Source organism: Phoenix dactylifera, chromosome 14, assembly GCF_051530095.1.
Source record: "Phoenix dactylifera cultivar Ajwa chromosome 14, Ajwa_hap1_PhDact_Kaust_v1.1, whole genome shotgun sequence".
In the NCBI taxonomy this organism is placed as follows: domain Eukaryota; kingdom Viridiplantae; phylum Streptophyta; class Magnoliopsida; order Arecales; family Arecaceae; genus Phoenix; species Phoenix dactylifera.
In genome coordinates, this window is record NC_143203.1 from 23,616,543 (window position 1) to 23,730,923 (window position 114,381).

Here is a 114,381-nt window from a genome sequence, read left to right on the forward strand (position 1 = left end):
ATTTTAGATATTATTATTTTATTGTTATCAGTGCAGCCAAAATTGGCTACTAAGTTCAACACAAAGGTTGAGCTAAGTCAAAGATATATTTTTAACTCAATCTACATTTCTATTTTCCTTTCTTCTTGTGTGGCAATTAGGTGTATGCCTATGGATAGGTTAGAAGCAACCTAGATGTTAGATGGTACATTAGATGATGCTATCTTTTGCATTTACTATCCATTAGATGCAATATGTTTGTCAAAATTTAGGAAAGCAATTAAAACAACTTAATAAACCTTCTGCCCCTGATAACAACTTAGGACCTCATCCAAAAGTTAGCTGGAAGGTATTATTTAGGTTCCTCGATCTTGTATAAATACCCAATATCTACTCAGCGAAGAACCAATATGGGACTAAACACACGTCTATACGGATCATCACATACTGCCCCGGTTTAAGCCTTAGCATCCTAGCAGCTCGTGGTCAGCTCAAATATATCCGTGTTGTAGTATCTCCTAATCCATATAGATCAAGGGCTAGGTCTGTTCTGATACCATTTGTAACAACATAGGACCTCACCAAAAAAATCTAGTCAGAAGGTATTATTTAGGTTCCTTGATCTTATATATAAGTAACCACAATGTACCCAGCGAATAACCAATATTAATCGATGTGGGACTAAACACACGCTCACACGGATTATCACACCTAGTCTCAACACATATCCCTGACCCTAATGTAGCATAGAAGGTAAAAGGCATAGGGAACGCTGCGGTCATGTAGCCAGTGTTACTATTGCCTATGTAACTTACAGAATAAGCTGTGGATAAAACAATATAACTTAGAGAATAAGCTGTGGAGGCTCTTGCATGTGCTGCATTTGCCCTGTTCTTTTGTTTTTCAGGGATCTGTACTTCTGTGTCAGACTATAAAATTTTCTTTATGTTGACGTTGTTCTAATCCTCCATCCATCATTCCAGTGTTTGATTTTGCTATTGGATTGTTTCAAATGATGCTGCTTATTGTATCTAACAATGGTGTTAGTAGCAATTAGGAAAATCATAGAATCAGAGAATGAAGCTAAGCTATGCAAATCTCGTAAGAGCTGCTGTTGAACTACAACTCTTCTTTCTTATTCTTATTTTTTATGCTTCTATATTATAAAAAGAGATTTTCTTTTGGCTACGCTATAGCCTCAGATTTGGATATGTTCATTCCCTCTTGCTGATATTTTGTTGCTGTGTTACGATTATCTTTTGCAGTTACAACATTAACTGGCCTGCATTTTGCTACCTCACTCATGACTGTTCTTCTTAGGTGCATGGCTGGGACTTGTTCAGGTCTCCTATTTACCTTTCCCTGAACTTTTGAAATTTGTCCTTTTTGCAAACTTGTCAGTTATTGGGATGAATGAGAGCTCGATGTAGAATTCTGTGGGATTCTATCAGGTCTGTGATGGTTGCATCAAGCATGCTAGGGGTCTAATAGCAGCCACTATTGCAGTTTGGAGCACCTCCTTGAAGCAACATGTAAGTGCCCTAGTGCATCAGATAATATTGGATCCGTGTAGGATGGCATGTTTCAGTTGATGCTTTTGCTGAAGCTCTAATTATTACTTGTGTAGCTTTGCAACCTTTAAAATGTTTTGAATCTATCTCCAGAAGTTGCAGGAAACAATAAATATTTTGTTTCTTTCCACTGGATTTTTATGATCGGTTTCTAAGATGAATTTATCAAACGACTACTGCTCACCACAAACTACTACCTGATTCTGTTCTCTGCCTTTGGTGTAGTCACAGTTCTTTTTTAAGCAGCCCTACATTCAGAAAGGATCATATGCAACTCATCAATGAAGGCATACCAGTGTTATATTTTGACTTGATGATGGAGAATGGAGAGAATAAAGTTTGTTTAAGACTGTGTTTGCTATACTGTAAGTATAATTCCTTCCTTTCGTGGTTGCTATAATGCTGATGCAATTTCTTACGTGTTTTTTTAGTTGAAGGACAATTCTGAAGGTAAATCCATCTTTTTACAGTCTGTTCATTTTCTTCGGCGGAAATATTCACTTGGATCGTTGAACCTCTTGGGTCACACTGCACCTGGTCAGGCAGCATCACTGCTGTTGTTAGGGCCTTCTCTGGATTTTTGATTAACTAATAAAAGAGTGGATGCATTTGATTACAGTGCAGCTGCTGTGGTAAGTACTGAAATGTGTTTATATCCTCTTAAGTTTTCATATGATCTAATGTCTCCATGTTCTAAATTTAAAGAGTGGATATTTTGATTCTGTACAAGTCCTTTTGTTAAGTAAAAGAACCATGTCTATGGTAACCTATGTTTTTGAGCTCTAGAAGCAGATAGACATTCAACAACCAACAGGCACCCTAACATGTTATAACACCATGGCTGTGTATATGGTGCATTAGACACTTAAATTCTGTTCATGCAAGCAAGGAGCTCGAAAGGCAAGATTGCTCTAGAGAGGCACGGAACTCTAAAATAGAAGATCAAAGAAGAAATTGCTTTTTTTTAGTTGTCTATGAGGAACCAGGCAGAAAAGGAGTGTTGGTAGTGCTGGCGAGCAGAAAAGAATTGTTGTTAGTGCTCGTGATGGGTGTGGCGACGGCAGTCATGAAGGTTTGCATGGTAGTGGTGGAAGTTGGGGCACTGGCAGAGGGGATTTACTTGGTGATTGGTGGTTGATGGCAGCATTAGCAGTGAGTATATGATCATGATGGCAGTGGGATTCTAGTGATCTTAAATGGCAGTAATGATGGCAGTGGTAGTTACAGTGAAGTAATCTTCTTCATTTTCCCAACATATTTAAGAATTCTGGGCTATATCGATCAGCAGTTTGTTTAACTTGTCGCAAGCCCTCTTGAGACATAATTTCGTTTAGTCAAGTACAATTTATTTGAGAACGCATTCTTCACCTGGTGGATCAGTACTCTTGTCCAAACTATACATGATTAACTTCAATAGTCATCAGAGTGACTTGTGATAAGCCAGGAATCACACATAAAAACCATGATTCTATCCATTCATCAATAAATAGAATAACCGTCTTTCACCAGATGATGATGAGAATTTTATTCGACAGTCTTGTAATTCAAGAGTGCATGCTGTCTGCAAGACTGCAAAGCATGCAAATGAAATTCCTCCAGTTTATGACAGTTATATGTTCTTCTGTTCAGAGCTGTTTTTTGTTTTTTAGAGTCAGAAGATTATTATCAGATCATCACAGTGATTTCTCTCTAGTACCCACATAGCCACTCTTAGAAGGTGGCAGAGTGCTGAAACCAACATCATTAGCTTTCTCCTGAAGATTTGCCCATGGGCTGCTGTGAACTCGGCATAACACAGTATTCAGCTGCAAAAGAAACGAAAACATTTAGGAAGGTGTTGAGAAAGAAAGCTTGGCATTACATATATATAATGGTCTGGGGCTCACCACCTTTGAATCACTTTGAGGGTTGACAGGTTGCTGCGACTCAAGCGAGCTGTACTCTGTCACCAGCCATTCGGTTTTCTTCCCCTCATGGAGATATTCAAATGGCCTCTTGTAGCCAATTAGTTGATCATCTTTGTCCCAGATCTCCTTCTCTCTATGGACGGATCTCCACGTACCATATCCCGTGTCACGTTTGGCTGCCTTTTCTCCTTTACGTTCTCTTTGGGTGAAGAAGTACCACTCATCTTTCACATTCTAGTGTTTTGTTGCTGTAAAACCCCTCCTAAGACCCCCAATTGTTAGCAGTAGAATTTTATCACGAGTGTAGCAACGGAGAGCGAAAGTTAGACTTGGACTGGGTATTAGAAACCATAATTAAGACAGTATCGAGCAAATAAACAAAGAGGGAAAAAAATACGAAGGTATCTTCTGATCTAAACTCAGAAAACCAACAACCACCTTCAGCAATATCACAAGAACAATGACAAGAACCAAGAGAAGAATCAGAAGCTATTTGCTCACAGAAGCCATGGAAACACAACCACGTCTATGTGCACATGGATAGATAATTGTGATCTCAAGAAAAAGAACATCAGCTTAACATGTATAAAGTGTTGGAGTTTTAATTTAAAAAAATATTTTTTTTTATTTTCTAAGCTTTAGTTGTTTTAAATGATTTAAAATATCTTCTTGTGAGACGCCTCTTTCTAAAGAGCCGAGACTTTTCGAAAGAGAACATTAGTTTCGAAAAAAATATAATGTTTACAAAATATTACATATCTTTGTAACCATCGTATCTCTTCGAGCTTCTAGATAGAGTTTATAAATAGACTCCTCCGAGAATTTTTTTTAGAGTTCTTCTACTCTTTAACTTTCTACTTTCTACTTTCATCCAGACAAACTCTTTTCAATCTTCCAAATTTTCCTAATATATTATTTTTTATAATACTTCCATCCACAGAGGAAGGTGATGCTAATAAAAAGACTCAAGAATGTCGAGAAATTCATAATCTCTAGCAAAACCCTACATAGCATTAACAAAGATAGATGATGATAACCTCCCATCCATGAGAGAGGGGATGATAAAAAGACTCAAGAATACCAAGAAATCAAAACAAAAAAAAAAACTCAAGATAAACCCTACATACCATTAACAGAAACAGGTGATGGTAAAGAGGCCAATTGAGACCAACCTTGGGCCGTACCCCGGGGGATGGGCCAGTTCTCGCTCGAATTTCCGGCCTGGTGGTTTAGTAGGATCTGGTTCTTCTGGTCTATCTCTCATATGGTGTATTCGACATAAAACCAATGTATCCAACTACAAAAAAAAAAGAAAATATAAAAAATCAAAATCAAAAGCAAACCTTTTGGCTCACAAATCTTCTCCTGAATGGGGGAAGGAATTTTTGTATCTTTTTCGGACTCACGATATCTTTGAACTAGTTTGATATCCCTTTATTGATAAATTTTGCCTTTCAAATCCATTTATTCAATTCCTATCATTTTCCCCTAAATTTATGACTTAAATACACATGCTCAAATACATGTGTATAAATTAAACTAAGTTGATCGAAAAAGATAGCACCAACTTGGATGTTAGATGATGAAATTCATTTAATTTAGGTCTCAAACTTATCTACCATGCAACTTATTCAAGTCTAGAGCAGTGGCTGTTATGTTGGCCCTAGGTTGGGGGATCAGAATGATGTGTGCATGCAATTCTAAGCACCCTAAAACCCTCATTAAGATCAGCAGACAATGACTAGGAAATGCAGCTCTAATGACAACTTTCTATCGCATATCAAATAATTAACCATGCTTCTCTATCAGTCTTCCTACAACGGAAATGACATTTACGTAAAGAGAAATTAATTTGGCAAATAGAAAATTAAGCAAATGTCATATAAATTATGTATTATAATTAATGTTGGAACATGCAACTACTAGTCCATTAAATAACCACAGTTAATAATAATAACAGAAATTATGACGCTATAGTTATATGTTCTTGATGCTGGGCTGGATTGTGGGAGAGTCTATATATTCTCTCCACCAAAATATTTTTGTTTCAAAAATAACAAAAAGAAAATAAAAGAGAAGCAAGGAAAGGAAACATAGGAAGAAGAAAGAGTAGTATATTAAGGACTTGTATAGTTCGTAGAAAGAGAAGAGGAGAAAGTGTGGTCAACAAGAAAAATGAAGAAAAACTCGTATATGTTTGATTGGAGTTTTTAAAGAAGAGAGATGGGAAAGTGGATTTTTCATAAAAATAAGATTTTTATATTTTATGAAAAAGAAAAACTCATGTAAAATATAGAAAAATTCAATTCTCACCGACTGAGAATTAGGATTCAAATCCCACTCTCAGCATTATTTTTTTTCCCCATCTGGATAAGTTTTCCCTTGAGTTTGAGGAAGTGTTTCCCTTGAGGCCAAGGAAGTTTTCCCTTAGATGATCATAATGTTCTTCTAGGTGATATCCTGACGCTTGCATTAGCTCAGCTGATAAAGCATCAAAGCAAATAACAAGCTAGATACCACCTTCATGAGATCTGCAAGCTAGCCTTACGTTTTGGCAATGTTAAATTCTACTTTTTCAAATGAGCGCAAGACTTTTGGCCATCCTTTAAAGTGGGTGATCCCAGCTAAATTCTGGCCCCTTTTTTGGTAGCAAGGTCGAAGTCCAAATCACCACGTTTATAACCCTGTGAAAATAATAGAGAGTAACCAAGACTGTAAGACTTTCAACTGCAGAAGGTAACCAGGGAACTAGAGTTTTATCCTAAGAAGCTTGATTTTTTTTATTTTTCTTTTTGGGTAAAACAGCTACTCAGATTCATATAACTCTAACATGAGTATATCCAGCCAGATCACGAAAAAATAAGGAATATAAAGGAAGAGGCATGCCTGATGCGGACGTCCAAAGAAAAGTCTCGGAATGCCGGATGATAAAAAAGGTGACCCAGTCTGTTGTCCCTGAAAGACTCCCATCATCTAAGCTAACCTGCGAGTCCCCCGAATAAGAGGATGACCATCCACCATATCTATCTGCTCCACGAATCTAATCAATCATCATAAAAAAAAGAGTCTCCCTCTAGGTACATCTGCTCGGCCCCAAGAACCCGTCTCGTATAGGATATTCCCTTCCAGGCTGCCCGCAGCTTTGCCCCACTTGATTTCTTCAATTATAGTCAAAATGAGAGGAAAAAAATGGTGTGTGTTTATTTCTTCACCATTTACTGCATTTGCATTTGATGCCAACCAATTTCCTTCAAAGAAATGAACCTTCTGGTCACCTCAACCATTTCCATTTGCATATGATGCCAACCTTTTGTGTGTGTAAGAAAGAGAGAGAGAAAGAGAGAGAGAGCATGATATGATGATGCTGGCATCATAGCTTCCAAGTTGAGGTGGTAGAGACAAACTTCCAGCCTAAAGGAGTGGGTGGTAGAAACGTATGGAAACGTTTAAGGGATGCTCCATCACGAGTAGTTTGCTCTAGAAAGGTTCATGCCTTACCAATTCTCTATATCTATCCAAATGAAACCCTGAGGACTTTTCACAATCTGCAAGCCATGAATTCATGAGAAAAAGGTCAAACAATCCTTACGTAAAGAGAACACTGCACCACCAAGATTCCTTGTTCCCACACCTACACATGATTGAAAGATTAAGGGCCAAAAAGGAGAGGATGATGATGGGCACCTAAAAACTGGTATTATTATATATTATTTTCTTAACTCTGGCTCTCTGTCACCCCAACCAAGCTTTACCTCTTCAACGCATGCATATTTGGGTTGAGTTCATGTGCAATTCCTATCCTACCAGGAATCATTTCTTATTCTAGTTTCAAGACCATATATTGCATCCGAGTATGACCAATTTTCTTCATCGAAATTAGCTAAACTTCATGCCTACTCATTTCCTTTGCCTATTCTAGAGGTCCATGTTCATATCATGCCAAAGGTAAGCATGGCAATGGATTTAGACTAACTCGCTTACATGTTCATTTTTTGCCAAGACCGAATTGCGTAAAACTTCGGGATCTAAACTTGGCCTTTAGGTCCATGTCCCTTACCTTGGTCGAGCCTAAAATATCGAAATGGACTATCTTCGCATCCCAAGTCACACAACCCATTTGCCCTTTTAGCATCGACGAAATTGATGTGCAACTATAGTTGCCATGGTATCGCCCTACCACCTCATGTGAATAGCGCCAAACAAACTTACCTGTCTGCTTCAATCATCAACATGTCTTTTTCTAAATTCAAAGCAAACATGAGACATGCATCGATCAACAATCAAAGCTAGTGCATGAACAGACTGCTATAATTCGTGGAGGAGACTCTCTTGTAGCCATGCCCTTTGGCCCTTTGATGCAACGGAAAACTTAAATAGGAGTTTAGGCGTGCTTGCCCCTTGGATGAGCTGATTTCCACTGCGTTATTTTTGAATAGGATGACTTCATGGAGAAGAAGAAGTGCATTGCGAGTGGCACCATCCGGTCCAAACTTGATAAGAAAATGTGGGACCCAGTGGGTTGGTCTGACGAAGAAAAGTGGGTGCAGGACGCAAAGGCACGTAACTTGGTGGGCCCAACGCTTTTTCGATGGGGCCCATGCGATAGGCATGAGAGTTCGGGTTCGGGTTGCATCTTTCGCGCGAACGAATGATTGCTCTCTTTTCTTTTTTTTTTCTTTTTTGCGTTAAAAAAGAGGAAAGTGGGGAGGGAGAAAATTTTTTACTCATATCCTCTTCTTCCGCTAGAGAGCCTCACCAGGTGGCAGTCTCTCTGTATATGAATACGTTACACCAGCATCACCTAAGCATAGCGACTCTACAGAATAAAGCAGGCGGAAAATATTCGATCTTCACATTTAATCGACGTCGGCGCATTTTGGACCTAGATCACATCGGTGGAATCAAAGCTCCGTTTCTACCGTACTACCACATCGAATGATTGCTCTTCGTCTGCGACATCGACTGTTGTTGGATCACGCTCCACACAGGTCCTGGGGCAATCCGGACTCTCTCATCCATCTCACTGCACAGATCTCAAAGGGACTTTCGCGCGAAAGATACAACCCCTGTCCTCGGTGGACCCCTGTTTCATGGTGGGCGCCGGGGAAAATCTGGAAAAAGTGAATGCCACGTGGCCGGGCTTTGGCGGGAAGGATGGGAAGGGGTGGGTCCTGCAAGGTGTTCGATGAGGCGTGGGTCCCACAATGTTGGGCCTGCGTGGCAACTACGACCGTCGCTTTTGTGGACCACCCACTTTATCTAACGTCATCTTGCGGCGTTTAGATTAGATCGAGGCACATTGAGCGATACAAGGCTTTTTTTTGTTTCTTTTTAATGGCAAGGCAGATAAGTGTCTCGGACGAAGCTCTTTGCAATTATTCTTTATATCTCCGAAGTGATAAATATGTTAAAAATATTATCTAAAAATTTTCTATATTTTTATTTTTATAAAAATATTATTAAAAAGTAATTTATTAGAATAAATTCAGAAGATTGAAAAGTGCTTATCTGAATCGAGACATGTGATATATTTTTTTTTACTGAAAATATTGCCTAAAAATTGTTATATCAATGTTTTATAAAAGTATTATAAAGTAATAATCTACTAAGATAAAATTAGAAGATTGAAAACAGTTTCCCTAAATCAAACGTGTGATATATACTGCCCTAAGAATGTGATTCGCCCTCCGCATGTAAGTTCTCGAGAAACGAAAGACAGAGTACTTATAAGAAAGAGAGATTGAATTTGATTAAGGTTAATTTCGAAGGAGTCTATTTATAGACTCTATCTAGAAAATAGAATTTCGAAGATATATAATGTTTCGAAAGCATAGTATCTTTTCGTAAACCAACGTTCTCTTTCAAAAGAGTCACAACTCTTCTAAAAGAGGCGTTACACAAAAGAATATTCCAAAGCATTAAAAACAATAAAAGATTAGGAGATAAGAAAAATTTAATTTTTTTTTAAAAGCTAAAACTCCAACGATCCCCTACAAAAGATTTAATTTTTTTAAAAAATCATCAAGAAAAATATCTGATCAACTTATACTGTGCAATGGGTGAGGTGTTCCGTGGACTTGAACCTTACTTAGTTTATACCTTGAACTACGGATTAATTGGGTCTTTGTGCGGTTAGCGCCGTTTAAAGCCCTTGCACTTAGTATCTTGATTTTTCATAAAAAAATATTAAGGTTAGCCCAAACCCTAGTCAAAGCCTATACAACAATTCTCACATAGGTAAATCCTCCTAGAGTATTCAGTTTCGTTTTCTACCACTTTGAACTTTCTTTATAGAATCTCCAATCACAAAGGTTAAGTATCCACTGTCGATGACCAAATAGTGGGCTTAAACCTCACCCCCCTCGATGAATCTAGGACTCTACTCTTAGACAAATTCTTGGTTAAATGATATGCCAAGTGTTTTTTAGACTTAGACAAATTTTAAGGGAATAGCATTACTCTTTTTGAGTTAACTTATGAATTTATGATGAATCCAGATATGCCGGCTCTTCTTTTTATTAGTACTATTTTGATTCATAAGGTTTTGAGTTAGATTTTAGGTTTTGAAATAAATATAATAAAGAGCAATAATATCAATGAAATTAAATAACCACATCAAGGAATATAACAAGTAACATAACTTTGCAATTTTTGCATGTTTTTCAAAGCAGTAGTATATATATTTTGAGCATAGCTGATATGTGCATAGTTTTTAAAGCAACAGTAATTTCTACACAACTTTTAAAAGTGAGGAAGTTTTTTACATGGTTTTTAAAGATGCAGAAAATTCTACACAGAAATTAAAGATTATAGAAAATAGATTGCACAAAATTTAAATATATAGAAAATGTATGGATTTTAAAGCTGGAGTAATTTTCTACATAGATTTTTAATATGCAGATAATTTCTGCATTATTTTTTAAGATGCAGAAAATTTTGCAAAGATTTTAAATATGCAGAAGATTTTTTGTACGATTTTTAAAGCTGCAAAAATCTATTTGCATAATTTTCATAGCAATAAGACTTTCCAAAAGGACTGATTTTTACAAAAAAAAAAAAAAATACAGCTTTCTCATTCTATGTAATTAAAACCAAATTTAGTCCAATGTAATTTAACTAAATTTGATAAACGATCAAATAGCAATTTCTTGTATAATCACATTCACGTTCTTAGATTGTTGAAAATATTGCATAGAAATTGCCATATCTTTATTTTATAAAGGTACTATTAAGAAATAATCTACTAGAATAAATTCAGAAGATTGAAAAGAACCTGTCTTGATCGAGGTGTGTGATATATCTTTTTTATTATTAAAAATATTACCTAGGAATTTCTATATCTTTATTTTATAAACATATTACAAAGAAATATTCTACTAGAATAAAATCAGAAGATTGAAAAGAGCTTGCTTAGATCGAGGCATATAATATACACTGCTCTAAAAATGTGATTCGGCCCTTACGTGCAGGTCTACGACGATCTCGTCCCCAAAGTACAACAATCCGGTTCAGCTCAATCCTTCTCTAATGAGTACGATCGCTGGGGAGGCTTGACCCGACCAACTTCTTTAGTTATCCAGAAAATAAAAGAGTTAGAAAGTATAAACTTTAAAAGTGAAAGAACTCTCTATCTGTGGAAGAAACTTTCGAAAGATGGGAGATAGACTACTAGTAAGAAAGAGAAATTGGATTTGATTATAATTAATCTTGGAGGAGTCTATTTATAAACTCTATCCGGAAGATGGAAAAGATCCGTTCCGAAGATACGTAATATTTCGAAAATACCTCATCTTTTCAGAAACCAACGATTTTCTTTTGAAAAGTTACAACTCTTCTGAAAAAGACATCTCACAAAAAGGTATATATATATATATAAAAAAAGAGAGCATGTGTTAGTCCAATTTTTCGTATGATAACCCTTAACCTGTTCTTTCAAGTACACTCACATTAACTGCGCCATTATCTTCTACAAACACAATTTACTCATATAGCATGCACCATAAACATACTAATTTTTATTGATTCGCAAGAGATTTGTTAATTATATCCTCTTAATATTATATGCCACTTTTTGTAAAGCTCTCTCTATGGATTATCCTTTTATGATTAAAAGCACAATAATTTCTCTGCGGCGAGAGCTATTTGATAACAACATACATCACAATCCATTTGCAGATTTTGCTCATTCCCATCAATGATCTCCTTATTTTTGTAATACTTTTATGTGATTCTTGTATATGGAAAAATGCCTCTATAAATTCATTATAACTACCCTTAGCCTTTTTTTTTTTTTTTTACACCAGCTCATCACACCAAACGTAGATGAATACAACCAAAAAAATAAAAAAAAAAAAATCTGGCCTAGTGGGTGAGGAACATCCGCCTTGTCCATTTAAATAAAATTTCGGGCATACTATGTCGCATAAGATGCCAAATAACTATATTCCTTACAGTACATTCATAGTAACTATTTTGTTATCCTCTAGAACCCCAATTTATCCGTATAGTAGGCACAACAACATAACCTTTTCACTGACTCACATGAGATTTAGCAACTATATCTTCTTAATCTTGTGCACTACTTTGTTCTAAACTATCGTTATGCATTATCATGTTCCAATTAAATGCACAATGATTTTTCTGCAATGACGGCTATTTCATTAAAAAACATGCATCATCATCCATTTTCAATTTTTATTTATTTATATTAACAGTTTTGTTACTTTTGCGACGTTTTTATATGATTCTTATATAAAAAAACAGGTAGCACTAGTCTATTTTTAAGTTATTTGCAGTACATTCATACTAAGTGCACTATTATCCTCCATAACTATAGCTTACTGCTATGCCATGTATCGTCACACATATTTAATTCTTATTGATTTGTAAAAAAAATCTTTACCTGTATCTTCTTAATTTTGTGCATTACTTTGTTACGTTATCATATTTTAATTAAGTCAATAACAATTTCTTAGGAATGACATATATTTTGTGAAATATGTAATATACTACAATCCATTTCTAAGTTTTATTCATCCACGTCAGAATTATCACGTTTTGCTATTTCCTCGCATCACTTTCATAGAGCTTATGTCAACCCTAATCTCCAATATAACTTATTTGAAATTTGTTGTCGATTTATTCTACCGCCCATTTATCGCTCACAGTTTTTTCTGTTATTTAGCTGGATCCTCATCATAGTTAGCTCATAATGACATGCAATGTGACAAGCGTCTCATTTTGATTGGTTCTTAAACACCAAAACAGATATCATATCCGTCCACTTTTTGAATTTCCCTTATGCACACTCCAGATCCGAACCGTACATACTCCGACAAAATCCCCTCGATCAACGGCTCCAATTAAACTCGAAAACATATTGCAACCTTGGTACATACAAAATCTCCTCCGTGTGCAAGACTCGCATGACGTGGATATCTCCGAACCTCCCGAGACTCGCTGCCCCAGATCTTCCGCGGATTTCGATCCAGGCCAAAAAGAAAGCACGACAATCCTCCCGGGCCCTGACTTACGTCACCCAAAGCCGCACTAATGCTCCTCCATCCTGTGGACCCCGTGCCTCCCACTCTTGGGCTTTCTTTCCGGGTGCACGCACGGAAGTCCTTCAAATGCCAATTCAAAATCGAAGCAGGTAGCCCGCCAGCCCTACTAGCTTAAGTAGAGACAACAAAATCTTACCGTCCAATCAATGGAAGTCTGACTGATATCAGGTGATCAGACGGTTGATATTTTTTAGCTATCCGGTGCCGGTGGGTATTGTTGTGGTGAAAGGGGGAGAGTTTGAAAATGGGAGGGCTTCGGAAAAGGAAACTATATAAAGAAGCGTGTTTGGGAGGGGGGGTTTCCGTGGGTAGCGTTTGATTGGGTCCGCCCGAAGCCACGGGCAGGGGCAGAAAGCGGAGAGGGAGAGTTTGGAGAGAGAGAGAGAGAGCGAGGCGATCGGCTCCGTTTCTCTTTCATATCTTGAGCTGGCTTCGGTAAATTTCTAATCCATTTCGCTTTCTCGTTTATTTTCGCGAATTTGTCGGATCGACAGCGAATTGGGGTTTCCAAGATTCGAATTTGCTCGCCATCCCACCGCGTTTTGGCACCGCCATTTGCTCTTTTATATAGAGGCTTTGAGCTGTTCTTGGGTTCTGGGTTAGAGGGACGGAGGGGCGAGATCGGTGAGGTCAGGAGTTTGATGGTGGCGTCGGGGTATTTCTTTTGGTTTGGATTTCAGGGGTTTGATCTGGGAAAGATTGGGGTTGAGAGTGGGAATTTGGGTTCTTTGTTTGAGTTCCTTGGCTGTTTTTTGGTGGATCGGATAGGGGGATTGGCTGCTTGTTTTGTTTGAGGTATTTCTCTGGGATTTTTACTTAAGCTCGTTTTTTGTTGTCTGTTTGTTTTTGATGAATTTGGAGGAGTGGGTTAGGGTTCGAGGGGGAGTTCGGGTTGAGTTTTCCTGGTGGTTTTCGGTAGCAAAGCTAAATTTTGGGAACGTAATTAATATTTTTTTGATTTTTCTTTTTTATTCCACCTCTTTTTTTACTCCTTATGTGGATTGTCTTAAATGCTGATTTTCTTTTGGTTTCTCTAATGTCGATTTTTTTCCCAAAAAAGAACGGGTCTGGATCGGTTTCTTTTCGTTAAAATGGGTTTCTGTAGATCCTTTAGAATCTCATCATGCTAGCGGAGTGTGGACATCCTTTTTTGGGTTCTTTGATGGCCAAAACTGGGTTTTTAATCATTTTAGTGATGTCGTAGTTGTTCTTCTCTTCCCTGTCTTGTTTTTCCATTCAGTATCTGGAGTTACTAGAAATTCAATGTCAATTGTTGTTTTCTGTTTGCGCTTCCTGATTCCTTTAATTCTGTTTTAATTTGATTTATGGGTCTGTTGCTTTTTGACTACTTATTTATCTTTGTTTTCTTCTCATTGGAATCCCATTCCTGTTGTGCTTGCAGATTGAAAAATTGAGATGCCCCTTTCTTTAACCATTCTTTGTCTCTGTTGAGGTTCATCAATTAATTATGCAAAATACTTCCTTCTCTGTCTCCCTGTTGTTGGTTTCCTTAGTTTCTTGAGCTCTCCCTGCCTTTACGATTTTCAATGACTAACAAGCTATATTTTGAGATCAGGTTCTGAAAATGAATCGCACGACAAATGGAAGCGACAACAGAATGGTTCCAAACGACCAGGCTGACTCGCCTTCGATTGATGAAGGTAGTAGTGGGGGATCGCTGACAGGAGGAGGCCAAGTTTTGAAGAAGGGACCATGGACATCTGCAGAGGATGCAATTTTGGTTGATTATGTCAAAAAACATGGTGAGGGAAATTGGAATGCTGTCCAGAAGCACTCAGGGCTGTTTCGATGTGGCAAAAGCTGTCGTCTGCGATGGGCTAACCATCTGAGACCAAATCTCAAAAAAGGTGCTTTCACACTGGAAGAGGAGAATACAATCATTGAACTCCATGCTAGGATGGGCAACAAATGGGCTCGAATGGCTGCACATGTAAGTTCAGTTTGCTTTTGATTCAATCAATGTTATGCTGTATGCTGTTTTATGTCTTAGTAAAGTTTGATTTTGATCCGATTGAATAAAGCATAATATAGTTTGTAGAATTGATGCAGTTCATGTATTATCTGAAATTTAGTCACTGGGGATGAATACTGGAGCAATATTTATTAAAGGTTGTATTTATCAATCATCCACGTTTACACAATATCTTCTGATCATTACTGATGGATAGGTTTTCCTCCTAATAGAAACACACAGTCCATCTTATTGTGTTAAATATTTTGAGATAGGCATGTTTTAGTTCAATCATGACTAGGTTAATCATTTTTTAGAGAGATTAAGATTTTGTGTCTGCTCTGATCCTCATGTAAGTATCTTGTCATGAGTAAGAGCTACATTGTGATCAGTGATCTCGTACCGTTCTTCCTCTCATCTACGTTCCTTATTTAACTATATGTTATTAAATGCTACATGCCTTTCAATTATCTCCACTCTAATATTGTAGTTATAGAGAAAATATTCACAACACTTGATGGCAAGCTATTAGGACCATAGATAATTTCTTATGGTGGCAAACAACAAACGACAAATCAGGTCTTTGTGAGCTTAAGGTTAGGCGAAATTTCTCTACTTTGTTTAACATAGAGGCTCAGTCCACCGGATTGCTATTTTTGCCTTTTGTTGGGTTCAGATCGGATCATTTTATTATCACATTAATTGTGCACATAAATTATTCTATTATTAGTATGATCTCTCTTTTTTTTAAACAAACTCTAATAGGGGCTTGTCTATCAATCTTTTTCCTAAAAATAATAAATTTAACTTATAATAGTTGAGGAAGATATACTAGCTCTTCATTTATTTCTTACAAAATGATTAAGGAAGGCAAGCCAATAATAATTATCATCCACTCATGATGGACATAAAAGGAAACATTTTTGTGGATGCCTCCTTTTTTATCATGCTCGAATATTTTAGTGGATCCAGGATTTTCTTTCTTTATTTATTTTTTTGTAGGGGACACCAATTACCGATATTTCTAAATTTGAGATATGTATTCTTAATGTACCACAACTGCTTTTCTTTGTACTTGTCATTGCTATTACTATATTTTATGGCATCTCCTCCCTCATGTTGCTGGTTATTTTTTGTGAAAGATTTTATTTTTTCTTCTGATAGTAATTCAACTATTTGCCTTTTTAGATATTCCGTGGCATGCTTTTGACTTTTTAGTAATATTCCTATATCTTGTTAAATTGAGATCTTTATGCCCGCCTACTAATTTTAGACGGGAAACTTATCAGCTGCTATAAGAATGAGATGTATATTTTTTGCATGATTTTATGATTGGATGTCTAGGAGAATAGCTTAGAAATCAGATACTTGTAATTCTGAGTTAGAAAATGGAGAAAAAGAAGATTGAACAAAAATACATGGTTAGTAGATTGATGCTCGTTCATCCTCCACTTCTTTAAATAAAGCAAGATAACAACAAAAGCATGAACATATGATTGTTAAAGAAGAAAAAAAAATGTGGTGCTCTTTGTCATCTCTATTTTCTCTACTTGCCCATGATAAATGGGAAAATCACTGCTGGTGAAGAGAAACAAAAACTCTCCATTTGGCCATAAAAAAGGGCAAAGGAAAAAATTTATTTATGTGCATTGAACTCATTATCTTATATAAGATAATGGATCCAAGAAAGAAAAATTCTCTTGAAAACAAATTACAATTGCTCTAGGTCATAAGTTGGATGTTAATACAGATTATTTACCTGCATATTTCTATCATATTTACAAGTCCCGTAATTGCAAATAAGTTCATCTTCTCTTGTCCTTTTCCTCTTCTATTTTCTTTGGTTTTTCTAATATTTATATGTATTTATTGTATCTTTGATTTCATTACATTTAGTAGTTGATTTGATTAAAGGAGCTATATTATATTCTTAACTAAGATCAGTGACAAATCAAAAAAAAAAGAAGAAAACTTTAGATCTAAAGGTTGATCAAAGTGCCAGACCTTAAATCTTCATGAAGGCCAACTAATGGCTAATAGTGATAAAGCTTTAGAATTTTAGCAGGGGAAATTTAACCCTCCAATTCTCCTAGCTCTGCCCGTGATTAGGTTGGCATTGGCTGAGGAAGTGTTAGAGATTTATTTTGTGTGAATCTATTAAAAATATGTATGCTTTATGGGGGAAATTTGTAACAAGTAGATGACAATACATCATACTCTTGTCATGGAAAACGTATGCTTTTAGGGTGCTATAATAAGCGACCACCTTGTCCTCCACCAATTTTGGGCTCGACTTTGTTGTGCCAAGGAAACAAGTTTTGAGGATGATGATTGGGGGACCAGTTTAGTCTCTATATTGACACTCTGATAGGGTTAGGACTTTCTTGTACACAACTTGCTAAATGCTAATTTCTAGTAAGGTTTTAAGTCTCGGCGGCATGGGGGGTGTCCTAGCTGTCTCGTCTCATTCCTATGAGAAAATGGGACTGGGATAGGGTTGAGACTCCAAAACCCATCCATGTAGGGAGAGAAAAAGAAAGTAAGGAAAGATGAAGAAAAGGGAAAAATGAAAGAAAAGAAGAAGGAAAGAAAGAAAGGAAGGGAGAAGGAAAAGAAATGAAGGAAAGAAGGAGGAAAGGAAAGAGAAAGAAGAAGAAAAAGTAGAAAAAGAAATAAAGAAAGGGATAAGAAAATGAAAGAAAAAGGAAAGGAAAGAAAGGTGGGTAGAAAAAGAAGAAAGGAAGGAAAGAAAGAATGAAAGAAAGAAGAAAAAGAAAGAAAGAAAGAAAGAAAGGAAAGAAGAAAGAGAGAGAGACGGAGGATATGTGCTGGGATGCATGACCAAGACTGTTGTCAGAATGGCCAGGACAACAGGATGCCTTGTGTCCCGGATGCCTTGTTCCTTGAAGAAATCGGGATACCACCATCCAATGGGATTTAAAATGTTGATTCCTAGTTTGCTATTCTTGGCCTCACTGAGTGATTGAGACTGCCTTGTGTTTAGAGTTATTAAGATTGTCCTACGAACTTTGGTTTTCTGGGCTTTGGAGTCAAGGTGTGACTTTTCCAACACTGCCATCACGATGGAGTATGTCTTATTGTGGTGGGAGAAAGGCAGATCACCTACTTGAAGGCCCACGGTAAGTAGGGTTGGCAATGAATCAAGCTTGAGATGTATGAGTTGATTTAATTATCAATGGAGATGGGTGGGATATATCTTGAATCGGCTTGACTGGCCTGCATTTGGTATTGCTTGCTCCATCACAATGATCTTGTTCCAGTTTCAAGTCCATATCCATAGTACGTAGGTTATAGTATTTTTTTGAAAAATCAGGAATGAAAGAAGATTCATTGGAAACTCTTCAACAATAAACTAGAAATATCTTTAAAAAATCACAAAAATGCAATGCAAATGTGTTTAGATAAAAATAAAAAGAAGCCATGTATCTGATTCTCTTTCTTGATTTTTACGCAAATTTTCACATGTACCACTGATCAACAAAACTAAACCTGAAAGAGATAATTTTGGGTGTTCCATGCATAAAAGGATTCCAAAACTTCCTCTATAGTTGTTATATGGTAAACTATTGCACTTATGCGCCAATTAGTACCTTGATTTAGGAGTGCTGGCTATTTGAGAACTGGGTACAAGGCATATGCCATTTGAGGACTATCTAGAGTAATGTTATATAATAAGTATCGCTATGGAGAAGCTTCTTGCTAATCCACAAGTAGATGCCTCTAGGTGGGAGTCGCCATACCTCCTTAGAACTATGGTGTCATAATCCTCATCGGTCAAACATCCTACCCAATTTCATTTCATTGTAAATTGAGGTTGAAATGTTGGTCCTGAACTAGACATAGCCTAAATTATGCCATTCACAAGCCTGATCCATAGGACATCAAGCCAGGCCATGTACAATATTGACATGGTAAGATCAGGTGATATAGGTATGGGCTATGCATGTAGTGGGATGCTATTCTAATTGAAAATTATCTTCTGGTAGCCATAATGAACTTGACCTTACAAAGAGGCCTTGACGAAAGCGTGGGCTTGGAATCAAACTTTAATTACTTCATTACTTGGACATCTTATGATGGTAATGTGGGTTTATGATGGTAATGGGGGTTTATGATGGTAAGATAGGCTTTGGAGTCAAGATCGAATCTGGATCAGATTTGGCTTCCCTGGGCTCCTGACCCTCCATCTGATACAACCTAAAATCAGGCTAGTGGTTGCTAACTCAGTTCAATGCAAAACTAATACATTCCTGGCCTAAGGTGCAGTCTTATGTGCAGCCAGGGTCCAGTCCACCCTTGCTCATCTGTCAGAGCTTATTTTTGTATGCATTACAAACTGAAAAAAAAATTGACTATGGCCTAGAGCATGTTTCTAAACGTATTTTTACCTTCATCTTATCAAAAAAAAAAAAAATTGTTGATGTTTGAAAACATGGTACTGCAAAAATTGAAAGAAAGAAAAATTGTGGATGCATAGTATACGTATGAAATTCTATAATATATTTGAGACATGGAAGAAAGGAACATAAGAGGATTCATCAGTTTCTGAAATAAATATGCTGGTTTGAGCACAACATGAGATTTTGAGATATATATGTGGTTTGCCGAAAAATGGAAATGATGTTTATTGAACCATGATTTGGGGAAGCCTCCTTAATTATGTCATAAAAGAAATATTTTTATTTCACAGTTTATTCTTGATTGCATATAAGTCTTTATTTTGTTGCATGCTTTTGGGCAGTTTCCTTGGGTATTTTTTATTTTGTTCATGATTATAGTTTACTGAGTTTTTTTGGATATTCTTTAGTTTGTTCTGCAACTCATCTCAATTTTTCCTCAGTTACCGGGACGGACAGATAATGAGATAAAAAACTATTGGAACACCCGGATCAAGAGACGCCAGCGAGCTGGTTTACCCCTTTATCCTTCTGATGTGTGTCACCAAGCTTCAAGTAAGAATCAACAAAGTCGGACTGCTACTGAGTATGGAACTGGTGAAAAACGGCCCAATGAGGTCTTGCAAGGAAACAGTTTCAATCTTCCTGATGTTATATTTGACAAATTCAATGCCGATCAAGGGGCTTTATCTTATGCAGCGCCATTTCCAGATATTTCAGTGAGCAGCATGCTGAGTCAGGGATTTGGATCCCAAAATTATAGCTTCATGAATCCAACGTGGAACAGTGTGAAGCGGCTTCCAGAATCTGAATCAGTACTTCCTGGCTTTCATGGTACTGTCTCTCACGGACTTCCTACATTTGAGCAGTATTCACATGAGCCTTCTGAAAAGATCCAGCGGAGCTTTGGTTTAGATTATCCCTATAATCCAGAACCCAGTAGCAAGATCGTGGTACCTTTTGGTGGTGCAGTCCCTGGTAGCCATGCCCTCTTAAATGGCAATTTCTCTGCTTCCAGGCCCCTTGGTGGGACTGTGAAGCTGGAGCTCCCTTCACTCCAATATCCAGAAACTGATCTTAGTAGCTGGCTTGCTTGCCCTTCTCCACCTCCTGAGGCAACAGATACCTACATCCAGGCTCCTCCAGCAACTGTGTCAGTGCAATCTGAATGTGTCTCACCAGGGAACAGTGGTTTATTGGAAGCGTTGCTTCACGAGGCGCAGGCACGCAAGAATCAACCATCTGAGAAGAGCTCAAGTTCTCCTGTTACACAAGGTGACATGGTAGAAAGTTCAGGGTTTAACCTTTGCGAGGCAGAATGGGAAGAGTACAATGATCCAATTTCGCCCTTGGGCCGACCTGCTGCTTCTGTCTTTAGTGAGTGCACCCCTCCCACTAGTGGTGGTTCACCGGATGAGATTCCGCCTTCCAAAGCGCCTTCCAGTAAGCATTATTTGTTTAAGCCATTTTTTTGATAATTAAATTTAAGCCATTCTTTAAAGAGACAAAGTTATTCAGATATAGTTCCTGCAGGTTTGGATATCATGGTAGCTGCTGATGAACTTGTTTCAACCCCAAATATGGGAGATAGAGACATTTCACCCTGTCCAGATTTCTTAAGGCCTGATGCTTTACTTGAAGGGACAGATTGGCTGGAGAACTCCGAGGCTGCCAACGAGCACTCTGCCTTGAATGATGCCACAGCAACACTTTCTGATGAAGATTTCTGCAGTGAGTACAAGCAAGTACCTACTGGAATGTTATCTGCATTTGCTCAAGGATTGGGCCTCGACTTGTATCCATGGAACAACATGCCTCGTGCATGTCATATGTCTGAATTTCCTTGAAGTCAGTTATGGGACTTGCTTCAGTATTTGTTTGCCGTTGGTTGTTCAAATAGGATGTTTTCTTAATGGACACATGGCCAGGCAGGAGAAGCTATGTGACCGCATGTTCAGTTGTTGCTGTCGTTTTCTAAGGTTTGATGATGGCAAGTCTTTCTTGTCGGCATTGATGCACCGCAGGTGGTGCAGTTAGCCTAGGTGAACTCTTGCTCTAGACTTTTGTTACGTTTGTAGTAACTTCTGAAACTTGGTTAGAAACAATTCCATTATTTGGGATGCTGATGTTTGATGGCCTCTAGTTTCCATGTGGTTTGCTGACAGCTTAAGATCCTTTGTGTGTGCTTCCTCCCTGAGAAGGATTAAGCATTGAAGTGTCGCTTGCTTTGCCATTAGATTGGCTTGTTTTGTTTTTTTATTGTTCCCCTAGTTTGAAGATTGTTTTTCAAGCATGAAATCATTCATCTTAAATAATGTGGTTATTTTGCTTCTCAAAACTAGAAAGAATGTTTCATTCCAGTGTGGCTGCTATTTTTGCTAGAATTTTTATCTTCTGCACCATCTTTCAGCTGTAAAGATACACACAGATAATCTCTTGTTTAATGACAGCTCTGCAGTTGTTTTGGCTTGCTAGTATTTTGAGGCCTCTGCTAAAATCACATAGCTGATCAATATGGGCTCTATGTATGAAGAACAGTAGTGCACTTGTGCTTCTTGCTTGTAGTTTTTACCATCATCTGTCTGCAATGAGGGTACTCCAATGTGGATCAATGACTTTGCTGTTAGGTTCGAACAGGCTCTATCATAAATATGCTAGGTGGGCGGTATTCTGAGTCATCTTGCATCACTTGGCAGCCAATTTCTACCAATTGGTGTTAGAAACAAGGTGCCCATGGGATGATACTTGTATTGTGCTGATCAGCTACCGTGGCAGGCCTTAAACAAGACGTTCTCACGGGTCCAAAGGGATAATAATGCAAGAACGAATCACAAAGAGAGAATTATGTTGGGAAAAAATTATGATTTGGGATGGATAAAATCATGTAAAATGAAAAGCCTCCTTCTTACTCCTACCAGCACAAAGCGCTTCGATGTTGCAAAATGATTCAGATAAGCAAACAAGATCTCTCTAGTTTTCTGTCTCGAAAATTAGCTCAATCGCTGTACTTGATCTCCAATAGGTCTGTAATTTTTATTTTATATCCCTTATCTGATAACATAACATGAAAATATCAGCATATTCATGTTTGACATGTTATCTGTAAGCATAATATCGTTAGAATTCAGACACAAAGTATCGATTTAAAGATAACTAGAATATATTATTTGTGCTAGCAGTATGATTGTTGAGTCTTATTAGGTTGAAGTACATAAGATCGATGAAAAATAATAAATTTTCAATCAATCCATTACAAACTTGAATGCAACAAAAAGAAAAGAAAAAATCAAATAGTGAAAAGCCAAATCTGAACTCTGTTGGTGTTACTAAGTTTTCGATTTGGATTTTGCTTGGATACAACCACAATTCTACCTCTCCCTTAATCAGTTTGCAGCATAAGCTAGCCATGATAAGTCCACATAGGAGCATGTATATGCTACTCATTTACAAGTAAACATGTAATTAGGTGAATGGAGATTATCACAAACCATTGATGAGTAGACCACACAACTCCAACATCAACTTAATAATGGCTCACTAAATTAGCCAGTAAGGTGAGAGTGAGCCCGAAATTTGAGCTCTAATATTGAGATTGTCTTGAAATTCACCTAACCAACTCATGTTTAACCCATTAAATATAAAAGATAAATCAATAAATAACATATTGCATCTTATATTAGTTATACTACAAACAACATATTTGTTTATTAAACAATCAAATAAATTTTGATATAATAAAACGTAAATTAATCATGACAGTTTTTGGTTGCTTCTCTCTTTAACCAAATAAAGATTATTAATAATCTATGGATGACAAGTGATTGAAGAATGGTTATCCAATATCCAAAATCTAAACACTACCTAGATCTTCTTAATAATCCCTTCAGCATCAAAGCTAATTTAAATGAAAGTGAGCATGAGTTGCCGAATTTAAATCTAAAGAAGATCTCTCTCGCTTGGCTTGCTTCCAACGCTACTGGGAATAATACGTCATAAGCCACAACGGAAATGGTCCCCTTCAAGTTACGAGACGAACCCCTGATTAACAGCCCCTCCTCCCGCCGCGATGCTCCGCTGCGCTGCGAGAATGGCGGCAATCCTTCGGAAATCTCCCCTCCCCTTTGAAACCCTCCCTCGCCCCCCCAAACCCGTATATCGCCTCCCCAACCTGACCCCAATCTCTTCGATTTTGGGTCGGAAGAGCCTTTTGGGCGCCCGATTTCCGCGCTATTCGCTCCAATCCTTGCACAATTCTACATCTGGTGGCGGTTTCCTGGATATGGTTCGTCTTGGATTTGGATTTGGGCCGAAAGATTTGAATTTTGTTCGGTTCCGAGCGGCTTCGGATGGTGGTTCTGGTTCCAGCGGTGAGGGTGGTGGCTATAGGGGTTGGGGAGATGGGAGCTCCGGTGGCGGAGGTGGCGATGAGAGGAGTGGGAATGATTGGTTTTTCTTCTCATGGTAATAAAAGTCTTATCTTTTTAGTTACTTTCTTTCCGCTGTTACTTTGTTAAGCTGTTTAGGATTTAATTTTGTTTGTACCGGTTAATCTGTAACGCATGTTTATAGATTGCTGGAGTGCTTTTTGCTTTTGTGGTTGCCAAAGACTGCTTCCCTCATCTTTCCCACAGTTTTGTGTTATGAGAAATTTAAAAGCGGAAAAATAAGTGCTTCGGTGGTCTGGCAGTAGGCATAATGCGTCTATGGTTTGGGAGGTCTATCTAACGGATATGAAAGTCTCTCCTTTAGCATTCTACTTCACAAAGAAACTGTTGATTTTAACTGTTAAAGAAAGATTATGAAAGCCTTCGCAAACGTTGGAATGTCCTCAAGGAGTTTTGTATCTGTCGCCATATTTGTGGATGTGATGTCATTTTACATCTTTATCTGGAATTTTATTAATTGGTAACTGAATAACTCTGTTACTCCTTTTTTATCTTTTCTGTGTCATTGATTCATCTCTATATATTTTTGTGGACTCAATTAATTCATACATGTATACATTATGAGAGAGAGAGAGAAGGATTTAGTTTAACCATGTTGTTCTATAGGTGAAAGGGCCATGTGGTTCTTATGGATTCTGATGATGGTTCCAGTTCATTAACATGAAGGTCTTTTAGCATATAAATTTATTAAGACCAAGTCTACACACTTTCTACTCTCAAATTATTTCTTTTTGGTGGAAATTACTAGTCATTCAGTTATAAATAGAGGGAAAAAGTGCAGATCAACAGCTTTACTTAAGATTATTCAGGTACATGATGGCACTTGACAAGTACCCAGTGACAACTAAAGCTATAACATCTGCATTTCTGACTCTCATTGGTGATTTAATTTGTCAGGTACTTTTCTCCTTTGCTGATGTCTTTAAATTGTTTAATAAGTTGTCCTTCCATCATTTGTTGGATATTCGCGACTCGTCCCCTCTTGCATTGCCCTCATATATTTTCCTTGCCTTTGCTACTTAACTGATGTATATTTTAAGAATAGGTTGTACACGATGTTAATACCATGTTGATGTATCCATAATGATTTCTGATCAAGGTTCGCTGTCTCGGTATCGGACTCCATACCCGTGCCACATTAGTACAATATCGGTACAGTACGGTACAAAATTTTTTTTGGGCATACCAAGAATTGGTACACCGCCTGTACCGGTACCGAACCGATATGGTACGGTACGCTTCATATCATCCGGTTTGGGCTGGTACGGCATACCTTGTTTTTGATTATGATAATTCATTTGAGACATGCATGATGACCATCATACTATTATTCATAGTTTCCAACAATTTCAAGAGCTAACATTTTGCATCTATTAACTGATATCATATTTTCAGGTGACTAAAATACTTTTCTGTTTTATGCATTTTGCTTTTCTCATATATCAGCATCTTGGATTTTCATTGAAAGATATCTTCTCAAATTTTTAACAGATTATCCTGTGAGAGTTTGTCATTTAATGTTATCTGATGAAACAACTGGAGGTTATTAGCTATATTTTCGTTTTTGTTGAGATAATGAATATATCCATTTTGAGAAAATTAAGTTGTTGTTAATGCACCATCCTATGTATCTTTTAGAATCCATCTTCAATGTTTTTAGACCTTGATGTCGTCAAAGCTGGGCCACTGTCCTCCCTATCTGGTATAAGATCTGAGCAAAAAGGATCCTGGCACAGCTGGCCCTGTGCTCCTGGTCTGTTTCCCAAAAGTGTCTTAACCAAGAATTCTACACCAAGTTATAGTGGATTGACCTTTGCTTGAGAACCAGTCCATGAAAGTTCTCAAACCTCAGATTATGCTTTGACTTGTGAAGCTACCTCAGCAAAATGGAAGAAAGCCTGCATAACTAAATGCACTTATTCATTATAATGCATGCAAAAAAATAAAGCAGACATTAAAAGGGGTAAAAAACTTTGATGGACTACAGGGGAAGAAACTAAACATGATGGAACATATAGTGATATTGGAGGATGCCAAAGGGCCTTGTTAAAGCCTTAAAAAAAGCTTGTTGTTCTCTCATATTGCAAAAACATAAATGAGAGTGCTACTTCTCGAGTTCTGTCTACATATTCATATGTCTTACTCTGTAACTTACATCCGTTGTTTCATGTTGCCAGCTTTGGATCGAGCAGCTGTCAAAATTGGATTTTAGACGAACTTTTGTGTTCACTCTTTTGGGACTTGTGTTGGTGGGTCCCACATTGCATTTTTGGTATTCATCTACAACTGATTCTTTATTCACTTTTGAAATATTCAGATTTATCTCATATCCATGCTGGTATTGGTCTTAAGACAAACTTAGTTATTATTGCTTTTTCCTGCCTTGCTTATATAACTGTTGTTTGAAGGTTTCAGATCTGTTGATCTTATTCTAAAGTTAGTATACTTAATTTGATCATTGATTTGCAGGTACTTGTATCTAAGTAGACTGGTGACGCTGCCTGGAGCATCAGGTGCATTCTTACGCCTTTTGCTTGATCAGGTAGGTGTTTGTCTTTCATCCCAATGAGGTGCGTTTAGATTTCTATATGACTTACCTGGAGCATCAGGTGCATTCTGGCAGCTTTTGCTTGTGTGAGACATTACGTATGTCATTTGCCTCATAATTTTACCTTTTTGCTTAGGCCTGGATCTTATGATACCAACCATCTCTGGTGCAGTTTGTATTCTCTCCCATCTTCATAGGAGTTGTCTTAACTTCACTTGTCACCTTAGAGGGAAGGCCTTCTCATATAAAGCCAAAGCTTCAGCAGGTGAAATATTAATTATTTTAGTCTTCAAAGCAATTTTAACATCAGAAACTGATTTCTCTCTGTTGTTTTCTACTTTGTTCTCTGTAGGAGTGGTTTTCATCAGTTGTAGCAAACTGGCAGTTGTGGATCCCATTCCAATTTCTCAACTTTCGATTTGTTCCCCAGAAGTTTCAGGTTTGACAGCTGACTCTGCCATAGAATTATAATTTCAGGTTTTCTCTTTACTTTTCTTTTTTAAGTACAAACCTTTCCAGACAGACATATAAATCCAACTTTAGTCCTAGACAGGCAATGTTCACCCGAAATTGTCGAAACTTTCAGCGTACACAAACATTAGTCTATATTGATTGGGAAACTATCTAAATAGTGAATGAAACTATACTAAATATAAGTTTTCTTTATTTTTATAATTTATGCAATTCCCCTTTTGGAGCTTCCTTTGTATTTTTTCTTTTCTTGCTGATATACTTATGATTTCAATGCCAGGTTCTTGCTGCGAACTTTGTGGCTCTTGCGTGGAATGTGATTCTGTCATTTAAAGCTCACAAAGAAGTTGTGTTGAAATAGGTATCTTTTTGCACCAATGCTAGTAACTGAGATATGGATTGCAAAAAAATCATTTTGAAGACAGTTTATGGAAACAGTAGAGTCCAGATGAACAATAAATAAGGAGCTGATTCCATTAGAACAGCCTATCCGTCCGTGATATAGGCTTATTAGCTGAATGATATCCTCAATTTTCTTAGAATTAGTGAAGTTGGCTTTTCAGAGTAGTAGACCAGTAGTACACTCTGTTTATGGAAAATTAGATCCTATTGTTAAGGAACAAGTGGGTTGGGGTTTGTGTTTAGAATGCCAATGGGTGAAGAAACAGAGCCTAAACCTGTGGTCAAAGCATACGAAATCTAATTAAGAACTTATCCATTTCAATAGAATTATCTGTATTAAAATAACATGGGCATTGATCTCTGGCATTCTCATCCTTTGGAATGATTATTTTAGAAATATTAGACATTTGATTCGATTTTGTTAATCCGATAACTAAATAATTACTAAAAAATCCCATAAGTGAATTTGTAAGTCTTGCTTTCTTGTAGAACAAATTTTGTTCGCCACTTGGACACAGAAATGTCTTTTATTAAAAGTTCACATGAGCTTAAGAAAAGTTTGCATCCACAACTACCTTTCTGTAGGGCCCTCTCTCCTGCGTCCAACTAAAGCTGTGTATCTTTTGAAGTTCTTTATAGGTTGAGCTGTGATAATGGTCCAGAAAATGTTTGGGGCAAGGTAATAAATGAGCATGACTGTCTTCATTCCAAAAGGCAACACTTTCTCAGAAATCATCCCAAAGAGAGTAATGTTGTCTGAAATAGATTGTTCGTGATATTTCACTTTCTGGGGAACATATAGGGATCAAAAGGACATAGCACTAAATTTTGACAAAGGAGTCAAATCTGTGCTTTGGTTTACCAACATAGAGATTTCTCACAAGGGGGAAAGATTAAAACATTACCACTTGAAAAAGATCTTCATTAATTCAGATAAACAGGTATTTGTTGAACGAATTATTATGACACCTCACACCTCGTATGGAAGTTTAGCTTGAATAAATTTTTAGGTTCTCTTTCATGATTTATTTGTCCAAACCTTTCTATTAGATATGGGGTTGGTTGTGGAGCAACAACATTAATGACGCAGCAGAATTTATGATTGGCTGTTGTTCTGACAGCATCCCTCTGAAAAATTGGTGCCCAATTTCTGCCGAAAGGGGCCTGCCATCGAAATCATAAGGCTAGTTGGCTGCCTTATTGGTCAATGTTTTAGCTCATGCAACCAAGGAGCAGCCTTCTAGGATTCCCTTAGTCTTAAAAAGGAGTCTAGATTATGGGTAGATGACGACTATTGACAGATGGAGTGTTTTCATCTTGAAGGCACATGCAAAATTCAAAATATTTCAGTCTCATTATTTTTTCACATATAAGCCACCCTTCTCAAAGCAAACTTGGGGAGCTTCCCTCCCCAGCCAGCATGTTTGTTGCTCTTTTTGGAGCCTATTTGATTGCCAGTAGGAGTTAGAATTGAGTTTGGCAGATGTGACTTAAAAGAAACGAAGTTCTGGTAGCAAGCGTTTGGCATGACAGATGTAGGGTTCTGTATGTGACAAATTATATAATCAAATGTTGTCAAAGATGGTCCGATTAAGATTCATAAGTGATTACCATTGCACACACGTTATGGCTCACAAATAGGGATAGTGAAATCTAAACATGGGTTCTTTCAGATTTTTTTTTTTTAAAAAAAGAGCAGTTTTTGCTCCCTAGCACTTGGAGGCACATGGGAGTCATGAGCTACTGTTTTTTTTTTCATTCATCGGGATTTGAAAGTATCTATGTCACACGACTTATCTTTTGCACATACATATCATTGATTTGACATCCATGAATTGGATTACTATAATTTTGTAAACTGTTAAAATTAAGAAAAGAGTAAGGAGTTATCACAGAGATTAGAAATAATGAACATGTATATTTTTTGTGTATTCATGGAATTTGAAGTTACTGCTGCTAAATCATTATCTCTGACTTTCTAAAACGTGAAACCGTGCCATTGTGAAGATTATTTACCAATATGCACAATGCACAGATACTGATGGAGCATCAGATAGTGTTCAATTGAACATCAAGTATGATGAATAATAGACTTGAATTTGATGTCAGTGAAACTAGCAATCAGCTAGAATGATCAGGTAGTTTCCTTATCAAAAAAGAGGAGGGGGAACCCAGTAACTGATGTATTGATTTCTTTTCCCTAGAAATAGCAACTGATGCCTTAGCAACAAAATTTCTATATTCAAACTGCTTTCATCTCTTCTGTACGCGCTGAGATATTCCTTCTTCCAGTGAAGGCAAATTGCTGCCTAATGTTGTTTCTTTTGCCTATACTTTGGCTTTTCTTTCCCTCTGTAGCATTTCACATTATGAGTTCATCGAAATAAAAGAAGTAATAAGAAGAGACTAATTCTTTTAGTGCACAATTTTTGCTTTTGGAAACAGGCAGCAGGCCAAACTATATGCACTAGTCATCTGGTCCAATTCCAAAGACCAGTTTAGTATGTTCTAAAATTGTGCAACCTATAGGACAAAATTTTTTATCTGATATCAAATAGCAATTTGTTGGGAAGCATATGTGCAAGCCAGTTGGCAAGTTTTAGAAAATTTCCTGTTTGCATATATAGTTTGGCAGGATGAAACTTGAGCTATGGGTTGGTATCATAAAACAGGATCTTTTGAACTGTTATTTTGCAGAAGCAGGAGGATCGTTCTCCAAATCTGTCGATCGAGTGGAAATTTAGGCAGACAGGTTCACTGTCGGCAATTGCCGGATTGGGAGAAAATAAAATTGGCTATCTGGCTTTGATTGAAGCCTAAGGTCAAGGTCCATGTCATGAGACTGCAGTTCTTTCGAGTTCTATTATTGGTCATGTTGATGGGTACTCTTAGTTCTTTCTCAGCCAAAATTACAGTTCTCTTTGTACTGTGATTTCTGTAACAGATATAACTTTAGATTGTCAACTCCAGTTACCTGCAACTGATGTACTGGCTATCTATTAACCAAAATCCTACTTTCTTGTTTCGGTAAGAAAAATTTCGTGCAACGAAAAATATATTCTGTATACAAACAAATACCATAGAAATATATCGTGATCCAGTTCGAGCACATAACGAGCAAGATAAAATCATCAGCAAAATAGAATTTAGGTATTCAATCTGCCATTTTGTTGCAGGATAGTATATTTAGCTTATCTTCCATAGTATATTTAGAATTAACCACTGGATGCGTCCAAATTGTTGTTTGGTAGAGCTAAAGGAGGTTGTATCAATATAAACATGGAGCCGTATCTAAGATGTGTGCATGATACTCGTTTTATCTTTTATAATCCATCACTCGAAAAAGGAACTGCTTTAAACTATAACCTATAGAGAACAAATAAATTATGGAACGTTGGTAATAATTAATCGACGACCATTTGCAAGTTTGCAACCATGTATGGTGACTACAGACGCATTGCAATTTAAAATATATCCTGCTGAAATTTTTTCAAACTAAGGGTTATAATTTTATGTCATAATGATGAAAGGATGACGTGGTGACGTCGGCCCCATGCACGACGACCGTTCCTCTGGCCTGCCCGTGGACGCAGTGCATGGAGCTGCTCAAACTGGAGTGCACGTCATCCCACGGCGGCTGCCGTCTGACCACGCAACACCGTCGCCGGTCAAAGCTTATAAAATAACAACCCCTCGTTTGTTCTCGATATCCCCACGGAATTGAGGCTTATCACGAGGCCATGGTTTCCGGTCAAGTGATGGTATCTTATTCTCTCTCTCTTATTTTTTTTCCCTGTCGTACGGTCTCTCAAGAGCAAGCGTACAGCCTCATTGTTTGACTCTTTCGCATCAATCTCTCCTCACGTCACGTCAAAATGCCATTAGTTACGGTTCCCAAGCCTCTTCTCATGCCTGAGGGTGGTGGGTGTTTTGTCAAATGGAAGGGTTGGTAAGTAAGTTCAAGTCTTTGATAATAGTCACCTTACAGGCATGATGAATAGACCTTTCAGCGCTTAAAAGGAGGAAAAAAAAAAAGGGAACGCCACTTTCGATGGCACATGCGTGCATGGCGAGTGTGCTTAATTTTTGCTGTGATTCTTTTTGTTACTTCTAGGATGCACAATTCATTTCACAAGGATAAAGCAGGAGCAAGCAAAGTCTTGTTTTCATGTCGGTTTTCTTTTTTAATGCCCTTTTAGAGTTCTCTGGACAGTGTATTGCAGGATGAGTGGCTTTAAACTCGAACAAATATATGATTTCGATAGACGGTCGCTGTAATTGCAAGAATTCAGGTTCTCATCCAAAAGAGTTTAGTCAAGAAGATGCTATATATAAGTATTCAAGATCTGTCAAATATATAATAGTGTAAGACAAAATATACATCCGTACGGATTTATATAATAACATAATTATATCTGATGGTAATATATTTGTTCCAATAAAATTATTGTCCTACCTTACGTAGGTCATCCTTTTCGACGAAGATGTTTATAAAAATTAAAACATGTTCATAACAAAGAAAACCTAAGCATGATGGTCTCTATTGTTATTTTTTTCTGCAACACGGAATGCTTCATAATCAGCAAAGAGAAGAAGGCATAAAGGGGTAGGAGGAAAAAAGACACATAGCTAGCGCATAAGATGCCATCAGAATATTGGACAACATAGAAAGCCCCAATTTGCAATTCTGCTCACCTCTCGATACATATGAATCATTTGGGATTCCATGCAGTCCTGCAATATTTTGTGAATATTGTACAAAAGGGGGTGCTCGGCACCCGTTCTGGCACGACTCTGGATCCACCCGATAACCGTTATCGAGTCCCCCTCCAATTAAATCCAATCCAGCCCCATGGCCTTTACTAAAAGGCACTAATTGTCTTTCTTGAACGGTCTAGGAGGGTTTTTGACTTTAAATAAAACAAATTTAATGCCTGAAATTAATAACAAATCAAAGATGTAACTTCAAAATTTAACCAAAAGTTTTGATATCTCTTTTTTTTTATATATATGTTGTGCAAGAGCAACCCATTTAGATGATCATCAAACTAAATCTTCACTCATAAAATGAACTTCTTCCAAAATATCTCTATTTTTAGAAACACAAGCTAGATGCATCATTCATAGAGGACTACTTCTTACTTTTAGAAACACAAGGTAGGTGCGTTTTTTACTTTTAGAAACACAAGGTAGGTGCATGATTCGTATGAGACTAGTCACCAAGGCAAAATCTCGACCATAAGTACACTTGCATCTCTCTCTATCAAACAAACAAACACAAGGTTGATACAATATTATTAAAAATTTTAAGAAAAATCATCTCACTAATATTTCTAGAAGATAGATTAGAAAGATACAATTTTTTTGAATATTTTAGTTTTTTCATAAGAGACTACGAGTTTCTAGGCTAAAACCATGACCCTTTGTTTCCTCTCTCTCGCACGCGCGCACACATAAGAAATTATTAAATGGACAAGATCCACAATGCACCTTAGATAAAATTATTCTAAAATATCTTGCTATTATATATTAAAAGAGAAAAAAAACCATATCACAACTTATAAATTTACATTACACATTTTCTAGATAACATAAACTTATTGAAAACGGTCGCAGGGAATAGAAAGTATTGAGAAGCACTTGGACAGAACATGCAGGAGATTGAGAAACCGCTACCTAATATATATAAAAGGTAACGCAGTACTCATAGCCGAAAGGGAAAGAGAGCCCACAAAAAGCAAAAAATATATGTACAAAAAGAGAGAAAAAAAACGTCCATCCGATCCCCATCAGACGATGCATGAAGAAAATCCAACAGTAAACCCCCCCCCAAAATTATTAAAAAAAAAAACTATTTATTGGCTCTTCGCTTCCGACTGCTACATGACGCCCCAAGAATCTAGGGTCGGGAAAGTCGGAAACGGCTCGAGCTCAAAGCCGACCGGGCCGTGAACCGCCGGTCCAGTAGAACCCGGCGGCTCCATCTCCGGCCCGACCACCCAGGACCGGTCCAGCAAAAAGGCCGAGGTGTCCAGCGTCGGGAGGCAGCTCTGCGGCATGAGCCCGCCCGGGCTCCCCCCGGCCCGCTGCGGCTCGGGCTCCAACACCGGCTCAGGCAGGAGGTTCGCGTTTCCGAGCCGGACACCGGTGACCTGCTGTACCATCTGGCGGAAGTTGGCCGGATCGGCGTCGATGTACGTCGTCGGGCACCGCTTCGACGACCGCGACTTCTTCTTCGAGATCCTCCCAGTTGCCGGCGGGGCCGGCCGCTTCAACCCCGAGCCAGGATTGGAGGTCGGCGCGGTGGGCTCGGGTTTGATAAGGTCGAGAAGGAGGGGGGAGGAGGAGAGGGAGTCGGTGGCGGAGAGGGAGATCTGGAGGGCCTTGGTGAGGGCTTCGGTTTCTTTTGCGAAGGCGTCGGAGATCCAGGGGTCGGCGAAGGGAGGGCGGTAGGAGGCAGAGTCGGCGGCCGCGTAGTTCTCCCACATCGTCTTGCTTTCCTCCAATCTGAGAAAAACTTTGAGTAGGGCTTCAAATTAGGGTTTCTACCACTGCATTTCGAGACCAGTGGGGCAGATTTCGATCGAAAATGAGGGAAAGAATTGGAACGGAGCAGAGGGGGTTCGTGGAAGGAGAGGAGGGGGGATACTTAATGAGCCGGTGCGCCGGGGGGGGGGAGAACCGGTGGGGACAGGCCGTGGAAACCGCCACGTGTCCCTCGCTCTCCGTACTGCGGTAACCCCGGTTTCTGTTGGAGGGGACGGTGATAACTGATAACTGGGGTTGCGGTGGTGGGCTCTAGGGTTAAGTTTGGGTTTGCCTAACGGTGCTGTTTAGCGGATTTGCATTTAAGTCCTCAAACTTATTCATAAATATTTAAAAACTTATTCATAAATAGAATTTATAAAAATAATATTCTCCTTACTTTGCCTTGTACAAGCTTATAGAAGTCTAGTAATCTGCACATTTTGAGATGATGATAATACTATATTAATATTATTAGATGCACTTATAATTAATTTTTAAGAAGAAAAGTAACTATCGTATTGATGTTAAGAACCAAGATAACTCCAAATTTGATGATTCTTATTTAGCTGAAATTTGGTATTATTACTCGTAGTATTAATGATACTTAAAATTTCAAAAATTTGGTCATTTAGCTCTAGCATTTTAATAATTTAATTCTGAGTTAAAGAATAGATAAGCCTTTAATGGCTTGTTTCGATGATCTAAATTATTCAGATGATGCTCAAAAAGTTTGTTAGTGAAGAAAAGTTTTTTCTAATTAAAAAAGTATAAATAATAAAATTAAAAAAATAATTAAAACCATCATAGATCATGAAATTTTTAAAATAATCAAGGCATCAATGATAATATTGTAGCTGGAACCCATTATCTACAATTAGGGCACCATATGCTTCGGAGGCTTTTCTATCAAAATATCTTAATCTTTATGTCCTTATTTAAGAGATTTATAAAGAAATATATATATATAACCTGACTGAAAACACTTGCTTCAAGCGTGATGCAAAAGTGGATTATTTTACAAAATAAAATCCTGTCGAGGGACTGCTTCGGAAAAGCAGGTTAACCAAGGTTTTACACGCAAACGTTGACGGTCAAGACGTGTCGCCTGCTCGGTCACCACTATTCCTCTATCTCGGGATAAAAATTCATCCTCATTTTCTCTCTCTATCTTTATTTTTTTCACCATGTATCTCGCATCTTCTTCTCTAGAGCGCCGCCTCTTTTTGTGTTTGACCCTTCTTCCAACTTAACCTCCCAAAGTAATTTATTTACCTCAATGCCACCGTTCTTCGCTGTACCCCGCCAGCCCCAAATCACGGCCCCCCTTCACCCGGACGGCTCGGTTAGGTAATATTGAGGCATAGCCCCGAGCGTGGAAAGCGACCAAACCCATTGTCCGCTGTACGATCTCCATCAGACGGTAGTGTCACGTGCTTCCCGTTGGGTTACAACCTGGCCCGCGCGAATCACGGACAAGAGCGAGCCTACGAACCCCTCAGAGGGGTACCCTTTGTAAATACCCGCAAAGCGCAGTGGTACAATTAAAGAAAGGAGTATGCTGACGTCACCCCCATCGTGGTAGAACTGCGTCATGATGACGTGTCGCTGACTCCCGACGAAGACGACGGCTCGTCATGCGTAAACACTTCACAAACGCGTTCATAGAAATATATATGCGGGCGCGCGATCTGCTCTCATGGACGGCGGATCGATGCTCGCATGAAAATTTATACGCGCGCAATCGTATGAATTGTTAAGGATTCGCTGTGACTTCGAGAAGGTTGCTGACTTCTCCGGCACGAGTATCGCGCACGGGAAAATAGCGATGGTAATGGAGGCAATAACCGTCCACAGGAGAATGAATCAGCACCGTCCATTAAATGGGCGCCGGACTTCTTAGAAAACCGGGGATGTCGAACGTGGGTGGACCCCAGCTGATGTGTAGACTTTAGATGGATAGGCTGAGTCGTGGGCCCCATTGGGGGTCTTTTTATAAATTATCATTATTTTTATAATCTCTCTGTCCCTCTTATAAAACAACAATAGAAAAAGATCTTACTTGCATGCAGAAGAAAAATTCTATATGATAGTTGAATTTATATATCATAACTCCATTACATTATAGATTAAAATAAAATCTTTTGGAATCATCTCTTTTATGATCATAGAGTATCAACAAAAATTAAATGGTCAAAGGCTTGAAAAATTCATGATTCATGCCCTCCATTGAAGCTGAACAATAATATACATACTTCTTGTTTTGCTTCTATTTACTTTAACTTGTTATAAAAATTTGCATAATTATTGGTGAGAAGTAAATAAATAAATATTGGTCGGTTATCAAGTTAATTTAATTTTGATTTTATTCATAGATATTGGACAAAATTTGAATTAGCACCAACTCCATCCCAATAGCGCTGCAAACATCTCTTATTTTATCTTTTTTTTTTCTCTCTCCTTTTTGGTCAAAAACATCTTCTATCTTCGATACTATGTACATTATAACCTCGCCAAATACTATTACCATATGGCAATAGATAAGGAATTAAAAAATTCCAAACTTTTAAAATTGCAAGCCTACTAAAATAGGTGGCATGTTAATCAGGTGCTTCCAAAGAAAAAACTATACATAATTCCAAGAATGATTTGAAAATGTAACTTGAATAGCAACGTTTATTAGCCTTTCTTTGTACTTGTAATCTAATTATGATGTATCAACTAAACATGTCATATGCGGCTAATAATATTATTCTTGAACCAGCTTATTGGAGCCTAGGCATAGGTCAAGTCGATTACAAACATAGGTTATCAATTTATAATAATAACAACAATCTTTATCTTCTGATTTCTTTAGACTTGCACGAGTAAACGCACATAATCATAACCACTTAGCATTAAAATAATAGATACACCTCAGATCTTTCCACCAAACCCATCTTATCTTTATGAGATCTTTGTGGGGTATACTCCCTAAGAAGCACTAGATCTCATTAAAAATGCCATGAGATCTCCTTCTTCACCTTTAATTAGCACTTTATATCTAGAAACCCACTACTTACTTTGTTTAAGCATTACATGTTGAAATTGGAGGAGTGGATATATCCACGAAGAAAAAAGAATTGCAGTGCAATTATTTTTAATTAGTTTAGACTTGGTAGCATAATCATAGCAAACAGATATTCAATAAGTCAACTTAAATCCATGGAGTTTGAGTCCTATAGTTATTAAATCATTATAGTTATTGATCATTACAGAGTACTGAGTCAACTCAAGTGACTCAAGCAACTCTTTCATCGGATGAGTTCAAAAAAAATGCAGCCTATTTGGTGTAATTCCCATAAACAAGATGGTGAATCAGTCTGAGACGAATGTTTTAAATTGACCACTAGCCTTATAATTACATATAAGCTTCGAATAATATCCTATCTTACTCTGGTTTTGAAATCTACCTTCCTAGTTTAAGTGTTTGACTACATACTAGCTAGTTTGCATGTTCCCTAATATCTATGAGCATTATAGGACGAAGAAGACATATATAATGTGGTTAGTTAATTAAAAAGCTTATTGACTTAATAAGTTCCTCACACAAATATTTAATTTTAAAATTTTTTAACTTCTATTGAGGTGGAGGTTATTCTCATACAATAGAAATCTCCATGAATGACCAAACAACCAACTATTATTCTTCTTGGTCTTATTCTTTATGTACTTATCATTTTTATCATGATATGGTTTTGTAACATTCATGATCTAAACCCTTATATGCTGTTGCAATAATAGTAAAATAGCCCTATATTTTAGCCTACTAAAATTCAAAAGCTAATTTTTAAACTTTATTAATGATGCATTATCTCTTGTAATTAGTGATGGTGCTAATTACCGCTATAATAGTCGTATGTATACAAGAACCATTCTATTTCCGCATCAACAAACATATCTTGCTTTAAAAAATAAAAGATTTTTTAAAAAATTATTGTCTCCAAGGGAAAGGGTCTAGGAGAACTATGGTTCATTGTTGGCGAAAAAATTGTAATCACAGATATGCCATAGAAGATAGCAGGAGAACAAACTAGCAATCAGTATAACCCTAATTAGCACTGTTTATTACAATCTAAATGTAGTTAACAAAATCATTCATGATTAGTCTCAACCATTCATGCACTTCATGCAATTATCATGGTACCTTTTTTTTCTTTCTAAAAAAAGCTTTTACTTAATGAAGTGGTGATTCCTGATCACTCTCCATCATCTGCTTCTAAAGCCAGATCATTTGTTTCTTCAACTGCTTGACATTAGCAAACTTCATATCAATTATGCCACCAACTCATTAACACCAATACAACTCAATAAACATTTTCAATATCATATTCCTTCACTCTCATACAAGAGATGAGCTGGTCTTGTCTGCATCAGGGCCAAAGTGCCACCTTTGAAACTTCTAATTTATGGATAACTTTGAAAGCTTCCCCCTAGATAGCAACATATGTGGCTAATCATATTTTATCTACTCTATGGATGACTTTGTCAAGTGTTCATGCTGAATTTTTTAATATTTTATTTGCTAAGTCCCACATATATATTCATTCTAGATTGGTTTAATAAAATCCGATTTACCAAAAAAAAAAAAAAATCTCCCCTTCCCTTGCTAGGAACAACCACATGTCACACATTGCATGATTTAAACAAAACCATGTAGTTGGATGATGTATTCACCTACCAGCCAACTTGTGATCCCTCCATAAGCCATGTGGCATTTTAAAGCCAAATTAGTTGTCTTTGATAGGGAAACGACGGATCCATTCTCTTTTCCTCTAGATGAATCAAGACTCACGCACTCATGAATAACAATTGGTCACCATATTCCAACCTTTCATGGCATGGACCACATTCATAGTGTAGTAATCTCTACCCTGATCAAAGTATTACTCGTCAAATGATCTATATTAGTGAATAGAAAAGGACCTCTATTCACAAAAAAGAATGGAAAAGGACCTCCTATCCTTGGCTTTGAACGGTTCTTGTTGACTTGGTTCTAAAACCAAATTAGGAGTTTGGCTTTTTCTTGTGCATGCTTGGCTTTTTTGCAGCTGAACAATGGCAGCGGCCGGCCATGGGATGGTGATGGAGGGCTAGCTTTTGCAATATTCTATGGACAGCTCCATGAGGGGGGGATGGTGTAGCCAACGAGGGGTGCAAATTAATAGGCTGAGTCAACCTGGCAGGTTCTTGGGTCATGATCTTGGATAAGGACGGGCTTCGAGACGTAGAGATCAGGATTTTTTTATTTGGTGTCAATGTCATGCAACGTCCTATGGGGCCAAGTTTTTTTATGCAATGCTTATTATGTATGTGTAGATTTGGGAAGTTCTCTCCTGTTGTAGGTTTTCTTTTATATGAGAGATGAAAGAAAGTTCCCTTGCCTTAATTATCTTCTACTTTTGGGTACTCTGAGGTAATCAAGGCGTAGAGAATGCATACAAAGGCAAAGTCATACACATCTTAGGCTCACCATATGTGCTTTTTAAGTCATCTGCCGACATTTATAAGCATCGCAAGATAACGCCCTGATGCTCGGAAACTTGCTAATGCTTTTTTCCTAGCGTCGGCAATCGGGGTCTCCTGTAGTAGTTTGAAATGGCATACATTTTAGCTCCAAGAGTGATGCAGGATAACTGCAGGAAGGAGAGAGAAGGAGGAAGAAAAAAAAGAAGAAGAGGGGTCTCAGAAAAAAGAAAGCTATTTTCATTTAATCATTCAATAATCCTAAACAAATGCATGGACTCATTATATAGGGTCACAAAATAACAAAAAGACCCATGCAAAGAAAACAATCTCGTAAAAGCCCTAAAATGACAATATGCAAATAAGCCCCATCAACATAAAATAAAATAAAATAAATCAATCCAGCCACAACGAAAGTGGTTGGACCATCCTCCTGCGACGCCCGTAGCCCCGCGTAACAGGCGGTCCGGTACTGGTGTCCGCACCAAAGAGCCATGTGCATTGGTACATTACAATATACTAATGCTTCCAACATCACACCTACAACAATTTGGAAATCTCATAGCATCTTAATGGGGGCTCTATTTGGGCTTGGACCTGAGGGGAGAGAGAGAGAGAGAGTAAATCTTCTCAAGGATTAGTAGGTTTTGGTTGATAAAAATGAACAAAAGGATCGTCCTATGGTGACAAATGGATGGTAGGCTTAGAGTTGGTATTCTTTATGCTACCCATCTCAGACTCCAGCCTAGAAGTTGGTTGGGCTCAGCCCGCCTTGCAAGCACCACCAACCCGGAATCCTTGGCAGATGTCAAAGGTTTTGCAGCATCAATGGAGCCCAGCCCAACTTTCGGTTCAGGCTGGCCAGGTCCATTGAGATGTGGGAGAAATGAGATGAATTTGGTGTGGAAAAACAAGAAAACAAGAGTTAAAAAAAATGAACTGGTGAATTCTTGATCAAAGCTTAGCTAAAAGATTTTTCTAGTTAGGCATGGACTATGTTACGTGGCAACTGCCCATGAACTGGCCTATTTTAACATGCATCCTTAAAATCATGTTAATCTGTAGAACCATGGTGATTTGTGTAGACCGGAGGCAAAATTTTTAGGATTAATTGTATTCCTACTACTGCCTACACCCTGTGAGAGTCTTTGCACCACATAAGCATCATTTGGATCTCGCAATATTTGTAGAGTAGAAGGAACCATCGTATCGGTCTGCATGATAATGGAGATATAGAGTCGTCTCGGCATGATATTATAAACTACTTCCAATAAAAGGATTTGAGACTTTGAAACCTTTCTAATTCTAATAATAATTAGAAAGAATAGGTACTTATTGGAATGCATGGTGTGTTGTACCAATCAAACATGTATATTGAACAAATCAAAAAAAATTATTGGAGGCTAGCACCATTTATCATGTGTGAGTAACTAAACAAGCATGCTTTATATAGGTAAGTCCTGTTATCTATTTTGTCACCCTCGTTTTTTAGTCGGACCCACCATTGTGAGCAATTGTGAGCATAAAACCAAACGAGCTAGCTACTAAGATCGGAGTAAATTATGCTCCGAAATAATAATAACCTAAGTTTCGAGATCGTTGCTATTTTTTTTTTTTTGGTCTTTTCGACTTCTAGCTATTCACTATTAGCTTCTGAACTTGTCGCTCCGTAGATATTGATCAAAGATTTTAGAAGGCTTTGTCTGCAAGCTATAAATTAAGTATCGGTGTAAAGCATTCTCTAAGCCAATCCAAAATATTTGGCCATCATATAACATTGCAACCTTAATCCATTCTTCATATTCTTCCTATTATATCTCCTTGCCTCCACAATGCCATAACTACTTCTCATTTTAAACTAAATTCGGTAATTAGCACTCTTGGAGAGATAAATCGTATTCCAAAATTAAGATTTTATTTATGATAAATTATATGAATAAATATCATGTGCATTTAACATGGCGAGTAGCTGAAATCTAACCAAATAACAAGCATCTTGTCGTTGCATCAATCTCAAAGAAACCGTATCCTTCAAGTGTTCGGATCCTCTTGAGGTCGGGAATCGAACGTCCAATCCTGCAATCACGATCGTTCATGTATTTTGCGGTGGTCCGTGATGGATGTATTCAATGGGTCGCCATGTATCTCATGTATCATGGCCATCTCTCATGCACCCTTTTCTTTGATTTATTTAATCCTTGCTCTAATGATTTCTTAATGTCGAAACGCAAATAATAATCCGTCGGCGTTTGTTTAGGAGCGGTTTTCGCCGGGAACCGCCGATGAGCCTTGACCCCCTCCCCATCTTGGTTCCTAGGAGGCGATGACGGGTTCCGCCCACCGTCTGCAATCGAGCCAGCAGCGAGCAAGATCTCTCGGCGGCCGGATCCATGGCGGCGGGAACGGAGTGGGAGCTCTCGCCCCTCGAGGGGATCGAGGGAGCCGAGACTTCCAAGATCGTCGAGTGGGAGGACCTCCAGGAGGAGCTCGCCCGCCTCTGGAGCCTCTCCGCGGCGTTCAAGAAGGCTGAGGAGCGGAAAGAGTCTCTCGCTCAGAAGCTGGAGTCGATCATAGAGGTAGGGTTTGTAACATAAAGATCGCATCTTTTTGTTCTTTGAGTAAGGACTCGATCGGGTAATTGCAAAAGCTTTTCCCTGGGGAATGTTGAATTTAGAAAGTTTAAATTCATCAGTTTTCATGAATTGGGTATATCTTATATGCTTTAATCGAGGGAGAATCTCGGTTTAAGAAGCAGGAAATGAAACTGGATATTCACGCTTTCATTTTTTTTTTCTTCGGTTCTTGATGGAAATGGTGGCAAGAAGAATTCGGCAATGTGATCCAATTTGACGAATTTTTCATATTTCGACGACGACTTAGGTTCGTATTTGTGTTTCGCGTGGACAATGACCCTTTCTTCTTTTCGAATTAGAAGGTTTCGCTTTGATTTTTGGAAATCCAGAATTTTAGTTTGACTACAGGGTGGGCGGTAAGATTGCTTCACTATGACCTGGGTGTCACGTGTTCTAAACATAGAAATAGCATCCATGTATGAGGGTAAGGTTGCGTACATCTGACCCTCCCAAAATTTTACTTAAATACAGAAACAGCAGCTACCGGAGACCCTTTTCGCTTTAAAATTTTACTTTAGGTATTTTGGCAATTATATTTGGAGAATCACACACTTTTAATTCAAGAAGTAGGAAATTGTATGGGATATGTACCTTCTTTCTTTTCTTCACTTGATGTTTTTTTCATATGGTGAAAACATATTAAACAATGTGATTTGATTTGATGAATCTTTTTTCTTTTTTCTTTTTTTGCTGAATAATTATCTCGTCTCTGATTCACATGATTTCATTTTTCTTTTCCTTTTTATTTTTCTTTTTTGTTCTTGTCGTTCTAGGGGAGGAATTATGGTATAGTTTATCTTTTATTTGTTTTTGTTATTTTCTTTTGGGTCTTTGATTGATTAGTTCGCTGGTTAGCGGCACGGCGGTATGGTGAGCAGGCTAGGAGAGAATCACTACGTCAGACTAATGAGTTGAAGGAGATGAGACAAAAGCTGGAGGTCCAGAAGGTTGCAATAGCAAATCTGTCAATCCACACGGTGAAGACATCAGAAGATGTCAAGAATCGAAGAGCACAGCTTTGTTTTGCCATCAGAATGTTGTTGGTATCTGGAAAGACTCTCTCCGGAGCCCACCAGCAACTGCAGGTACTTGAGAATTACTGAGACAAATGGTTCTTTTGCTTTTTTTTCCCCCAAAGCATCATGGTAATAGATAAATGCATCTTTCCTATTGTTTTGGTAGAGCAATTTGTACCTATTGGCTGCTCTATTATTTTTAGAATTGGGATTTAGGTTGTATGAGATAAGGATTCTTATTTTTGGAGAAGCCACTGGAAGTTATTTTGTTCCCCATTGTAGATCTGAATAATGCAATATTTTCTTGTTGAAGATTACCTGATAAATTTGAGACAGAAGTCCTTTCATCTGAGAATTTTACATCTTAATTAGGACTAATATAGACTTGGAGGTCTCCTGCACAACTGAAGGAATCAGAACGTTAAACTTTTTGTTCCTTGACAGCATATCTGCTTGGTTGTGTAGCTCCAACTTGCTAAATTGCCTTTTTTTTATTATTATTCTAGAGGCTAAAGTGGTGGTCTGACAAAGTAAGAGCTCAGATGATTGGCTAAGACATGTTGGCTGGTGTACAACATCATGCGGACATTACCATGTGCTTCAATACACTGAAAATAAAATAACTGTGACTTTCTGTAGTTTTGTTTCCTTTTTTTAATGATAATTTGATACTTTTTTAGCTATCAGTCATCTTTTTGTTTTTCATGACATTTGCTACTTAGAGGTTATTTACTCTCCTGCAATTCCAGTAACCTGCAATTAAAGTTGCAGTGAAACTGGAAATGTAGCTTTCAAATTGCTGTTGCTCTGTTTGGTTCGCCTGCACTTTTAATTTAAAGCTAAGGCCTCTGGGTGATGAAATCACCTCAAGTTTCAGAGATGATGGTACAAGAGTCTGAGCGGGTTGCAAGTCAATTCCAGCTCACCGTGCAAGTCATTTCCTGTAACTCAACTAGTAGACATTCTGGCTACAAGTTGATTTGCAACTAATGAGCCCAAGTTGCAAGTCTAGATGCTGCAAGTCAAGGGACTTGTATGAAGCCAAACAATGCAAAGGGCTCTGTTGCATGTTACCAACAGGAAGATGCACTTGATTAGGTGAAAATCCAGAAGTTACAAGTGAACCTTTGATTTATTATTGGTTTTCTGAATACATTAACAAACAAAAACTCTCCTGCAGAAACTTCACCTTGTCTCTTACCAAATAACAAGAGCCTCTCTCCTTCCTTGACCATGTACACTTCAAGATCTTTCAGAGCTGCATACCTGCTGTCAATCTCAATTGCATTCTGTAATCTTTCTGCTCGGTGACTGAAAGAGGGGACTGGTTCGCTGCTTTTCTTGGTACTCATGCATCTAAAGTGGCTTGGTGACCTGTTCACAAGCCGAGCGGCCTGCTCGGCCGGCTCAAGTTTAAAGCCTTTTTGGCGGGCTCAGACCGAAGGGTCTAGACTCAGCTGGCTGGGCCGAGTTTGAAAAATAGGTCCATTTAATAAACGAACTAGGCTCGGGCTTGGGGATTAAAGCCCGACCAGGTTTGATTTTTTTATTTTTCTTGTGCTATTTATTTTTGTCTGATGTATTTGCAGGTTTAATTAACAATTGTTGTTGACATGTAAACTTAAGGGGACAATAGACATGTTGTAGATTATTGGCAATATTTTATTATTGATATTTAGCATTTTTATAAAATATTTTATAGCATTTTTAGTATTTTAAAAATTAAAAAATGGTCATGAAGCCCATTGCTTAGCCTGAAGCCTGAGTAAAAGGCCGGGCTGGGCTCGGGCCTAAGAAAATTTTCTTGACCTTTGGGCAAAGCCTACCTGGCCTAGCCCATGAATAGGTGTATTTTAGAGCGAACACATTGAATACCATATGAATTTGAAGGTGTTTTTACTTTTATTGGGAGAATGCCAGTCTATTTTGTGTAGGCCTTTTTGAACCCTTATTATGTCTTGCTTCTAATTTATTTACCTATTAACTAAGTGAAGTCTATTTTTTGTATTTCTAAATTCTAAACATTAATATCGTGCAATTACCGAGCTGAAACTCCGTGAATAGGTGTATTTTGGAGCGAACACACTGAATACCATATGAATTTGAAGGGGTTTTTACTTTTATTGGGAGAATGTCAGTCTATTTTGTGTGGGCCTCTTTGAACTCTTATTGTGTCTTGCTTCAAATTTATTTACCTATTAACTAAGTGAAATCTATTTTTTGTATTTCTAAATTCTAAACATTAATATCGTGCAAGTACCGAGCTGAAAGTCTCCAAATATATGGGTTTATAATCTTTTATATGGCCCTTAGCCCCTTAGAGTAAAATGATGTTAAGTTCTTATATATTAAGTCAAGTTTTAGAAGTCTAAATTCAAATGAATTTCCTGGATGAGCCTATTACTATCGAACTAAAAGCATAACCATATGGTTTCTATATGCAATACCGTGAACTTGTAGCAACATTTGCTATACTTCATTTTTAGCAGACAGTCAGCATCATGTACTTAAAAACTTTGCATATGAACCAGTGCTAAACCCTACAATAGTAGTCTTTGCATATGTTACAAGGAAAAGAAATATCCATTACATCATATTGCATAATACCAGTAGAATTCAGTCTCTTGTTTTATCGTGACGCTTCCATGCGGCAATCCTGTGGTATGAGCTAAATTGTTTGTTCTTGTTGAATTCTAGCTTAGTCTCAAGCCTTACTATGATGTATGGCTTATTGTTCTATAGGAAGCTAATAAATTACTATCTGGGAAAAGGGGTCATTGGCATCTCAGAAACCTGCAAAAGATGTTAAGGACAAGGCAACAATATATGGTTTCCCAAGTTGCTACCCTCTATCCCGTGAAGGGCCTGGAACAGACATGCAAGGAGAAGCAGGGTTCAGATAACAAATCAAGTAAGCTCTCTCTCTCTCTCTCCCTCTCCCCCCCCCAACTCTCTCCCCCTCCCTTCCTCCCTCCACTATCATGTTTAAATAATTTGCAATTTTTATATTATCAGAGTAGGTAACATAATAGAATTAGGATCATGACTCTTATCTGCAGTGACTTCTATGTAATCTTTTCTGCTAGTGTAAATGACCTAATCTGCATATATCCAAGAGATGCAAAGGTCATTGGTTTTACTTGTCTTGGTTACGTGCTCTTTATTTTTCTGACAGAAACATAAAAGTTTTCAAAGTCAGACTCAGGCTGGTCAGGCAAATACATAATAATTTCTGCTTTTCTCGTACTGAAGTGAACTGTATCATTTAGGATTAATTTTATTAAAAGATTATACTTTGACAATGTAGTTGCAAATGATTTGAAGCATTCCTATAAGTGTGAACAAATAAGCATAAAGATAATAAATCAAGAAAGAATTATTAGAGAACATAAATATGAGATTCTGCTGAAACCTAAGAATACTGCTAACAGGAGAACATATTAATTGTTGAATAGACATATTCTCTTTCAACTATGGGAATTGTGTGGAGTGAAACTTCTATTGAAATACTGGGATGCAGTGTATAATTGATGGGCAAAAAATTACCCAAGAGACTGTTTCAATAAATTCAGTTTATATACAATGCATTGCTGTCTAATAGAAGAACAAGGTCCTATCAGTGGAATGTCTTGATATGTGTTTTGCAATCACAATAAAATGCCACTTTGAAAATCAACAAAATCAACAGTTAAAAGTTATGAATACCATTGGATCTTGAAGGAAAACATGTAGAATGGAATTATAAGATCATTGTTATTTTTTGGGTCAGAATGTCGGCACTTTACATACACATCAACATTAGTTGATCCCATATTTAAAATGAGGATCCTAAGGTGGTTATGTGCTTAAACTATGTAGGACAAATTTAGAAATGAGTAAATTGGAGGAAGCACAGGATGATGCCTATTATGGTTGAAGCAAGAAGAACCAATTAAGATGCTTTGATCCGCCTAGCTTGTTTTGCCAGTGACTGGTTGCTTCTTTCTTCGTTGAAAGAGGACAAGCAGTTCAAAGTCACATGAGAAAACATCTATATGCTTGGATAGTCTATGCCAGAGACAACCCTAAATAAGAGAAAGGGAAGAGGTGAAGAACATATGAAACCTGAATGGAACTACTGTGAAGGAATATCTTGACTTTTTGATTTAAGGAGTTGGTGTTGAAGTATACTTCAAAAGTCATTTAGTACTCATGATATTGAGACTTGTTTTAGCTTCAATTCCTTACACTCGCTCAAATGTTAAAACCACATGTTTAGCAAAGTTGACTTTGGGCCTCTCACTCTAGAGTTGATCCTATATGCACACAGGGAACCCCATATTGCTGCAGTTTCTCACTGCATTTTCATGCATGCCATGAATAGTGACTGAGAGAGTATGGTTTACCTAATCATCAGAGTGATTCAACACTTGTATGTGGTTGTTTTTCCACACTAAAGGTCAACACTATGATCCACAAGGCTTAATATCGATCCATATATCTACTTTTTGTTTGTGGTTCTTTACAGTTAAGGGTGTTATTATCCTTTGTTGGGTTGCTTCAGTCACTATGTTGAACCATGAAACCAATCGTGGTTCAACAAGGGCAGCAAACTTGGTGGCAGGGTTTGTCTTCTAGTGATTTTAGAATCTCCAATGAGGAATCCATATTCTATTGGCTCCCAATGGGTTGCTACATATTGTGGCCCAGAAATTGTTATTGATCAATGCTTTGTTTTTTAATGTTGTTCAAATTGTTACTCTGCCTTGGTTTCTGGAGCAATTAATGAAATGAATCAAATACTTTTTCAGGAGATTCTACTGCATCGTGCTCCCTAAATGTATCTAAACCTCCACAATTATCACCTTTGACTATTTTAGGTCTGCAACTAACTGCACTCCCGTTAAAAAGGATGGGCTTTTTCAGTGACAAGAAGGAGTTTCAGAGGTCTGCAACAGTTCTTGGTTATGTTGCACATGTAAGGGTTTTTTTTATGTCAATTCTTTTACTTAGTTGGCATGGCCCGGCATCTGAATACGCATTTGTCTTCTGCTCCTCTCTTTAAAATTTGAGTTCAAGTTGTACCAAAGTTCATGTGAGAGAGTGTAAATTCTAGGAGCGGCTGTGTAGCAAAACACATCATCATGCTTAAGGACTCGTTTGGTTCGTAAGAAAAAAATTTCCTTACTAGAATGTTTTTTCTGAAAAGATGATTCATGGAAATATGATGCCTGAGAAAATGGTTTTAACATGTTTGATTGATCATGGGAAAGTGGCACATTCTAGAATGACTTATGTTTGGTTGAGTATCTACTTTCCTAGGAAAGTTGTATGAAATACTTATTATACCCTTAATAAAGAAAAAAAACCTTACTAATAGATTTTGATGGCTTAAGGGTACTTTTGGCAAAAAAAAGGACCCCAATTCTCAACCGGTCGGAAAGTAGCTTTTCTATGTCTCTTGTGGATTTTTCTTTTCTATGGGAATGCTATTTTCTCATCTCTCTTTTTTGAAAACTCCAACCAAACAACAGGTATTTCTTTGTTTTTCCGTTGACCACACTTTTCCTCTTTCTTTTCTCGCGAACCAAACGAGTCTTAAGAGTCTTGCTTGGTTGAGGTGTCTGCTATAGGTAGGTTATTGGCTTGTTATTTATTTTCTTCCTTGCTTTTGCAGGCTGTCTTGCTTATTGCATCTTACCTTGTTGTTCCTTTACGATATCCTTTGCGGTTGGGAGGCTCATGTTCATATATTCATGACTATGCTCCTTCAATTGAATCTTTGTCATCAGATTTGTCAGCAAATCCAATTATTACGGGCATGAGTATGAAGCCTCCAGAATTTCCCCTGTTTCTGGAAGGCCAGGATACTACAAGAGCCGCTTATGCTATATTTTTGTTGAATAAGGTTTGTCTTCTGTGCTTTATTGTGCTGTTGTCTCTCAGTTTAAGGTAGAAATCGGCATCAATATGTATCTTGGTATCAACTTGATCTGATTTCTGAGTATCCTTTTTAGTTCATGTTGGGTGTAAATCTGAACAAAGAAATGTAAAAAAATAGTTGCTGTAGAACTTCTATTTATTTTTCACTTACACCAAATGTCATTGAATCTGTAGTGTAGATTATGAGCCTTGATGGACAAATTGATAGTCATTAAAATGCATACGTGAATAAATGTAGAAAGTCAATACATACCAGTCCTTGTTCATGTTCCATGATTGTCGGATCAGATTCATAAACTCATGCCCATGCATATGAACCTTGGTTGAGGAAATGTCTAACGGCAGAGAACATTAATGTAGAATAATGTGCACATAATGATGCCAAGAATGTTGCCTATACTTTGTAGTCCCTAAAATTTCATCGCAAATGGTGCAAAAAAATTTTATGTAAAATATGCAAAGGGAGCTTTATCCAGACTACTTCACCTCTAATATTATATATTTGCTTCTTTTTTGTTTTTTTGGGTTTGCCAATGACCCCTGTTTTCTTTTGGTAGGATTTAGAGCAGCTTTTAAACTACGTTGGAGCTGAAAGTCTGGGACCAAGGCATGTATTAGCTAATCTGAAGGAGCTTATGAGGATCATCCAATTTCAGCAATACATTGATATCTAAATTGTATCAAACATTTGAAGCAGCAAATAGACTTTGCTTATAACTCGAAGCACTGGTGCAAGTTTTTATCAAGCACCTTTGGCACAAACCAACACAAGGTCCTTGTTTTTATATATTACATTATTTTGATGTAATGTATCGTTTCATTCTACAACAATGAGAAGCGATATTTCTAATGCAAGATTGCTGCCAACAGATGTTACTTCTATAATTGCCTACGCATTTGCTTATTTTGATTTTCTGGGGGTATCTGCTTTTAATTGAAGGATAATTGTTAAAGAGCCAAAGCTATTTGTCGCTGACAGATCGGTGCATTTAAACAAGTGCTGGTGGAAACATTGCTCGCAACGAGGACTTCATGGTGGAAACAAGCACAAAACCTACATGCTTATGGACAGGACGGAGAAAGCCGACACCACATGCATGTAAACAAACATAAAAGAAACCAGCTCCCAAACTTCAGAATAAGCAATGAAGCTGCATAGGAAACACTGCAAAAAAACACGTTAACTGAAGGAAAAGCTTGACAATGCCTGTTAGAGCAGCCAAATTTGTGGTTTAATAGATAATGCCGTACCAGGAACGGATGGAAAATTTTTCTCTATTTTCTCTATCCAACCAGAAATATATAGAAATTCCCAAATGAGTAGGGCCAACAGGCCACCAAGAACGAAACAAATGTTGTTGAAAATTTGTATAAGAAACTAGCAGAGAAAAACATAGCAGCAAGCACAGTGGCAACAACATCCACTTGCAGATCAACATAAGTGTATGCTCGTTGCTGAGGAATTTGAGTATCTTTACACGTGGATTTATAATTCAGACTGTCTTAAATCAAGTCAAAACTGAAAATCAGAAGCTGCCAGAATCTATACATCATCAGGAATAATTCTCCTTCATCTACCCTAGTGCCCCCCCTCAGTCAACCTTCTTTGGTCTTGCTTCAAGGCCTCCATCCATTCTTCTCTCGATGGTGTATGGCATGTACGTCCCGAGAATCTTGTCCCACATGACGAAGAAGGGCTGGGAGAAGTTGTACTTGCTGCCATAGAGCTGATGATGGATATCATGATAGGCTGTGTTGTTCTTGAAGAGCAAGTGTAAGGGGTTGCCAGGGAGCCAAAGCCCACAATGGTCATCAACTGTCTTGATAGTTGCAAAGGAAAAGAAGAAGATAGAAGCCTTTGGAGACATGCCGGATACAAGAAAGGATAAGGCACCACCAACTGTGTCGAGGAGGAGCCCCTCAATTGGGTGGTTGTAGAGTGCCCCGAAAGAGTACGGGACGACCAAACGGTGGTGCTGGGAGTGGATGTGACGGTAGAGGAATTGATTGTGGTGCATGTACCGGTGCATGAAGTACTGCCATGTATCCATTACAAGCATTGCAACCAAGAACTGCATAGCATAAGCCAGAATGGAGTCTTCAGATACTGGTTGGTCCTCAATCTTGTTGCCTGCAAACTGCAATAGTGTATGGCGGGAGTTGAGGTCAGAGAAATAATCATCTCGTAGCTTGCACATTATGGAAATTGTATTATAATGCTATGATAAATTGTTGGTGCAGAATGCTAGATGTATACCCTGAAAGCATTCTGCACGTCGATCAAACTTAGTCTAACTATCATTGCATTTTTAATTGATGTGATTCCTTCATAAACTAATGCTGTGAAAACAAAACTATTGACATTCTGTCAAGAATTTTCATTTTACAAGTATAATGTTTGCAACAGAATAGTTTAAGCAACCATTTTCCATAGTAGTCTTTTAATGTTTAGAACTTATAATAAATTTCAAGCTTTTTCTCATAAACTATCAGATGTGACATGTTTACCAGCATTAAGTCATGCAACACATACACAAAATAAAATATTAAATAATTTCCATACAAACATATAACAAGGAGGATCTCAACAAAGACATTGTGGATCAGTGCACTGTGCACGTTTATCTCCAAATTTTACATGCATATGTCACGAGTATCTACCAAGTGAATGGACAACTAATGTTGGGAAGGGAGAGAAGGAATATGCATACATGTTTGCATAATAAGTTTATAGACAGCTTAGGTCATACAAATAAAGGCGAATGAATCAGCTGAAGGACAACAGAGCTCAAGAAACCACAAAAGTGGTTATCTGCGTGAAGAATGATTCTGATATAGAACTACTGTTTTTCCTCTTTTTCGGCTGGTGAATTGGAGGGGGGCAATGTGGCATAAAACAAACGAAGTTGAATGGGTTCAAGTACAAGCATTGTGCACCTCATGATAATATCAGGTGCCCATGAACAACCAAGTTGAAGAACTAAGAAATTAGGTTTCAATGGGGTAAGTAACAAATGAGGTGCTCATATGCAGAGATGCCTAAGATTAAGCAGGAAAAGGAGGCACGAGCGTGTGGAATTGTACATCAAATGCAACCTATGAAAGCATGACATCAGATGCAGGTCTCATTAAAACTAGTAGCACTTAAGTTTAAATTTATTCTTGATGCATTTCATATTGTCTATGAAGAGTTGAAAAGGGTTCGGTAACAGTACTAGCTTGCCCCAAATAATCTAGTATAGTAGAAACTTATACTCATAACATTTAAAGTTGAATTTCTTCACATATTTTCAATTTATGAACATTTTAGTTAGATAAATTCTAAGTTATTTCTTTTCCTCTGCTGGATTTCTCAAGCAAATTTTCTTCTTCTCTTTCCTCGCTCCTTAATTATTTTCCTCTCTTTGTACTTTTCAATTTTCAAACTAAATCAGCACTTCTTATCAAAAAAGACTATGCCAGTTTTGCTATACACCCTTCCAATAATATCAGACATTATAATAAACAAGGAAACAAAACCAGAAAAACAAAAAGTTTAACAAAAATATTGGCATCGTCATAAATTTCCTCCCACTAGACCTGCCCACTTTGGGGCTCTAGGGTTCTGTGGATACTGTTGAAGACAGTTACGCAGTCAGTCTCACCAACATATTCACCGATCTTGTTCGCTGAGAAAACTAACAAGCTAGATAAAGAGCTTCAGAAACATGTCAAAAAATAACAACACTCCGAATTTACGATGCAGTTATGTGTTTGCCTGGTCCATGTGCCACGAAATTAGTGGGTGTCTATAACTTCAGGATTATTTTAACCACTCTCATGTCCTCTTCTCCCTCTATGTCCCCCCTTGAGATAGCTAAATATTTAATACAACAACAAAAACAAGTTTAATGCACATATATGTATTATTGTCTATGGTGGCCACAAAAAGTCATCAAATTAACATAGGCAACAAATTATATCAAGGAACTCCAGAACTTGTATGATTAAATAGCTCAGTCTAGCACCAAAGCCATCTACAATCAGTTTGCATCACAAATTCAGAACCCTAACTTGCGAAACCAGACCACAATTTTAACAAAAGCCATCAGCGACACCAAGTGGTATATAATCAACCAACTGTCATTGGGAGACAGATCGACAGAATATTTACAATCTCTCGACAGAAGTAAATAAATAACTGAACACAACCTAATCGAATCAAAGTTTACGAACAAAAAACAGCAAGCAATCAAAATGAATCCAAGCTTCTACAAGAACAGCATTTTAAAATAAGGTAATCAAGAGCCCTAAATTCTGCATAAATCAAATGAAGCCAAAAAAATCCAACTTTTGGCACGACCTACCACTCAGAGATTATGCCAACAACAAAATCCACCAATAATATCTTTTGATTAAAGAAAGATATCACATCAACAATATACACCCAACTGTCAAAACTCTAAAAAAAATCGAGGAAAAAAAAGGAAGAGATCCGAGAGGGGCTCACCGCGAAGAGGGCAAGAGAGACGGTGGCCTGGATCGACTGCTGAAGGAGGACCCCCCTGACGACGGTGGCCTTGGAGATGGAGTTCTTGGCGGCCTCCTCCTTCCGGGAGTGCATCCGGAAACAATCAAGGCGATGGAGGAGGCAGTAGAGGCCCGAGTAGAGCCAGTAGACGCCGATCGGGACGGCGGTGCCCAGGACCTCATCAGAAACCCTAGATTCCCCTCCCATGGAATCGAAACCCTGGAGAACCGCAATGCAGCGGCCGCGACGGCGGGCGGAGGCGGCGGAGAGAGGCCGAGGGGAACGAAACTTGGGGATTGTTTTGGATTCGTATTTATGCGGGATTTGGGAACCAAAAGACACGATTTTTCTCGGGTTTTGAGGTTGTGGCGGAATCGGCGCCACTAGGTGGGTAACTAATCCCGCGTTTGCCGCTCTTTCTCGGCGCCTCCGTCGAGAGAGCACACAAACGGAGCGGTTTGCTTCGTACCGCCGGTGAATGCGAAAGGCAGGCAGTCTACGTGGCTCCACGCTTCACGTCTTTGGAAACGACATGGGCTTTTTGAGATCAAAGAGCTATCAAATTAGGTAGGCCCAACTCATGCTAGATTTAGAAATGGCAACTGGCAAGAGCTAAATTCTGTTTGGGTGAAATTTTATTGTTCCTAAATAATGACTGCGGTTTTGTTATTTTGGTCTTGCTTGGAAAATGTTGTCTTAAGATTAAGAAGAGAAGATAATTTTTTTGACGAAATGGATGAATTTGCTCCTGCAAATTGCGTTGTTCTTGGACCATTTCATAACAAATAAACATACTAAGGTATTTTAATTGCATCATAATATAATAGTATATTGCACTATAACATATTATAATAATGTAGCAAAAAAATATAAAGCAATATTATAATAAACAATATGTATGATTATTTTAATATTGCATCATATTATAATATCATGTTATTCTGTAATATATTGTAATATAATATAATTAGAGATAGGTTTGATAATTATTGCAAGTATCTATTCTCCAAGGCATATGTTTTTAATCATATGAAGTGAGATTTTTTTTTAAAAAAATATCTATAGCAATCTCGTTTCAGTAATCCACCTCCTTTTGGTTCGGCCTTCCTCATTTTTCAGTTTATTCTATTTCTTTATATTCTTCTCTACCAAATATCCGAATAAATATCCTTCCAAAAAAAACATAGATAAACGTAACACTTTGCGGTGCAAAATATCTCTTAATTAAATTATATAATTTTTGATTTTTCGAGATTATGAGATTTGATAGATCCTAAGTAATATCCTTCTTCTCTAGTTTTGCCACCGAATCCTACTTCTCCGGATGAGACCATAATTTATAAATATTTTTTTTCAAATAACAATATTAACTTTCACTATAACGAGTTAAAAACTCAACAATAATATTTTTTTAATTAGAAAATCGAAAATGCCACCAATTAACCACTCTCAAGTCTCATCAAATACCCACATGCGGTAATTTTGTCAAATATGTATATTTTTATTTTATCAAAATTTAATAAGATATTCCGCCTGCACGAGTGACAGCCGTTATTTGCGCCACTAGAGACAAGAGTAACGGCGAGTAACGGCGTTAAGGGATCCTCCTCCCTCTCGCGCTCGCAAACCGTCAAGCTTTTCAGCCCCCACCTCCCCAACCCCCACCCCCCCCGCCCCCCACTCGGCGTTCAACTTCAACCCTGCTTACAACCGACCTTTAAATCAAAAGAAAAGAAAAAAAAAATCTCTCTGCCCTCCTGATCTGGCCGACTGCCCCCCTTTTTCTCCTCTCTCTTTCTTTCTTTTTTCAAAAAAAAGGGAGAATATTAAAAATCTCCGTTGGCGCTCAAGCCGCTTCTCGCCGGCGCACGGAATCCAAGACGGCGTACGGTATGCGTCTCCTGCGCTCTCTCGATCCTTTCTTGGATTGGTTCTGGCTTTTTGCCTGATCCAGTTTGGGGGATTTTTCGTTCTTTTTTCGAACTTTAGGGTTTCGATTTCGTATTATTTTCTTCGTTGTAGTCACCGAAGGTCTTTCAGTAGTTCTTTGGCCGTCGAGCTTGGTTAATGTGTTTATCGTGTTGTTTTGAAAATTCGTGTAGTTTTTCTTGTGCTTATTCTTGCTGCTTCTTTGAATTTGTTGGGCTTTTCTGGGATTAGGGTTTTTTTAAATTAAATGCTTTCTTGAAAATTTCTGCTTTGAGCCGTGTTCACTGCTGCAAATCTATTTGGAGTTTATATTTGCAAATTATGGCGCATTCGGGTAATTATTGAATTTTTTTTGTTTATATTTTTGGATGGCATTGTTTAGAAGACTCTTCTTTGCTTTGCTGAACACTGTAAGGACTTAACCTTTCCCGAGAATTCAATTTTTTTTCCTTTTATTTATTTGTTACGATTGAATTGGTTTTTTCTATCTCATATCGGGGGTGTTAAGTTGGTTCTTGTTTGTAGTATCTCTTCTTTGGTGACACTGTAAGGAATTTCTTTGGTGCCTAGCATTCAAATCTTTTCTTTTAGTTCTATTTGATAATTTTTTTCATACTTTTTTAATTAGGTTTCTATATCTCTTATCTGGAGTATTATATCGGTTGTTGTTTGTATGATCTCTGGTACTTTATTTCAGTCTTAGATCAGGCCATTTGCTTGGGAAGATCAGAAGCATTTGAAGCACAAGAATGTCTGCATCAACTGCTGCAAATCCGAGTTCGGCAGCCAATGCCAAAACTCCTTTGACCTTGGATTCCAACTCCAAACAAGACATAAGGAGAAGAGCAGTTGCCATCACAAACAAGAAATCAAGTACCGAAATGGTCCTAGGAGGAATTAATGGGGTCAGCAATGATAAGGTGACTGTCTGTGAGAAGGATTTGAGTCATACCATAAGGGGGGAATCCGTACTTGAGAGACCAAAAGACTTGTTAGAGGTGAAGAAAGGATTAGTTTCTCCCAACATTGCTTCACGGCGTAAGAAAGGCATATCGAAACCAGAGAAACCCAAGGGGCAACTTCTCCTTGGAATCCTGATAAAGACCTGTCTTCTTCTTGGGGTTCTTTTGTGGCTGGGGCTGTTGATTTGGAAATGGTATGACATGCTTTCATATAATAGGGATTCCCCATTTGCTGCTTTAGAGTATGAGGGCAGGTTATCAGAAGTGGAGGCATCTTTGAAGAAAACAGCAAAGATGTTGCAGGTTCAGGTGGAAGTTGTGGACAGAAAGGTAGGGAGTGAGGCAGGGACGGTGACAAGGGATTTGAAGAAGCAAATAGAAGAGAAACATGCACTGTTGGAGAAGGAATTGAAGACTCTGGAGCGCAGAACAGACAACTTAGATAAGTCTGTTAGAGAGTTGAGGGACACAGGCTTCTTGTCAAAGGAAGAATTTGAGGGTTTCTTGAGTGAACTGAACAAGAGAAGAAGTTCTGATGGTAGTGATCGGGATCTGAGTTTGGATGATATTATGAATGTTGCAAAGGAGATTGTTGAGAAGGAGATTGAAAAGCATGCATCTGATGGGTTAGGAAGGGTGGATTATGCATTGGCTTCTGGTGGGGCAAGGGTGGTTAGACATTCAGAGCCCTATATTTTGGGGAAGTCTAGCAACTGGCTTGCTATTGGCAAAGGTCGAAATGGAGTTCAACCTAATGCTCAAAAAATGCTAGAGCCAAGTTTTGGAGAGCCTGGCCAGTGTTTTGCCTTGCAAGGAAGCAGTGGGTTTGTTGAGATCAGGCTAAGAACAGGGATAATCCCTGAGGCTGTTACGTTAGAGCATGTCTCTAAGGTGATTTTTTTTGATCCTACTATGTTTATTGCAATTACATACTTTTCATCCTTTTTTCTTTTAATATCCCTCTACCTACTTCTATGTCATTCTACAAGATGAACATTTTCAGATGAAATGAGGTTGAAGTAGATAATTTTGCCTCCTGTTTGGTTTTGCTTACTAAATTAGGACCTCCAGAATAGTTGGAGCATGTACATTTATTTCATAGTTTGGATGCTATCAGCCTATCACCATGTTACATCTGACCTTACAGTGATGAGTAGTCAAGAATTCACAATCAAACAGCCTATCATTACTAGTATGGGTTGCATTCCAACACTGTGGTTGTTATGTCAGAAAATATATAGTGAGAGAGTCTGTCCATGTCTATGACAGTAAATGCCTACTGCTATTGGTACTGGTACATGACAAACCCTTGGGAATAAGAATAATGAGAAGGTTTTTTTTATTATTATTTACAATATTATGCACTTGAAGTACATTACCGCATTAATTATCAGCCCTGTAGGAATTGCTTTTCTAATAACTCTAAGAAATCTTTAACATCATCATTCATCAGTGATCATGGTACCAACAACAGAGGCTGGTTCTTTTCGACTATATCGTCTTTCTGTTGGTAGTTAAAATGTTGATTGTTGACAGAAAGAGTGATTTTTATGACTTCATTGTTGACGGGAAAGAATCATTTATTTATGAAACCAAATAATCCCGCAGAATCAAGAGCCCAAAATCTGATTGAAAATTTCAGTAATTTCATGTTGCATAGAAGGTGCTTTAATCTGATTGGAGAGTTGGAAAAATACAACGTCATATTGGGCAAAGCATGAAGATTTATTTGATTTTAATATGATCACATGGTGAAAAGTTTACATGAATGGAAGTCTCCTTTTCACTTTAGCTAAAGAAAGATTTACCAAGATATTTCATCTATCACACCCTCTTCCCATCCAGATCCAAAATTGTTTTAGATTTTAACTAGTGTGCTCAAATATGTGAAACTTGAAGAGATAATTGAGGAATTCTGGGCACAAAAGTGAGGTGGTGGTAACATTGCAAACTATGTTTGTAAAATATATGAACTGTTCAACCAAAAAAAAAATAGAGAAGCGAGAAGAGTTCTAGTTTATAAAGAAGCACTTTACTTAAATCTGAAATTCTTTGTGCAAGAGTTAAGATATATAAGAATAGAGAGAGAGAGAGAGAGGATTGCAGTTGATATATGATGCAGGGAATGGAGTGAGAAAGGGCAGTTGGCTTCAAGACAAAGGTCTAACGTGGTTTACTGAAAGAATAGGTAGAAAAGAGAACATTGAAACTTGAGGAAGCAAGGATTTGGAGCACAAAATTAAGTTGGTGATAATCACATTGGAAACATAATTTTTGTAGAGTATATGAAATATGCAAAAGGAACACTTACAATTCAGAAGTAGAAGTTCTCTGGTTTTGGTTGTGGGAGAGAGCCTTGCTTGAATCTGAAATTCTTGGTAGAAGATTTAAGGATATGTAAGAATAGAGAGGATTGAAATTGATAAGATGATGCAGAGAATAGAATGAGAAGGGGCAATTGGCTTCTATACGAGGGTCTAAAATAGTTTGTTGAAAGAAGAATTTAGAATTTAACAACACATTTTTTATGCATTGACTAATCATAGAAGTGTATGCAACAATTATAATGAGTTTGAGGCCAAAAGGTAGAGTTCAATGAATGGCAGAAAAGGAAATTATTGGAATCTTTAAAAGTTTTTATCTTCATAAAAGTAAAAGAGGAGCTGGTTTTTAAGCGTAAGCATTGTATTTAATTCTTTCAGTGATACTTGACCATTGGAGCTGGAACTTGAAAGAAGCGCATCTTTACTTGAGGTGAAAAGACACTTGGGCGGATATTTTTTTGATGACCTAATAAATATTCATGCCATGAAATATTGTGGAATTGGTTAATGATCAGTCAGTAATATTGTTCCTTCAGGGGCATAAATTTTAAATAGTAACTTAACCATTAACATTGGAGATAGTTTATGTTGTTTAGTGAAGGAGAGATTTCTTGTATGCTGATTAGGGTTAATTATTATGGGCTCGTTTGGTTCGCGGGAAGCATTTATCCTCCTAGGAATATGATCCCTGAGAAGCAGATTCCTAGAAAGAGGATGCTTGGGAAGATACTTTTGGCATATTTGGTTGACCATGGAAAAATGACAGATTTTTAGAGTGCTTATGTTTGGTTGACCATTCACTTTTCTGAGAAAGTTATGTGTATATTCTATTATACCCTTAATAAAAATTAGGTCTTTAATGCCTCTTTAATGCTAAAGGGCTTTTTTGGAAAAAAATAAAAATAGAGTGATTCTTGTCTCATGGGAAAGTAACTTTCTCATGTTTTTCATGGGAATGACTTTTCCATGACATGTGGGAATCATATTCCTATGGGAATACAACTTTTCCATCTCTCTCCTTGGAAAACTCGAACCAAACAAGAGGCATCTCATTACTTTCCCGTTGACCACACTTTTCTCCCTTCTTTTCCCGCAAACCAAACGAGCTTTATTTGTATTCCGAAATTGGAATTTAAGAAATCAAGTCTATACAGGAAACTATAAGAAAAATTTATTTAGACCTGAAACGAGATTTTTTATATTGCTATTCTAACTATGCACAAGGGATGCTAAGGATTTAAAAGGGAAAATACGAAAAATCATTAGTCAAGGATAGGGTTGTGTTGGTGGTTGATGAATCGATGCAAGCAAGGGAGGAAATTGCATAAAGAAGTATGAAAGAGTAGTAAGTAATTTTTCCCCCAATCTGGAGACTGGTTCGATGAAGTAATTGAATCATTATATGTTTCTATGGAGTCATATGATGTTGCTAGAAGAATACTTAGAATGTAAACCTGATGGAAGTAATAATCATTAAATAAGATCAAAGAAGGATAGATTCATCAAGATTGTCATCACCATTTGATCTCAGAGTGAATGCTTATGTTACATTGGAGTGCTTATATCCTTGGGACATGGCAAGGTCCTTCATGTCCAAATCACAGGTTGATGTACCCGGTGCACTTTAACAAGCATTGATTGGACATATGGTTGGGTAAAATTTGACGAGGAACAACCTTTCAAAGAGGGAACCTTTGTTGATTGTATATTATGTTCCTGTAGGCAACAAAAGTAACTACATTAACCTTTTATTTTTTAGATTTAATTGGAGGGGACACTTAAAAAAAAATTAACCTTGCCATGACCTATGCTGGTGTAGTTGATCGTCTGTGAAGAATGAATACTTCATGGTCATATTTGATAAGATCGGTTATTGATATACCTTGCAAACAATGCATTACATGTCCATTTATTCTTAAAAAAGGTATATTGGATATGGCAGGGATATGTTTCCTAGACACTTGTGCATAGCTTCTAGAATTTATGTTCTATGCATGCCTGAATTAGACATGCATACTTCAATTTTTTTAATTGCACTGTTTAAAAACTGGCAAAAGCTTGGATTTTTCCTATCATGAGTTCAGCCTACTAAGTAATGTTTCCAATTAGTTTTTTTTATTGTCAATATTTTAAAGTTTAATTAAGAAGATTGGATGACAAACATGCATGTTGGAAGGTTTAACAAATAATATATTCTAATGTTTTCCTCTATATAATATTTAAGTATAAAATAGGTTAATTTTTTTTTCTATGTATCCCTGTAGTTCCTTCTTTTCCTCTTGCCAAGTCAAACACTTGGACAGGTTAAAATCTGATTCTTATGTCTATGTCCGTGCAACACTAGGCTCTAGATGCTCCCATGGTGTGTGTAGGATAAAGCTGGAGCCTGTCAGATTATAGGTTTCAGGTTTGTTTTGTTAATATAATTAAAACCTCCTTTGTCCTTCACTATGTTGTTCATAACCAAAAGATAAGCAAAGTCCATGGAAGGAGACTGGAGAAGATCTAGAATAATGTAATTTATTATAGCTTTTGCTTGGTACATGTACTAGTACTGAAGCTATATATGCTTAAAAAATAATTATTTAATTTCATATCCGTATTGTATCAGTATTCCACTTTATCAAAATTTACCGTATTTGTTGTATTGTATTATGTGTCCATGTCTATGCATCAGATGACCATAAACAGTGGTTTGTCGTAGTCCTATAACTTTTTTTGTTATCATGCTATCGATGTTTGTTTAAACTCAAGTTAGCTCTCACTTGAACAAGGGCGATAGGACTGGTTGATGGTTTGGAAGTACAGCTGAATCTAGAAACTCCTTCCCATATTGAGGATTAGCCATGTAAGTACAGCTGAATCTAGACACTCTTTCCCATATTTAGGATTAGCCATGTAGTGCTTATGTTTATGCATGCATAAATATGTACATAAAGCTCATGTACTCCCTTATGCAAATACATATACATTATTTGATCAAATATGGTTATGTGGATGTATCATTGGAAATTTGGAATTATGTTAAAAAAGTGAGAGTTGAATTTTCAAAAAGATTCTATCATCCAAATTTTATTTCTAAGAAAACCATAAAATTTTGTTAAGTGAACTTTATTGTAAGAAATAAAGGAAGGGTAGGGTGTGATGCCTAGTCTTCCATGCCTCGTGGCCAAGCCATGCAATTGGGGCCAGTTCCCAGAAAAAACGGCGATGGGAATACAAGCTGATTATTTGATATTCTTTGGCTAATAAAGTTTAATAGGACAAGAGTACTCCTCAGTTCCCCTTAAACCCTTGACTTCTTTAGGTTCCTTAATATGCCTTCCCGTCAATGCCTTATCTCTTTCTCCACCTCTGTCTTGTGCAAAGTAGAGGGACTTCAAAGTAGAGGGATTTCCTGCTGAGGCGGCAAGCCACTATAAGTACTTGGGTATACATTATATAATGGCCAAAATAACAAGAGGGCATTCGTGGAGTGCAAAGGAGATGATGGAGAAGCTGGTGTCCAGGAAGGAATAATGGGTGCCTAAGGATCAGACCAAGGTGGAGGTGGGGCACTACTTCCAAGAGAGTAAGATCAAGAAGGAAGTTCTTGAGATGCTTGCTGATGTGCTGTCTAGACACCCTAGCTTTAGTGAATGGCTGAATTTATATGGAAAAAGGTTGGTGGTTCTGGTTTCTTCCAAGCTCTGTAGATTTTGTATTTTATTTTTAGTGGTGGATCACTTTGTGGTAAGGCATGAAAATGGCTTAGGTCCTTCTGATGTTTCTTTCTTCTTAGTGTCCTAATTCAAAGTTTGTCAAACAAATTATCATTTAAGGTTAAAACAGAAAATGAGAAATATTCTTTTGTTGCCTCTTTAAGAGGATAATGCACTGGCTATGTGGAAGATGAGGTGGGGGATGTACAAGTAAGCAGTTTGGTACTTGGTAGTCTACGTGACACGGTATGAGATGAGTGCATCCGGCAGTGGTTTAGGAGGAGTGGTGAGTTGGGTGGAAGAGGTGCTAACGAAGGGTTAGGCTTATAATGGAATAGGATTGGAAAAGGAGATGATGAGGGAGAGTGTAAGGCCGAGAGCAGGGATGCTGTCAACCATGTGGCATATGTTAGTGATGTTGGTAGGGTTGGTAACAAGGGTTTAGATGGCACTTAGGCAAAGAGGCAGGCCATGACAACCAATGAGCTAATGTAGTTCGGGCTCGTAATAAAGAAAACCATATGGAGGGAACTGATGAAGGAGGCACCTGAATCCATGGACGTTGCAACACACGAAGCTTCGCACTGGCTTGGCAAGAAGGAAGCAGAGAGGGAGAGGGCAGTGGGTTTTGCTTGGGAGTTTTGAGACAGATCTGCCAGCAAGAGAGTATTTTAGCTCTCATAAATTTTGTTAAGCAAGTAAAACGAGACAATTTTCTCACATTTCCATGTCCATTAGTTCAGGAGCCAGTGTCCCATGGCATGGCCACAAGAGGTATCAAAAGGTTGGGTACTCAATATCAGCCCTTCTTTTTGCATAACAGGGTAGTCTATTTTCTGTGATTATGGAGAGTCCCAATTTATGTCTTACCAAATCATGAAATCAAGGTGTAATAGAGATTTTCCTCCATCCCACAAGTTACAAGATATTTGTGATCATGCGATGTTGCCAACTTTGTGTTGTAGCCTAATTGGCTTAAGCCATACAGTGCTGGTCAATCAAATCAGAAACGACCAAGGTAACACAAAGTATCTCAATCAAATCATGTGACCATCGATATAACAGAAGGTATCACTATTTATAGTTTATGGTTCCAATCAAATTTCAGAACTGAGGTGTACTACACAATCCCATCAACTTAGGTTTCTAAGTGGTTGTGCAGTGCGGCCTCCTTTTTGGTCATAGATTGACTGGCTCACATAATGGGGGCCACATCGTGCCAGCCGATCACCAAACAACAATAAAAAAGGATCCAGCTCCCACCTGACGCTTTTTTTTTTTTTATACCAATTTTCTCCTTTTCTGTTTCTATGACATCCTTTTCTATCATCTCTTTCACACATATTGGTTAATGCCTTGCAACTCTCCCTTGTCTAACAAGTTTCAATGAAGGACTTAAGTATGGTGCGCATGAGCTATTTCAAATACCATACTGTTAAGCATACTGTTTGCCAGCAGGGTACCATAACATACCAATAATGTATTGGTACCTGTACTTCAACCCTTGGTTTGATAGTGGGGTCTTTTTGAATCTTTGGTATCCTAGTCATTATTTGCTTAATCAATTGCTACTTGGATTTGTTTTTGGGAAACAGCTAATGGTTGCTATACCAGCCTTTATAGACAATAAAGGCAAACATAAGGAATGGTAATGGGAAGAATAAACAACATTTTTTTCTTGAGTTATTGTTTTAAGACCCTTTCATTTGAATTGACACTTGAATATGAATTTATCTTATTATCTAATTTGATGAATATAGAGTAGTTAAATAAAGACCACTATTCCTGTTATAAAATGGCTGTTAGAACAAGAAAATGGCAGATGACTGCATTATTTAAATACCTGATCTATGCTAATCTAGGCATGTGCTATTCATGTGGTTTATTCAATAAGGAGCATTTGATGAATGGTTGTGATCCCATCAATCAAGATAAACTGCAAATCTATGCTGTCCATTTTAGTATATATTACCATCTGTAGACATTTAATTTGAGTGTATGTGGGACTTGGGTTTATGATGTGTTAGGTCTTTTGATGGTTGGACTTCTATTTGAAATGCAGTGTACCTTTTTTTTTCCTTTCTTTGGACACTTTATTTAAAACCTACTTCCTATTCTTGTGTTTTCCTCTCTCATGTGAGACATCAAGTGAAATATGATGGAATATCTAGTTTGGATGATGCTGACATCTGGGGAATTTTCTTCATATAACAGTATAGGTATCATAATGAGAGGATCTCGAAACCAAAATAGTGACTGCTACAGTATTATTTTGACCATTATTTAAAACCTGGATACTGTCTAACTAGTTTAAATTTCAAAGCTTGCAGGCAGACATGAAGGTGTGTTACTGACTATTGTTTGTTGATCCTACATGAGGTGTATCCCCATTAATGGGGGTTTGGGAAAAACAGTATCTTATATATGCTTATTTTTTGATATAATGTGTACTTCCCCTTGATGTCCCACCTTTTCTCTAATGAGAGAAGCAAGAAAGGTATGTCAACCAAGAGTTCGGGTGCATTTAACAATTTATATAAATATCAAATAGCTAAGAAATTCCTAATATTTCAGCCTTGGTTGCTGGAATTGGGAGTGGGTGTGAGAGTGGGTATGTGCTGGGATGTTTGGAAGCAAGTACTCTAAAGTTACTTCGGGAAGTGCTCAGGATGTGGGTGAGGGCTCATGTTTCTGGAGTTTTACAAAGTGGATACATAAGCCAAGGTAGAAGTTTCTTATGATTATGATACCAAAAGTTGATGAGATCATGCTCATCCATCCAAGTCTCTTGTCGTTCTTATTATTTTACTTATTTTGTTTTTGCCTAATATTTTTGACTTATTGTAGGTTTGTATTTTAAGTTTATGTTGTTTGTCACTTTATTTTTGTTTTGTTCTTGCTTTTGGTTTTAGTGGATGCTATTTTATTTTTTGCTTCCTGTTATGTGTTTTAGGTTGACATTTTTTACCTATTCTATATAAGTTTTGTATATTTTCTTTTGTGCAATATACATTGCATGTGCTGATTTGCTAGTTTGGATGTAGATATGGATATCTGGACATTGATATAGTTGACTGGATACAAGTACATATATTAGATATAGATATATGTAATATTTTAAAATGGTGATCTTATCTTAGTAACATGTCTATGTTTTAGTAAGTTCTATTTATATATCCCATCATGTTTGTGATGTCATATCTGTATCCTTATATGTTTTTTACATACAAAAATTTTTGATATATGCATCTAAAACAGATGTCGTGCAGATTTAACGTCTGATCGATACTTGTGTTTATCTTGGTATCTGTTGAGCGGATATGTCTTTATGAGTATTCTATCTATTCTCCAATCATCTTGTAAGCATCAGAGATTTGGTAAAGAGTCTTGGTAGTGGCCTCATCCGATATGATAGGAAATATGGAATTTTGCAGAATTATTGTTTATTTGTGGTTATTATAAGTTATGATATTTTGGATTGACGTGCTAATGTTTCATTTTGAAGTAAATAATCTAGTTTGTAGCGCTTTAATTTTATTTGAAAATGCTTGGGATACACATTTTGCTTTTTTATTTTCCCATCTTTGTACTTTTTATTTGAAAGTGCAAGGCAAGTGTGAGGGGATTGGTTCTGCTGTTTAACCTTATGCCATCAGCTAAGACTGAAGTATGCTATAGTATCCCAGAACATTCCAAGACTAGGTTGATACTTCATAGAATCGAGTCATCTTATGCTTGTTTTATTTATGATAAAATTGACCGACATATTTGCCAAGGAAAATATGGTGTTCTTCTTTTTTTGTCCTGTCTTTTCAAATTGTTTGGGTGTTCATACTTGGTGTAATTCTTATGTTAAGAAGGATATTTGGAACTATCGAGTTTCACTCCACCCTTGGTTGTAATCATGCCCTTCCACATTTTATGGTTAGAATGTATTCTATTTTTCCCCCCATCAAACACTTGATATATCTCTTTACAAATTGTGTTTTTATCTTGATCATCTCAATTATATGCTGTGGTTGTAATATCTTTTTCAGTAGAATGCATCTGCAGTATCATTCGAACCATACTTGTATCCTCTCTGATTCTAGCGCTGTTTTCATTGCTGTCAGGGCTGCAGGATGGCCTAAGGCATCACCTCATTAAATCTTTGGACAATAGATTTTGTCTTATATTGGTGTTATAAAGCATGTTGTATCAATTATATATTTTCCCTAATGGTTTTTGTAATGATAAAGGTCATCCAAAAAGAAATGAAAAAAGAAATCTTAGAAAATTGTGCTTGTTTTTAGCAGTCCTCATATAAAGGACTTTAGTTTCTAAGGATTAGAAGTTGTAGTTTTTGTTTCTTGGCTTGCCTTTTGTGTCAATTAACAAAAATCTCATTTAGCTTGTAGGTTAGGTTAGGAAGTAGTGGGGTTACTATGATTGGGTTTATGGGGTGGTTTTGTGATCTTTATAGACGACTGGATTGGATTTTGAGTTTTTTTTTTTTAATTACTGAATTAATTAAATGTTGTATATCTCCTTTCAGCTGATTGTTCTTCTGTTCTGTCTTCCTCTCTCCAGAGGACAGTTATATAGCATCCAGCTTTATGCTCAGTGCTTGACTCCAATAATGAGGAAGACATAAGCCAGGCTGTTTGGCCGAACACTGCAACACCTCATTATCTTTTCCTTCATCTTCTTATCCTAGCAATTCCCTCATAAAGTGGCTAAATCTTTTCCCAGTTTTCTATTTTATTTTGTGAATGTTGATTTGGAGTTTGATAGAAACATCACATAGGATCATCATGCCATTTTCTTCTTTTGATGTGAATTCCCAGAAATCAGAAGCTGCTAGCTTCAGCAATGACTTGTTTTAGGTCACATCAATTTGATCTCAATTGAAAGCTGAAGTTGTTGAAAATTCTTAAATGTACTGCAGACTCCAAATATGCTGCAAAAGCATCGGATAAAGATTCAGGTTTATCTGCGGACACTTTTTATGTGTCTTCTTATTGAACTTCATAATGTGACAGCTGCTGCATGATACATCAGTTTTGCTTTAGTTACCTTTATTAAGATTGAAATTAAAGGCAGATATCTAATTCAGTTTTCTTTTGCATTTTGAAATCTATTAGGTTGACTTAAGAATATGGGTATGGACAGAGATTTTGAGATCATTTATATTTGTTTGACTGAGAATTTGAGAGGTGAAAAGGGAATAGTTAGAGAATGTAAGTCGGGTAGGGCTGCTTTTACACAAGTTCTTTCAACGATGACCTTCCATGATTGGTCTGAAGAAAACCTATATTCAGTTTTAGAAGAGGCAGTCTATATAGTCCTAATCTAATTAGGACTATAGTCCTATAATGCAGATGAATAGACCCTCTATTTAGCTGCATGAAGTTAATTGTTTTTGCTGGTTTTCTTCAATTCTCTTTGGAACTTGATTTTTGTTTGAGCAGTCACTAACGTATCTGTCTGGATCTATAATGTGCAGAGTGTGGCTTTTGACAGGACTAGTGCTCCAAAGGATTGTCGGGTCTCTGCATGGTTTGAAGGGCCTGATGATAACCCATCTGACCGATCCAAGAAGATGCTTCTTTTGACAGAGTTCACTTATGACCTTGAGAAGAGCAACGCTCAGACCTTTAATGTCGAGACAATCTATTCAGCAGTCGTCAATATGGTCCGGCTTGATTTCTCCTCCAACCATGGGAGCTCTTCTCTGACATGCATCTACCGCTTTAGAGTGCATGGTTATGAGCCCAGCTCCTCCACAAATACGATGATGCAAGCCTGAGAATGTGTACAGGCTTGAGGGTGCTTTGTTCACTACCAAATCTGTATCATTACATTGTCCTGTCTATATGGAATTTCTTCTTGCTTTGTTTTGTTGATCATATCTTGCTCTGACATTGTAAATCTTCTAATTATGTTGCTCTCTCCTGTGCCTAACTCCTCAGTCCTCACCAGGCAAATGGATGCCACATGTACACAGAACTGGAACTGTGCATGTAACATGAGCACGATGTTAGATTGTCTATTTGCCCGGTGTTTAGTCTGTGGTTTTGGAGGGATGAGTGTGAAGTTTTTGAGCATCCTCTACTCTCTGCTTGGCAGTCGAGGGGGGCCCTTGGCTGTTCAGAAATGATACGCCTTGGAGTTGAAGCTGTTGACTGAATCTGGCTAATAGATCAAGTACATTCTTGGAGGGTCTACATGTTGTCATTTGTAAGTGCAAGCTATCGTATTTGATCTGAATGTTTGACAGATGAAGTGTATGAGGGCCAGCAAGCTTATCTATTGGAAGTCTTTCATTTTTTTCTCTGTTCCTTCTTTCTATTTACCATCAAGATGCATTAAAGCCTACTTCATACTCGTGCAATTTCTTTAGAAATTTGTTTGTTTCATACAAAGAATTTTTTCTAATCGGAATATTTTTTTTTGAAAACTAATTTTCAGAAATACTAAAAAAATAATTTTGGTATGTTTGGTTGATAATAGAAAAGTGGTCATTTTAGAATGGCTTATGTTTGATTGATCATCTATATTTGTAGAAAAGTTGTGTGAAATATCTATTATATTTTTATTTATAAATTTTGATGTCTTAAAAATAGTTTTGAAAAAAAATAATCTTAATTTTCAATTTGTGGGAAAGTAGGCTCTCATAGTTTTTTTTCTCATAAAATGTGGGTATTTTTTTAATGGGAGTGTTATTTTTTTATTTTTCTAAAAAAATTCCAACCAAATAATTTTTTTATTTATTTTATTTTATTTTTATTTTTTTGCGAACCAAACGAGCTCTGGTGGGCTTGTCTTCTAGTTAGCTTTGTTTTGCGATGAATGGTTACTGTAAAAAAAGCTTGAGTATTTTAAGGGATTTATCATGTAAAGGCCCCGGCCTTACCGGAGCCGGTAACTTTATGAAAAATTAGTTGGCTCCTCTCTTGAATGATAAGAACCCCATTGCCCACACAAAAAGGGCGTGAACAAGGAACAAGGGGAATCTGAAGGGACCACCATCTAGGTTGCTGTGTTAGACTATAATCATTTTATTTGACATCTAATTACAATTTTTGTGTTCTAGAAATCTCCAAAGTTGGCGAGAAAGTTTGATATTTTCTACTCTTTTGTAGAAAGAAGAAGCTATAATGATCTTAACTATCAGAGGCACGACATTTGTATATAATTTTAATAATTCATTGTTGCTGATAGAAAGTGATCCTAATTATTAGAGATATAGCATTTGTAAAAAGATTCTAATTTTACTAGAATATTTTTTCTAAAAAGATTTTTGAGAATATGATGCCTAAAATATAATTTTGATATATTTGGTTGATCAGTGGCATATTACAGAGTAGTTTATATTTAGTTGAGCTCCTACTTTTTTTGGAAAAACTTGTATGAAATATTTAATATAGGGAAAGACGTTACCCACATATTTGGATAGATTAAGAAAAAAAAACCTCAATTTTGAAAATTATCTTTATTATGTCTTTTCTAATTTTGTTTATAAAATATAAAAAAATTATTTTTATAAAAATATTGTTTTTTATTTTTTTAAAAAAATACTAAATAACTTTTTTTTTTATTCGTGAATATTTTTCTTCCTTTTCCGTGAGCCAAACAAGTCCTTGGAGCGAGCGAACGGGGAAGGGAAAAAACGACGGGGTATATTTATCGAGAGGGCAGGGGCGCTCCGGTGCCGCGGTTCGCGCGCCGTGGACGCTGGTTTCGTCTCCACGCGCAGGGAGTTGCGGTCTCTCTCCCCCCCATTTTCATTTATTTCTGATTTAAATATTATTCCTCTTTCTTCGTTTCGATTCTCCAAGCGGAGCAAAACATGAGAAACCGAACAGAAGAAAAGCGAGATTATGTTTGTTTTCTGTGAATACTGATCCATGTGAGTGCTCCTATGCTCACCTTGTTTGCTTTTCTTCTCCCCTTTGATTTGTTTGATGATCCGGGCGTGTTTTGATAACAAAAGATCTGTTTACTATATGGAAGTAGTTTTCCACAAAATGATTCGACTTTGGTTGGTTTTTTGTCATGGGCCTTGAAGATTTTTGAGGATGGTTTTGACGATCCATAATTCCATATGCACTAATATTCACAGGCAACAAATAGTTAAGAGAATCCTCTTGCTTTTGGGCTTATAATGGCGCTGCCAGTACTCATATTTTAATTGTCTTTATTAGTAAATTTGTTTATTTCTTTCGTTAATGATGATGGTTTTCTGTGACATATGTCTCATTTATTGCATTTGAACTTTGATGGATAAAAAATGATATAGAGAAGGAGAAAACTGTTACTTTGGGTTTCTGAAGTAAAAATACTTGTGTTGCTATCTCTTTGTTTGATTATTCCCTGATGAAGTCTATACGGATTTGTTGATTTAGCCATTTAGGTTTGCCTTCCAAATGTTTCTTAGATTAACAGGAGTCTGTTTCTGGTTATAAGTTTTATGACAGTATAACATGTTTTTCTAGTACATCTTTTTGGTGAATTTACTTTCACTTGAGCCATCAGTACCGAGTTTTATATCCTTGCAAAGATTTAGCTGAAGTGGTACTTCTCGTTTCCTCGCTTCTAGTGGGGTGCTAATCTTGTTGTTCTTTCTATTGCCAGCACATTAGTAAAGGAGAAATTACAGAGTAAAAAGAAGATATGGCATTTGGGGCCAAAGAAATAATCGTATATATCAGAAGAACTAGTTACATATTTGTTTGCGATCATCCGTTTATTATTGGCATGGTGTTTTTTGTCCTTATACTGTATAGCTTTTTTCCTTCTCTATTTGTTTTCCTGGTTTCTTCCTCTCCTGTCATTGTCTGCACTGCCATTCTTCTTGGAACCATTCTCATTTATGGTGAACCAAATATCCCTGAAGTCGAAAAGGAGGATAGGAAGACTCAGAGGCTTAGTCCTCTTAAGGTTGGGGCTGTAGCCAATTTGGAAGGTAGAAGAGAAACTAGGGAAATGGCTGTCAGAGATGCTGCTTTGGGCAATGGAAGGGCTAGTGTCGGTAGTGAGGCAGTGGCACAGAATGAGAGATATGCCAGGGGTGATAGTTCCATGGCTGAAAGATCTGTGGTTGATGAAGACAAGAAAGAGAATTATGGCAAGAAGGTGAGCGAAGTTAAGAAAATTCATGGTCATGGAATTGCTAAGAAGAAAGAAGCTTCTTCAGAAAAGCTAGCTGCAGGTGGACCAAAAGCAGGTAAGGATATTGGCAGCGCAACCACCTCGAATCAAAGGAAGGCTAAGGATCCTAAGAAGGGTGTTGATATGCCTACTTCAGACAATGGCCTTGTTTCATCTTTGGGTTCACCTTGGCATCATGTTGATCATCATGATGCTTCTTCAGGTTCTGAATTGGACCAAGCTGAAAGTTCGTCTCCTGATGCTGCTTCTATGTCTGACATCATGCCAATGCTTGACGAGCTTCACCCGCTTTTATTAGACTCAGAAGCTCCTCATCCTGCTCTTCTATCGAAAGACAACTCAGATGCTGCCTCCATAGGGTTCTCAGATGATGGTAGTGCAGAGGAAGAAGCTGAAAACCAGGATGATGAAGATGATGAAGAAGGACAGGAGAAAGATGACGAAACTAAACCTGTGGTAACATGGACAGAAGATGATCAGAAGAATCTTGTGGAACTTGGAAAATCTGAACTGGAAAGGAATCGGAGGTTGGAGAATGTAATTGCAAAGCAAAGAGCAAGAAAGTTAATGGAGAAAAATTTAATAGACTTGGATAGTAATGACTCATTGCCAAGCATAGAAGAGCTGTCTCGCTTTCAGATTCAGATTCCAACTGTTTTTGCTCCAAGAAGGAATCCCTTTGATCTTCCTTATGATGCAGATGAAATTCCTGGTTCCGCTCCTTCTAGACTACTGCCGAGACAAAATCCTTTTGATCTTCCTTATGAACAACCACATGTAACTGGTAATTCCATTGTGGAGAATTTGAGCCAGCAAGAGGTTGTGACAAATCAGCAGCGAGATATGTTATTTAGAAGGCATGAGAGCTTCACTTCAGGAGCATTATTTCTTGGGGATCTTACACAAGAGAGGCACACATTTAGGTTCAAACCCTATTTTGTTGCGGAGAGGACTGATACAGAGGAGACAGGATTTGCTGATGATCAGAGAGAATCAAGTGAGGAGAGTGACTTGAAGTCAAGTTCAAAATCTGATGCAATATCTTTAGTTACTGAGCAGGAATCTCATAAAGAGCTACCAGAAGAAGAACTTCACCGAGAGAGTGATTCTATTGCGTACCATGATGCTGAAAACAGTGAGCTAGAAAGTCAATCCTCCGAAGCTGATTCAGTGGATGTCGAAAAACTACAGAGTGGGATTAGTCCAAGTGATGATCACAGCAGGGTCATGGAAGAAGCTCATCAAGCTGCTGAAGTATTTGGAGAAGTTGGAGAGGAAACCAGTGAAGAATTGGAGCCAAACGCTATTATTTCAGATGCTGAGAAAGCTGAAGTAATTGAGGAGAAGTATGAGTCAGGCTCCTCCACTTCATCAGGAGAGAATGTGAAGAGTACCAAAGCAAGCGTTAATGAACAAGCAGCTAGTATGGAGAAAACAAGGGGCATTTCCCCCACAGTTTCTGTTGGTTCCAGTGAATCAGTTACTGCAAATTCTGATATCCAGAGTAGGGAAGCAGAGCAAATTGATGATAGTCAAGTTGCAGAGCCTGTTTATGACTCTAGCCCATCAGCAATTGAAAAAACCCAATCTAATGTTTCAGCACTTGATGAAGCTCTATTTGGTGCAGGTAAGGGCAAGCTAGTTCCAATTCTGAACCATCAACAACTGTAAACTTCTTTAGTATTGTCTCCTTTATCAAAATGTTTCATTATGCAGGTAAAGAAGGTTACAATTCCCATGACTCTTCGACGTCTGATATGCAAGCAAATGTCTCATTAGTGGGTTCTCCTCCAAGGACAGCTGAGCGGAATGCTTCCTTGGGAGAAAGCACAGGACAAGAGCTGGCATCTGCTGGCCAAGTGTTTTGGATTGCATCGAGTTTAGCTTCTGTCGAGGAGAATGAATCAAGATCAAGGGAGATATCTGAGATCAGGGAGCGTGATGTTATTGGAGATGACCTATACGGAGTCCATGATGATTTGGTTCATCCAATTTTGCCTATATTGCCAAAGGCATCAAGTGAGCGGTGGTTGCATCGCTCAAGTTTGTCTTCGCGCCGCTCAAGCTTATCTTCAGTGGGGACTGAATCAAGTGAAGGTAGTCTCAATTAATTCAAAACTGCTATATTTAATTCATGTCTTGTTAGATGTCCATGGGAAGAGTTCTTTATAAAATTTATCTACGACTGATTCATATACCAATTTTTTTTTTTTTTTGCAATGTAAGTTTGATTTTGATCCTTCAAGTTTTGTGGGAAATGAGAGATCTTCCTTCATTAAGATAGTGGGACTCATTTTCACTGGTTCAAGTTTTAGAGTAAAATCGATACCTCTGCATGCTTATTTATAGTATAAAATTCGGGTATATTTTACCTTTTGATTAGCAGCTTATTATTTGATCCCCTCAATGTCATTCACATTTTGACATGTATTGCTGGAGTTGAACATAAAATAATTGGGTCACTGCTATGGACATTATAGGTTCCCTCAATGTTTCAGTCCGGGCATCATGTATAGATGGCGAAGTAACTAAAGAAGCAGAAAAGGAACAATAATTCTAAGGTTACACCAATGAAACCCTGCTCGAAATGCCGCCCTCGCTTCCACCAGATCCCAGACCTCCTCACCTCCTCCACCAATGCCATCGTCCGTGCCTCCTGCAAGCTACCCTGCATTGTTGAAGCATGTTCAGCCCAGAGCATAGACAAAGGTCTGATGGCCTTTGCTTTATCTGTGCTTGAGCTCAAGCTCGCCTTCCTCTCCTCCTCAGCTGGCATGTATCAGGTCTACCCTCACCACCTCGTTGCCTCTGGCAGGCTTGCTGGCATGGCCTCCACCTCTGCATTACCTTCATATCAGCAACCAGATCAACCTTCATGGCTTTGTTGCCAATGGAATGCTCACTGTGGGATCTCCAGTGCTGCCTCTAGCATAGGGGAAGAAGAAGCTTTGCTGGAAGAGTGGTGCTAGAGTCAGGGTCTCCATTGCATCATGAAAGAAACTGTCTTGCTTCTTTTTTTTTCCCTTCTCCTTTTCATGTTTTGTTAGTTGGAGCTAATGTCAAGGGAAACTAGAAATTTTAGGGGTTCCAATTTTGATCCATGGGCACAGTGTTTGGCCAGATCTGTGTATGTAGATCCATTTAGAGAAGAAAGTTCCAATAAGGATTTTGTTAGGCAAAAGTTTAGGTTGTAATTTGTATAACATAATGACAGCCAATATCATGGTTTTGAAAGTCCATAGTCGCATCATACACGCATATCGGGTACCTAAAGATGGATATTGTTTAGCCATCATTCCATTATGACGACTGTTAGTTGATATGATATTTTGAGTTCATCAGTTTAGAAGAATTTGCTTAAATTCAAATCTTTATATTAAAATGTATTTGTTCTGTCTGACATTATCAAACAGCAAGGTGCTTTTACCATTGCCCCTGTTATTTTTAATTATGATGACTGATAAAGGCTGCATGATAACTATTATTTTATTGACAGAAAATTTAATTGTGTTTGGTTGGTAAACTATTCCATCTGTTTATGTTATAACAGAAACAACAATTTCCAATTGGTACATTTGAGAATTATCTGCCAATTGAAACTTTAATTGAGGAAGCACACCTTATACATGTCTATCTTTTCAATTCAAAAATGATCAGGAGTCGATCTCATTGTTAACTGCGCTGTCAACTTCTTTGTTTCTTCCCTTTCTTTTAACTAGACAGTCATGATCCATTTCTTGATTAACCAAACTGAATATTTTGCAATGATCATTGCATAGTGGGATGCATGTGACGATCTTGATTGCATGAGATTTTTTATTTATGTTCTTATCGAAGATTATAAATCTCTGCCTTTCCTTTTTGTGATGTATCATTAATCTTGTGATCTCATTTTCCAACTTGCCCTTTAAAAGGGTTTCCAAATTCATAAACCATATCAAAATATTTCCGCTAGATCAGTTCCATTTCATTCAATGCAGCTACTTGGATGACCAGTCCCCAATGCAGACATTTGCCTAAGAGTGGCTCCTGATTGTTTTCCTAATATCTAAAATATCTTATCCTGACCATGTTACAAAAATTTCTGACCATTGAGAATTTTCAATGTTAGCCTTGCAGGTAGACTAAGGATGAGACAGCCACAATTTTCTTTCGTTTTGTTTAGGGCTCTCGTTCTGGTCCAAAATACAATAGGCCCAGTATGCCATAATCCTCAATCCTTAGACCAGATGCTTTCATTTTCTCTTTTTCATATTTTTAAACAAAAATTGGAAAAGCTTCAGATAAACATTTAAACAATCAAGGGATTTCTTTGATTCTATCTCTATTTTTCAACCAATTTGCACATTATTGGCTTGATGGTGCAAATGAGAGACCTTGAGCGGTTTGGGCTTCTATTGGATAATGCAATCATCGCCCTTACCATTGTTGATACCAATAGTCCCAACAACTGGAGCTAAACAAGCTGAGAGCCAAGTGAAGCACTGAGATATCCAATCTGAGCTCATTATATGAAAAGGGATAACTGAGCTCTAGCTGAGTTTGGTAACAGCTCTTCAAGCTTGGTTTTTTTTGTTGTTGAAAAAAAGAAAGAAAAAAACTTCAGAAAGCTTGTTAGTAAACTGATCTTGAGCTTTTGTTTATTTGTGCAAGCACAAGGTGCTCGGCTTTCAGTCATGTTGGAATTTTGGTTCTTTTCCTTGTTGAATGAGCAACATTTAGCGGAGCTCGAGCTGTTGATGAACAACTTCATTCATTAGGCATGATAGAGGTTCAACAATATGATTGTAACATGGTAAATAAATTCCTCAGAGTTCGATCATGGAGGAGGTCCATGTTTCCATCTAATTGTGCTTGAGATAATGCGATCGGAACCATCGGCCGATCACTAACCTAAAAAATTTCGAGAGCCTACTTAGTTGGATCAGTTAAGATCACTTTGATATCAGATTGGTCATATGGATCCAAGATACATTTACATAACAGCCTCGAGGGGGTCTCTTAGCGGGCGTACAAATTTTTATAAAAGGTACTGATCTCACTTCAGAACCCTATCCAGAAAGCTAACCCAAAAGCGAGCCTCAAAATCCAAATTCGGAAGATATGAATAGATGAAATTAAATAAAGGAAAAATTAAATAATACTACTCTGTAGTCAAGATGGTAATCCTCTAATATCTTTGTCCACCATAACCAGATCAGAACTAACAAAGCTCGGCCCATGTTATGGTTCTCTCCCAGTCCAATTTGAATCATTTGGGATTTATTACTTAATTGCCCTAAGTTGTCCTTAATCCTCTTGCAGAGATAGATGTATCATTAATAAAGCTTGGAACTTCCATGATTACTCTGGTCCAATCTTCCATATACTGGATTCCTAGAATGGGCCCTTGGCCTAAGCTTGACAATGGCAGCTATAATGATACTACTTCAAATATAAAACGAAGCCAGAAATGATGGCGACCAACTGGACATGGATACAATGCTTTTTTTGGCTTTTAAACTAATGATAACAGATAGATATCTGTTCTTTTGTAGTTCATGAAAGCATATGTTTCTGTTTATGCTAAAATCGAACTTATAAACTGGGGAGAGGAAATGTGGAGGAGTCATGGGTTCAAATGAATCTCACTTTGTGAGATACAGAGAGACAAATAAAACTTGCTCGACCGATGTAAGAACTACAAATGGTGGCAATTTTTTCTGTGGCATTGATAAATCTTACTAGTCTAGAGTATATGCATCAATGCCTTGACATTTTTATGTTTCAGCTTAAATTTGGAGTCAAAATCATATGAATTTAAAAAGCAGCTAGTCCAAAAAAGCAAACATAACAACTAGTTTGAATGTCATGGAACTTTAGGATTATTATAAATCCTCTTTTGATTTGAATTTTGATGAAAGAATTCTGGGTTCAAACATTGTATGCTCATATGATAATAATGAGGCTTACTTAGCCCATTTCATACAAATCTGATTGGCCACATGCCATCAAACAGCAAGTTATGTCAGAATACTCCCTGAATCATTATAGTATTTTAAAGTCATTCATAGGTATTCATCAGTCGAGTTATTCATAATTGTATTAGTATAAACCACCTGCCAATGGACTTACTACTTCCAATAATTATGTAAATTATTCATAAATCATTTGTTGACATTATTGGCGTCGGTCCTAAGAATTATTCAAAGAAAAGATGATAATTAAGCATTAATTTTATTACCTATTTAGAAAATAAGGTCAAGTTATAAAGTGATTTCTGATGCAAGCTTGCAGTTCAAATATTGGAAAATGAACACGCTTCTCGTGTATTTGATCTGTGGGAGTGGATGGCTGAGTGATAAGAATTTCATAACGTGACCATAGATGTGAAGCTTGATGGTTATAAATAAAATTATCTCAGAATCACTCTATAATAAATGTTATTTGTTTTTGTTACTTCTCGTGTATTTGTAATTTTCTTCGTACACTCAGCATATGTACATTTTCCATGACACTTACTCGTATCGTACTTCCTTACTACATAGGAAAGAGGGTAGGGTTCAATTAATATAAACAATAAGGTATAAACAATAAGATAGAAAGGTGGAGATTAACCTCTCTTAATATAAACAATAAGAATATAATAAGGTAGAAACATAGATTAGCCTATCCTAATTCACTTTCATCTAGTTTGGCTTCATGTGCTAAGAGGCTGGTTAATCCTAGAATGGGTGCAAGGATTCAGACTAAGCGTGCCATCTGCCTAACTTTTTCATATTAGAATTTATATATGCTCTGTCCAATCTATGGAATAGCTATTTATTTCAATTAAAAAGAAATCAAACAAAGGAACTTCCCTATATTCATATGGAATTAAAGGGTACAGCTGCTAATCTTTTAGCTCTGTTAGGCTGGGCCCGGGGGGAATTTCTTGTGGCCGGCTGGATTAGATGGAAAGAAAGGTATCCGTTTGGTACTTCTCTTTTCCAAAGTGAAACAAGATGACGCAAAAAGCCGACCGGAGAGAGTATGTTGTCCATTTCCTACGTACTCAAAAAGCTTCGGATTCTCATCACCCCATCCCTTTCTCTTGGGATTAATCTGAAGTTGTGGAGATTGGGATTGGCAACAAGAGGGGACATTGAATAGAAGTCATCATCCACTTATCTAAATTTGTTATGGTAATAATACTCTACATTGGGTCAAATGCAAAAATACATGGTCTAACTTTATCCCAACATCAAATTCTATTTCCATGTCAAGAAACCCTGCAATAGGCACCGGTCATCATCGTATATGATTAGGTCAAGGAAATACTCTATAGATAATTTAAACATCTCTCTTCTCTTGTGAAAATATATACATTTTAAAAAGACAACTTGCGTATGCACAATGACTCTAAGGAAGTCTTGTTTTTTGATTTTATTGGATGCATCCGTACTCGTCAGGTATGATCTACCAGCCTTAGCAAAAAAAAAAAAAAAAGGCTTGGTCAAATTGAAGCTAATTGTACCAATAACTTAGGATCGAAAATTTGCACGGTGAAAGGAGGCCAAGTTAGAGAGTTACTACTAAGCGTGCGCTCTATTAGTTTTTTTTTATATATAAAAAAAGAAGTAAAGTAACGTAGTCAAATTGTCATGCTAGTGTCCGTATGAGAAACATACTATCATATAAGTTTGAATATTGTTTGCTTAGACATTTTATTTGTAATTGCCGGCACAACTATTATTCTTTACGTGCATTCTACTTGCTAATAAAGTGATTTAATCTTATTAAACAATGATAATTTGTCTCCTCCCATTTATTTAATTGGGTTTACATGGACACTAAAGTTGGGCATTGGTTCCACAAATTTTCTTGAAAAGATAATATGTCAAATCCTTTCATTAATTATATCCAAGCCGGCACGACCATTATTCTTTGCATGTATTCTACTTGCTGATAGAGTGATTTAATCTTATTAAACAAGGATAAATAGTCTACTCCCATTTATTTAATTGGGTTTACATGGATGCTAAAGTTGGGCATTGGTTCCATTTTAAGGTCAAGTTTTCTTGAAAGGATAACATGCCATATCCTTTCAATAATTATCTCCAAGTCTTATTTGGTATCTCAATTAACTCTTCCACTACATTTAAGATGGCCTCTAAAGATGAATCATACCATCAGCTTACATGTTAAGAAATTCTTATTCAAGTTTCTATATTTTGCAGAATATTAAGATTTTATTTTATTTTTTTAAAGAAAATGTCATTTATGTTGTATGCATTTTATGTTGATAGGCCCTTATCACCTCCTAAAATCCAATCAATAAACTCCTACATTTTATGTTGCTCTCTATCCCTTCGTTCTAAAAAAAAATCTAATCCTTACATCAAAAAATAGGTTTATAAAGCTTAATCTTTGAACATCTTTTGATAGTATTTTGAGATTATATTATTATTTGGAAATCAAATTGTAGATATGTTTACTTATGTACCCTGTTTTAATACTACTTGTGGTAATATCGTGTATCCAATAATCCTTTACATGATATAATAGAAGTATTAAAGAATAACTTCTTTGAAAAATCTACTCTCCTGAATTTAGCTCCTTCCACCACTTTGAATATGCTCTCTAAAGTAGTATTGCATGTATCATCACAATTTTTCCACTCTCTCATTATATCAGTGAAACTAATCTACATGACTACTTTTGGGTGTGTTTCAAGCATTAATCTCTAGTCTTGAACCAAGGTTAAATACTTGATAAAGGTTCGACTATACTTAGGGCAATATTTGTGCTTAGGTTCAATGACAACCCTTAAGATCAAAACTAAATTGATGAAATAAGAACACATACCTCAACATGGTCAAGATGACTGAAATCAGCTTATCTATGTGTTCATTTGGTTCTATGGAGCATTCACTATTCCTCCTCCAACTAGTTGAAAATTTCTTTGAGAGAATATGCTGATTTTTTGTGAAAATAAATTTGAATAATTTTTATTTGGAAGATACATCGTGTGCTTGTGGCTGCCATCTCTCCAATAATGGGATAATATTTATTTTTAAAATTTATTACGTACATATGAAGTAAGTGTCGTGCATTGTTACACCAAATGAGCTGCAATGTGAATCAATAACCTTGCATGAATATGAGTATCAATACCTTAATTCTACATCATGATTCATATGGATCATTGGATCAGACTCTACAATCTAAACAGTGATAGAATGCATGGCATTTTTTTTTTCTAAAATTAAAAGTGTGAACATGCGTTTTTCTCTCCTCTTAAAAGAGGGTTGACTTTATTTCTCCCCCCCCCCCCCCCCCCCCCCCCCCCCCACGATTCCTAACAAATAAAGAGTTGCTGTTCTTCTTCTTTTTTTCAAACTTATCCCCCAACGGTCAACAGCAAACATCTCTAGGGTCCAGGGATGGATACAAGTATTCTGCTCCATAATGATCATTATAAAACACCAAAGGAGTGGGGTGTTGAAAACCATCCAACAAGGCGTTGGATTTGATGAACATCATAAGACCTGGATAAATATGTTCAAAAGGATTTTTGTTAACAACTCAGAGGGTGGGGCTTGTTACAATCAAGCCTAGATCATGTTCTAATAAGCTTGGACCAAAAACTATTCCCAACCTACTCAAGGCACGTATTAGATCAAAATTGGAAGACTTACAATGAAAGCCTGAACTTGGTGTGATTATTTGGAGTACCATATCAAATGGATTGTGTTATCAATGACATGAAGTAGGACCATTACCTAGTTCAAAAAGCAAATGATGGGAGTATCAAAGGACCATAAGAACCATAAACAATGGAGCTCTTTCGCTTTTGTTCTTTATACTAGGAAAAAAAATGAAAAATTTCGTCGTAGCAAACTTTGATCTCATATCCTAAAGATTAATTTACTGAAAGAAAGAAGTTGCTTTACACCTCATGGAAAAGTAGGCAAACACTTGCTTGGCTTAACAATGAAGTCTCGCAACTTACAAATATTTTTTTCTTTTACCTCATAATTTTAGATATTTTATTTTTCTTTGAAAAAAATCATATTTCTAAAAGATGGCGTCGGTTTATAATCCTTAAACTTTATGCATAAATGATTGAAATTTATGCCATTCTCTTTTTAGCAGCAAACTATACTCCCTTTTCCTTGATTATGCAGCCACTCCGCTCTATTTCTCTAGATAGATTAAGAGAAGGCAGCAAGGAAATGCAACCCCCAAAAAATGCGCCTTCAATAGTTCACATTACTATTTTATAATAAAAAGATTCTTCTGGAATGTTATTGGCCAACAGCGGTAAGCCTTTCTTTCTACATATAAAAGAGAGATTTTAGTCGAGCCTATTGCTAAATAATCTTCTAGAGAACATGATTTGATAATTAAAAGAGTTTGAATCACCCATAAGTTTAACTGTGACATAAATTTGAATCAATGAATCTTGGACAAAAGCATAGGTTTGGATCGAAAAAGTAGACCTCAAATCAATTAGCATTATATTGTGCATTTGTGGTTTTAAACCTAGCCCTGACCACATAGTTTAATCTTGTCTAAATGTGTCCACAATTAATTTAATTAGAAGATATATTTGAATATTTGTTAAAGAACTTGTTGGTCGTGTTAATTCAGTCAAATTTTGGATTTTGATGGACTCGACGAGGCACAATGTTAATATAAGACTTAAAAAAAAAATATAGAGAATTTCTATTAAGCATAATTAAGAGTGGCTGTGTAGTTGTTGCTTTAGTATTGTTGGACAATATATTTATGTCGTAGTAATTATAAGTATTACCTATAGATTTTTCGAAGATGAGCTCCTTATAACAATCTCCATTCTTCGATTAGCCAGAGGTGGATGAAAAGTTGCTCAAATTTCATGCAACTTGTTTACTACATTTGAAAAAAAAAAAAACAATTACCATGTCTCGCTGCGCCTTTTTCCTATGCACCTCTAGTTGTATCTTTTGGCCATTTCATAATTCTCAATTTTTCATTTTCTTTTTTTAGAATTCCTTTATCTAGTTACTGTTTAGAGAAGGGTTAGACTATAAGCATGTTTGGTTCTTGGTAGCTAAATATGTTAAAGATTGAAACCATTGCAAATATGATTACTTACATCTAACATCAATAAATGCTCTGAAGCATTTCCATGCAATTCGAACTATAGATATTTTGCCTGTAGATCATATTGCAGCACTTAGACAACTTCTCTCAATCTAGAGCTATTATTAGAATTTACACTTGCAAAGATCAAAAATAGAAAATATATCAACTAGAAAAACTAGTCTTATAAATAGTTTAATTGTATACAAGTTTATACAGCAGAGTAAATTGAGAAATGACCTTCGAGCTTCTGAATCTAGCTCATATCCAAATTATAAGCAGCTTTTCAATCAACTTTTTCCCTTTTGACAAGAGCTCTTGCATGACCTCATAATGGTATGAACTTGCACTTCACTCTTCATACTAATAGCAGTACATTATTATACTATTGTTCCCATATAATTTCCTTCTTTTATTGTCTCTGTTCTATGTACGTTCTAGAGAGAGAATGACCGAACTGGTGTGCATTTACTGAAAATGGGAGGCGAGTTATCACACCTCGTGAAAGCCTGGGCACTTGTACAGATCCCACGAACCGAGGAGGACAGGAATAGAAGTAAACAAAAAAAAGGTTCTTTCTTTTGACGCCGGTTGGATCTCGTCAGCCTCGTACGAGAGAGCCCATTCCCCGTCCACTTTCCTCTTCTTTAGTTTAGATTCTGTTCTTCCACCGCCCCCCTTCCTTTCGGCTCGCTAGGCCTTTGCTTCGCCGCCCAAAACACCAGAGCCGCACCTCATTCGCTGACAAAGGCACAAGAAATTAGTGAGTAGAAGAGCGAGCTTTGGACCGTTCGTTGTGAACATCTTTTCCTTGTTCTTTGATCCATTGTAAGCGTCCTTCTATCTCGTCTTATCTTACTACGGTTTCAGCAGTCACGTCTTTCGGTTTTTAGATCCGATTTTGATCGCTTTTTTCAGGTGAGTTTGATTCATTTTACTATTAAAAACTGGTGCAGAGCTTCTTCTTTTTTTTTTGCACTTGCGTTTTGGTGGATTTGGGGTGAAATCTTGTTCTATTGATCATCTGGAGATGCTTTTCCACCGAAAGATTTGATCTTGATAAGTAGTTGGAGGTTGGTTTTCTGGATTTTTACTTGGATCATCATCTCCTTGTTTTTCCTTCTCAAATGGGAATCGGTTTCGATCAGTGAGACTTCTGTTTCTTTTCTTTCCTGATTGATCTGTTATTACATCTATTTCCCAATGCATTCCATTCAGTTGGTCCTCAAGTGCAACTTCTCACTTGAAATCTGATCACGAAGAGAAGGAAAATGGGAGGATACAATAACAGCCTTCGGAAGTAAAATAGCCTAATTTCCCTGTCAGTTGATATCATTTCTAAAGATTTCTTCTGGATGGGTTCTTTGAGGTGGATTTCTGAAGATTTATATGCTGAAGTGCCTTTTTTCTTCTTCTTGTGTCTTCTTTCTTTTTTTAAGTTTATATGATTAAGTGAAGAAATAGAAGAACCTTGTTTGAGACTGCTTTTGATATCTGGTCAAATTTATAGCCCATGGATTTCATTAGTTATAAATGGTATTGAGAAAGAAGAGTGAAGATAAATCTGTTTTCTGGAGTCTTTTGCCCATTATCATTTTTTTTTTGATGTAAAGGGAGGCAAAAAACTGCCACCCGTTCATTATTGATAATCAGAGAGTATGTACAACAGAGTAACTTACAGAGAAGGAAAGGTTTTTGTAATCTTTACTTGATGAGAGCATTATCATGTGAAAAACAAAGGTTTGCTGTTTCTCAGAATTGGGCTGCTTCCTTGTTCATACTTTAATCTAATTCATTAATGGATATATTGTTTCTTCTTTTCATAAGTTGGTTTCCTTTTGAGATAAATTAAAATCCAGCATATTTTTTCTTTGCTCTTAAACCCTGATCTGTAAAAAGAAACTAAAGAAGAAAAAAGATGTTGACGGCAGGTTTCTAGGGCAATACTTCGTGTCTATCTATCTCTTTGTTTGGTCTTCTATGATTCTGACCGGTTACACCCAGGTTGGGATTTAAACATATGTTTGAGAAATGGAACTATATTTTCTTGATGATATTTTCATTTCTTTTGGAAGTCATATTTAACAGGACTTCAGGTTTTGCTCGCTTTTGCTTGAGCTTGAACTCTTGTATATTCTCCCCTTCCATAAATTTGATTTTGTCAAGTTTCTACTGGAGAGCTAATATCATTGTCTTTCTTTGTTGCCACCAGTTTTTTTGGAGGAAAGAAAGGCAAGAAGATATGGCAATTGAGAGAAAGGAAGTTATATTACATATCAAAAAATTTCTGATATATGCCATCAGAACTAGCTATAAATCTGCTCGAGATCATCCTTTTATTTTCAGTGTGGTGTGTTTCGTGCTTATACTGTACAAATCTTTTCCTTCTCTATTTGCTTTTCTGGTGTCTTCCTCACCCGTCCTTATCTGCACTGCTCTTCTTCTTGGAACCCTTCTGAGTCATGGTGAACCAAATATCCCTAAAATTGAAGAAGTGGATAAGAGGACTCAGGAAATTTCTTCTCTGCAAGTTGGTTCTTCTGCCAGTGATCTTGTTGTTAGGAAAGATGAGAGCTGCATGGTTGAGACCCATGTGGAAAATCAAAGAGAGATAGAGGAAATGGCAGTCAAAGAGGCAGTTTTGGGTGAAAAAGGGGCTACTCCTTGTTGTGAGGTAGAGGAGAGTATCCCTTTTGCAACAATATATGATGAGGGAGATGAGAAGGATGACACTTTGGCTGCGAGCTCTTCAGCTAAGGAACACAAGAAAGAGATTCCTGGTGAGGAGATAGTGACAGAAGAAAGAGAGCTCCACGAGCAGGAAATAGCTGAGAAGAAAGAATTTTCTGGACAAAATGTAGCTGAAGGTGTGCTTAAAGTGGGCAAAGATATTGATGGTTTCACTGCAACAGATCAAATGGAAAATGAGGGCCTTAAGGTGGAGATTAATAAGCCAGCATTGGACAGTTACTTTGATTCTTCTCTGGGTTCACCTTGGCAGCATATTGACATCCATGATGCTTCTTCAGATTCTGAATCCGAGCAGGCAGAAAGTTCTTCGCCTGATGCTTCTATGGCTGACATCATTCCGATGCTCGATGAGCTTCACCCACTTTTGGGCTCTGAAACTCAGCCCGCTCTTTTATCCAAAGGCAGCATAGATGGTGCTTCCCAAGGGTCCTCTCACAATCATGAATCAGATGATGATAGTGTGGAGGAAGAAGCTGAAAACCAGGAGGATGAAGAAGATGAAGAAGCACAGGAAGAAAAAGATGATGGGGCGGAAGCTGCGGTGACATGGACAGCAGATGATCAGAAGAATGTTATGGATCTTGGGTCTTCTGAACTGGAAAGAAATCGAAGATTGGAGAGCCTAATTGCAAAACGAAGAGCAAGGAAGGATCTAAGGTTTGGAACAGAGAGAAATATGATAGACTTGGATGGCAGCATGGAGGAACTGTCACGCTTTCATGTTCAAATTCCACCCATTTCAGCACCAAGACAGAATCCATTTGACCTTCCATATGATTCAGGGGAATCAATCGGTTTGCCACCAATTCCAGGTTCAGCCCCGTCTGTTCTGCTGCCCAGAAGGAACCCGTTTGATTTCCCTTATGATCCAGCAGATGTAAGCAGCAGCCGTACGGTAGAGACTTGGAGCCATCAAGATTTTGCTTCAGATCCACAAAGAGAGATGTTTTTCATGAGGAATGAGACCTTCAACTTGGGAGATACCAAACTTAAACAAGAACAGCAGGAGTCTAGGTTGAAACCCTATTTTGCTGCAGAGAGGATGGACTCGGAGGAGACAAGTTCTGCTGCCTTTCAGAGACAATTCAGTGACAAGAGTAATTTGAAGGTGAGTTCTGTTCCAGATGCTGACACAGGTTCTTCGGTCACAGATCAAGAATATCATAAAGATCTTGTTGAACAAGAACTGTGTCAGGAGGGTGAATTGCTGTCTCCTCCTGAACATGATGCTGAACCTGTTGAACAAGAAGCTCAGCCCTCTGAGGAAGTTGAAGCAGTGAAGGTTGAACAAGAGAAGAGTGAGATCAATATCGCTGATGATCATGGAATTCAACTAGATGCTAACAGTGTCCATGATGAAAACTGCCAACCTGCTGAATCTTTTGGAGCAATGGAAGAGGAAATCAGAGATGAAGTAGACATAATTCCAAGCTCTTCAGAAGCTGAGAAATTGGAAGTGATTGAAGAGAAGTATGAACAGCCAAGCCCCTCCTCGTCAGAAGAGGATGAGAAGAGTCCCAGATCAGGCTTTCGTGAACAATCAGCTAATCTGGAACAAACTAGGGATCCCATGCTTGCAGTTGGTGATTCTTATTGTCCGAGCAGGGCAGAGAGAGCTGATGACAGTCATGTTGCTGATCCCATTTATGATTCCAGCCCATCAGCAATCAAAAAATCCCTGTCTAACATTTCGGAAGCTTCATCAGACGGTGGTAAGGGCACTTAGCTCGGACCCATTATGAAAGATGTGAAATCCTTTTATCATTGCTTCGTGTAACGAGTCTTTGTTTTTATGCAGATAAAGGAGGTTCTGATGCCAGTTCATTGAAATTTGAAATACAGCACGTGGGTTCATCTCCAAGCCCTGTTGGGAGAAATGTTAGTTCAGGAATTAGAAGCGCAGGGGAGGAGTTGGCATCCTCCACCGGAGGGCTTTGGGTGGCTTCATCAAAATTAGCTTCCGAATATGAATCAAGAACGAGGGAGATAACTGAACTTAGAGAGGCAGATGTTATTGAAGTTGGATTACAACCAGTCCAGAAAAATGCAAGCGATCCGATTGCACCTGTATTGTCAGAGCCAGCAACTATGGATATTATGCATCAGCCGAGAATTAATGTGGATGTGAGCCATCAGACTGAAGGAAATGTGATGATTGATACTGCAACATCTTCTTATTCAGACAGTCTACTGTTGTCTGATCATTTGATTTCATCTGCATTTGAAAAGGCACACTCTACGGAGAAATCTGGAATGCAGCCATCATCTGAAGTTGGTGTTGGAGAATCTCAAATAAGTATCTTGGACTTGCCTCCAATTCCCGAGGAGAACTTAGATGACTATAAACCTGAAGAGGAGCATGAAAATTTGACAAAGCCTGAGTCATTTGTTGGTTTAACTGGATTGCACATACTTGAAGAACCCAGAACTGTTTTATCTGATATAGAACAAGAGCTATCTCTATTTCAGAGGAAGTCAACAGAGGAAAGTGATGCTGGCGGGGCTTGTAGGCTTGCTTATGAGCCAGTGGATGTGAATCCCAGAGTTATTCCTCCAGTTTCTATTCACGATGGTAGTTTTACTGGATTAGAGTTGCTTGAGCCGAAGGAAGGCATGGACTTCTCAATTCTATCAGAGGCAAAGTCCGAGCTTGAGATGAAGTCCAGTACTGTTTTGACTGATTCAAGGGACGACATTGTCAATGCTGTCCAAAGAGAGCAAGAAGGCTATTCTCAGCAGAATATAAACGATTCAGATGAGGAATCTGGTAAGGTCCATCCTGATGTCATAAATGTCGGAGGGATTGATGAAAACCTTCTGTCAGAATTGGATGCAGTTGGTGACTTCCATGTAGAAGAATTGAGGTCAGATCAACAAGGATCTGAACTAGGCCAATCTGATGATGTAGCCACAAGTTCTTTAGCTTCTGAAATGCATGAATTCACTTCCACCCTGCAAGTTTCTGAAGTGAGATCCACAGAGTATGCTGATATATCTCTGAGTCTACGCTCTGAAGCCAATTTGAACCTGTCTGAAGAATTGCATTCAGTCATCAACCAGCCAAATTCTGTGGAATCAGAGGTCGGGTCTTCATTTGAGTCATCATTTGTAAATCCTGAGCAGATTGTTTACAATCCTAGGCTGCATCTTCTTGAAGCGAGCTCTATGGAAATTGATTCGGTTTTCAAGCAGCTCCATGAAGAAGCTGGGGCGTCTTCTGGTTCAGAGCCCATTGTTGGCGAGTCTAAAACAATGGCCCCTGAAGTTGGTGCAAGTGAATTGGTTATCACTGAAAGAGATCCTGAGCAAACAATTACTGATTCAGGACTGCTAGTTCTTGAAGCAAAATCTGTTGAAGATATCAATTTGGCTTTCAAAAAACTTGCGGAAGGAAGTCCAGGTAAATCTATTGTTCCTGAAGTCGGACCATCTCAAATTTTACCAGAAGGGCCGCATTTTGAACCGATGGAGATTCACTCCGACCTGCAGATGGTTGAAGCAAAATCTTTTGAAGAAATACATTTAGCTTTCAAGCAAGCATCTGATGGCATCCATGAGAACCCTCCAAAGGTGGCCACACCCAATGTTGGGTCTACAGAAGTTGAGATAAGTGACAGACACCTGGAGCCTGGCGTTCTTGAAGTGCATTCTGCTGAAGAGATCGAGTTGGCTTTCAAGGAAGCCGTCTCTAAGGAAATTGGCTCAAGTAAGCAACAAAATGCTGGAAAATCAGGTGGGGTTGAGAAGATGGATGATGGTTCTAGCTCCAATGCTTCCGCCTTGAAGAAGAAGAAGAAAACCAAGTCTGCTAAATCAGGATCAAGTTCCAGCTCAAGTTCTAGCTCAAGTGATTCCGATTAATTTAAGGATAACTATTAAGAAAGGTTTTCCTTTTTTGCTTGTTTCTTGCGTGGTTGTTTTGCTTGAGGTGCTGGGATATTTGTTTTACCACTCTGGTTAGTTGAAATTTTGGGTAAATTTTGGTAAACGGTTCTGAAAGTTTTTTTGGGGTTTTTCATCTTTGATATTATTATCTGATTGATTGCTTTGTGGATAGTGTTTTGGTCAGCTTTTCTTTTATAATATATTTTTTGTCTTGACTGTTTGTTGTTAAAGTAGAGGTTTGATGATGATTGCTTCTTGTAAATTATAACTTCCAATGTAATGATTCTTGAAAAGCTGATGAGGTGATTTTTGTGAATGATAAATATTTTCATGTACTTATTGCTTATTATCTTCATTGGGTGTTCCTAGTCTTGTTATTCATCTAGTGTTCCTGCATGTGAGGTTCAAAGTAGAAAGCACTGATCATCATGTGAGATTTAAGAAATGAGAATGTTATTTTTCAAGAGTAATGTGGGGCCTTTCTCTTGGTCGTTATACTGGAAACATATCGGATTCTTTTAATTATTATTGCTGTTCTAGTGTTGTTGAGAGTATTGCATCAGCATTACTGTGTCAGATCACAGTTAATTACTTCATTAGAAGGTGAATTATTCTTTCGCGAGAAAGAAGATGAATTGCAAAATGATATGTAGGGAAATGAGCAAAAGACCACTTCCTCATTACACATAAAATCCTTCTTAATAGATGTTCTTTCCTCTTCATTATTCTTTGTGTCTGGTTTCAATATTATTAATCTAACAAACTGGTATACATGAACTTGTAATAAATTACAAGCAAATTCCAGAACAAATTTGTCTGGATGTACTTATCTTCAACCTGGTTCGATGGGAAACCACATTCTTAATCAACAAAACCGGCCCTAAACAGCACAAAGTGATGAATCTATATGCATAAAGAGCCCTCAGCAGGAAATTTTGATCTACATACTAGATGTGGCCAAGCAAATTAGGATTCAGAAACGAACAGAGAAAATCAACTTGAGAAAATCTTTGGATGCTCCCAAATTCATCGGCAGTTCTTCATGAATGTCTTAGAATTTGTACTTGAGAATGAATGGTCCATAAATCTCTAAAGATGAAGGAACACTTCATTATGTTCTAGTTGCTGCTTGTTGAAAAGTTAGTTTATTGGAACACAATTCAAGATTCTGATCCGCTAAGGGCTCAGAAAATATTAGTTATTCTGTTAAAGAATATAGAAGTCGTAGCTATTAGATATGTTGTGATTATGAGCGCACATTGGTCCACTGATAACCAGCTTTGCCCCCCTTCAGTTCCCCTTCATCTGTTCCTCAAGCCTTTCTAGGTGCGGATCATTGCTATGTGGATTGTGGAGACTAATTACTAGGCTTTGGGCTTTTCTAGGCCGGCTTAGTTGAAATCAGACCCGAAACCATATTATATCCTACACTGTATGCACCATAATCGTGCACACCACTAATCATGAACGTTTAGTTGTTTCTGTAGACCTTATTGATTAACCTCATTGATTAAGTGCTTATCTTGATACATTGTTATAGAAACAAGCAACACATGGCGTATTTTTGTGCCCGTTTGGCTTGGAAATTATATCCTATTCTTCGTGTACCGCATGCCGGGCTGCCAATCACAATCTTTCTTTTTTTTTTTCAAAGCTTAGTGCTTATCTTAATACATTATTATAGGATCGAATGGCTGTAATTATCCGTGCATGGTGCACCACCTTGTGTGGGATTTTTTTTTTTTTTAGGTAAAAGCGGCATTTTTCATATTGATCGTGGGTACAACCTGATAAATCAGAAAAAAAGTAAACAGTACAAAGGAGAGGATATATCAGATGTCCAATTGATCTTTTCACCATGCCAAGCAGCAAATGAGGCAATCCAATCAACTACTTTGTTCGTCTCATGAAATATATGATCTATGGGAAAGGATGATAAATTTAGAACCTATCTGCATATCTTCCGAATTAGAAAAAGACCATCTCGTGGAAGAATCTCCTCGAGGCACAATTTCTCCCATCTGGCGGCTCAAGGAACATTGGATTCCCATGAAGACAGCATCCAGCCAATCCCTGACAGCTGGATCCCACTGTACACGCAGACAAACACATCGAGTCCTCTCCGCACCGCGTTTCGGTGTGGGAACCCCACACACTAATAAGGCCCGGCAGACACGCGAAATCTAAAGCACACGCGGTCCATCATTCAATTAGAGGGTATCGTTTGGGTGTTTCCAAAAGTGGGTGCGTTTGGGAAAGAAACACGTGTGGGCCCACGCGGAGAAGCCACGTAACCGCGGGCTACCCGTAGCCCGATAGCGTGCCTTCGCGGTTAGTGCCCAACCGCGACCCGCGTGGGCCCCGCAATCTCTCGTTTACAGCTGGCTCTCACGAGAGATCCATGGTCTGATATATTTCTATTTTGGCTAAAAAAAAAAAGATATCATCAAATATATTATCAGAAATATTTTATTTAAAAATAGATAGAGTTATTATTTTATTGTTTTTCTAACAAATTTGTGTCATCTTGGGTCGTTCATGGTACACCAACTCAAGATATGGTGGGCCCGTCAGTCACATGCATAGAATTCCTATGCGATAAATCCGGATGGAAAAAATCTCTCGTGTCTCGGCAGTTTCGAAAAAGCCGGACATTCTCACCAAATCCATACGCGCAATCTAATAAAAAAATTTCCAACCTTAATTATTTATATATTTATTTTCTATTCGTAGCTCCTGAACTCATTTATTTCTTCCGAGAATAACGGCTATAATCTCAATATGTGACCCTTTTATTTTTTTATTCAAATTTTTTAATAAATAAATAAAGTATTCTTGGGGTTTTTGCCGTGGTCCTCCTTGAGTTAAATACCAATAAAAGAATGTACACCAGATCTATAAAATAGAGAAATTAATGGAAGAAGTCTTAATAATTAAGGATTACTTTGTTTGTTTGAGCCTTTGGTCGAGGCGCCACTTTACTATATTAGAATTGGAAGGCTTCGAGGCGTCTTCCCTTTCTTCTCTCTCAAACCACCTCTTTTTTAGATCTCCCGACCGTTGTGACCCAGCCGAACGCATCCCTTCACCTAGTTTTCTTCTGGAGTTCGGAGTTTTATAAGAGAGGGAAGAGAAGGATATAGGAGGAGGAGGTGCTCTTTTCGCTCTCTTTACAAGGTTACTAATAGGATTTCTTGGTTTCTTCTTTCTTTTTTTTTATTTTACTTCGTTTTGATTGAAGGTTTGGTTGATCGAAAATTCGAAATCCCGAGCTTTTCTCCCCTTCTTCCATTTATGGAAAGCCATTGTAATCTCTTTTGTAGTAATTTGTCATCGCTCTCCGTTAAATCCGCTTAAACTGTTCCAAGTTTCCTTATTTGTTCTCCGTTTCTTCCTCGTTTTCTCTTATAAAATGGCCCTCCTTTTCCGGTTTCTCACTCGGAAAACCCTGCTTCCGAGTTTGGTGCTCAAACAACTAGTTAAAGTTTGGTTTTTTCTTTGTTTTTTGGATTGAATCAGTGGCCAGTCTCTTGCAACGTAACTAAAAGATCGTAGATTTGATCTTTTTCTTGTGCAGATCCTTCTACAAGGCTTTAGATTCCGGCGACTATGGACGACCGCGTCCACCCCGCTGAATCGACCACCGCCGAGGAGAAGATGGCGGCCCCTGCCGAACCGGCGGCGATATCGCGGCCGGAGAACCCCCTCGCCCAGAAGAATATTGAGAAGCTCAAGCCACCGCCGGGGACCTACGTGATCCAGATCCCCAAGGACCAGATCTACCGCGTCCCCCCGCCCGAGAACGCCCGCCGCATCCAGACCTACACCCTCCGTACCCACCGCCGCCGCCATGGCTGCTGCTGCTGCTGCTTCGCCTGGACCGCCGCTCTCCTCCTCTTCTTTCTCGTCGCCCTCGCCGCGGCCGCGGTGATACTGTACTTTGTCTTCCAGCCAAAGATCCCAAATTACTCCGTCGACGGCCTCTCCGTCAAGGGCTTCAACCTCTCCTCCACCGCCGCCAACCTCGCCGCCGACCTCGCCGCCCTGTCACCGGAGTTCGACGCCACCGTCCGCGCCGACAACGCCAACAAAAAGATCGGCATCTACTACCGCTCCGGCAGCTCCATCGCCGTCAGCTACGACGGCGTCAACCTCTGTCACGGCGTCTGGCCCACGTTCTACCAGGGGGAACGGAATGCGACGGTCTTTCAAACGGCGTTGACGGGATCAGGGATCCGTTTAGCCGCCGCCACCCACGCCGCCTTGGTAACGGCGCAGAGCCATGGGAAGGTGCCGCTGGAGATTAACATTCAAGTCCCGGTTAGGCTTAAGTTTGGCGCCGTCACGACGTGGACGATCACCGTTAAGGTACGGTGCGACGTGACGGTAAACAAGTTGACGGCGGATTCGAGGATCATATCGAAGTCGTGCAGCGTTAAGGTGGACCCTTTCTAACTTCCATTGATGGTGGATGTACAGGTGGTGTTTGGGATATACTGATGGTATGATTAGGATTTTTCGGATGATTGAATTCAAGTAAATAAGCTGATCTGTTCACACTTGACCTTGTTTAGCCATTTAGAATAATATGGTTCAGATCTTGCAATTGGAATATCTTCGCCAGATTGCATAAGATACGCAGGATAAGATTGAATGCTTTTCATATGTGGTGCCAACCTCAAATATAGCTGTCCTTTTCCATGCATAGCATCAGTCACGCCTAAGAGATGGTCCTATAGTAATTTTGTATCAAGTATCGGTACTCTATTCATACTGGATACAGGTATTGAATCGGTATAGTATAGAATATTCGATTCGAGCCAATATGGTATACCATGGTTTTTCTCTTACCTCATTTAATTAGCTCTAGAGAAAAAAAAGGTTAAGCAAGTGTAGCTCAGAGAGACGAGCCATAGAAAGCCTTATAATAAGATGTGCGAGTTAGTGCTTCAACGGTCGAATCTCAAGTCTGGTTCTACTGATAGCAATGATTCTCCTCTCAGGTTTTCATCTACAAAGAAGACCTTGAAAGAATGTTAAGATTTTGATTTTTTTTTTTTCTCTTGGACTGTAGATGAAATATTGTAAAACCAATAGATAGAATACCTGTTTAGATTGTTTTGTGAACTAGCTTGCTTATTAGATGCTTTAGATTCTTCAAAATATGTAACATAAGAAATAAAAGAAAGAAGAAGAAGCAAGAAGGAAACTTGTGCATCTAAGATTTTAGTTTGAGCATATTACAGAACAGTGTTTAAAGTGATTTGATTCATAGAACCGTGTTGAAAGCTGATTTGTCTTGCATCCTGCATTCATTAGCCAAATCATCAGGAAATGGGATATCTGTCAGTCTTTCAGATCGTAAGATGAGTAGTTAAGCAAGTTCGATAATACTATCGTCCATCAGGAAATGAAACCATGTCATTCAGGAAGAGAAATTACACACGAGTTGAGATCTAAACTATCACCTATACGTTATGCTCTTGGTGAAGTATTACAGTCATTATATGTATAGCAGCTACTATAATATTTTTGAAGGGCCATGTTGGGTGATACATTCGGATACTAAAATAGATTTCATTATTTTGCCCCCCTTACCCCAACCTTGGCTCCGCCAGTGAATGCAGTAATATGGCAGGAAAAGCAGTTCTTTCTTGATGCAAATGTTCATATAAATCCAGAAAGCAATACTTTTATTCTGCAAACAATGATGCATATAATCATTTAATACTGTTTCTTTTCTTCTTCTTTTTTTGGAGAATCACGGTGACAATACCAGCAATCAGAACTGTTGGTGTCAAACACCCGGTAATCCAGAACCTGGCAAAAAAACCAAAAAAAAAAAAAGCAGTTGCTAAACACCTCCCTTCTCCTATTATCTTATTTATAATATTTTTCAGAAGAAAGATAGGTTCTGCCATTCTCTCTTTTTTTTTTGGCAGGGTCCTTCTATTGTATAGCTTTTTTGGAAGGGTTTGTTAGATAATTCTAGGGTAATTTTCTGACAAATTTGAAAGAATGCTTGATAGTGTCATGGCTTTAGCTAAAAATGTCTCTGATTGTCAAAATTGTGCCTGGTTGAATTCAATCACCATATATGTAACATGGTTTGCATTTGATGGCTTGATCAATGACTTGTGTTCATGGGTTCAAAAGATCAAGTCCGAATCCGTCTAATCCAGGAGACACTTTCCCCTATCATTAGCGTATTAGATGTCATTTCATGATAAAGTATTGCTAAATACAACTTAGATTTCCTAAAACTTTTTATTCATGGTGGTATTTATTAACCTCCTAATGTAAGATCTTCTAGGCTCTTTTTAAAATAATAAAAACCCCTTCCAGACAAATCTAAATCTAGTATTTGTGCTAAGTTAGCACCAAAGTCTTGGAGTTGAGCCATGCATGGTTAGACTCCAAAGACTAATAGAAGCTCCCATTCATGCTCTGGGCCTAATGAACGTCTATTTTTACCAATGCAACAGTTGTCATAAGGTGGTTCATTTTTTTGCTGCCCTCCCCAGGGCCCTTGGAGGGGAATTGAAGAAGAGATCCCATCTCTTTCAATTGATCTCCTTGTAGGGGCAGATTCCTGACAAGGAATGGCATCGAGAGCGTCCATCCCAGCTCGCTTTGCCAGATGAGAAGCAGCTCCGAGCTCTGAGCGATGCCCAGATATATCAGCAAAATTGTGGTCTGGTTAATGTTGAGAGCATCAATTAATAAAAGGTTTCAAATGAACAATACACAGGACAAGTCTCCAGCTTTACTGTAATAAGAGCATGCAAGAGCAAAATGTGGATGCAAATCTGTAGAGTAGCATGGAATGATGCAGATGTTTCTGCGTTACTAGCAAAGAAAATAGTTTGAACTAAGAAAAAAATAGAGAATGGCATCCAAACTGACTCAAATATTGATACCATAATGAAAAATTGTTCATAAAGCTGAATTGGCACCATCTACAACACATTGTAGGTATTATAAAATGTTTCCCAAAAAAAATATTAGCAGAGATCACAAAAGTCATCAAACAAATGATCAAAAAATAACTTACATTCAGTTCACATCTCCAACATGTCACCAAAGATACAAAAGAAAATCCATGCAACCAGACAGAGAAGGCAACGATCTCACTAGCAGCAGCAGCTGGTACACTCAATCAGATTCAGCTTCTGAAAAAGCCAAACAGAGAGCAGATTATGGAATTAACTCAGCCCATTTAAGCTTCATGTTAAGGTTGTCTTCTCTACAACACCACACACGATAATGGCAACCCTGAAGGTTAGTAGCCATCCAACTTGGCAAGAAGTGCATGGTTCCCCTGTCATTTCCTGATTCACCTACTCTCAACATGCCGTTGTAAAAGATGCAAGCCTGTTTAGTGTTCTATCTGCAGCTTCCAAGAAAGTATAGGATTCTGCAAAGGTGCAAAACAGTGCATAGGAACTGCTGAGAAGGTCAAACATACAACCTTTAAGGTTCATGAATAATCCCAGACTCTTCAAAATGTCCAGTCTTCTATTCAAAATCTCAAAACCATTTGGCTCTGTTCCAATTTCCTTTCAAGTATACTACTTCTCCATCATGTTCTCTTGTTTGGACTATTACAACTCTCAAATTCTTAGGGCTGGACTTGTGTCAACAGAAAACAAGCTTTCCTGCTCAACCCTTGAAAATAATCCACAATCCGGATATATATGAAGATCTTTGAGATTTCTGATGTTTTCTGAGATTTATTCTAAAGGCATCAACACAGGATTTGCTGATACTAAAAGTATGCCAACATTGCAAACTTCATCATTTCATATATAAGCTCTCCATTTGTTCAAGTTTCTCTTAACATCTGTTTGTTGCTGTGTTTCACTTATTTGTTGTTTGATAGATTTCCTCCGCACTGACTAAACTGTCAAAATTATTTTTCCAAGAAAATATACAAAATCGAAGATTCTAGCATCAAGGGCAATCAACATAATATGTAAAACACTGTTTTAAATTTGATAATCTTCAACTTCAAATATTCGAGCTCATCCCACTAATGACGATCATTATATTATATCAAACTTATCACACATAAGTAACCAAATCAATGGGGAAAATGGCTCCAAGACAAATAAAGATATTTGATCAATTATCATCATCATAAACTATCTGAGAGAGACAGAACATTCTAAAAACTAGCGAAAAAATGAAAGAGCTTATCTTGAAGAAGCAAAATGAGCTTGAAGAAATCTACATTGCTGTTCACATGGATATTGATGGTGATGCAGCACGAGAGATGCTTATCAGCCTCATTGAATCTGGTTTATATCAAATTCATTATTTACCAACTCCTTTATTTCCAAAACCTCCCATTCCAATCCAACAACTACCAACAACTGCCAGTCCAATCAACTACCAACTCTCTTTAATTTTATCCTTTGTAATGAAATCCAACCACCCTGAGGTCAATATTAACAGTCCTTTCCCCGCATCCTATCTTATACCAATCCATCAAAGAGACTAGAGAAGGTAAAGGAGCCCACCATGTGATGATGCCGGAAAGCTGCCGCCGGAAACGCGTCTGAGTGAGTTCTGCTGTTTTGCTTCCAAAAGAATAAGGTGGGATTCGACTCCGAGCGGCGCCGACTCTTTCCTCTCCTAGGGTTAGGGTTCCGGTAATAGCTAATGCACTATATTCTGTGGGCCGTGGGTTGCGGCTCAGTATCTTAACCTCCGAACTCACATGGATATTTATATTTTGGCCCTTGGAGTTAATAGGACCTACTTAAAATTGGTCTGGAGCTTGGGCTTGGGCCCGGGTCTGGCTAATTTTGTGGCTGGACAGGGTTGAGTTAGGTCTAGGTTTGGATTTGTATAAAGTTTAATGGATTGATATGATCTTTGACCCATCTAGAATTTAGTTTTGTAAAATTCAGACCTAAGTTTAAGTGTGTCGCCCTACTAGTCTCACCTATGCCGGACCGATGGGCTACGACTTTGAATTATGTATTTTTTTCATGATCCTTCTAATGTTCTAAAGTTTATGTATTGCTTTCTTCGACTCCATCTAATTTTTTCTTTCATGCCCTCTGTAATTCTTTCTCTTTCTTTTGAATAAATTTGGTAGAGTTTTTTTTTTTTTCCCCTTCAAGGTTATGTATTCTCTCTCTTTCTTTTGAGTAAATTTGATAGAGCTTTGTTTTTCCTTTTCTAAAAAAAAAAAAAAGGTTCTGTATTTTTTTCATATAAAAATCAATTACCTTAGGACAAGACTTGGAGGTCTCCCCGCGTCATAGTCCACTACTTCGCCTCATGGATTTTTGAGGAGGCATTGTCTTATTCTTCATGGGTCAAGGTGAGCCTAAAGGTGATGACCTAGAAAGTGGAAATGATTCAAAAGTGGCCATGAAGCATCACGTTTCTCCAACCTACTCATAAGTCCGAATTCTCATGGCGGCTGGCATTGGAGGCCTTGGTAGAGGTTTGCATGACTAGGAGCAATGAAACTTAGGAAAAAGAAGAAGATGACGATGTTGACGATGATTTTAGGCCGGGTAGGAGGATCCAAATTTACGACGAAAACATTTGATCCCCTCCTTTGCAACTTGCAATTTATAATGGAGGCCCCTTTTGAGACTAAGTTGCAGCATGCAAGAAGTCAATCAACCATGTGGCTCTCCAAGTTTGCATCTTATGATCAATGCCTAATCTAGGATGGCTCCTTTCAACCAAATTGGTGATTCTTATCAATTTAGATGTATGATTTGTATAATTATCTAGATGTCGACTAAGTTACTATACTTTGAAAAGTGAAAAGGAAAAAAAGGAAAAAAATTGGTGATCAACATCCACCAAAGATCCATGGAGCCGACAATTATTAGTTTATTATCATTAAATTTTGGCTCAAATATGTAGCCTAAACTGAAACTAGGCACATGCTCGATTTAAGAAATTAACAACAGATTTAGAGCCTAAAAGGCTTTCCAATTATCTTGGTCTATCCACCCATTAGCTGCTTGTAGGCTGAATTAGATGCTATTGTCAAGCCAACCCAAATTAAGACCCGAACTCAACTAGATTAAGCATTACCTTGTAAAATTGGTCCAAACTAAAATAAGTTTAATAAGAGAGGTTAGACCCTTAAACATAGAGTTGATCCAGACCTAACCTGAAAAAAGATCTAACCCTACCCGGCATGCGAAGATCCAGAAATTGGCAAGACCAACACTGAAATCCAACAAAACCCGACATGCAAAGAGTGTTTGTCTGAAATTTAGAAAAATAGCAAAATGCACAAACAAATAAGGATAACCATGCGTGATATGCTTTTTCGATACCAAATGGCATTTTTAGTTGCTACAGTGTATTACTAATGATCGCATTTTTTAGAAGATTATTGTGGTAATTTGCATTGGAAACAGACTTGATGAGCTTGGTATAATTGGTTTTGGTGAGAAGCTCCACAAGTTCTTAGCCCAATGCTAGCTTAACGGATAGGTTCATTTCTCCTAACAAACCCTGCCTGCTTTCCTTATGAATTGGAGAACCAGGGATGATGGGTACTGCAAGGAACACGCTCACATGCTGAGAGTCACGGAGTTATGGCGGAAAGAGAACTCAGGTCTTTGTTTGATTTTTGAGCAGTGAAAAAGTTGATAAGTGCAATCAAAACCTTAGAATAATTTGAATGTTAAAGTCTGATACACCAAGTACAGATGGACTCATTGGTTTAACTACTAGATTTCTTGTTGGCGTGCCCAGAAAAAAGGGACAACGAAGAGCATGAGAATGGAAGATGATGGTGGAAAGGTGGTGAAAAAGAGAATGGAATAACAACAGTACTGAACCAAGTGGCTTAGTGATGTTTTGGATATCTATTGGTTGCAAGACTCAAATCATATGAGGTGGAAAGCTACTGAAAAAGAGATTGGAATAACAACAGTACTGAACCAAGTGGCTTAGTGATGTTCTGGATATCTATTGTTTGTAAGACTGAAGTCATATGAGGTGGAGAGGTGGTGAAAAAGAGATTGGAATAGCAACAATACTGAAGCAAGTGGCTTAGTAATGTTGTGGATATCTGTTGGTTGTAACTTGTAAGACTCAAGTCATATGAGGTGGAATGATGTTTTCTTTAATTTTATCTTAATACAACACATCTAACTAATGTAACCTATAAATCTGACAAGCCAGTGGAGCCCTAACATGGAAACCAAGAAGTTCTAATCTCATGGAGGAAGAATAGCACTAAAGGGTGCAACCATTTGCAAGTGGGGTTAAGTTGGGGAAAAAAAAGGAAGGAAATTTTACAGATCAATGTGACTTGTGGCTGAACAATTGTTGGTTTAATTCACATAGGAGTTAGGATTTAACATCAGAACAAGGACAGATTGTTTCCCTTACTTCCTGCAAGAAGCAACATGGCATTGATTTTTTATGCAGCCAACCATGCACCGAGGTTATTCTGATGCCCAAAATACTGATACATGAATACCATCCACAGATAGAAATTACTTTGTAAAAACAAATTATGATGATAAAAACTCAAAGATGAAAAAGTTAACTATTCCATTATATAAGAAAGCCCATGATCCGAGAAAGAAGGCTTTTTAAAATCAACCACTTGGGAATGAAGGTGGGGCAGAGGCATTCGAAAGAGGTGTTTTTTCATACGCAGAAAACAAAAGATAGCATTGGAGAATCGGCAACTCTAGAATATAAGTTTGCCAGAAAGACCGATTAGCCAAGAGTTCACAGGGCAAGAACAGTATAACAGTAGCTACGGTAGCTCAGGCTATACAGATTGCAGTGTCTTGCGAACCTTGCTTTACTCGAGCTTTCACGTGGCGAGTTTGTCCCAAGGACTTTTTCGCCTTAGGCAAGCCTATAAATGGAAGATCCTTAGAAGGTAAGGAACTTAACGCCCAAAGGAAAGCTAATCGGTTTTGCTTTTCCAAGGCATCGCACTAATGTTTTGGGACAATGAAAATTACATTTTCTTTTGATCCATCAACATCAAAACTTCTCATGCAGAAGATCATTTCTCCTCCATATCTCCAGCTATAACTAATTTGTATCTAATTAGGCATCTAAACAGGCTGGCATTGTTAAGCAAGATAACAATGATAACATATAAACTTTTAGGTTACGCATTCTTGTTTCCTAGTAATCAGAGCATCCAAAGTTAGGATGACACTATGATTCTAAGAGAAGGAATTGCTCTCCTTGATGCACTGGGAATGTAAGGAAGCTGATAAGAACATGAATAAATTCCCTTTCACGGTTTCACCAACTGTACCATTGCTATTATTCAGTGAATGGACCTATGCTTTAAAGCATCAGGACCTCATATGTTGCTGCTCAAAAGAGAGCTCTGTTTGGTGGCACTTCTCATGTGAAGGCTCAGCAAAAAGAAAAAGCTATTTGGAAAATGACCCCGCCCTTGGAACTTAGCAGGTCCAATAGAGTATATTGGATGGTGGTGCTAGTGGTCCATAGCCAAACCCTGAATAATGGGATGAATACAAGTGACATGAATACATCAGCTAGTACTTCAATTGGACAAAGCTAGGATGCCAAAGAAATCTTCAAGTGGACATTTATATTTGCTTGGGAGAATGTCATCCACATTCTCTTTTCCTTGAATCAGAAGTAACAATTGATGCGGTTCTTAAAATCATACTAGAAAAACAAGAGGCGTAAAAATATGCGCGTGTTTCTAATACATAGGCTAGATGGTTGAATGATGTTGATTAGTGCTGCAATTTTTGTTTATTAAGAATAGAAAAAGAAAAATTATAGCATGCACTGGGTGCACCAGCACGGCACGTCGGCACACTATCAATGGCACCGAGACAAGCACGAGATGAATGAAACTCACCCTGAATGAAGAGTGGGCGAACAAAATGCAGAACATATAAGAAATGTTGAATTCTAAGAAAAGGGGGGGAGGGGGCACTAGACTGATTGGACTTGTTTGAAAGAATTAGCTCTACTTCCGGCTTTAAGAAGCTTGACTTTAAAGTAGTTTACTTAAAGACTTCAAATTTTCGAACGGTTTGAGTTACCACTTCCGCTATGCTAATGCATCTTGGTAATTGGTGGCGTGCAACAGCGTGGCTATGCAAGTAGTGCATGCAATATTTACCCCTAAAAAAAATGAGTTGGCAAAGCATGTGTGAACAAACCGACCCTATCTTGACTAATGTTGATCTAGATAGCAGTTTGGAACCATGTCGGCGTGATGTTGGCGTGCTCCGAATCTAGCTGATGATTAAATAATTTGAATGAAGCAATTCTCTAATGCCAATAATTGGAATCTAAGGGCACCCTATCCATGTAAGATAAACTCCCGTGAGCGTTATTAAGATCAGGTCAAACTAAGGAGTCATGTTCTCACTTAGGTTCTAATTATTCTTAATGCATAATGCTAAAGCAAGTCGTATGCAAGGATTTTGAAGCAATAAATATTTGTCGCGAGCTCTATTAAGTTTAATAAGGTCAGACATTTGGACCCCAAACACGCACACATAGTTCTATTTTTAAGCTTTCCTTGATGTCCTTTATCATGTTTGCTTGCTTTCAGATCAAAACTCGGTGGGTTTGGTTGTTACAAAAGATCACTGGCTTGAAGTAACCAAGAATATTTTACCTAATGTGGGCTCATGAATATGGGCACCCAAGAGGAGTAGAGGTACCCGTATATTTACAACGTTCTAATTCAAAGGCTCGATCGAGCTCAATTAAATCAATTCAAATTTCAATCCCGAAAGCCTTTTTTTTTATTTTAAGGTGCGTATACACCTATTCTCTCTGAAATTTTTATTGTCAGTATACAACCTATTACTAGAATGCTTCCAACAATGGGAAAGAGAGCTGGTGTCATTGGGGAAGCCTTTATTTAAGTTGCAGGTTTGATTCGTTCCTTGTGAGCGTTAGTGAGTGAGGAATTGTAAGCTTAGTATCTGCCAAGTAACTTCCATGATGGTATAAAGACATTTCGAGACATAAACAGACCTTAGTTTAGACATGTCTCTCTACTCACTATAATAATCTACTGATTCAACATGTAAGGTTGCAAGCAAGCTGTGCTGCAAATGGGTTTAAGATTTTTTTTTGTTAAATAATTCATTGGGTTTTCAACTCAAGTTGCATCAAGAATAATCCCAGCATATTAAAACATGAAAACATATCTAAATTATTTATTTAGATATGTCACGAACATAGTATATGAAAAATAATAAACAAACGGTACATAGACATCAAGTTGTTTTGACAACTATGTATAAATTATCATCAACTGCACAGAATTGGTGACCAACCATACAAGAATCTTTACTAAAAGCAAGTTTTTTAAATTTAAGAAAGGTTACGCAGATAGTGAAATGATTTAAAATCAGTTTTGGTTAATATCGGATCACCTAATCGTGCATTCCTCCTTGGTGAAGTGATTCGATGACATGGTGTCACTTCAGAGTTTACTAAATTATTATAAGTTGATTCTGTTTTGGACGCATGTTGACCTAATTTTTATGTTCATAATTGATCTCAATTATTAAAGCTCGTGCATTCTTGTGTATCTTATTTTCTTTCAACTCTCCAATATGATCATTTATATATTTATTATTTTATACATAATTGACATTAATATAAACAAAATAGAGTTATTTAAATGTGTAATTCACGTTGTTGTTTTGCTCTCATTAGTATAACCCGCAACATCTCACTAGAACAACTAACAAGAACTATTGTATCTAATGAGAAAATAATTTTAAGATTGTAATAGCTCATGATTGTCGGGGGACATGACCTTTGTACAACATAATGTCATTACTAAATCGCACCATTGTTAGATCCATGCTTGCTATCTTATTATGAATGATTTTTAATGTTAATTTTGAAAATTTCTAATTTTGACAAATATAGTCTTTCTTTGTACACTATGCCAAGTAATGACTAGACGAAGATGAACACAAAGAGATGCAAATACAGGATCATGTACATAATCAAAAAGGGTTTCCACCATCTTCCCCCTTCCATTTGCAGCCCATCCAATAAGATATTTATGATTTTGTCAATAGATTAATGAGTACATATTTCTTGCATTATAAATACATCTCCCTTGCCTAAAAGAAAAAATTTAAAAGAAAGAATACAAAGACTAAATTTAGAAACTAAAAAGAAGCAAATAAGATACAGTGCAAATTGTTGTTAAAAATGAAGAAGAGCCTCTTCATTTTTTTTTTCATAGGCTCTATAGGCTGCCTTAAACTCAAATTCATAAGCATGCCCCTTACTTTGTTACATCTCCATGAAACCAATAATGAAACTTATGGAAAAACAAAGTATCAATCTATCTTATATACACTTTTTTGTAATTTGATAACGAACAAATTTTGCAATTTGATACTTCTTTTGCCAATAGCATCATGGATTGGTTCAAACAAAATTCATTCATGTAACCGACTCACATGGCATCTCAAAACCCACCCCGCAGCCCTCTCGCCTCGTGCGCGACATATATCCAGAACCGGTGATTTCACTCGATGTTCTCTTAATCATCAACCATCTCTTCCTCTACAAATTAAAAAGTCCCGCTTTTTGGAGAACCAAAAAGTACTTTCTACCCTCCAAAAATATTTTTAAATAAAAAAATATTTGATAAAAATTTCGGAAAGTTGTTTTAGCTTTTTCAGAAAGCTAAAAATAATTTTTTGGAAGAAGTTTTATTTTAGAGTTTTCCAAAAAAAACTATTTTTTTAATCAAAATACCTATAGTAAAATATAACAATTGCATACTTTATTTCTGTATAAATCTAAAAATCTGCTGGAGCCCTAATAAAGAACCATAGCTGTAGATCAGACTTCCTTCCTTTCAAGAAAAGTATCCTTTATTTGTTTACTAAACATATATTAAAGTGCCATAGTATTTTAAAAATATAATTATTAAATAATAAATAATTTTTTATAAAGCTCTACCGCCGACGGCACCCGCAATTAAAATCAAGTGGAATTGACGTTTTTTTGGTTCAGATGCCGCTATGACGTACAATTACAAAATTCAGAAATGGGAATATCGGTTTTTTATTTTTCCCGTTTTCCTCACTACGTCGAGGTTCGCCGTCTTTTACAAACCGACGCCGTTACGCGCCTTCCCACAATTTCCCCCCATCGACATCACGTCTAGTTAACGGCACCGTTGGCTCCGCCTTTTCTCTCACCGTATATCAGAGAGCTGCTCTCTACTTCTCGAGAGTCGAGAGAGAGAGAGAGAGAGAGAGAGCTCCTTACTATCTCAAAGCACTAATTTTCCGCAGAGTTTCTTCTCAGTATCCGTAATTCTCCTCCTGGACTCGGTCTCCTTCTCCTGGTGGATCTCCCTGTGCGCTGCGATCTATTGCTGGCTTCGCAGCTGGTGGGATTCAGGTGGAAAAATCATATCGTGTACCTCCAGAATCCCTAATTCCTGGATTTTCCTTTTTGAATTGGAGCTCAAGGTCCTCCGATCGGTGGGGGCGTCAAAGAAAGGTCAGATTTTGAAGCGGCTGGTCGGGTTCGGACTCCAAATGGGCTTTCCGGCGGTCCTGGAGTCTTGAACTGGAACAGCAGATCCCTAGGTATTTTTCTGTTCCCTTAGTGGCTTCATCTTGTCATGGATCGTGGATGAAAATAAGAAAAAAGGTCCTTCCTTTGATTGTCTTTGGTATTATTTATTTTGAAATGTGTCATTTTGGAAGAGTTTTGGCTTTCAGGGTTCTGTTTTTCAGTTTAACAAGAGTATTTAATGCATAGATCCAAATCCCAGATCTCCGCACTTTCCTTACTCTTCTTATTCTAGAAAAAAAACAATTTCTGGTTGCTTAAAGCTTGGAATTCTGAAATTTAGCAGGAATTAAACTGTGTTTTTGGGCTTTGTAGATGTAAGATTTGTTCTTATCATCACTGTTTCTTTTTCGTTAGGTTATTCAGATGATTCAGTTTGTGTTGCGGCTTCTCATTTTTCAGCGGCAGAGTCCCCAAAAGCTAACTATAGTCACCATTTCATATCTTAGACTGAAAGCTAGTGTGTTTTTATTCCTAGGTTTATGATTCAGGAACTCCAAGCCTCAAAATTGGTCCGTTTTTGAGTTCAAACTTTCATAACTAGAAGGAAAAAACATAATTTTTTCTTGTTTACAGCTAATTAGAGAAGAGAGACATTCAGTCTTCGGGAAAATGCAGAACAAAACTAGAATCCATGCTGACCCATCTCTTGACCAAGATCAGTTTGACCGTATACCAGACTCTCTTGTCCTCCTCATCCTTAACAAGATTGCTGATGTCCGGTCACTGGGCCGCTGTTCTGCAGTGTCAAAGCGATTCAATGCCCTGGTTCCTCTAGTTCATGATGTCTATGTTAAGATCGACCGAGTTGTCACTGTTGATGGTGATTCTGATGATGCCTTAAACCCATCCTCCCTGAGACCTCGAAACCTTTTCTCCCACTTTCTAAAGCTCATGATCTTCACCCTTCTCAAACCGATCCACCACCTTCGCAGCACCAATGGCGGGAACAAACCCCTGTTCCCGCAGCTCTCTCATCACTCACCTGCACAAGTCTTGAAGAACTTCATCCACATCCGTAACCTCAGGATTGAACTCCCTGCTGGAGATGTCGGAATAGAAGAAGGGGTTCTTTTGAAGTGGAGGGCAGAGTTTGGGAGTACCCTCCAGAATTGCGTGATTTTGGGAGGTACCTGGGTAGACCGAAAGCCTGCTTCTGCCGAGCAGGAAATAGCATTAGATGACAATGGGAGCATACCTGAATCTTTCTACACAAATGGAGGGCTGAAACTTCGTGTGGTCTGGACAATCAACTCCTTGATCGCTGCTTCAACCAGACATCATCTCCTGCGACCAATTATCAAGGACCACCCAACACTGAAGAGCTTGGTCTTGACTGATGCTGATGGGCAGGGGACATTGAGTATGGGAGTGGAGCAGCTGAAGGAGTTCAGAGAGAAGTCACTGGCAGCCTCAGCATCCTCAAATAGGACACAGGTCCCGGCGTCCAGCATGAAGTTGAGATATGCTCCGTACCTGGAGCTTCCTGGTGGAATGGGATTGCAAGGAGCCACATTGGTTGCAATCAAGCCCACTTCCGAGGGAAGCTGTGGTAGCAATAGCAGTAGAAAGGAGACTGATGCCTTTGGTTGTGGAGCATTTGATGGGCCATTCAAGGCTGCTGCGAAGGCATTGCTGAAGCGCCGTACTTACCTTTTGGAGATGAATGGTTTCTAGATCAGTGGCTTCTCTCTCTTTTTGCTGCTTACCATGGTTCGGTTTTTGTGCTTTTCTGGAACTGAGAGGGCCTTCGCTTTCTATTAAAGGTGAAAGCTTCCATCTCTGCTTGGTTGATTGCAGTAGTTATCTGTTGTTTGTGTTCATTTCTTCTTGTATCTGTACAGTAATATCGGCTAGTTATATTTATGTCACGATATATGAATGGAGTTTTATCTCTGTAATTTCCTGTTCCTTTTGGATAAGCGATGTTGTTGGCTTTGCTCTTTCAACTTCTGCTATTTGTTAGGTCTGATTTTGGCATCTCGCAGTTTGTTCGCTATTTCCTTCATTCTTAATGGATTAATTTCCATGTCCTTTTGCTTTCCCTTGTGGAAGTAGAAAATACCCAAGGGAACAGGTCATCATGATGGGGCAGCTAGATAGTAGTGGAGCATCCACAACAGATTCATCTAGATATACATCGTTGGCTACATCCAAGTTAGTGTCGTGGATATGCATGGTCCACAAATTCATGTCCCATTGGAAACCCAGAAAACAATGGCTACAGATTTGCACAACTCTATTTGTCTTCAGGAAAGATGTAACTGGTGGTCCTAGATGCTCAATTTTCTATTGGACTTGTCAACAGGTGAAGCTTTTTATTTCAGCCTTTCGCTCTGCAGGAAAGATGTGTCTGGTAGAAGATGTTCAATTTTATGTCGGCGACTTGTCGTAAGGTCAATGTTTTTACCTGTCAGACTGTCGACAGTAGGTTTTGTAGGATGGTATGGTAGGCATTAAGAAATTATGGGAAAGCTGGATGACTATGGAGCTGACTAGAAGATTTTCAAAGGTTCTGTGAACTACAGTAAGATTTGTCGAACATTGGAAGGGTTATAGGGTAACCTCAAAGACTCCTGGATGATGTAAAATCCAAGAATTCTGACTTCTGTGTAGCCATTATATTGTATGGTCTCTACAGCATCTTTAGCCAGGTTTTCTTCAAGTAGGAGTTGCAGTGTCTGATTTGAATTTAGCGGAGATGATTTTCGTCGAGTGTGACCTTGTAAACTTTTTGATTAGGAATTTTAACAATCATTTTTGTCTCTTAAGTTTGAGCAATGGCATGGAGATTTGGAAGATTGTGGGGTAAAAAGTTGTCTGAATTCTTCTGACAAGGACTTGCGAATAAAGAACTACAATGCTAGGTGGTGAGACAGGACCCAAGTAAAATAGAGTTCCATACTGTTGATCCCCTATTCATCTTGAAAGAAGCTTTATCAGGAATCTATATCCTAAAATAAATAAGGTGCATGTGCGATCGAATTAAGCTGTACAGGAATCTTGATCCCCAAAGAAATAATGTGCCACCGTGATGTCTGCTTCGATGTTAATGACCCAAAATCCTTGGTGAGTAATCTAAGACTCTAGAGAAAAAGAGCTGAACTATTAGGGGATTTGTTGATGAATTTTGAAAAGCTCCAAAGAACTGTAAGATTCAGGTGGAGTCGCAGTAAAAAAAACTCTAGTGAAACACAGAAAATTCTCAGTATATAATATATTTCTTGCACATTAACTAATTAAACAGAGTGAAAAAAATTTTCACATGCGCATAAGAGAACTATAACTACATCATTGATCCTGGCTATTTTTTTCTGGCCAATAGGTTAAGAGATCTAGGCACATGCCTAACTAGTCAGGGTAGGTCAGGTTGCCTAACAACAACTTGGGAAGAAATGGTCTGAATTGTGCTAAACTTTGACTATAGATGTTAAGCGAACGACGATGGTTCATTACTTGAAACAAGACATTATATCATCTTGACGAGTTGCACCCACCAAAAGATATTCTTGATGTAATCGACAACGACTGCATCTTTGCACTAATCAAAATGAAACAATGTTGAAACTAGATTAAAATTCTGTTAGTCATACTGCCAACACAAATTACGAACATTATTAGGTCATGACACTGACCTGATTAAATGGGCAATTCTTTTGCATTGCGAGCTCTTAGCTGGCATGACCACTGCAACAGTACCAGCTGATGAAACCATGATTTCAGATGGAGCCTCCTCAACTCCTAAATCTTTACCCATCCAACAATTCTTGAGAACAAAGGACTCAAGGGTGTAGACCCATAAATGAGCTATCTGTCATTGATGATTGGAAGGTTCTGGCTCTGAGAACAATACAGTTCTAAGGTGTTGATTGGTTAGGGAACAATTAAAGAGCTGTACGAGATTATATATCTTGGACAGCTCTAATCTGTGGACTGAATACTAATTCCTGTCTCCTTCCATTACCACTGGTACTGCAGATTGTAGGCTGTTGCCTCTTAAATATTTTTGGTATATAATAAATTATCTCCACGCGTGACACTAACTATAACCCTACTACTTTGGTGAGCTGTTGCCACTCAGTATTCTAGGTATAAGAATCAAATTAGAGTATCATACAGGGTTTTTCTGTTTTGAATTTTTGGATAACTCTATGCTAACCAAAAAAAGAGTACATTGCTACACACCTCATCCTCTTATGTAGCATGCCTGCTAAAGAACTTTCTTCCTTGCCAGGTGTTTCACCATCGAGGTCGGTAATCCAGCTAAGTTGCGGCCTCCCCTCCCCTGCATGCAAACATCATGTACAGGTAGATCAGCTAGTCTTAAAACCGATAGAACCGATAAAACCTAAACTAGATCGAGCTTACTCACCTATTAGCTCAGGTGATTTCTCTGTATATTGATTGCCACCTCCAGGGCATGCATGATTTTCCTAACAGGAGCTTGTTCTGAACTGCCCTGAAATGATTCTCCTGATCCCCTCTTACATATATGGCTAATGTCTGTTACATTCTAAAACACCCATTTCAAAGGGAATCAATAGTTACAAGAGCATTTGGCTCAGGTGGGAAGAAAAACTCCCAAGTCACCGGACCATTAGCCGAAGTGCCTTCCTTCGCTGCCCAATCAGCAGGCACATTACCATGCCTGCCTTCCATAATGTCGAATAGCTTATTTTAGCAAGCAGACCTTCCACGCAAGGGAGACCTTTTTAGCAGAGTCTTTTATATATGTAGCAAAGGAACAAGTAAATGAAGTAAACGATGCATGATCAGCGTTTATAAAAGTCTATTTATGAAGGTGCACGAACACAATCCAGCGAAATGCATGTCATTCAGTCATTGCCATTGCATCTTGATGCCTTTTTTTCTGTTTTAAAAAGAGAAATAAACTGACACCTACATTAATCATTAGAGCTATAAAAGGTCCACAATAAATCAACTGGATTCAAAACCATAACCTCCAAACGAGAATCCCTGCAGCATGTCCGAGCCTCAGTTAATCTACATGAAAGTCAACCTGCAAGAGCATATATCTGAAGTCCTTATGCACTCTGACATTCATTACTTTCGCAAAATCTTCACATAGTTCTCGTTACGTCAAGTTAGTTCTAGCTGCCAGCGAGTATCAGGTTTCCATTTTCTGAATGACCAGGGGAAGCTCAGGCTGCATAAGTGCAGCTTTAAAGCCTTCGTTGCAACAAATGGATGTACTGTAATTAACAATAAGGATTTCAACAATGATCAAGAGCAAAAGCATTCAAAATATATGGACCACTTTTGAGATACTACAAATTATCATAGGCTCTCTCAATAAACAAACCACCATAGAATGGCATCAATACAAAAGAATCGAAAAACATGGACATTCCATGTTACAAGTAATTTTTGGGCACTGCTCCATTTAAATTGTCATGACTGCAGCAGCAGCATGACACTGTAGGCTAGGGAGATTCTTTGAATACGCCCAAAAAGTGGAAATTCTTGGGCACCACTTCGTCAAAGTTACAAAGAAAAATGAGGGGCAAACGATAAAAAGGAAAGAAAACCTGTTCTTTCTAAGCTCCGTCTTCTTAATCGCCTGATGCCCATGACAAGCAAAAGCATCAACAGTTCCAGATATTGTGAAGACATACACATAAGCATTATCCAGAAGTTCTAAAATCAGGTTTAACTAGTTTCATTTCAGATTATACTTCATTTCTCTGAATAAAGAATCACATATAAGCATATACAAATTCCCTCAGCTCATCAGCAACTTTGGTTGTTGCAAACAATTGAGCAAACTCTACAACCACAGTCCACAGGTTAGGTCTAAAATTAAAGCATGACGTATGATGGTTTGTCATTCTTTCGGTGGTGCCTCATATTTCTTTGAGGTTACCGAGTTGTCCTTGGGACTTTGACGTGCTTAAATTATAACTAGTTACTTCCTTTTGAGGATGATTTGTTAAAAAAGAAAGATTTGCAGAATACGTTGCATTTGAACCCCAATTTCTTTCAAGGATAGTTTACAGAGTGGTCTCTAACAGGCTAAATGTTGAAGCTAATTATTCAAAGCTCTTTCAAGGACAAATTCACAAAAGAAAGCAAGACATGAGCAGGATAAGTTGCATTAAACTATAGCAATGGATCTGTCACAAAGTGCAGCAGTGATCAATTTGATTTATTGATAATCACCTGCAACACATAAGAATTATTTTCTGCATGAATTTGCAGGAGAAAGATGCATGTATTAGGTCTCTAAACATAATCTCACCCTTCTTAGAACCATATCAAAAAATACTGAACCCCAGCCTCTTAATCCACACTTGTATAACTGAAGGATGCTCTTTTTCTTGCTGTGTTGATGTGGCAACATATTGCCAAAATCGACAATCATCCACGTGAAGCAGATCAACAAAATGGCTAGTGGAAAGAAAAATGAGTTTGGAAAAAACGAATATATGTAGAAACCACTTCATCTGTTACAAATTGAAAGCATTTTATTGGGGAAATAAAATGAGGTCCAAGATTGTCTACATAAAATGTGAGTAAAATACAAACCGTGTGTCATATTAAAAGTTTACTTACAGGCCTTTTAGAAGAACAGTACTTTAATTTACATAAAGCAAATTAAAAGAAAACATGGTAACAGGATAGTTAGGTTAAACTGATTTTTAATAACTCATGGTAGCCAGGGCTAGTTGGTCACAGAATAGAAATCTCATCAATTAAGAGTTATCAGCTCAGTAAACAATATAAGGTTCCTACAATTAAAGCTTATGACACAAAATTTAGATGACATAACATCTTTGATGTACCAACACCCTCGAAAACTGCAATTTAATTATTCATGCAGAATGAAACCATGATCCAAAATAGCAGGCTTAATGGTCATTATAACTACATTTATGAAATCTAGATCATCTTCAATGACATCGAATATTCCTGAAAACCTCCCTTTATTAAACCACCGTTGGCATATTCAAGGAGAAAAGCTTAGAGGTTCACTCCATCCAGAGTCTTAAAATACGAATAGGCAAATAACTGTGACATACCTATTAAGACAGTGAGCAACTAGAAGCTCAGAATACACTCCAATATTCACAACCTTTGCCCTTATTTTTGAACATTTTCTACACCATTTTACTTGCCGATGTCAATGAGTATCAATTAAAGTTTCAGCTACCAAAGATGTTAAACGTCTCAGCTAATATTGGTGAAGAACCAATTTGTCAGACAAGTGGTCAGTTATAGTCAGTTTCAGATGATTTATTGTTTAGAATCAACCTCAGTCACCTCGAAACACCTTTAATAATTAAACTTTTGAAAAATCTTGAAAATTATTTTGGAACAAATCTTGACTAAATTCATTTAAAACCAAATGGTTTAAATTTAGGGGAAAGAAATCTTGTAAGGTGCCCAGAGTAAATCCTAGTTTTACATGCTGTTTCAAATAAGTTGATTTAAATATATGAAATGTTTCATTAGTAACATACTTTTCATAAGAATGCATGTGTAATATTTCTAATGGAATCATTAAGTTTTGAAGCCTTAGATGCTTCTTTGAAAATATTTAATCCCTTTCAAGCATGGAGCATGTCCACTCATGTCAAAGTTGACAACAGTGAATGTTCGACATCTCATCTCAATATGGATGAACATCAAAAACACAATTATAAATTACTTCATGGCTGAAGCTTCAACTTAACTATTTACTCCTATGGTATAAACAACTACCTGAAATGAGAGGCAAATAGAAAGGTTTTATGGAATTAGTAATGATAGTCAACTAATTTCCAAAGTACAGGTACAACTGAAAAAATTTTAAATGAAAAATTATAGAATGACAGAAAGCTGGAGGTAACTGCTTGATTTAAGAATTACATGCAAGCAGAAACTGTATCAATTGTACGAGTATTAACTTAACAACCTTGAGTGCACCAATGCCATCCTGTCTCAACTCCATAACATTAACCAAATGATCTTATATTTAAGAAAACATGCCATGCCTTTGCAAGCAGGCATTATGTTCACTAGAATGTGAACATAACTTTCCTTACTCAATTCTTATAATACATAACATTGCTTCAATTATTAGTTTGTTTAAATATCGCCCAAGACACCCATGAGGTGTTCCACTTGATATCTCTCCCCATTATTGTCTTAAGAACAAGGGCAATCTTCGACCCACCTACTTATAAAATGAAGTATGTTCTAGTTGTTCTATCTATTCTATTCAAACATGCATGAAACTTTTGCAATCCACATGTACCAATAGTCGCAACATTGTCTCTAAGCCATCCCTATAATGACTATTGTTCTATCTATTATATTCAAAATATGTTTGAAACTTTTGCAAGCCACATGAACTAATAGTCGCAAGATTGTCTTTAAGTCGTCCCTATAATCATCTTTAGTCATCTTGATGAGGAAATTGTCTAAATTCGTCCTTATTTTGGACTAGCAAGGCATATCACCATTTTGGTAGAACAATGCCCATATCTCCGCAGAGGTTTTGCAATTAAAAATAAATATCTATGATCCCCTAATTGGGCACTACAGCTTATGCAAGTACAGCTAGGAACAAGATTGACACTACCAAGACAAACAGTGGTCAGAAGTTATCAAGAGCTTC

At 37.7% G+C, this 114,381-nt stretch overlaps 7 protein-coding genes, 1 long non-coding RNA gene and 2 pseudogenes across 22 annotated transcripts; 7 read left to right on the plus strand and 3 right to left on the minus strand.

The window, feature by feature from the left end:
- The first annotated feature begins 13,324 nt into the window (after window positions 1-13,324).
- On the plus strand, window positions 13,325-21,748 carry LOC103705001 (transcription factor GAMYB-like). Of its 7 annotated transcripts, none has more exons than XM_017842248.5 (5): window positions 13,325-13,455; window positions 14,423-14,473; window positions 14,597-14,971; window positions 19,854-20,853; window positions 20,935-21,748. In XM_017842248.5, exons 3-5 carry the CDS (start codon window positions 14,606-14,608, stop codon window positions 21,255-21,257), a joined length of 1,689 nt encoding a protein of 562 aa, XP_017697737.3. In that variant the 5' UTR covers window positions 13,325-13,455; window positions 14,423-14,473; window positions 14,597-14,605; the 3' UTR covers window positions 21,258-21,748. The 7 variants fall into 7 exon arrangements, with proteins under 7 accessions (XP_017697737.3, XP_088567224.1, XP_008786778.3 ...); XM_088711098.2 differs by having other exon boundaries at window positions 20,944-21,748; XM_088711100.2 differs by lacking the exon at window positions 13,325-13,455 and adding an exon at window positions 13,622-13,815 and having other exon boundaries at window positions 20,944-21,748.
- A 1,606-nt stretch (window positions 21,749-23,354) lies between these two features.
- Window positions 23,355-30,313, plus strand: LOC103705000 (protein sym-1-like). Its single transcript, XM_008788552.6, has 8 exons — window positions 23,355-23,871; window positions 24,665-24,752; window positions 26,033-26,127; window positions 26,325-26,397; window positions 26,576-26,668; window positions 26,756-26,842; window positions 27,155-27,235; window positions 29,974-30,313. The coding sequence occupies exons 1-7, from the start codon at window positions 23,477-23,479 to the stop codon at window positions 27,233-27,235; spliced, it is 912 nt and encodes a 303-aa protein (XP_008786774.4). The 5' UTR covers window positions 23,355-23,476; the 3' UTR covers window positions 29,974-30,313.
- A 2,842-nt stretch (window positions 30,314-33,155) lies between these two features.
- Window positions 33,156-33,764, minus strand: LOC103704999 (calmodulin-binding protein 25-like). Its single transcript, XM_008788551.6, has one exon. It carries the CDS (start codon window positions 33,762-33,764, stop codon window positions 33,156-33,158), a length of 609 nt encoding a protein of 202 aa, XP_008786773.4.
- A 7,752-nt stretch (window positions 33,765-41,516) lies between these two features.
- LOC103704998 (vacuolar protein sorting 38) lies at window positions 41,517-49,762 on the plus strand. Of its 2 annotated transcripts, none has more exons than XM_008788549.5 (6): window positions 41,517-41,882; window positions 42,818-43,024; window positions 45,698-45,866; window positions 47,746-47,912; window positions 48,612-48,842; window positions 49,435-49,762. In XM_008788549.5, the coding sequence occupies exons 1-6, from the start codon at window positions 41,697-41,699 to the stop codon at window positions 49,549-49,551; spliced, it is 1,077 nt and encodes a 358-aa protein (XP_008786771.4). In that variant the 5' UTR covers window positions 41,517-41,696; the 3' UTR covers window positions 49,552-49,762. The 2 variants fall into 2 exon arrangements, with proteins under 2 accessions (XP_008786771.4, XP_008786772.4); XM_008788550.5 differs by having other exon boundaries at window positions 41,528-41,882; window positions 47,815-47,912.
- Window positions 49,763-50,131: 369 nt separating this feature from the next.
- LOC103704997 (sphinganine C4-monooxygenase 1-like) lies at window positions 50,132-53,884 on the minus strand. The gene is made up of 2 exons (XM_008788548.5): window positions 53,367-53,884; window positions 50,132-51,015 (listed from the first exon to the last, which is right to left on the minus strand). Exons 1-2 carry the CDS (start codon window positions 53,592-53,594, stop codon window positions 50,470-50,472), a joined length of 774 nt encoding a protein of 257 aa, XP_008786770.4. The 5' UTR covers window positions 53,595-53,884; the 3' UTR covers window positions 50,132-50,469.
- A 1,058-nt stretch (window positions 53,885-54,942) lies between these two features.
- On the plus strand, window positions 54,943-68,618 carry LOC103704994 (SUN domain-containing protein 2-like). 2 transcript variants are annotated; one of them, XM_008788547.6, is made up of 3 exons: window positions 54,943-55,277; window positions 56,014-57,169; window positions 67,789-68,618. In XM_008788547.6, the coding sequence occupies exons 2-3, from the start codon at window positions 56,066-56,068 to the stop codon at window positions 68,089-68,091; spliced, it is 1,407 nt and encodes a 468-aa protein (XP_008786769.4). In that variant the 5' UTR covers window positions 54,943-55,277; window positions 56,014-56,065; the 3' UTR covers window positions 68,092-68,618. The 2 variants fall into 2 exon arrangements, with proteins under 2 accessions (XP_008786769.4, XP_008786768.4); XM_008788546.6 differs by lacking the exon at window positions 54,943-55,277 and having other exon boundaries at window positions 55,991-57,169.
- A 1,345-nt stretch (window positions 68,619-69,963) lies between these two features.
- On the plus strand, window positions 69,964-89,410 carry LOC103704993 (uncharacterized). Its single transcript, XM_089927122.1, has 5 exons — window positions 69,964-73,083; window positions 73,173-73,564; window positions 83,370-83,372; window positions 84,757-87,007; window positions 87,094-89,410. The coding sequence occupies exons 1-5, from the start codon at window positions 70,959-70,961 to the stop codon at window positions 89,154-89,156; spliced, it is 6,834 nt and encodes a 2,277-aa protein (XP_089783248.1). The 5' UTR covers window positions 69,964-70,958; the 3' UTR covers window positions 89,157-89,410.
- Window positions 89,411-92,113: 2,703 nt separating this feature from the next.
- LOC103704991 (NDR1/HIN1-like protein 13 pseudogene) lies at window positions 92,114-93,843 on the plus strand (annotated as a pseudogene). Of its 4 annotated transcripts, none has more exons than XR_015973137.2 (2): window positions 92,114-92,357; window positions 92,758-93,843. The product of XR_015973137.2 is annotated as an NDR1/HIN1-like protein 13 pseudogene, transcript variant X1 (transcript). The 4 variants fall into 4 exon arrangements; XR_015973138.2 differs by having other exon boundaries at window positions 92,130-92,332; XR_015973139.2 differs by lacking the exon at window positions 92,114-92,357 and adding an exon at window positions 92,380-92,664.
- A 379-nt stretch (window positions 93,844-94,222) lies between these two features.
- Window positions 94,223-98,162, minus strand: LOC113462588 (uncharacterized). The gene is made up of 2 exons (XR_003385253.4): window positions 96,235-98,162; window positions 94,223-95,876 (listed from the first exon to the last, which is right to left on the minus strand). It is a non-coding gene; the product is annotated as an uncharacterized LOC113462588 (long non-coding RNA).
- A 7,243-nt stretch (window positions 98,163-105,405) lies between these two features.
- On the plus strand, window positions 105,406-107,662 carry LOC103704990 (F-box protein At4g18380 pseudogene; annotated as a pseudogene). 2 transcript variants are annotated; one of them, XR_015973004.2, is made up of 2 exons: window positions 105,406-105,775; window positions 106,119-107,662. The product of XR_015973004.2 is annotated as an F-box protein At4g18380 pseudogene, transcript variant X1 (transcript). The 2 variants fall into 2 exon arrangements; XR_015973005.2 differs by having other exon boundaries at window positions 105,408-105,775; window positions 106,338-107,662.
- Window positions 107,663-114,381: the final 6,719 nt, after the last annotated feature.

What these genes read in the sequence shown, in the direction of transcription:
- LOC103705001 (XM_017842248.5), top strand. Translation starts at nt 14,606, where the DNA reads ATGAATCGCACGACAAATGGAAGCGACAACAGAATGGTTCCAAACGAC. An exon ending in GGGCTCGAATGGCTGCACAT is followed by an intron (nt 14,972 to 19,853) that starts GTAAGTTCAGTT and finishes ATTTTTCCTCAG; the next exon opens with TTACCGGGACGGACAGATAA. An exon ending in GCCTTCCAAAGCGCCTTCCA is followed by an intron (nt 20,854 to 20,934) that starts GTAAGCATTATT and finishes ATTCAGATATAG; the next exon opens with TTCCTGCAGGTTTGGATATC.
- LOC103705000 (XM_008788552.6), top strand. Translation starts at nt 23,477, where the DNA reads ATGCTCCGCTGCGCTGCGAGAATGGCGGCAATCCTTCGGAAATCTCCC. An exon ending in TAAAGCCAAAGCTTCAGCAG is followed by an intron (nt 26,669 to 26,755) that starts GTGAAATATTAA and finishes TGTTCTCTGTAG; the next exon opens with GAGTGGTTTTCATCAGTTGT. An exon ending in TTGTTCCCCAGAAGTTTCAG is followed by an intron (nt 26,843 to 27,154) that starts GTTTGACAGCTG and finishes TTTCAATGCCAG; the next exon opens with GTTCTTGCTGCGAACTTTGT.
- LOC103704999 (XM_008788551.6), bottom strand. Translation starts at nt 33,764, where the DNA reads ATGTGGGAGAACTACGCGGCCGCCGACTCTGCCTCCTACCGCCCTCCC.
- LOC103704998 (XM_008788549.5), top strand. Translation starts at nt 41,697, where the DNA reads ATGGCGGCGGGAACGGAGTGGGAGCTCTCGCCCCTCGAGGGGATCGAG. An exon ending in GAGCCCACCAGCAACTGCAG is followed by an intron (nt 43,025 to 45,697) that starts GTACTTGAGAAT and finishes ATTGTTCTATAG; the next exon opens with GAAGCTAATAAATTACTATC. An exon ending in TTCTTGGTTATGTTGCACAT is followed by an intron (nt 47,913 to 48,611) that starts GTAAGGGTTTTT and finishes TTGCTTTTGCAG; the next exon opens with GCTGTCTTGCTTATTGCATC.
- LOC103704997 (XM_008788548.5), bottom strand. Translation starts at nt 53,594, where the DNA reads ATGGGAGGGGAATCTAGGGTTTCTGATGAGGTCCTGGGCACCGCCGTC. An exon ending in TCTCTCTTGCCCTCTTCGCG is followed by an intron (nt 51,016 to 53,366) that starts GTGAGCCCCTCT and finishes ACACTATTGCAG; the next exon opens with TTTGCAGGCAACAAGATTGA.
- LOC103704994 (XM_008788547.6), top strand. Translation starts at nt 56,066, where the DNA reads ATGTCTGCATCAACTGCTGCAAATCCGAGTTCGGCAGCCAATGCCAAA. An exon ending in CGTTAGAGCATGTCTCTAAG is followed by an intron (nt 57,170 to 67,788) that starts GTGATTTTTTTT and finishes TATAATGTGCAG; the next exon opens with AGTGTGGCTTTTGACAGGAC.
- LOC103704993 (XM_089927122.1), top strand. Translation starts at nt 70,959, where the DNA reads ATGGCATTTGGGGCCAAAGAAATAATCGTATATATCAGAAGAACTAGT. An exon ending in TGAAGCTCTATTTGGTGCAG is followed by an intron (nt 73,084 to 73,172) that starts GTAAGGGCAAGC and finishes TTCATTATGCAG; the next exon opens with GTAAAGAAGGTTACAATTCC. An exon ending in GGAAGCTTCATCAGACGGTG is followed by an intron (nt 87,008 to 87,093) that starts GTAAGGGCACTT and finishes GTTTTTATGCAG; the next exon opens with ATAAAGGAGGTTCTGATGCC.